Raw genomic sequence first — 129262 nt, 5'->3', positions numbered from 1 at the left:
GTCACGCAGACCCTCCCTCAGACAGATAATTGGCCTGTAAATATGAAGCCATTCACAGCAGGCTCAGCATGGTGCAGCCGTAGAGGTGCACAGCTGCATTCGCTACTTCCTCTCTATCAGCACACCTGGATCTTAATGATCACTTTGACAGAAAAATATAAACATTATGCTAGACCAACAAAGCCACGTAACATAAGAATACTGGACTATGGTGTTAGAGCAGGACTCGCTAAGCTTTGATGCCTGACTGCAATGTCAGGAAACCTACAAATGATGAAGTTAAAGGTGGATATGCAGTTTGGGAACTTTATATAATTAACATAATTAGGGTTAATGATTAAAACTATAAAGTAATGGCTCACTTGCTTAGAATTGTGTTATATTGGAAGTAATACTTACATATTGACATATTTAGAATAATGGAATAAGTTCTTAGTTTGATTTCTTGTACTTAAAATGTATCCTTTTATTTTGATAGTCTGGCAGAGACAGGAAGTTAGGATAGGGGAGTCAAACTCTCTGCATCCTTTTGAACTAAGTCTTTGATAACTCTGGATTTAGTTACGTTAACAGTTACAGTTAGTTATTAAGTTCAGTTACAGTGCATTGTTACATTTACCTGCAGTTCTGTCTGCTAACGCATGCAGTTTTCTGAAACTAAGGCAAATGTGATGCAACCCAAAAACGGAGACCAAGTTAGAACACAGTGGCTCCAGCAGTATGGCGCAACTTTTACTTTGAAGAATATGAACAGTCTTCACACACTTATGAAGTTTTAGTGCCGCTCTGTGATTACTTGGCAAGTGTTTCCGGATGAGTCTGAGTCTTCTATGCAAACTCGGGGCCACTGTAGCAGCCTGCTGGTGACCAAAGCAATCAGAAGAAGGTTGTTGTGCAGCACCCTTTTTAGCACAGCAACAACCAGCAACTACTTGCCAACCAGTTGGGGAATACATACTTGCCAGGATATCACTGACCGCTCTCTGTGTAATTGATGCCTTAGTCTTTTGCAAGAGCAAGATTTCATACAGAAGAAAGTGGAGGCTCAATATACAGTTGCTGATATTTTAATGATAGCTAACTCCTTGGGTACCATAAGTGGTGGAAGTGAAAAATTAGCAAGTAGCACAGAGTGGAAGAGCCAGCAGGATGTGTATTTATAATTTAAGTGCAGTTAAAATATATGAAGTAGGAGCCCGTTTTAATTTCCAGATTTGCTCAATTTGAGTGAAATTTGACACTTTATCTGTTTCCCATTTGGTAGACACTGTCCACACTAGTCCACACAATGTCCACACTAATACGTTTTCATTTAAAAAAGCATCTTTTTCTCCCTGTTTTGGCCTTCCATCCACACTGAGATGAGTTATTGGTCAAGGAAAACTGAGCTTTGTGAAAACGCTCTCCAAAGCGGATACATTTGAAAATGCCATTTTCGCATCTTAAGTTTCACGCATGCGCAATACAGGAATGTAATCATTTTCAGTCGTTTCAGTGTGGATGAACAACTGTTCGGAAATGATTGAAAACAATAGTGTGGATGCGGAGCGTTTTTAGACGACAACGCAGTTTTCAAATTTATCTGGATTATTGTAGACATAGCCATAATGTTGTCAACATGTGCTTTACATACAGATGCTAAAATAAGTACTTGATGCTACCGTGGATGTAAAAAATTCTCTCACTTTCTTCCATTGTTTCCTCGGCATGAAGACTCTGCGGTGCAAAAACTGAGGTGTTGAAAGTCAAAGGCGGCAGTCTTGTCCCAGATGGCCTGCTGCTGAGATACGGCATAATCTAATTTCCATCTCCATTACCCAAATAAGTGAGCAGATTAAATTTTCATCTGCATCTAGGGTTTAGGAAATTAAGACAGTGCTGTAAAAGAGATGAGGCCTGATTGCTGCTAAATGTGATTGTCTGCGCCGCGTTTCTCATGGATGAGATTCAGTGACGGCGAAAATTACGGCGTATTTTTTTATTGTTTTGGTACCCACGAGGCGCTTCTGTTTCCATAATATGGAAGAAACTAATTTTTTATATGTCGCATGTTCCACAAGTTTTATGGATGTTTTAGCAGCTAATTTATTTTCCAGTCAGCCGTATATTCTCAAAGGTTTTTAGAAATTTAAAGACACAATTTAAAGTACTTCACTTCAGCATAACTGGATTTGCTTATTCAGTTGTAAATGTGGCACTGTAGTTTCTTTTCAAAGTCTTTGTAAGCCTCTGTGCTTCCTGCAGAGCACTGATCAGCCTCCACCTTGCCTGGGCATGCCAGCACCTGGGCATCTAGTTAGGCGCTCAGGTGGGAACGGCAGGAACAGTGCGTGCCGAGGCGACATGAAGATGCAGAGGTGGCTGACGAGACCGTCCCCGCAGTATTAACAATCCACATAACGGCACACGGCGGCACCTCCGAGTTCTGAGAAAGCTTTTGGTGTGATCATTAGAGAGTGGAGAGGAGAGAAAGGCATCTCCCTGAGGTTTGCCACAATACAACAACCACACCGGGTCTGTGGAAGGAGTGTCTGCTCCAGCAGGCAGCTAATGAAGGCTGAGAGGACCTGTGGCAGCTCGGTAATTGAACCTTTGGGACATTCTCTCACTCTTCATCAGCATTCTGCTCTCCTGAAGTTACACTCAGTTTCATGCTGCTGCTGCTCGGGGACTGTTTAATGTGGCATTGTGTTGTTGTTTTTTTTCGGGGGGATGGGATCATCTTGATTTTGTTGACTGAATTTGAAGTGTAGTCAGACCGGTGATCATCAGCTCGATACCATCTGTGATGGGAGTAATTCAATTCAATTCAATTCAATTTTATTTATATAGCGCCAAATCACAACAAAAGTCGCCTCAAGGCGCTTTATATTGTACAGTAGATAGCACAATAATAAATACAGAGAAAAACCCAACAATCATATGACCCCCTATGAGCAAGCACTTTGGCGACAGTGGGAAGGAAAAACTCCCTTTTAACAGGAAGAAACCTCCGGCAGAACCAGGCTCAGGGAGGGGCGGCCATCTGCTGCGACCGGTTGGGGTGAAAGAAGGAAAACAGGATGAAAGACATGCTGTGGAAGAGAGACAGAGATTAATAACAGATATGATTCGATGCAGAGAGGTCTATTAGCACATAGTGAGTGAGAAAGGTGACTGGAAGGGAAAAACTCAATGCATCATGGGAATCCCCCGGCAGCCTACGTCTATTGCAGCATAACTAAGGGAGGATTCAGGGTCACCTGGTCCATCCCTAACAATATGCTTTACTAAAAAGGAAAGTTTTAAGCCTAATCTTAAAAGTAGAGATAGTGTCTGTCTCCCGAATCCAAACTGGAAGCTGGTTCCACAGAAGAGGGGCCTGAAAACTGAAGGCTCTGCCTCCCATTCTACTTTTAAATACTCTAGGAACAACAAGTAGGCCTGCAGTGCAAGAGCGAAGTGCTCTAATAGGGTGATATGGTACTACAAGGTCATTAAGATAAGATGGGGCCTGATTATTTAAGACCTTGTATGTGAGGAGCAGGATTTTGAATTCAATTCTGGATTTAACAGGAAGCCAATGAAGGGAAGCCAAAACAGGAGAAATATGCTCTCTCTTTCTAGTCCCTGTCAGTACTCTTGCTGCAGCATTTTGGATCAGCTGAAGACTTTTCAGCGAGTTTTTAGGACATCCTGATAATAAAGAATTACAGTAGTCCAGCCTGGAAGTAATAAATGCATGAACTAGTTTTTCAGCATCACTCTGAGACAGGATATTTCTAATTTTAGAGATGTTGCGCAAATGGAAGAAAGCAGTCTTACATATTTGTTTAATATGAGTAGCGGTCACTTCACTTTGTCGGTATTTCTCTGATAATGAAACTCTGACTGAGCAGCAGGTTGGCTCTAAAAAATGCCCGCTTATCACAGAAATAAAATATCCAATCTTAATAATGAAATAATTATGTCATTTACAAACCCACATTTTCATATTTTTTATGCTTAAGTTTTATTTTCAATCCCATATCTCATTAGTGTGTAAAATGCTAGTCTTTTATTCTATTATTTATTGATTTTAAATTAGTTTAAAGTGTCCACATGCAGCACACAATAAAGCTGAAAAAAGAAGGATGAAGTAAAGGAGCACTAAAGTAACATAAGACTATTTTTTCCCAGTTTAATGTGAAGCCAACTGCAAGCAATAGCTTCACACTCACCATACCAACATGCTTCATACTGTAAAACATACATCATCTTTAAATTCTACGGTTTTATGATTGAAAATAAACTGGTGATCTGATCAGGTCTGAAAATGCAGATGAGCTACAAACCACAGCATGTTACACTGCGTTATATTTTATTTAACTAAAACTATTCCAAAATGCAGAAACTGTGAAAAAATAAGTTCATTCTTTGTGCATCCATTGGAATTAAGAGGGTAAACAGCAACCAGGTACCGCCAGTCAGATGCACTTGATTAACTGATCATCAGGTCATGTGAGCACCTCTATGAACATTTTTCCAGTTTGCACATCTGGGGCTTTCAGGTGTGTTAACAGAATACTGAGGAGAAAACACAGAGAGAACCAAATGTTGCTGCCTGTGAATCTGGCTAGGTTTATTCTCATTCTGCAGTGAGAACGATTATTCACACCTGGGAAACATTCAAGGCAGTGGACATCCGACCAAAATAAAGACATGGTCAGACCATGTAATGCTCAGAGAAACTTCAGAAAACCAAAAAGGACATCTCAGAGTCTACAGGCTTCAGTTATCATCATAAATCTTAAAGTTCATGGCAGCAAAATGAGAAGAATACTGATCGATTATGGCTTGTTTGGAAGGGTTGCCAGAAGAAGGCATTTTCTCTCAAATAAGCACCTGGCTGCACAGCATAAGTCTGCAAAGTTGTATGTGAACAAAGCACCAGACTTCAGCACAAATACCTCATAAAATCTGTCAGCACGGTGGTGGAGGTGTGATTACTTGGCCTTGTTCTGCAACCACAGGACCCGGGCATCCTGCATTTATGAATTTGACCATGAACTCCTCTGTACATCAAAGTATTCTAGAGTCAAATGTGAGGCTGTCTGTTGGACAGAAGCTTGGTTGAAACTGGGTCATGCAGCAGCACAATGATCCCAATCATGGCAGCAAATCTAGCTGCAATGATCCTGTTACGGTTCAGACCTCAATCCTACTGAAATGCTGTGGTGGGACCTTCAGAGAGCTGTGCATAAATGAGTGAGCCAACATTCCTCTTCAGTGATGTGAGAGGAAATATCTTTTACTTTTGTCATTTTTTTTTAATGTACCAATTTCATATCTGTGGGCTCTGACCTATGGGTCTGATTTTGGGGGGATTAATGTATTGCGACATGTAAAGATGGACTTCTTCACCATGAATAGGTGTGAACAAACGTGTGACTAAACGTGGATCCGGTTGAGATGAAATCAGCCACAGTGCCGTGACTTTCTGGCACCGTTCGAGACAGAAACAGACAAGCTGGGCGACGTCTACCATGTCTGTCCCACAGATGGCCCGGCCCCGCTCTCCCTCTGTCTGCAGGGCTGGACCGGCGCTCTGCTGGACGCCGTGACTGTGCCAAATCATCTCAAGAAAAAAAAAAAAAAAACCTTCTCCTCCAGCAACTCCCTGGCAAAACCCTCGCCTCGCTCATCTCATCTGACTGCTTCTGTAAATAAATAACAACAACAAAATAGCAACAAGAGGGTGACACCCGGCAGAACTCGTTTCGCCATATGGGACCTGCTAGTTGTCAGCGTTTGGCGAGGCGCAGGGGTCACAGATGGCTGCACAGCCCCCGCACCCTTCCACATTTTTCCAGGCTGCTGTGCTTTTAGGTCGTCCTCGATCATCAAACCGGCCTTTTTTCCCCAACTAATTTTTTGATTGTTGACACAGGCTCAGATGGGTAAAACACAATAGCAAACAATTAACCAAAGGGAGCTGAATTAAAGGGGGACGTATTATGAGACGGGTGGCGGATGACTCACTTTGCATTAGGCTTTGAAGACGGTCCCTCGTGGCCGGCGTCGAGCGCTCCGGCATTAAAAGCCTGTGCATCTTGGCACCTTGCTCAATAGAAAAGCAGGCGGTTGATCTGGGCTGCATTAGTGCTGAGCCTTTGTTCTCCCGAAGGGCTGTCAAATGGAGAGACGGCTCCCTGAGACATTTTATAGATACATTCCCCTCAAAGGCAGCTGAGCACCGGCAGGATGAAGCAGGCTCAGAGTATTAAGGCTGCAAATATTCCATTCGTTCATTTGTAAACGATGAATAAAAATCTGACTGACAGACAGCCCAGAGGTCATCGGAGAGGATTTGAAGTTCAGTTTCATTTTTATTATTGAGCTTCGTTGTTATTTTTTGCTGCCACTTTTTCTGATTAAATGCTTTCATGTGTGTCGTTCGAGGATCCAGCAGGCGAGCAAATTAATTCCTTATTACACCCCGAGCAACATGATAGAAGTGCTCTGGAGAGCTCTAAAAATTTCATCAGATTCAAGTTTTAGTTCAACAAATGTTTTGTTTTTTGTTATAATTTTTTTAGAAGAGAACTGCTCTGAAAATCTCTGAAATATATATTTTTAGTGATCAGTCAATATAGCTCAGCATGTGCGCGCTCACCTCAACTTAAATATGTTCATTTTAAATTCACACACACACACACACACACACACACACACACACACACACACACATAAGTTGAAGTTGATAAAATGTATAAGTTCTGTTGATTGATTTAAGTCATGTTAACATGTGAACCAGACAAACAGACCACGTTGTGTGTTTCCCAAGTGCTGTTAGACAGAGCGAGGCATTTTAACATCGGTTTTCCAAATATTTGGGTTTTATTTTATTTTGCATACAGAAACACAAAAACTTAGAGGGTTCAAATTCATCTTTTATCCATTTTTTCCATTTACCTTGTCTTCCTTCTTCTGGAAGATAGCCGCCCCTCCCTGAGCCTGGTTCTGCTGGAGGTTCCTTCCTGTTTAGAGGGAGTTTTTCCCTCCCACTGTCACCAAAGTGCTTAAGGGGTCATATGATTGTTGGGTTTTTCTCTGTATGTATTATTTTAGGGTCTACCTTACAATATAAAGCGCCTTGAGGCGACTGTTGTTGTGATTTGGCGCTGTATAAATAAAGTTGAATCTTGTTGGATAACGGCCTGCAGTCTCACATGCATCTCCTGAGCAATTCCAGCCCATTCTTCTTCTGAGAATCACTCGTGCTTCTTCAGATTTGATGGTCTTCTAGCATAGATCTTGGTGTTCAGTTCACCCCGCAGATTTTCAGTGGGATTGACGTCAGGGCTTTATGCAGTCCAGTCAAGTGAGACGTATGTTTTGGATCATTGTCGTGTTGGAAGACAAAGCACTGATTAAGATCCAATTTTGCTGCTGACTGCTCTGCACTGTTTTCTTTCAGAATCTTCACATATGCTTCTTTTGTCATGATTCCTTCCACGTTGACGAGATTCTCACTTCCAGATGCACTGAAGCATCCACACAGGATAATACTCCCAATACTCCGTGTTTCACTGTTCTTGGGTTTGTACATCTCTCCATTGTTTCTCCAAACATAGCAGCTGCTTTGTAGACGCATCTTTCACTAGTTTTCCTTCCAGAGTCTTTCTGCCTCTGCCAGACTTCTTCTGAACTGTTGTGGCTTTCTTTGAATTTCTTGATAATACTTCTCAGTCCATTTCCTGACACTTAAAAATGCTGTTTGCAAATGCAATTTTGTATATTGATTTCCTGCTTTGTGAACAAGCCTGAACTGATTTCTTTTGTTTTTGTTTTCACAAATGACAGCTCAAACCTTTGCTGAAGTTTTTATATTCTCTGTAAATATGAAGATAATCCTCAGATTTAACTTCATTTTAAAGCTTTGAGCATCACAGTGAAGTTAAAGCACATCATTAGAGGGCAGTACCAGGTATGGCTGCAACTCAATCAAAAGCTTAGTTTTTTAGGGGCTAATAATATTGACCTGGCCATTTGAGTTATTTTCTGAAATAATTCAGTTATTTTGTGAAAATGCTTTTCTAGAGAAAAACTAGGATGTTTATAAGTGTTACTTGGGAAAATTTTTGACAAAAATTAAACATTTTGCAGGGGGCTAATAAATCTGTCTGCATCTGTAGATGTACAACTTTCATTCAGAATCAAATATTAATTGTTTTGATTCTGAATGAAAGATGGACATCTACAGATGCAGACAGATTTTTTGCTGATTCATTCAGATTCACATATTAATCACGTCTGCCCAGAGGTTTCAGGAATCTCTGATCTGCTGGCTGTGATGGTTGCAGTGTTTGTGTCTTGGTCTATCACTTCCTTCCAGACTAAAAAAACTTGGAAAATGTATTTTCAGATAGTTTTTTGTACTATTGGTTCTGTATCGCCACGAGGAGATGTCCTTAGTATTGTAAACAGAGGATCTGTTTCTTCACCCACCTGCTTTTCAAATTTTACAAGGAGCAGCTAATTAGAAGAAAATTGGTTTAAAGGGGGAGGAGCTAAAATAGCTTGCCTCAGACACAAGATGGACTAAGAAGCTGCACCAACACTGTGCATTAATTTGGTTTTTGGGATATCCCTGAGAGCTTGAGAAACAAAATGCTCTAAACAGTCAGCTTTTAGATGGCTTTTTGATCTCAAATGTAATGAACACCATTAAAATGGTCAACAAGACATAAAACTCTAGCCCCACCCACCTGCTATTCAAACTTGGGTGGCAGCCAATCACAGAATGCTAATCAAGAAAGTTCAGAAAAATGACGAGAATAAGGATAAACTGATGATTAAAAAGATGATTTTGAACTGTAAATCGTGTAAAACTGGTCTGGGAGACTTCAAGAATACAAGAAATGAGCAGAATAGAGCAAACGTTGAGCTAAAGAACAACAAAGTCCCTGTAATGAAGCCGGAGGAGTAGCAGCAGGTTAAGTCAGCTTGTGTTGTTTCACACCTTTTGTAGATCATACTGCCTTAATTCTTCCTACCTGTTTTGCTGTCACTCACCTCTGAGTGTGTGTACAGTGACAGAGCTTCTGTTTCCTGGCCTGTTTCCATTGTCTGTTTTGCCATTGTACTTTATTTGGACATATAGATAATAAATCAAGCCTTAATTTTTTTTTCTATTTAGTGCCTCACATGTATATTTGGGTTCATTGTTTAAGGTCATTTGGTTTATCCACATTTAGGAGTGTTTGTTTATGCCAACTTTTGTCTTTTTTCCATAAAAAGGATAATCAATCTCTGGCTTCAGGTCCTCATAGCTCAAAATTGCTTATTATTCTATAAAATTTGGATCGATGTTTTCCAGAGTAAGCATTTAATAGTGAAGTTAATATGCTGATGAATCCTTTATATTATGTAGGTTTACAGCTTTAACACTTGTATTAACTGCTCACATGTCATGCATACTGTGCTGGCAAATGTTAACCTTTGTAATATTTATCAGACCTGGATTTTAAAAAGCAAAAAACTGGCATCATTTACTCTTTTTACTTATAAGACTGCAGCATCAACATCTCTACAGAACTGTTGTTCTGTAAGTAGAATAATCCTGCTGCTGCTGCTGAAGTCCCAGCCGGGCTCCTGCTGCCGCCCTCGTGCCCCGGAGGAGATCAGGTGGTCAGGCCCTGTGGACGGTTACCTGGCAGCCGGCGCAGCGGGGGAGGCTGAAGGTCCCCGAACACAGCAGCACTCAGCCTCCTCCCACTGATCCTCCTCGCTGCATCAGCTCCATCTGCGGCCACAGTCGCACTCAAGAAGATTATGTTTCATCTACAGACTGTCAGAGCACTTTGCTTCACACATGAACACAATAATAAATTAAATAGTAAATTCAGAGCATGCCAGATGTGGTGAGAAAACATGCATCTTTATTTTTTTACCTGAATGAGGAGTATGATAAGAGTGTGGGTAATGAGGCTTTTTTACTTGTTCAAGAGTGGATAAAGTAACAGAGCCATTCAAATAACATGAAGGCACTTCGAAATCTACAAAAGAAGCCAGTGTTTAAAACCGTACGTCTCTAATTAGCTCCACTGAGAAGGTTATGGTATGTTTGTCTTTTGTTAGCAGGATTACTTAGTAGAGATTTAATGTCAATAAGTGATAAGTGATTGGTCTGGGTGAAAGAGTTGGGTGAAGACCGAGAACTTTTTTCAGGAAATTTAAATTAAGTTTGTTATTGTTATTTTATCTTTCTTGGCACTTTACAGTCACTAAACTACTTAGCTTGTATAGGAACATAACTACAATGCAGCAAGGTGGTTTGAGATAGCGACCTGCTATAAGGTCTGCTTTAAAATTAAGCAAAGCTGTTATTTTTATACTGTCACCTGCAGAAATGATTTAAAACATTTTTCTTACAAATGTCAGCTTATTTAGTTGTGCTGTCTTTATGAAGGCCGAAGTGTCTTTTAGCTGCTTGAAAAGTTACCAGATATTAACTTGAGGCAGTGATTGTTGCAGAGCAGCCGAATTTCACACCAAAACCAGAAGTAGTCGTGAAGAAGCGATCCACTGACGATCACTGCAGTCGGTATGACTTTGCCCTGTATGCATTTTAGCTGGACGGTTGTTTTGCATCTGCAGAACGTGAAACAAACTGTAACACAAGTTGTAACTATTTCACCCTCAACAGTGAGCTTTTTCTAAAGCACAGTTTTATTGTTTAAAGATACGGTCACACTGGGAAAAACAGCGTTCGGAGACCTCTGCATGACAAAAGTTGCTGCAACTTCATTGCCTTTAAAATAGCTGCTTTGAAGTAGCAGGTTTGTGTCGAGACAGCAATAAAACACCAACAAGAGGGATTCAGTCTGCTATCAGGTTGTGATTGAATGACGTCAAGCTCCTAATTACAGGCAATCTGTTTATGATAATAAATCTGTTATGCACAAAAATTCAGATTGACTGCTTACATTCAGAGTCCAGGCAGAACCTCACAGATGTGAAACAGAAATTCCTCCACAAATAGTAATGTAGTTACTGCAGGATGGCGATTTAGCTAGGAAAGGACGCTGCAAACTTACTCATCTGCATACTCTGTCAGATTAGAGGGTGATTATTTGCAAGTGTTCCCCAATCTGTCTGACAGTGATTGCAGTTGTCTAGAGTCAGACTACAACTGTTTGGAGACAGGTTGCCTCCCATCAGGTGAAAAAGGTCACCCAGAAGTAGTTAAGGGTTCTGCTGCACGCTCCACCTCAGGGCGACCAGTTAACTTCTGCAACTACGTGCAATCAGCCACTGATGGTGGAAAAATTCCATCCAATCACCAGGAAGCCACCAATTATTCCAATTTTAACTTAAGTGAGACTGAGCCAGTCACAACAGATGCATCAGTGAATCTGGAATTGGGAATCTTAACAAGGTGGAAGGAATCATGAGGAAAGATGGACATGTGAAGACATTTTGCCCAAAAACCTTCCAGACTCTGAACCCCCTAAAATTAGACATTCTTCAATTAATGTGCATGGATGTAAATCAGAGACCAGTGTGCTGAAAAACTCTTACACAGGAACACAAACCAATACTTTAAAAGTTGTCTCTATTTCATAAAGAGCTATAAGACTGTGTTGGGTGATGCCTTCAGGGAACAAGTGGTTTTTCTGCTTGTTTGTTGTACAAAAGTACAGTGTTGAAGGCTGTGAAAGTTATCATTAGTTTCCCTTTCTAGATGAAGGAGTGCAAAGAACAACTTGGCCACAGCCTCAGTGGTTCAGCCCACTGCTGCCTCTGAGGTTTCAGGAGTCAGATTTGCTTGTGGTTGATATTTTGCTCCATCCAGCAGCTTTTAAGCCCTGTTGTCATCCAGGAGCAGATAGAGACGCCTCCAAACCCCCGGACGCTGTGGCTGTTCACCTTCGATAGCCTCCTCGAGCCACATAACTAAATAAAAACAGCACTCCTCTCCTCCTTTTACCCCCTCCTCCCCTCCTCCCTTCCCTTTTCTTTCATTTCAACTGAAGCAGTGTCTGTCTGTCTGTCTGTCATTTGGGGGGGCAAAAGAAAATGGACTTCTGTGTGCTTGCTAGCAGCAACAGCTTTTTTTTTTTTTAATCCTAGCCCCAAGCCGTACTGTGCACTGAAGCAAGCTATTACATGGCAACAATTAAGAGGCTGGAGCGCAGCACCTGGTCCTCCCCATTCGCTGGCCTTCAGTGGCAGCTGACTATACAGTTCCCCCTGCCAGGTGGTTCCACTTCAATCACATTAGCTAGTCACTGTAGGGTTAATAAAGAGCCTGCTAGCCCTCCCTCCACCCTTTCTGCTTCTTTTCTGCAGCGAATCTGGAGACGGAGCATTTTAAAACTCGTTAAAATTAAGATCCCTCCACCGGCGCTGGATAATTAAAGCAAAGGCAGGACGAGCTCCTTGGAATCCAGGGCTAATGTTTCAGGAGGGTGGGGAGGAGGAGGGGGGTGGCAGGGGTCCCTATCCGCTTAGTAGTCCATTTGTACAAAGAGCAGAGGATCATAATAGACCTTTTCATGGATAGACAAAACAGATGGAGGCCAATTGAAATGAGACAGGCAGGGAGACTGTACGTATCTGCCCGGATACTGGAGATGTGGAGGGATTCAACAAAACAAGCGGCGAGCCAGCAGCAGCGGCGAGCGGCAGCTTTTGTTCGTCCCCGCCGTCAGAAGCGTTATCACAGTAAAAACAGCCTGAAAACCAAAACCTGCAAATAAAAGGAGTTTGGGCCAAATGTGTCAGGCTCGCAATCAATAGTCATTTGTAAGCGCAGAAAGCAGATGTATGCAGTGACATTTAATGCAGCTCGGCCTCCTTTCAGCAGGATGTTAATGGTGCTTCTCTCTGCTGACCTCCTGTTGCTTTGTTGTTCTTGTAGATTTTCTTATTTTGGGGGAAAAAAAGTTTTATCCCATGAACTTCATCTTGTGCACTCGAGGATGTCTCCATTAAAAGAAAAAGAAATAAATGCTTAAGTAACAAGTGGAAAACTGTTGTCATTTTAGCTCGAATTACCATCTAGTTAAAATATCTTGGAGTGTTTTTAACAATTTCATATGCAACATAAAGTAATTTTAGCCTTAAAGTCAGACAATGTGAAATCTTTAAACCCAAAATGCAAAAGCAGCTACAAAAAATCTCCCGAGCATCATCTACAGCAAACAGGGTTACTGCATAATTGTCAAAATCAGCTTTTTTATTGATTAATATTAAGATATTAAAAATGCAGTAATAAAAAGCATATAATGTTGACTAGATGGAGAAATATGTTGAGACACATTTAAAATTTAAGTCCTCTTGCAAGTAAACACATTTTATGACCTATTTTTTAATCCAATGAACTTCTTAAAACAGCATTTTATTTTATTTTATTTTAAAGGTCCACTAATCAGCATCACTGTTACTTCTGTCAGTGTTTGCTCATTTTTAATGCTTATCACTTGGAAAGCTGCTGACTTTGCTGTATAAAATTAAAAAAAATAATAAAATCTTTAAAAAAATCAATCACGTTGAATGCAATCCAGCAAGAAAAAAGTAAGTAACACATGTAAAGTTCAAATTTGAACTTGTAACACCGCCATTATATTATGAAGCACAAACGTAAAGCCTAATCTGACAAACACAAATGAACATATAGCAATAAGGTGTGATAGCAGGTATTTTTTTACATGCATGAATATTAAAAATCACTCTATTGTATATTTAATGGAAATGCCCTTATTGTGAAGGGACTCATGTACAAACAGTGCCCTTCTCCTTTGGACACTGGAGCTTTCCTTTATTCTGCACCTTTTCGGAATAAAGGAAAACTCTGATTGATGTTAGTTATTGTGTATTTTTTCATATATTGAAACAGTTTTGTGAAATTTAATAGGTACGAAACTGTAAATCGGCAGTATGTAGCCGGACTTTGTCATGTGTGAAAGTCTCTTAGCACAGAAATACGTTTTGCCATTTTGTGTTTGGATTTAAAGCTTTAAAACATATTTATAACATATTTAAACATATTTTTTATCTGATATGTAAGAAGCACAGAGGGTAATTTAAAAAGCAGTCAGATTCTGCAGTATTCAAAATAAGAAATGATCGGTAAAAGCGTTTCTAGCGGCTGCAGATTTCCATTTGTTTTTTGTTTGCTTCTGTTTCATCGACAGAATAAAAACCCTCTTTAGAAACCCTGATGCTACATGTCTGAGTCCTCTCTGAATGTAACTCTGCCGTATTTCATGTCTGCCTCCCTCAGAGGCATCACGAGACACATCAAAGCCCCGAGGCCGAGCTGGAGATGGAAGGAGGCGAGGAAGGGGGGAGGAGGAGGGAGGGAGGGAAGCAGTGCAGGATGCCCACACTTTAATCTTCTTTATCCGCTGATGTGAAGACAGACCGTCCCAAATTCCATTTATAAGAGAAATACTGATGCAAAAAGGCTGAGCGTGTCTTTATACCAGAGTGAACAAATTGGGATGCAAATGCGCAGCCTTTGAACTGTGTAAAGTGGCATAATGGGATGATCCATAAATTATTAATCAGTGTGGGTTTAGAGCTGAGCCCAGAGGATGGCTGACATCACCGCTGCACAAACCCAACAAAGATTATGAAATAAAATAAGTAAAACCTCTGGTGTAGACTATGAAAAAAAGTTGCTTAAAATATTGTCAGGTCCTTATCCTTCAAAGTAAAGCGCCTTGAGGCAGCTGTTGTTGTGAGTTGGCGCTATACAATCTAACTGAATTACACTGAACTGAAGATGGACAGATTAAAAAAAAGACTCATCTTTAACACGTCTTTTCTTTACTGATTTATTCGTAAAGTTAATGTTTATGGGTTTGGTGAAACATGTACTCATGCACATGTAGTGCCCTGTGAACATTAACAGCAGAGTGAAATGCATGTCTTTGCAAAGGTTTTTATTTGAAGGAATTGCTCATTAATACAAATCGCTAATCAGCCAATCACATGGCAGCAACTCATTTAGGCATGTAGACATGGTGAAGATGACATGCTGAATTTCAAAAAGAATAGCAGGGGAAAAGGGTGATTTAAGAACGTGGTGTGGTTGTTGTTGCCAGACAGGCTGCGCTCATCTATCAGAGTTTTCCGGGATAACCATCTCTAGGGTGTAACTCCATCTCTCTGAGAAATGTTGATGTCAGAGGTCAGAGGAGATGGGCCAGACTATTTCAAGCTGATAGTAAGGCAACCTTAGCTCAAATAAACACTCGTTACAACCAAGGTGTGAAGAAGAGCGTCTCTGAATGCACAACACATCGAGCCCAGAAGCTTCTTAGCTGAGAGGATGCCACTCCTGTCAGCTAAGAACAGGAAACTGAGGCTAGAATTCCCAAGAGAGTAAGACTGGAAAAACATTGCTGGGTCTGAAGAGTCTTGATTTCTGGTGCAACCTTCAGATGGTAGAATCAGAATCTGGCATAGACAACATGAAAGGGTTGATCCATCCTGCCTTGCATCACTGGTTCAGGCTGCTAGTGTAATGGTGTGGGGGGAGCTCTTAGTATCAACTGAGCATTGCTTAATTGATCAATAAGGACTAAAATCTCTGAGCAATTTTTCCAGCACTTTGATGAATCTGTGCCATGAAGAATTAAAGCTGGTCTGAAGACAAAATGGGAGGGTCAAACCCAGATGTACCTAATAAAGGAAGGCACAGGAATTCTACTAGTTGACCTTGACATGAGTGAATTTGTGAATTACAACGAATCACATTTCAGTTTGTTGCCCTTTTGACATATGTTTTGCAAACATATGTTGCAGCACAACTCTGCAGGTGGCTGGATGTATGTGGAGGGGTGTCAAGCTGTGACACGTCCCGAGTGTGGGAAAGTGTGGACGCTGCTATCTAGTTGGCTTTATGCCAAATAGTGTTGCTTTAGTTGGCAAAGGGCAACTGCTGTCAACAAGATCAAAGTGGATTATCTTTGACAGCACAAATCTGAAAGCCTGTATTTAGAGGAAAAGGTTTCAATTAGACTCTTTGGTATCCAGGAGCACTGAAATATTTTTTAAACTAAAACGTTTGCTGAAAATAATCTGAATAAAATAAAAATTGGTGGCTCTGTATCATTTTGAGAGGATGGTAAAGAACAGACTTCCCAAGAGAATTATCATCATGAAAGTGGAAAAAGATCCAGATAAATCAGTCACATTAGCTTCTCAGATAATAGGGCTTCTGAACTTTAAGCTGACCTTAGCGGACAGGTATGATGTCACTCTGTCAGTCAGTATGCTGTCCTTTTATTGTCCACCTAAAATAGTTCCTGTATATAGATGTGTCTGTCTAATTAAATTGAAATCAGAAATCCCAATCGTCTCATAAAACTGCCACTTAGGATGATTGCTTGCTAAAACAGATGCCTTTCCTGCCCGTCAGCCTTAACACAAAGAAACTGTCTCCAGGTTTCAATAATCTGCTTCTACCTGCCTTCAGAGCCAATGGGCCTCTCACATTGTTTGGGAAGCTGGATTAGCGACGCTCTGAGTGACTCTGCATTATTGTGTTGCGTTGTGGAACTCCAACACCGCCTTTCCATGGGGGATCCACACCGCATGCTGTCCAGGCTAGCACGCTAGCTAGCGGGCAGGAGAGCCAGTGTCAAGGCTGATAGGCTGGCAGGCTGCTGGGTCTCAGAGCCAGAGCACACTGCAAAAAATCACCCAGGACTTTAGCAGGATTACATCCAAGCAGTCGCATAATTCTCACTGATGTTTCAGTAAGAAGGCAAAGTTTATTCATATAGCACTTTTCAAGAACAAAAGCTACAGAGTGTATTACAAAAGTTTTTCTTCCACTACTGTGATAATTTCCATACACACCAACTCAGGGATTAATCTTAAAAACTTTCTTTTTCCAGGCAGTGGCCCTAAGCCACCTGTGGCAGAGCTGAAGAATTTAATTGGGAGTGACCAGGATTACTAATGTTAAAAATTAGTAAGTCAGAAGGACAGCTCAGTCTGAGATGGTTTGGAGATGTGCAGAGGAGGGATAATTAATATACTAAACAAATGATATTAAATATGGAGCTGACTGGCAGGAGGCAAAGAGGAAGACTGCAGGGGAGGTTCAGGGATGCAGTGAAAGAGGGTATGCAGAGGGTTGGTGTGGTCGCTGTGGTGACCCCTTAAGGGCGTCTTCATCCAAAAGAAGAAGAGTTAAAAAAAAATAGTCCCTAAATGTCTTATTTTTCATGTATACTGATTTCATGTTTGTTTTCATAAGACCAGACCTATTTGGTGCTTTTATTTTGAAGGAATTTTACTGGTAATAGAGAAAAGACCTCAGATAAACAAAGGAAAGCAAATAGTTTTTGTTTGCTTATTTAGTATTGTTCCTGTTGGTGATATCGTGAAACACCATAAAGTTGTTTTTTTATAGTTTATGTTTTCAGTTAATAGCCCAGCTCATAAGGTGTCAATATAAAGATATAAATATACTTCTTCTTACATTATAAAACTGAAGCTGAAGTAGACTATATGGACATAAACAGTAGGCCACCTTCATATTACACCTACAGGAGTTCCTTGGCCATGGAAACACATGAAATGAAGCTCCCGGCTGAGAGTTTTCCTGCTGATTTTAATGCCAGAGGTTTGGAGCTCTGCAGATTTTTAGACACTTCTGGCCTCAGCACAGCCCCGCTCTGTAACTTTATGTGGTCTGCCATTTTGGGACTGTTGCTGTGTTCTTAAACGATTTCACTGTGCAATAATATCACTTACAGCTGATTATGGACTATCTAAACAGGATGAAATGTCATAAACTGAATTGCTGCAACTGTAGCAACTTTTTGAAGCACCATACTCATTTTTGTCATGCTTAATAAGCAGCAATATGCCTTTGTAATAATATAATTAAAACAAAATTTGCAACTAAAAGTAAATATGTTTTATTTTTATAGCGTATTTAAAACCAAAGCACTTTAAAAATGAAATAAATGAAAAAAGGGGTTCCTAAAACTTCACACTACACACGTTCACACTTTTTAGATAAACTGTAAAAAGCACAACAACAACCTGCTCTCCAACCACAGCTCCAGAGATCAGCATCTTCCAAAAGCTTGACAAAAAGGAATGTTTTCAGCTCAGATTTAAAGACACTCGCAGCTGATGCTTGTCTGAGGTCTCTTGGGGGGTCAATCCAGAATCTTGGTGAAACAACAGCAAAGGCCCGACACCCTTTTGAACTAAGCTTCGACCACAGGATGGTCAAGAATGACTTGGATGCAGACCGTAATAATCCTGAGGGAGTTTATGGATGCAGCATATCTGCCACATATGAAGGTGAAAGACCGTTTAACGCTTTAAACTGAAAAAGCGGCATTTTATCCCAGATTCTGTAATGCACAGAGAGCCAATGCAGATTAATGTAATGTGTCACAGTCTGTAATTTGGCTGCAGCATTTTGGACTGACTGTAACAAACAATAGATGACTAACTCCAGAATGTAGTGCATTACAGTAGTCTGGCTTAGATGTAACAAATGCATGCATAACCTTTTCCAGATCTGATGGTGTAAAACAGATTTTAGTCTGGAGATTGTTAAACCACAGTGTTGATTTGTTTGTTGAGTTTCAGAATTGTTTTATAGATTATCCAAAGGCTTTAAAGAGCCCAAGTTATCCTTCAGCCTCTCAGCTAATAGTGGACAGCCAAACAATATGACCTTCTTAGGTTAAAGGAGTCCTTTTTGGACTCCTTTAACTGTAATATTTCATTTGTTGGCACCTTTCTCAAGGTCAGCTTAGAACAAAAGTTAACAACCAGAACCGTATTTAAAGAGGTTTGAAATCTAGGAATGATCTAGGGGCGATCGTGGCTCAAGAGTTGGGAGTTCACCATGTAATCGGAAGGTTGCCGTTTCGAGCCCCGGCTTGGACAGTCTCGGTCGTTGTGTCCTTGGGTAAGACACTTCACCCGTTCCCTACTAGTGGTGGCGGTGGCGCCAGTGTCTGTCAGTGCGCCCCAGGGTGGCTATGTTGTAGCTGTGGCTACAATGTAGCTTGCCATCACCAGTGTGTGAATGTGTGTGTGAATGGGTGGATAACTGAATGTGTAAAGCGCTTTGGGGTCCTTAGGGACTAGTAAAGCGCTATACAAATACAGGCCATTTACCATTAATAAGATTGTAAAACCTATAAAACAAACTGAGTGTAGGGAAAGCTCACCCCTGGGGTGTAAGGATAGGTCTGAAAGATATGGGGGTGTCACTGAAGCTGGATGAGAATGGGTGTGATTTAAGGGGTTCTTTTCTTGAGCCTGTTACCTCAAACAGGAGGTGATGTGCTGTGATGTGTAGGTGGAAGTTGGATGAATATGAAATATTATTGATGTGGGAGATAAAAGAAAGAGCACTGACCAAGGTGACTCCACAACATCCGGTTTTCATATCCAAAATGCTGTTCCTTAAGAATGCTCATTGTGAACAGTGATTTCCAATATTCAAAGGTCCATACAGTTGTAAATCATCTGCATAGCAGCAAAAAGAGGTGTTATGTTGATTAATAATTTGACCCAAAGGGACCATGAAAAAGAAAAAAAAATAACAGGCTCCAAAATAGACCCCTGTGGAACTTCAGGTTTCATACCTGCATTAATGTGAGGCATTAGCAATCAGAGTTCATACCACAGGGTTGTCTTTCCTTTCTGAGATATTTCCTTTCTGAAGACTAACTTTGAGGTTTCCTTTTCCTTCAAGCAAACACTTTTCTTCGCATCTTCTGGAGCTCAGTACTCAGTTCAGTGCCATTTTATGATTCTTCACACAGCTTTATGGCTGATGGCGTGACTTTAGCTGTCCAACATTTTTTGCAGTGTGTGTTGTGGTGGCCAGACTCGGAGCAGCTGGTCAGTTAGCAGGCCACATCAGCGTCAGGCCGCCTCACTGATAATGGGATTAGCTTAAGCCAGGCAGCAGGGAAAGCAGAGAAGGATGGGAGGGTGGGGAGATGAGTGGGCAGAGGAGGGAGGACAATCACCACCATGCACACAATACCCCGTTCCCCTAAATCCTCCTCCACAAACCCATAACTACACTCTGCAGTGCTCGGATACTGCAGGTATGTCAGCCAGGTTCCAGGTTCCTCATATCAGGCCTGAGAGGATGAATGAAAGAGAGTTGGTCACGCTGGGATCAGCCTAACGCAGCTTTCAGTACAGCCAAGATGGGTTTCTTTTCTATTTCAAATCGTCTGTTTGTGCTCTTTAAAATTCATTGTCACTTTTAAAAATGTCTCTTTTTTCTTCTTTTCTTTTATATGGTCTTAGTTGCTAATCTCAAGTCTTATTGAATACATGATGTTTATTTTGTATATTATGGTCCCAATTAGTGTCATAATGCAGGATAAAGCAGGGTATGCATACAGTGTCTTTACCTTTCTAAGTTACTCCTGACTTGCTACATAAAGTTTCATAGTGCTCATCTTGAGGCTTTGAAACCACACTGTGATATCATGGTGTTACATTGAGGGTTTAGAACATACCCTAGTTCATCCTCTATTTCAGTATAAATGGGACGATCTTTTGCAAAATCAACATCCTGTTGTATTAAATCACCCTGAAACCTTCCAACTGAGACCATTAACTCATCATTGAGAGTGTGAATCAAGTAAAGAGAAGAGACTTTTCTCATTGACTTCTATGCAGTCTGACTTTTTTTTTTTTGCAACCACAGGAGTCATGCCAGTCTTATTTTTTCCTGTTAAAGCAAATTTCTTCAGTTAATCTGTCTTGAACAGGGAGTTTAAAAAAAAAGAGAAAAAAAAAGCTTGTAACATCCAACAGTTAATTTTTTAAAAAGTCATAACCTTTCCATGTTCTCTATAAACGTTCTCTCTGGTTATACTTGGCTAATGAACATATACAATCTGGCAGAAACATGTTAAAAGCAACACCTTTGTCTCTCAATTCAAGCCAGTATGAGCTTCTGAGAGGGATATTTTTTGCAGTGCTTGCTCTCCGCCCTTCAGCTCACCTGCAGTGGAGGGCGGTTGAACCACACTGGGCTCTAATAGGCTCACAGCAGCTCCATTATCATAGTCAATCTTGTGCTGTGCTGGCCGCAAGCTTTAATGGCTTGGGCCTTTGCCGAGGGTAGCGTTAATAGTAGCATCAATACGAAGAGCAATTTTGGTGTGATAGAAAGCCCTGAAGTCGGCGTATTACTTCCTCCCGAACCACCACGGCTACTACCACCAGCAGCAAGAAGCACTACCACATAATTTCACCCTAAAAGCCCCCAGTGCTCCTGCTGAGGGCTGGAGAGGATTGCAGAGGGATTGATCTGTGAGAGTAGATGGATGTGTGAAAGCCTACAGAGGCGTCTATTGATTTCAGGAGGCGTGGAGGATGAATCCAATGATAACAAAAGGTCACCGCTCCTTAATCTCGGTCTTTAATCAGAACAGAGGTCCGTCCAGCAGCTACTGGTCCTCTTCAAAAGAATGTGGAACCTCCTGAAAGATGGGGGTTGGGAGGGTGGGGAATGATTTTTCAGAGGTGTGAGGCCAATAAATTCACAAGGATGGGGGAGAAAGCTCCACACTCGAAATGACAAAGACAGTGCAGATATCAAGTGGAAGAAAGGAAACTGCAGTTTTCATGCTTTTTAAGTAAAAAAAAAGTTATTGCGTGGTCAAAAATGCTGCCATCATCAAAAGTAGGGTCTAAATCAATGTTTTACAAATGGTCCGTCTTTTAAGAATTGTGTCCATGTGCTTTGGTCTTCATATCTAAGGTTTATTTTTCTTTTACTGGCTATAAATGTCATCAAACTCCCAAAGATTGCAGATAAAAATCAGCCTGTGTGTGGCATGATGGATAAATTGACGTGGGTGACCAGAAGTTCCACGGTAATGTTATCTCTGCCCCAGCCTCAAAGTGGTTTGATTGAAATCTGGTGCTTTTTATGTCACATTTTTGGAGCCCTTATAAAAGGGAGGATTTTTTTTTTTTTTTTTTTAAAAGCCAGGCCTTAATATTAAAAAGTACAATTTCAACAGCACATCTCAGTTTTTCTACATGATTAAGAAATTCTGTTGTAGTAAATGAAAGAAATCTGTCAGCATGTCTTTGTGCTTCAATTGTACGAAATAAATGTGTAAAATCAGAAGATAGTAAAAAAAAAAACAGGAACTTTTCTGTCATTTCATTGTTTATTTTTTACTGAATTGCTTTGGTGTAGCATAAATGGCCATGGGAAAGGTCTTTATTAGTGGGAAAAATGATAAAACTGATGAATAGACAGAGAAGTTAGATGTTCAAAAGCTCTTTTTCCGTTAGTACGTACTCAAATTGATTCGACATGGTTTGCCGCGGTGTCCACGATTTTCCATTAGGTCATAGTTCCTGGTACCAAGCACTTTTTTACTACCTGCTCGGCCGGGGTTCTAAGCTTTCAATCCATTTGACGTTGTTAGACTGCATGCCACCGATTGGCTGATCAGTAGTGTCACTTGATGAGTCATGAGAGCGTCTCGTTCCTGAAAATCGTGAAAAGCTACAAAAAACAACGGCATGTTCCCCAAGTGTGACGAAATGCTACAGAGCAAGCAGCAGGTATATATTTGCTTCGATGTCCACCTTTGTTGTAGCGTTCACGTCGCATACGTTGTGGGACGCGCAGACATGTTGCTATAACGACAGGCACGCAAACAATGTACTACTGGGTTGTAATGGAAAACCAGTCGATCCTAGTCATGTCAATCCGTGGCGAGTTGACCCGAGTAGGTACTAATAGAAAAGCGGCTAAAGATTATGCCTTCCTTCACATTTTCCAGTGAGCCAGATTGGAGCTTTGCCGGGCCTATTCTGGCCCCCAGGGCTTATGTTTGAAACCCCATTCCTTATAACATCATAGACTTGAAAAACAAAGTTAAATTTAAAAAAAAAATTCTGTGGGGCAAGATTTTCTTCTTCTATGACAAACTATGAGCATCATAAATCATACTTTGAACAGTAATACCAGTTTCATGATGTATGATGTAGAGGAACAGAAACCAGCTTTTCTACCCTGGATGTGTCTTTCGTTTTTCTGATATTTTACTAAAAAAAAATTGAAATAGTGTTTTTTTGGCAAACTTTAATGTTTTTTATATCATCATGTAGGGACACTTAGCTGCTCAAAAAAAGTTGTAGCATATGAAAGGTCTCCTTTTATCTACATTTGTCTTCTAGCCACAATTCTGTATGTGTTACAGTCATTTTCTAACACTCAGAAATTTGGAGCCCTAGGTGATTGTCTGACAATATTTACTGTGAATTAAAAAGGGGCCCTATTTACATTTAACCAACTCTACAGCTTCAGGGTCTGTAAGAAGGAACAAATAGTAGTATAAAGATTAAACCTTGCATGGCTTCTTTATATGTGCTAATGATATTGTACAGCTGATTTAAGGCTTTTCGTGTGGGAACGTTTGTCAGACTTGACTCATTTCATAAGGAATGATCCAGCAGCTCACATAAGACCATAAAAATATTAGTTTCAAATAATGCCTGGGAAAAATCGCATTCACATCAAATAAACATGTTAACAGTTCAAAAGTCCTCATGTTTGAGACTGTCCACACTTAAAAATATTGATGTTTTGAAAAAAAAAATACATCACAAAGTCAAATGATCTCTGTGGTCTAATGTTTAAATTGATACTGGTTTAACTTTCCGAGTCTGTGTGCGTGTGTGTGTGTGTGTGTGTGTGTGTGTGTGTGTGTGTGTGTGTGTGTGTGTGTGTGTGTTTGGATGTTTTTGTCTGAGCTCCCGTTCTGCAGCATGTTGGAATGACATGTATGAACATGTCTGAGCTGCAGGCAGCTGTGTGTGTCAGGTACCACTTGGGAAATGTGTGTATGTGTGAAGTAATTACAGCCACTGTGCAGCACAGTGTGCTACTGACTGTGTGTGTGTGTTAGCATGACTGAACAGCATCTGGAGACATATGTAAGTCCTTAGATATACGTGCATGTGTGAGTATGTGTGTCTCTTCGTGTATTTTAGTGTATGCACTGGGGTCTGTTTTTTATTTTTATAGCCTAATGTTAAAAAAACTTAGCACAAAGAGCGTCAAGTCAGCATATGATTTTGCATCATATGCTGACTGTTCAGACTGAAAAAAATAGATAGAAATGATCTTAAAGAAGGCTGAATACCAGCACAAGCAGAAATATTCTCTCTACTAATGCTGAATTTAACATTTCCATCTATCTGCGTTTAAGAGAAACATAAATATATCTAACATAAACATAATATATCTGGGTACTTACTAAATGATCCAATCAGGCTGTAGCTGTGATCCACACAGCGAGCAAACACCAGACCTCTCCCACAGCCCCTGCAAGCTGACACACCAGCTGATTCAGGGAAGCTGAAGAGAGAAAGTAACCTGCCACGAGATAACTTTTGTTTAAAAAAAAGCATAATTTGGATGATGATGTTTTAAATCACACACCAGCAAAGATATGGAGTCACAAACAGGATTCAGGAAGTCAAAAATAGGCAAAGTGTTTGAGATGATTTCTGCCTTTATTCTTTATTTCTTTCCTGCCAAACTTCCCCCATCTTAATGCTTCATTACTTTGCTTTTAACACACTGATGGTAAAATTGAGGTTCTTGTGAGTTGCCTTCAAGCTTCATTTTGCTTGAATAGATATTCTGAAGGTTTAAGGTTGTTAAACTTTGCTTGTTGGCTGGTTGGGAAGTTAAACACATCAATAAATGGTATGCATCTTTCCATATCCCAGTGCAGCCCTCAACGTATTTGACTGCTGATGTGCAGTAATATGAGTCACTTATTGTACGTCTCACCTTCAGCACTCTTTTATGCAAGATGGCGACCTCTCTGACTCTGTGATAGGGTGACAGCAGAGCAGCGTTTGACCTTGAAAATATTGGATTGCTCCTTTTAATTAGAGAATTGGGATGCGATGTGACATCATGGTAAAAAGTTAACGACTGAGGACGAACTGTGCCAGTACGAGCTGAATTAACAAGAAGCAGCAGGGGGGACCAAGTGTGGCCAAAAGCTCTAATGAGCTCGTTGAATAAACTCCAACATCATTAAGGGCTTCTGCGTCTGTGTGTGTGTGTGTGTGTGTGTGTGTGTGTGTGTGTGTGTGTGTGTGTGTGTGTGTGTGTGTGTGTGTGTGTGTGTGTGTGTGTGTGTGTGTGTGTGTGTTTGGAGGGGAAATATGTTTCTCTGACCTTTGGAGCTTCACACATGTTCTGGCTTGGTATGATGGCAAAATGCGAAATAGTATAAAAAAGAAATGAACTTTCTTTCTGTGGGATCACAGAAAGAAAGTGTCCTGTTTTCTCATGACTGTCAGCGGCTTGTACATTGTTGAGACTCTTCAAAGAGTTCTGAAAATGTGACAGCAGCTGAATTTTAACCTGATGGTTTTTACCATAATGTTGTGTTTCTGTTGATTTATTTTGTAATCTATGGTCTCTTTACACTGAGGTGACTTTTACTTCCTGTCTTGGTTGATGGTCTCGCCCTGATCACCTGTGCTGTGCCACCACCAGCCTGAAGTGGGCTTCATGCTTACTTTAACTCCATTAAATCGGCACTGTTGATATGTCATAATTGCAAACTCTTCTGAAACACTATGGTGTTCTTGATTGATGACACTGATAGTAATGGGCCTGATAAGTTTGACACAGAATGGATCAAAATTAAGTTAGACATGTGTACACTGCGTTGCAGACTCTGCATAAACCCAGAAGTCCAAATTAAACTTTAGATTGATCATAATTTACAAAATAAACATCATTTATTTCCAATAAGACCTAACCTTAGCACCGAACTCGTAAAATTGTCAGGAAAGGGTTGACTGAGGTCGTTATAGAGTTATATCCCCCTGCTGTCATTGGACAGAATGAAGCTTTAAGGCACTTTTGCATTGGCTTCATTTTTCCTGATTCAGAATTATGTTCAACTTGTATACTTCCAATGGTCAAAGCAAATGACTGCTCATCCTTGAGCCTGGTTCTGTTGGAGAAAACTTCCTGTTAAAAGGGAGTTTCTTATTCCCACTGTCTCCAAGTGATCCTCATAGGGGACCATCTCATTTTTGATGTTGTCTCTCGTATATATAATAATAGTGAGATAATAATAGAGAGTGCCTTGAGATGATGCTTTTTTTGAACTGTTGCTGAATGTAAAATCATTTTATTGAACTGAATCAGGTTTACAATCGATGGAATGACAGTATGATGGTATCTGGACTGAAGCACTGCACAAAACATGTTTATGATATTATGATGAACAGAGTTGTACCTTCATTAGTAGGCTGAGCTGCAGCAGGGGCTGCTGGGAGTTTGACAGCTCTATGGTGTTTGTGTGTGTGTGTGTGGTGGGCAAGGTGGTTAAGGCTGAGGCAGCAGGGGCTGCTGGGAGCTGCTGGTGCAGTGGAACGATGCCTGAGCCGCCAGTAGCGCTCCTCCACTGCTTCTGCATCGGACACATGCTGACCCCCACCCCCAACACACACCCTCATTACACACACACCCTCTACACACACACACAGGCCCGGCCAGCCGTGCCTTTGTCTGCCGTGTCCACATGCATCTGTCATGCATGGCAGCGTTGGCAGTGACAGTCTGCCATTGTTGCCCTAAACCTCCTCCATTCACCCCCTCCTTCAGCAGGAGACGCAGCCACAGTTTGGGGTAATTGCTGGTCCTAATTAGTTCACACACACGGGCACACACACACACACACACACACACACACACACTCCTGTAAACACACACATATTTGCCAAAAATACTGATTTAATACCCAAATCCTATTAAAGGGAAGCCTCGGCAAAACAATGAAAAGTTGAGTTTTGTGAAGCTCCATTGTTGCTCTCTAAAGAGAAGGTTTATCTCTTAATTCTGCGTCTAAGAGTGCAGTTGTGAAAAGCACAAACAGCCACCGAACCAGCAGCTGTGCAGAGTTTTGCTCTAAAGAGGGCAGTGCATGATTCAAATAAACAAAGCAGCAGTTTGAAGGAATTTTTGCTGATCTATTGTGAAGAAATACCAACACTGTTTTTGTTTTAACAATAAAACCCAGTTTATCAGATGTTTGCAGTTTGGTTCACTAGTGCAGTTTAAAACTTTGTTCTCAAAGCTGATAAAAAGGCCTGATGGGTTTAGCTACACATATACTGCTGGGTAGCTTCAGCTATAATACCACAACATCCTGCATTTGTCAGTTTATATGATAAAATCTGCAAAATAGGAAGTAAAGCTTTGATATAAGTGGTATCTATCTATCTATCTATCTATCTATCTATCTATCTATCTATCTATCTATCTATCTATCTATCTATCTATCTATCATCTATCTATCTATCATCTATCTATCTATCTATCTATCTATCTATCTATCTATCGATCTATCGATCTATGCATTCTGTGACGCTACCTTTGACTGATTTTGCATCATATGCTGAACAAGTGAATAAAGTAAAGAGGAGAAATGACTCCACAGATTGTCCTGCTCTGACCTCATACTCATTATGTTGCTCTGTATGCTGCAGGTTGTTGCCATGGATGCTGTAACCTGATAGTAATCACGCCCTCGCAGGGGGAATTTACATGTGAGCACCTCTACTTGAAATAATCGCCCGAGCATGGCCTCATTGGCTCCCAGGGGTCCCGACACAGCCCTGATTTAATCTGCTCATTATTACACGGAAAATTTAGACAAAATACATCCGTGGATTTATCCCCGTGATTTGCATTCTCCCCCCTTTTATTGAAAAATACACGGTTCGTGTGTTTGTAATCTCGTAATCACTGTGTGCCGTTTGAGACCTAGAAAATCATTGTGGAGGTATTTCAGTTGTTAAAGTTTGATCAGCTCTGGTCATCCCTGCTCAAATATTAATAAAAGTGTTTTTCACTTGAACTTGTCTTCTGTTGCTCTTTTGCTCCCTTTGTCGCTTTTTAATAAAAAATAAACAGGATCTGAGCTTTTTTTCCCCCCAGGTTCCTCTTTTTGACTCATTTCCACTAAATCAGATCCATAACACATTCAGCTGAGTCTCAAAGATCTTTTTTCAGTTTGAGCTCATATCCTTTCTTCGGGTCGCTCCTTGTTTGCCCCTCGTCTCTCTGACAATGTGCCCCGTTTTGTCTGGCTGTAATTTTTGAAAGGCTACACTTCAACTCCTAAAGTCTGGCTTTCATTGACAGCCTGTGAATAAAGCAGATCCTGGTGTCACGCGCTTGGAGGTTTTCTGTGTATTTGATTTTTGGTGAAGGTCTTTGTGTTTGTGTTTCTGTTTTCTTGTTACTTCCGCTACGAGGTTGTGTTTTTTGTAGTGTTGCTTGCATGTTGCTCTGTCTGTAAACATGATAGAACTGTTTTGAATAAATGGGGTGTAGAGCGGGGTCACGGTAACAGTCCATGAACATTTGCCTTACATTCACCATCTTCAAGGTCAACTTTGACTTTGATTTATTGGTAGAAAACTGGCAAAAAGCTTTATAACTCAGAAAGTGTGCTGTGCTGTGTGCTAAACAAAGTACATATGTACTATATCCACATAAATATAAATGTTGTTGTAGTGTGTAAAGTCATGAGTTCTATTTCTTGAGTATTTGATTCCTATTTTATTTTACTTCAAAGTCTATCCTAGTCACGGTGTTTTGGTTCCTGTTTAACTTTATTATTGTTCACATGATAATAAGGTTTTGTGTGTTTCCCTCGCCCACCGCTCCACACGCTGTCCTTCTGTGTTCCCTGTGTCTTTGGTTGGTCATTTCCTCTTTTATGTAGGAAGTTTTCACTTATGTCTTGATTTGGGTTTTGCGTCCTCCCTCTCTGATTGTCTACGTGTACCCATCTGTGTCAACGGTGTTAATTTGTGGGCTGTGTATAGTCTTGTCCTCCTTTTGTTAAGGAATATGTCCTCTAGTTGGCTTCCTGTACTTATTGAATATACTCTTTCATACAAATTCAGTTTTTTCGGGCAGATCTGGTCACCGTGAGTATAAGACACAACTTGCCTAGCACGACCAAATACAGGTACAGAATCAAAACTATCATCAGTTTGCACATTTTATCATTTTGTGCTCCAGCAAACAGTCAATCAGGACACACACTAAAATAAAACTGCATAGAGCCTAATAGGATCAGTGAGGATTAAACTCTGATCTCATTTTTCTTTAAAAAATCTGTCACCAGTTTAAATTCCCCAGCAGCATCCTGCATCCAGTCTGTTGTAGAAGACAGCTCAGTTAGCAGCTGTAGTTACACCTACACTGAGTATTGTCCTGAGCATCTCCACACATGCCGCTTTTATAAAGAAAAACAATATTTATGTGTGTCTTTTCAGTGCAAAGAGTTAAAGGTATCCAGATTATCCTGTGTGTGCAGCTATGTGGGAGTCTCTGTGGAGTCATTTCACAAACTCCAGCGCCATCTAGAGGTACAAACGAAAAAGTTCCACATTGAAGATTTCTAAATAGAGAGAGTTCGGGGCATGCTCGGGTTTTAATTGCAGGAGAACAGAACTGTATATGAATGGAAAAATAATAAAGCAAATAAGGGATTTAAAAAACATACTTAAAGCAGATCACACTGCATGATGATAAAAAATATATATACTGACACATGACGTGTACAATATTCCTGTTTTATTTTTTAATTTTTTATTTTTTTTTGGTCCGATCAAGATGTATACATAGCCATGACTCTGACAGGTGTATTAATGTGGACAGGCTGATAATGAGACAGTGGAAAAATAAAAACAGAGTCAGAGTCATTACAGAAATATGGATGTGGATGTGGATTTTATTTTATTTTATTTTTTTAAACCTAATGGGTTTTTTTTATTACAATTACACAGAGACGATGATGTTCTTCTGGTCTGCATTTTAATTATTGAAGTTATTCTGCATATGCATGTTTATCAGGATGGGTAACGCTGGATTTTGTTTCTCCATCAAGAAAATGACATTATTAGTGCTGGGATTTTTCAGTTCAGTGAAAAACACATTTATTTAACACATTTATTAGACCACCTGTCATTAAAAGACAGCTATACAAATATTTTACAGATCTGTCAAAAACATGTTTAAAACAAACACTCCCCACCAAAAAACAAAGTATTATTTATTAGGTAAATGAAAAACTGAAATTATGTTTTATACCCAAATTTGAGGGTAAATGTTTAAATGTAATCTGGCATCTTAATGTGATAATGTGTTTTATTTTTTTCTGCCTGTTTGTAAAATAGTAAATTTGAAAATCCATAGATAACAAAGATATCTATATTTGAGCATTAAAAATGCAATTTCGATTGCAGAGCTTTTGTATACTGGTGAATTAAGCATTAGAGAAATATAAAATCTTTTTTGGTACTTACCAATACTTTTTACAATTTAAATACAACTTAGGAAAGTTTTGGCATAGACCTCGTCATAAACTCGTTAAGCATTGTATATCTTATATCATATATTTTGAGTTCAGAATTTGAGTTTCTCTTTTATTATGTGCATTCATTTGTCTGTTTATTTTTGTTCTTTTAGCTCTCATTTCATTTTCATGATCGTCATCATTTTCACCATGCAGAGCTTCATATTCTCCAGCAGGTGGCGGTCAAAGACAAGAAAAGTAAAACCCTAACTCCACACTCAGCAGGAAGTGAGACGTTTGGAAGGTTTCTCTGGCTGCTGAGCATGCTCAGTTCAGTCCACAGCGTAACAGGCCTGCGTATGTGTGGCTTTAAATGTTTACCTGAACTTTAGTCCCTCAGGATCCTCAGCGCAGTGCAGAATGGTAAGTTTCTTCTACTTCATCACCTTTGGTTCCTTTTAAAGCTGCAGATACATGTGAATTTCTTTAAATGTCCCAGACAAGTTTGTTTCTGTCTTCCTCCAAAAATATAAAGTTAAAAACATAAAATTACACCAGCTCCTTATTTTGTAAAAGAAAAGATACTCGTGTTATTTTGTGGCTCACACAGCAGCTACAGACACTCAGCTCGGCCTAAAAACTTCTCATGACCCTCTGATGAGCTCTGCCAGCCACAGTCATAGTCCTGAGGTATAAAAACCAGACCCTGTTGGTCTTTTTTTTTTTTTTTTTTTTTTTTTGTGAACAACCAAGTGAAACTTTATCAGAACACTCTGCCTCACTATTATCAAGGTATTTGATGATATTTATAACCTGGCTTTATGACTGCTGACTCTCCTATGGTTGTTTGGTACTCCTAGAAAAATATGAGTTCAGTCAAGACCACTGTAGTCAAAAGATTTTCTTTCTACCTGCATGAATGGAGATGCTGGGATGTGTGTTGCAAAGCGGCTTGCAAAATTGCAGCAAATGTGAGTGCGTCGCTCAACATTGTCACCATTTCATCAAATTAATGTAAAATTAATGTATATAAAGGATCATACTCACTATAATTTGCCTTGAGGCAATTATTGTTTTGATTTGGTGCTATATAAATACAATTTAAGTAAGTATTAGTACATTATTATAAAAGTCATTTCATTTGTTTTTATTGTGTTGTTATTTTAATCATTTTATAACATTTATTAAAAATTGCTTTAAATTGTTCTAAAAGAGACAGCTGTTCAGCTGTAAATTTGACTACAGGTAGAATTAGCTTTTTGCTTTTGTTTCTGTGACTGGAAGAAGTTTCCTCGTTTCTGTGAGGTTTTCCTCTCCTGTGACAGAATCAGTTTGTCAGCACGCTGCTGGGCCCAGTTCTGCTTTGGTGCCTTCTGAGAACTAAAGTTTTAAAACCAAATATTAACTAACAGAAGTTAGAGTAATGTGTGTGAGAGGAAAATCACATCCTGTGAATCACTGGTATGTTTCTTACCTCTGTCATAGATGTCACACCGCTCACATTAGTGATTCAAAATTTAGGACCAGCAACTTGAAACCAAGGATTGAAACCATGAAATATTAAGTCTGCGATATTAGTCTAGGCTCCAAACTGTCTTGTACAGGGTGTGTGTGTGGGGGTTTTTTTTTAACTGCTTACCACATGTAAAGATCCTGTCATTGATCTCTGCTGTAAAACCACATATAAAGTTATGCCAAAGCTACCGACTTTACATCAAAATGGAAGAAGCCACCGTGACGTCAGTCGTTGGTTTGTGAGCCAGAGGTGACTGAAGTAATGTGAGATGGTTGAGTGTTAAATTATCAGCTACACCCATGCTAAATTACCGTTAGGTAAGTTATCAGCTTTGTTTGTGCAACACACATGTTAATAGGTTGTGAGTAATAAAAACTAGAATGTCAGACAGTTTCATTAAATGTGTTTTAAAAAGGCACAAAAACAACAAACATGGAGGAAAAGTCCAGTTCGGTGACAGTATTAGTGAGATAGGTGTACTTTAAGCCTTACCATTATTCAAATAAAAATAAATAAATAAATTTCCAGTAAAAAAATTATGAAGGAGACTATTCATAGAGGCCAAAGTAGAATTTATATCAGGCTGTAAACATGTTTATTGCTACTGTAATGTTGGACATTTAAACATGGGAGGCTGGGATTGGCTCAGTTTTGGAGCATCATGTAGAAATTAGAATTTTCAGTAAAAAAAACAAAACATTTTGTTAAGAATCAAAAGATAGAAAAAACAAGAGTGAAAAGGTAATTCAGAGAAATACATGTAACAGTCTGGAAACAGTTTATTAGATTGTTTTTAATCTGGAGATTTGTGTTCAGGGACAGGAAACACGGGCAAGCCAAGACCAAAGTTTGAACACCACATTGTAATTTATTTTTACATTTACAGTCATAGCAGGATTTCTATACTTCTCTCAGGGTGGAATTATCTCAGTTTTTACTCTGTTATTTATTCTGAAACAACTGGGGTTAAATCTCTTTGTGTGTGTGTGTGTGTGTGTGTGTGTGTGTGTGTGTGTGTGTGTGTGTGTGTGTGTGTGTGTGTGTGTGTGTGTGTGTGTGTGTGTGTGTGTGTGTGTGTGTGTGTGTGTGTGTGGAGATACTGGACTCTGAGAAAAAATGTTACGAGTTATCTGAATATTTAGTGTTTTCTTTCTGGGGTAAACGGATCACCGGATCAACAATAAACTAAAATATCTTTAACAACATATCACATCTCACATCATTGTTTCTTTTCTTTTTTTTTCAAAATGTATTTACGCTCGAGAAAGTCAAGTTTATTTATAAAGCACAAAAAAACAGATAAAGTGCTGCACAAATATATGGGGAAATGTTATTACTAATAACTCAGCCATTGTTTACTTAAGATAAAATATGTAATTAATACGTTTCAGCACACGCCTGATTAAAAGCCAACAGATGTGTAATAGTCGATATCTGTAAAGTCCGATACAGCAACTCCCTGCTGGACTTTAACCTTTTATCAACCACCAGGTTACCATTGAACTGGGTAGGGTTTTTGTAAGGTTCAAATCTAACCCATTCTAGCCATGCCCTTAACTTACCAAAGCCTTAAGCATTATTCTGATTGATGAGTTATTAAAAAAAAAAACTCCCATAAAGATGTTGTGAAGGAGGAAACCATCCACAGAGGCCAAAGTAGAATTTTATAGCATGCTGTAAACGTGTTTATGCCTACTGTAAAGTTGGATATTTTAACGTGGGAGTTTGTGGGGCTTGACTCAGCTTTAGAGCATCAAGTGGACGATGATGCTCCAAAACTTCATGAAAAAAAGTTTAATTAAAATTTAAAAGCAGAAAATAAGTGGAAACGTGATTCACATGTATACATTTAACAATCTAATGACAGTTCATGAGAACGTTTTCCTTCCCCTGAAAGAGACGCCACAGAGACACTGAGACAACAAAGGATAGCTTTAGGAAAAGAACTGCATTAAAAAAAAACATACATATACCTGAAATTTTACTGACGATTTGGGGTTTTTTTTAATCGCATATTAGTTTCTAAGTGATGTTCTGTTTTCATGAATGTACATGTGCCCAGATGCCCCCCAAAATCCATCACTTTGATAAATCACACACAGATCACCTCTGGTTTTAAAATCATAGCGAGGGACAGTTAGAAGGCCCTGGTTAGACGACTGCATGGATAAGATGTTAGAAGCTCAAGTAAATAAGCAGCTAAATATGTCAATAACAGAATTTCACAGTAGACTCTGAATTTCACTGGAAGCCAGTGAAGGGATGCAAGGATAGGTGTAATATGACATCACCAGCTAGTGTTCATTAGCTCCAATGCTGCTGCTCTCCAAACTAATTGGATTTTTGGAAGACTGAGAGTTGCACATGAAAAGTGAATTGCAATAATCAAGATGGGAGAAAATTAAAGTGTTTACTAAAAGTTTAAGATGACTTACTGACATTAAAAGTTTGATTTTCACAATATTTCTCAGATGAAGGAAACAAGACCGGGTAACCTTTGAGATATGATTTTAAAAATTCAGGTGCTGATCAAAAGTGATACCAAGGTATATTATTGACGAGGGGGCCGTTGTACTGACTACCTTCCTTAGAGAAACTGTCTGGGCTGAGCACTGGAACCTCAGTTTTCCAAGAATTGAGATGGAAGAAATTAGAATACATCCAATTAATAATGACGATATACATTGATTAATATGAATTCTGAAATATCTGTTTGATAAGTATGAAGAAAACCATTTGAGAGCAGTGCCAGTGATGCCAACCCAGTTTTGTAGTCTGCTAATAAGAGTAGCATGATAAATGTTGAAAAGGCTAAAAGTAAATACTATAAAGCTAAAGTCTAAAGCTGCTGTCACTCCACACTTAAATACTGACATTTCAGCTGACTGACTGGCTTCAACATTTTACAGCAGCTTGTCATGAAACTGGAGTTTCTCCTGCTCTTAAAACAAAATCAAATCCGACCTTCTGTTAAAGTTCGAGACGGCTGCTTGTTCGCTGTCTGGCTCGTCAACATGTCGGGTAAATAAATGTAAAGTAATGTGATGTGTGCTCCACCTCCTCTGGCTGTTTTCTTAAAAAAGGCTCTTTGTAAAGCTGCTCCATTAATGTTGGCTGCACGTGACGCCCTCTTTCACCCCCGCAGAGGTCAGAGGTCAGCCTGGTGTTTGGATAAGCCCACTGATCCTGTTAAAGATCTGAATGGACCACACACACACTCACACACACACACAGACCCAAAAAAGATTTGTGTCCGCTCTGGAATAACGCACATTTCTGTTGCTTTTTTTTAAATGAATTTCTTATTTATTTATTTAAAGTCTGGGTTTGAGTTGTAGAACATAAATAAAACAGGACATGAGATAAATAATAAATTAATTCTCCTTTTTTTTTTTAAATGAAAGAAGATGAAAACCACAGAAATAATTCTGTCTTTATCTCCCAGAGTTCAGCGGGAGCAGGATCGGCCCTCCGGGTCCATGCCATCAGGGTCCGCCCGGGTCAGGAGCTGCTGGGAACTCTGCAGGCTTTCGTGGAGGAGAAGCGTCTCCGAGCACCGTTCATAGTCACGTGTGTCGGCAGCCTCACCAAGGCGACGCTGCGGCTGGCGAACGCCACGGCAACAAAAACAAACGAGGTAGTTGAACCAGCCTGTTGTTGGGTTGTATTTATAGAGCTCTGAGACGCGTGGGCTCGTCATGATGTCAGCTTTTAAACTTTTCCTTCAGGTGGTGCACCTCAGTGGGCACTTTGAGATCGTCTCCCTGGTGGGCACTCTCAACCCAGACGCCCACGTCCACATCAGCCTCTCAGACTTCGAGGGTAAGACAGTGGGAGGTCACGTGCTGGGAGATCTGGAGGTGTTCACCACAGCTGAAGTGGTCATTGGTGAAGCGGTAGACTTGGAGTTCACCAGAGAGATGGACGAGGAAACGGGTTTCCCCGAGCTCGTGGTTCAACCACGACCACAGACCAACCAGTCAGCCTGAATGAAAAGTACAGGAATCGTTCATCTTTACGTTTAATATCTAGTCTGTGAATCCGAGAGATTAATTTAAAACTTGTCAGCAATAATTGAGCAGCAGCATTTACACCTGCAGGACAGTTAGCTAACAGAACATCGATCAGCTCCACACAACAATCGTCCCTCAAGAATCTGTCTGTACCCAACAGATGACACATCGGACTTATATCTGGTGCTCTTATGTAAATCCCAAAATTGATTCTGTTGAACAGAATCAACTTTTTTGAATGTACTTACCTGGATGATTGAGCATACATCGAGACAGGTCTTACGTAGGCTTTTTATTGTCCACAAAGCAAAACTGTGGGACTGGGGAAGCTTCATTATGAGCTATCCTTAAAGCTAACTCTGAGATTAACACTGTGCTAAGAAACTCAGTCAATGCTTCATGTTGAACTAGAAGAAAGTGACATTAACTAAACTTTCTTCCAAATCTAGCAGAAATAATCCCAATAAATACTGACTGTTAAATTACTGCAAAGACACAATGAGATGACTTTGTTGAAAGAGCACCATTAAAGGCTTAAATCCTGAAGAAAGCTTGAAAGGAATTTTTGCGTTGTATATATCATTTAAGGTATTTTTGCAGGTTTTCATCTCATTTTGCTGGAGTTGATGATGCACATAAAAACAAGGTTAAAAGTTGATGTAAGTTAGACGAGTTTAAAGTTGTTTTTTTGCACAGAGATGAACGCGGACTGACGCCTGAAGGGATCATTTGTAAAATACTCAGCAGGCATTTCAAAATTGTTTGTTTTGTGCTCAAATAATAAAAAATGCAAACCATAGCAGTTTGGTCGACGTCGGGCCAGAGGAGCGATCATTTCTCCTGAGCACGCTTGTGCTCTGCAGGTCTTTGCAATAGCTGCGCCGCTTCCAGGAGAAAGAGGCGGGGCACATTAAAGTCGAGCTACAAAGGGTCCCCGCTGTAGCTTTGTGCTTTTGTTTGTCCGCGCCGACGCAGCATGGTGGCCAAAAAAGCGTTGGTGGTCTGCCCCAGTGCCCCAGTGCCCCCGCCCCCAAGGGGGGCAGGGGGCCGTTTAACACATCCAACTAAAGCAGCTTCATTTTCCTTCCTGACAAATGAGAAGGCGATGCAGGCGTGCAAAGCAGATGTTCTGGATTTAAAATATCACTTTTTGATCTCCATCCGTTCTTTCTTTGCTTTAAATCACATCTTAATGTGGCAGAGGTGATTAAACATCACCAGCGTTGTTTTACCCGCTCTCACGTACCCTTGCTGTATGTCCACACACAGAAATGTTGCTTCTTTATAATGTCACCGACTAACAAGTTTAAAAGTAAGAGTTGTTGTTTATTAATGTTTGTGTCTGACATCCTGCTGTGAGGCACCAATTACTTTCTACTGTGAGTCTCTCGCTTGACCGAGAGATGGCTTTAATCTGTGCGCAGCTTCAGAGTTCAGGTTGCTGTGTTTGTGCCCACACTGCGGCTCCATGTGTCCCCATGCTGACCTTTTAAAAACACACAAACACGAGCATTTCAACACTGTTATTTTATGAATTAATAATATTGAATGGGTTGCACCTGTAGAGCTTGAGTGAAGTCAATGTAAAAGGTGCAACAACCCCTATACATATATAACTATTCACTAGGAGGGGGTGTTGAAGATACATGGAACGGCCAGGAGGATAGGCTGCTCTGTTTGAACTGTGGTTGGTCCCTTATCTGAGCTCCAGCTGTGGAGAAGACAGAAGAATTGGAAGAAGTTCGTCAACTGAAGTCAAGTCAAGTGTTCAGCACAGTCCAAACTGTCCACTGTGGCCTCTGTCTGTGCTTCCTGAACTTTGTGGTAAACTGTTGCATCACTGTCAGCAGGCAGTTTGCAATTTGTTTCTATAGTGTCTGCATTGGCAGAATTCCCACTCAAATCTCTCTCTCTTTGATACACAAATTGACATCAGCATGGGAATATAAATCCCACTTTAGGCTTTCAGGGAATTTGGGGAATGCTGCCAGATTTTAATCTGGCAGCTTGATTTATTTTTTGATGACTTTTGTTTTTAGACCTTGTGTCTGGGCAGTATTCCACCTAAAGTTTACAGAATGTGTTCAGATGATTGCTGTTTAGAATTTCAGTTTTAAAGATCGCCTGGCTTAACATGATGCACGATCATTTTGTAAAAGCAAACGTGTTTGGTAGCTGGTGGAAAGAAGTGACTGGTAGTAAAACTATCTTAGGTAACTAGGTACACACACACACCTCGCTCTACTCAGGTGAATCTCCTTGTGCAGATGAAAGCCAATGCAGATGATAGTATCTGCTCTCTTTTTCTCATTAGAGGATTCTCCTCCCTGTTGCCTTTTGTCCCTCTACTTGTGTTATCCATCAGTAATGAGCCCAATAAAAACAGGCGACTCTGGTGTTGTTAAGCCGCCCCCTCTTCGCCTCATTTCTAACGAGACCAACCCTGGTCATTTGTAAGTCGGCTGAAAAACAGACTCCCGTTTGGGGAAACAAGAGAAGCCGTGGTGGCGGTCGCGGGCCTATGGCACAAGCAGACATCCCCCTCCCCGGGAAGCTGGTGCTGATCAGCCGACTTTCGGCTTTTATGTGGCAGCCAAAGATCTTCCAGGCTAATGACACGCAGCTCTGTTTGAATGTCACAGCATGAGGCGGAGGGCTGGACAAATCCCACACACAGATCAAAACATCCGAGCTGCTGCTGTCACCGCTGAGGGAAGCTGACACAAGTTGCTGGTGTGTTTCTAATGTACAAATGTTTTGCTGTTTTTCATATTTTTGTGGCTCAGAAAGTCAAAAACAATGTATCCAAATAAGAAAGTTTTTCTGAAGAGGTAAAAGAAGAGCACAAAACTAAAAGTGTTAAGAAAACAGTGCTAAGGAATACTCAATTACAAGTCCTGCACGTAACAATACAATTAGTACTCAAGTGTTCTCGAGATGGAGAGATGCAGTTCAGACCTTTTGCTGGATGAAGTCTGATAAAAGCAAAACAGAAATAAAAATGGAAAGAGGAAAAAAGCCAGTACGGAGGACTAGTTCAGACTGATACAAATTCTTTTAATATTTTATAAAAAATGTATCTAATATCTGAATGTTTAGCTCTTCTGATGCTAAAGTACAGACATGGCTGTTGTTTTCAACCTGGACGCTGTTCAGCCTGATCAAAGCTCACAGGATGACTTTGGATGGATGTACTTGGACATTATAAACTCTCTGAATCATTTGTTTTTTCATTTCAGTTGATTTTTTCCTCTTTTAAAATGTTCAGTTTTACTTAAGTTTTCATTAGTTTCACACAAGTTTCTTTTATTATTATCTGAGGGGTAATGTAATCCTCTAGGGCAGTTAGTCCTAGTCTGTTTTTGTTTCAGTTCGGTTTGTTATTTTTAGTTAACTGTAATAACCTTTTGGAACAGAAATATTGAACTGAGTGTTGTGGCGGTGGCTAAAGCTGTTTATTATTTGGAAATTCACTTAAAAGTTCACTGTTCAATTCCCCATCCTGACACTAAAACTGTTCACACAACAAAATAAGCCCATGTGAGTAAGCGGTAGGCTCTGAAGCTCTTTGATGATGATAACTGCAGTTCATGCCCTTTTCTCTCTGCAGTCTTTAAACTTGATCAGACAGGCTTCAGTCACATCCAGGCAGCTTATTAATGAAAAACCAAATCAGTAACGCCAAATCCTCTTCAGGATTTGAACCTAAGACCTCTTGGGCCTTAGCGTTTGGGGGGATAAAACGGTGCTGTTGCAGACTTTCACCACCAGGAGGCAGCACGAGTCAAGATGAGACGCAGGTTGCAGTAGGTGCACTCTTTAAGAGAATCTTCAGTCAGAACCATTTACAGTATGAACCAAGTAAGACCTACTGTCAGACGCCTCGTTCTGGGAAGTGGCTTCAGTTTTCCAGCTTCACTGTTATAAATTCTGCTTTTCAACAAAACACTGAGAAGTCCACACAGCTGAGTAGATGCAGTTATGGAGTCTGCAAGGCTTTGACCCTTGAGAGTGGTCATCTTATATCTTATTGCATCACTGTGTTACACAATACACATAAAACCTCACACCAGGCCTTCAGTGAATGATTTATCACCCTAAATAAACACAAAGGAAAACTCTTTCGTGGAATGCAGCTAACATGAAATCAGAGGTTTATTTATTCAAAATCAGTATTTGAGACATAACCTTTTTTGTGATACTTTACTCAGTGTTGCGTTTATACTGTTTTTGTAGGAGCAACAAACTATCTCTGGCTTTGTTACTATCATATACTATCCATCTGTGAGCATGTATGAAGGTTTTTCCACAGCTGACCAGGCAAACAAAAGAACCAGAGCCTTTACAACGTGCTATTGGTAATTTTTTTCTTTACAAAAAAAGAGAAAGAAAATCAATCGTTTATTACAAACCAAACTAAAAATAAAGGTTGGTTCTTTATCCTTTTCGGGAAACATGGGCTCTTCCACAGCTTTAATAAGATAAACGGGCACAATCAGCCTGAGCAGAATGGGGCCAAACGCTGGTATAAACAAATAATCAAATCATTTGATGCAGTTTATGGGAGCACTGCAGCTCAAGTGCCTTTCCTCAGGCCTGTGTAGCTCTGTCTAATGGGATGTTGGTTGAATTGCGCCTAGCTCGAAATCGTCATTTTATGCCTGTTATTTCTAACAATACTAACAGATAAAGAGGAGAAAAGGACATCCATAGTGGCTGACTGTGCTGTTTTCAAGGCCAAAGTGGTGAAAGTTTAAATGTCCCTGAAATAAATTTGATTTTACAATGCTAGGAAAAAATCCCAGAGTGGCCTGAAATAGGAAAACTGTCAGCTGTTTTAGAGGCACGAATAAAAATCAGATAACGAGCCAAACATATAAATCTGATCCTGTGAGCAGCCCCAAACAAAAGGTCCCACTCAAAAGGGTTAATTCCCATGCAATCGCACAAACCAGGTGAGCTCCGTCTCGGACGCTATAGGCTGAAAGGTCCATGACAGCACAGTTAGAAAAAGACTGACCTAGTGTGGTGGGTCAGGAGAAAGCTTCTTCTTTCTATAAAGAGCATGGCAGCATGGCTTGCTGTGTTCAGATCAGGGTCACTTGATCCAACGTTAATGATAAACTTTGCTAAAAAGGGATGTTTGTAGCTTAATCTTAAAAGTATCCAAACTGGGGGCTAGTTCCTCAGGAAGAGTCATTTAGGGTTAGCTGGATAAAGGCGTTGTGTATTCTTCCACTGTGCTTTAAGACAACAATCAGTCAGGTGTGAACAAATCATACATGTTGGGAATGATCATAACGCCAACCCTGCATGCATTTGTGCATTTGCATTTGCAACTAGTTTTCAAAACAGAGGACAGCTCTTCCCAAACTAGGCCAAACACAGAGTGCTGCATTATTAAATTCCAGGTGTGTTTGTATAGGTATCACGTGCACACATCTAAGAGGTTAATCCTGGTACCAACACAGCCTTTATCTGGTCTTCCGCGCACCATATCTTACATGTTTCCCACGTTATCAGATTAGGGTTTGGGCCTCTAAAAGAGATGGCAGATTCCCAAATAAATGAATTTATTTCTGGACTTCATGTCATTTGCTGTGGACGCACTTGTTCTTTAAAAACTGGTGTAATTAAAAATAATAGAATTCCTTTGTTGTCACTCTCCTAAAATAATAGCAATAAAATTAAGTTCTGAGATCTGTCCTGAAAAATAAAAAGTGTGAACATTCCTTCCACCTCAGGTGAAAAGACAACAAGAAAATGAGCCCTGAAGGCAACATCAGAGCCTTTTTGTTTGGATCCTCCAGCTGAAGTTGAACTTGTTTGTGTAACTGAAACTCAGTGAACAGATCAGCCCATCTGCAGCAGACAAGGGTTCCCTTTTGATAATGTGCAGTGAACTTCCATTAACAATAATTGAGTCCCACTCCACTGAGTCACTAACAGAGGGAGGAGGGGGAGGAGGAGGGAGAGAGAGAGTGTGTGTGTGTGTTGTTATTAAAATGCCTTCCTCTCTAATGTGCAGGTAAGGACCCCTCACTGTTGCATCTCACCAGGCTCGCTGCCAGGGCCGTCTCTCGCTTTTAAGTGAGCGCCTTAATTGAGACAAATTTAGCTCAATTAAACCGCTTTACCTCTGCCAAGAGCGTTTCAGAGTGGCGGAGCGGCCTTTTCAATTAGCTGCCGTGAGCAGATTCACCACTGATCCTGTGACTGTTTGGGTGTGTGGACTGTGAGAGCGCTGGAGCCTGCCGGAGTCACAGACCCGCTGCTGCTGCTGCTGCTGCTCCGTCAGCAGACCTGGGATGGCCATAATGGAGCTCAAGGACATTTTAACTCATTTAATAACACGAGTAAACAAACAGATATACAAAGGAATAAATAAACAAATACATTAGCAGATAAATGACCCAAAATTTTCAGAGTGGGGTTGTGCTGGCAGGCATTCAGGACCCCTCATTAACATGTGAGTTTTAAACCATGTTAGTGGGCTGGCGCTCACGGGGCACTGCTGCTCTGCTGACTGAAACATCTCAACTGACATTAATTTCTTAACAGACATTAATGGTTCCCAGAGGATGAAATGCACTCACATTTTCCTTTATAATAAACACTTATCAGTGTATTAAGTGGTATAATCAGACACTCAGTGGAAAGATTATGGGGCAAACCGCTGAACCGCACAGACCAACTGCACCCACAGTCACAATCAGGATGATGTAAGAAACTTTCAGCAGCAAGTGTCACACGACTGACTCTTGATCTTTCCCTGTGACCTTGTTTTTTCTTTCTTACGGTGAGGACATCAGGGCATTGTCCGACGTGGACAAGTGTGACCAAACTGTGACAGCGAGAGGGATTCTGAAGGGATATACACAGCTGGGTATCCCACAGGCCAGGGAAGGTCAGTCACAGCCAAATGCCTCCAGAGGATAAGATAGGTGCTGAGAAACCAGCTCAATGGTAGGAGTGAGATCCAGTCCATCCATAGATGGGATAATAAGCTGGCCACAGAAGGCGATAGACACCAAAGATGTCAACATTCACGACACTGGAGGGTCACCGATTGGTTTGTGAAGTCCTGCTGTGAAGATGAAGTTCTTACATTTCTAAAAGCTGAAGTCACGAGTGTGGGGTGAATCTGACTGGCAAACCGAGGGACACCACGGGTTGGTAGCCAATGAACATACAGCAATTATCCTCCTCTCTGAGTCCAATGAGCATCATGTTTTACTCTCTGTGATCTTAAACTTGTAATTTGACCCATAAACTCATCAGAAAAGTGTTACCGAGGTCATAGAAGCAACTGTTTTCCCTTAGACCTCTTTACAATCAAATGTTTTTTGCTACCAGAGGAGTCGCCCCCTGCTGGCCATTCACTTTTAAGCTATGGACTCGACATCCATCTTACATGTCCAGCTTGTTATGTTCCCCGTCGTCATTTTTCCGGCCCTCCCTTCTTCGTTTTTTAAAGTAAATACTAACATCTAAATCTGAAATCCAGTTTCTTCCTTTTCCTGTTCAGAAACATCAGGACCAGCCCGTCATCGCTTCATGTCAACTTCATTTGTGTTGTTTATTTTACAGTGTACAATGGCCCCTAATGGAACCGTTACGAGGAGGGTCTAACCTGAGGAAAGCGGGCTGTGCCTTTGTTGATGTGTGAGTTCTAAATCTATATTGTGGGGCGGAGCCAAGAGGAAGCAGGCTTTAACAGAAGTCCAGATTTGTATATCCCACAGGTAGCAGGGATGGGAATGATGTAGTCTGTCCTCTTTGATTCTTTTAAAATTCTGGTGGCTGTATTTTTAAATAACTGGAGACGGACTTTTGGCTGTTTATGACGATCTTCACTATTAAAATAATGAAAAATTTCCATGCGGTACAAGAACTCAAACGTTCTTCCCACCGATGACCGTAACAGGCAAACAAATAATCAAACAGTAAAAGTAAAAATTCCGATAAAATAGGAGGAAATAAGATGCATAAAGCTGTGAGCGCTTCAGAGGAGATGAAAAACGGAAACCCGGCAGGTCTTTATTCCTGCAGCACAATGGGCAGAAACAGACTCAAAGAGGCTCAGATATGAAGAAGTGTGCGAGCCACGGAGGACACATCACAACCTTGGAGACACAAATTGCTCCGTTGTACGATGTGAATTCCTGCTGAGCTTTTCATGAGTAGGCTAAAGGGATCAGCTAATCAAAGGCGCACTAACACGTCCAGTGTCTTTGGACCAACGCAACAGACCTTTTTTTTTTTTTTGTCGCGCCTTTATTAAGCTTCTGTTTATCAGATCATATCTAATGTGTGCTGGAGAGTGAAAGTGTGAATTTAACACATGAAAACACAAATCAGCTTCTGGATCAGACGCTGAAAGCAGAGGCTGAATGAGATAAAATGATATTTGAATATGTAAGTAGGACCTACAGCGACCTGGTGTGAAGTTCATGCTCAGACACTGCTGATTGTGATGTGTACCTTCAGACTCTGAGTGAGGTTCCAGTCTTGTGTGGTGTGATCACTTTAGCTGTTTGTATTTGAAGTGATTGTTCTAAAATAAAGTCTGTGCTTAAGGTGTTAACACAGCTTCAGAAATCATTTTAGGCTTTGGTAATGAACCGAGGTGCCAGCAGGGAGTTGTGGAAAAAAACACCGACACGTGGTCTGAAAAACACACAAACAACTGTGAACAGTTTTTAGTGTCTTTTTTTTTGTGTGTCCGCCTGGTTTTCTGAATCTTCTTTATCCATTTTCAACCTAAAAGTGGTTCTTCTGTGATTCTGTAATTATTTTGTCTTAAAAATTACTTCTACACCTCTTTTTAACCTCCTTGTGTCTTTTTGAGATCTTGTAATAGCCCTTTGTGGCTGTTTCAATCTCTGTTTTGTTTTTTTCCATTTTATTTTCATAATTTTGCATTTTCCTTTCATTCTCCATCTCCTTGAGTGATTTTTTTGCCTTTATTGGTGATTTCTTCGTATTTGTCTATTTTTAAACATGAACTATTGGATATTTGGGTTCGTATGTACATCTCCATCAGAAAAGTCCACAACTCCAGTGCTGGTGTGGAAATGATTTTGTGATTTGTTTGCATCTCTTTGCTCCTTTTTTGTCTCTTTTTAGTTACTTTGCATCTCTCTGAAGTCTTGTGTAGCTCATGGTGTCATAGTGGTCTCTTTAAGGTCTCTTGTGTTTTGGTAATTTTGTAAGCAGACATCCTTTTATTGCCTCTGTTTGCAGTGATTTTACATCTTTATTCCTTTATTCATCTCTTTTTAGCTGCTTTGCTTCCTGTGCTTTCTTTTTGTGTCTCTTTGCAGCTGTTTGTGGTAAATTTCAGTAGTTTATGTCTCTTTTGTGGCTTTTTTTTGCAACACTTCTTTCATCTTTTTGATAATTTACTTCATTTTTTAGCAAAAAATTTAAACCACCACATCAGACAGAAGCTCTGGACCCGGGGAGCTTTGGTGAGAACAGTATTTTACACCAAATACATCAATAGGGCTTGTCTAAACATATGAATGAAATTAGTCTCAGAGTTGGTTTGAATTCATCCTTCAAGTTTTAGCTGCCTCTAATCCCAGTTTATAAATGTGCCATGTAGCATTATAATATAATAATGTAATGTCATAATCAAAAGTTAAAGAATGAAAGTGAAATTCACATACACAAACACGTGTTTGTTTGGCAAAAGGACATACGTTCTTCACTCGAGTGCAGTTGCAGATACTTGTGTTAGAAAAGCTCTGAAGCACTGAAGTACTGTTCCAACTCCTTTACCTAAATAAAACAAAAGTACAGGCTCTGAAATGTATTCAGCTTATAGAAGTAAGACGTAGCTCTTTGAAGGACATTCTACTTCTAATCATCAGCTGTTTTTATGCAAAATTTACTGACCACTGTGATTTTCTCTCCTAATTGTTGTTAAAAGTTTGTTTCTCTGTCACAAACATCTCTTTGATTTGTACTCGCATTCCTTGCACATGTTAAAGTGCATCTCTTGACCTGACTTTCTCCCCTCACCCCCAGCCAGTCGTGGCCCCTCGCTGAGCCTGGTTCTCGTGGGGATTTCTTCCTGTTAAAAGGGAGTTTTTCCTTCTCACTGTCAGCAAATGCTTACTCATAGGGGATCAACTGTTTGCATTACTGTATGATGTTCACCTTACAATAATCTGCACCAAATCACAATAACTTGTTCACTGTTGTTGTGATTTGGTGCTACATAAATGAAATAAAATTGAATTAAATAGAAACACATTCGTCCGAATGAGGCTCAAACTGTCTCAGATGAGAACTGCCAAACTGGTATTTTTCCAACATTCATTAATCGGACATAAACTTGTTCTCACAAAGTTTTATTTAATTTCACACATTTTTTGTCTTTGGTTCCCACCGATGAATGACTTCACTCAGTTCAGTTCAGTCAGTTTAATGGCCGTACTGGGAAATTTGGTTTGCAGATATGCTCTCATGAAATCCATCAACAATATAAAAAGAAGAAAAACAATACATAACAAATACAGAAAATTAAATCCACATCCAAAAAACTCATAAGATATAATCCTCCAGTAAATATCAGTATAATTTAAAAAAAGGTACAGCTATCACAAATTGATTTTTTTTTTTTTTTTTTTTTAAACACTATTGCATAGAAAATAAAGGAGTTTTTTGTCCTGCCACATTTTACTCTTCATGTTCTGTATCTGCAGCCTGAAGCAAACAGTTCAAATTCTCTGTGCAGGGGTTCGGTCTGGCTCATCACATCTTCGCCGGTCTTTTGCACTTCCTCCTGCTCATAAACAGCAGGTAGTGAGATCTGTAGGACTTTGCTCGAGTTTATCGTGTCCTCAGTTCTAACATTTCCAAAGCAGTCAGTAATGGAGAATATTAAAACAGAGTGATGCTTATAGCCTCTCTTTAAAACAGTATCTTGATGAGTGCCTGACGCGTTTAGGGGACATCTGCAATCTAGCTTACACTCTTCCTGTGACAGCAATGCATAAAAACCCATCTGGCCTCAGGTTGCAGAGCATAGCTCATTCACAGAAGACACCTGCTATTTACAGCTACGACTAAAACGGATGCAGGACTGTTTTTGCTTCGTTTCTGTTGCTTAAATTAGTTGCAGCTGAGATTTTTAGAAGTGGTTCAATAACATAATTTCCCACTGCCTTGTTGTTTACTCTCTTATTTACCATTTTGATTAGGTGGAAGTACAGTTGTGAATATTCAGTGGAGTTTTTCAAACTGCACTCTTGGCTTATAATAAGCTAATTTCATTCACTGTCATCCATAAAACTGTTTTGACTGTACAGTTTTATAGCTCTTAATGACTGCATTTGGAGATGTAGAATAAGTTATACAGTAGAATTTCCAATTTTAATATGATGTAGAAAAGAAACAAAGATGTTGAACAAAGGTAAATAATTATACGTGGACTTTTGACCTTGTTTTTGTAAGGCACTGGGATTCATTTACAGAATTTCTGTTGTTGAATTTCTATGTTGGAAATCATCAAGGAACAATTATTTCAATTAACAATTTTTATGCATTGAGATTTCTGCAAAAGAAACACTATCATCTGTCCGTTCACTTTCTGATGCTTATTGGAGTCCAGGTAGTGTGGGGAGCAGTATAAACTGAGAGGTCCAGGCCTCCCTCTACTCAGCCACCGCCTCCATCGAGGTGTTCCGAGACATGTGATCTCTCCAGCCTGTTCGTCCACCCCGGATCTCCTCTCTGTGTCTCAAAAGTTTAAATTAGTCCAGATTGGATCAGACGTTTTATGTTTTCATGTCCCAGACCTCCTCTGTCAGACTCTCTGAGATTTAGCAGCAGCTGTTCCTCTAGAACAGCTGGAATAAGACAAAGTAAAGCTGAACCCTACTGTGAAGCTCCAAAAGAAAAGACTGGAAAAAATAATTACATATGCCCTTTTTTTTTTTAACACGCATTGGGATATAGAATCGGTACTGTTGAACCTGTAGTATAAATATCTTGATTAAATTTACTGTCCATGGACACATACAGGTTTTTATGCATGATCAAGTCGAATTTCATCTAGATGTGATATCCAGATAACTCGGGCTGGTGATGATGGTGATGATCCACCAGGTGAGGGCGCTCTTCCTCTTTCAGTCGCCTGCATGCGTGTGGAATATCAATCCAGAGAATCCCCTGAACAATCAGCTCACAGAGAGATGAGATAAAGACTGAACCTTCACGTTTCCATTTTTTTTCCAGCTCTTCGAATGAAACATGTTTTTTTAACTTCTGAAATGCTTAAACTAAAACTTCTGCTGTGAGATTGTTTTGATAAACCAAAATTCCCACTTTATCTCAGCAGAACAACTTTATGGAAATCAGTCAAAGCCCAGAACGAGCGACCATTTTTCCATGAATTCAGCAACTCATCGTGTGCAGGTGCCGGAATGTATTCTTGTGTCATACTCCCGAGCTTCACCTCCGTGCGCTTTCACATCTGCCATTTGCATCAGATTTCACTTTATCTTCTCTATTTCTCTCCACAAACACTAAAACGACGCCTCCGTCCTATTACCTGCAGCTCCAGCGTAAATGTTTATGGAAATGGCTCGTCGGAGCAGGCCAAGTGTTTTCCATCAGCGGCTCTTTGCAGTAATAATACTGCAGTGTTGATGTCAGACCCACCCTGCCTGAAGAGGGGAGGCTAATGGCCCCTTTCCCCCGCTGCATGAACCAGTGAGGAGAGGAGGGAGGGTAGAAAAAATCTAATTCACCTTAAATGTGCTGCTGCAGGGCTGGGAAGCGAGAGGGCATCTGTTCAGAGAGTCCCCATTAAAGGAACATCATGTAAGATCAACCACAGCGCAATTATAGGGAATATGGACACGAGTGAGAGTCTGCGAGGATCACACCTCTCACACACCTGTTGGCTTTTGGTGGTTTCTTCACAGCACTGTTTACATTTCAGTCCCCACTTTTAACATGAAAACTCAACTATAGAAGTTATTATTATTATTATTATTATTATTATTATTATTATTATTATTATTATTATTAGTAATATTATGTAATATTTTATATGAACAAAAACAGTGAGTGACAGTGCACATACCCCTCAGTGAAAGTACATGTTTATAACAATATTAAAATTAAAATTCATAATATGTGACAATAATATTAGAGTAGTATTTGCAATATCAAAATGCATAAATTTACATATAAGTCTACTCAGTGTCTTAAACTTTACATTAGAAATTAAATATGAGTCATATTTGTTATGTATTTTGTGGCTGTGGTTTTCCTTCATTTTTATGTTGGTACACATATTTAAATTGATAGTAAATGTTTAAATATAAATTTAAAAAGCTTTTATTGATATCCTTAAACCATCCATAAACTCTGTCATATAAGAGCTTATCAGTGTCTTGTAAGGTATCAATAAAAACATAGGATGTCATTATTAAAATTTGTTGTACAAAATGTTAGATTTTCAGCATGACCAAGTAAAGCATGTCTTATTTCATTTAATCTCCAAATCGTAAATAAACACAGCCATTAATACAATTGCACAACAAATAACGTTCTAACATTTTACATTGCACATCTGATGTATTTAGGCTGTGAAATATACACAATATAAAATACAATAAACACATTTAACAGATAAAACAGATAACTGAACAAAACTAAATGTTTTATTTTGAAATATTAGAAATTATTAAATGTGTTTCTTAAAGTTGCTTATTTGTCATTTTCTCTGTGTTAAAAGTTTTAAAGTAAATTATTAATTCATTGACTGCATTAGAGAACTTTAGAAAATATGAACGTGTAGACAGTTTACAAAGTATAACAAAAAACAATCTGATAAACATGAGAAGAAATAACAACGGCTTATACTGATTTGATGTAAATGAAATAAAAAAGTAATAATTTTATAGAATTTTGATGCTTTTCTGCCTGAATATTCATTAAATTAACTGAGAACATCCTACAACTGTTTTGTAAAAATAAATAAATGACACATTTTGAACAACAAAACAAAAAGCATGTGAATAAATAAATACAGAAATATAATAATAACAAATAGACTGATAAAGAACAGCAAAAATTATGATCTGTGTGGCAACAGAAACTTATCACTGACAAGCTTCAGAGACTTTCTCAGGAAGCAAAGATTGTTCAGCAGTTGATTTATACTCATGTTAATTTTAAAATACCTGAAGCTCTGCATATTAATATCCCTAATAACAAAAATAAAGTATTAAGGAGGAAATATAGATCCCAGTTTTCAACATTATATTCCACTTACATAAGTGGTGAATATAGTCCAGGAATAAATATTTAATTTATTAATTTATAATCCAGGTGAATCAGTTGTTTCCATTATCAGGACCGTTGGACGCCTGCAGTACCGTCTCTGACCCATGGGGTCACTGTGGAGTTGCGAGACTCTTCAGAATGCTCCGGAAATATTCGACATAAACCGGAAAAGGTACACAATGGCTACGGCCAGCAGCATGTAGCCAACGCATCTACAGTTACGATCTTGTTTTAATTAAGCTGTTTTAATCATTTCCTACTTGTTCGTATTTTAACCGTTGAAATAGAAACGACTGTTTACCGGAGATGGGAGTTCCGGCGTTTTTCCGTTGGCTGAGCCGAAAATATCCATCAATTATTGTGCACTGTGTGGAGGAAAAGGTGAGTGGTTAGCTTTGAAAGCTAGCAGCCTGTCCGAGGAACATTATCGGGAAGCTTTTTAACACTCTTCTCGCGCATTTGACTGCGTTTTAATCGCTGCACACAGCGGGTGAAATTACTACGGCAATGTGAAATGTTTTGGCGAGAGCGGAGACGATAAATCGAAGTTCGTGCAGTCTGTGTTTACTTACACGTGACACTGTAAACAAAACTGCTGCTGTGTGAATGTTTGAAACGCACGCGGAACTTTAACCTGAGACAACAAACACACGAAGTGTTTGGATTCGTTGTTTTTGTATTGTTAAAATTAACAATAGTTATAATTATTTTACTGGTCTGCTGTTAAACAGTACTGTGCAAATGCGTTAAGCCACCCCTCGTTTCTTTATGTTTTGTTGCCAGGAAGCCAGAGTTTCTTTAAAAGTGCTCTTGAGCAGCTGTTCTCTAGGTTTTCTGAAGGTCTTTCAAGGTTTATCTTTGGACATTGGCTGCTTTTGCACTTTGTTTTCAATTTTTCTTCGTTAAGACTCTGAAGCAATCGCGCATAGAAGGAACCTAAGTCAAGGGATGGAGCAGAGTTTTCTACACATAATGGACAATTAAGCATAGATCCAATTTTGAATTGTATCTGTATGCTGTTTGTTACTCCAGCCTGTTACAAAAACAGATCATTTGTTCCTATGACTTTAGCTGAATCTGCAAATAAATGTTATATATCCTAGGCGTTTTTTGCACTAACAAGCTGATTCACAAAGAGCTATTTGCCATAAACATTGCGTACAAAAGTAAAAAAAACTGTCTACAGCATACATATCCTACGTAATCACAAAGCTTTCTGACATCTGTGCTGTAACCTGACATGTATGTCTGTAGAAATGTCGCTAGGTTCTGTGTGAGTGCAGCTCACAACAGCTGAGGATGTATTTTTGTCCAGAGTTGCAGCTCTGTTGCAAATAAGGTTATTTTTTTGTTTCCTTTCATGTTAACAGGGGAAGGAGTGTAATGGAGTTCGTATTCCTGTTGATACAACAAAGCCAAACCCCAATGAGGTGGAATTTGACAATTTGTACTTGGACATGAATGGGATCATTCACCCCTGCACGCATCCAGAAGACAAGTAGGAACCGTTCTCAGTTTAATCTGGACATAAAAGACCGATCTTCTGTGTTTACAGCTCAGTTCATTTCTGATATAACAGAAACATACTCCCTGTGAGGTTTTTGCTTCCAGTGTAATTTATTTGGAAATTAATAATTTCATTGAAACAGTCTTTTTTTAAATTTGATATAATTATACAAATTTATACATATATAAAAGTTCATAAATTCTTCCTCCACAGACCGGCTCCCAAAAACGAGGACGAAATGATGGTTGCCATCTTCGAGTACATTGACCGCCTGTTCAATATCGTGCGGCCGAGGAGAGTTCTCTACATGGCCATCGACGGAGTGGTAAGCTGCTGCCATTAACAGAAACGTGCAGCTTTTTTCACTGATGAGCATTTACAAGTTTTACTGTGAGTGAAGTAAACTTGTTTTCAGTGTTACGCCGATCTGACAGTAGCTTTGATGTAAACTAAAGTTAACTCTGCCCAGGCTCCGCGTGCCAAAATGAACCAGCAGCGCTCTCGACGGTTTCGTGCCTCCAAAGAAGGGGTCGAGTTGGTGGAGGAGAAGAGTCGCGTGAGAGAGGAGGTTATCCAGAAAGGTGTGTTTTATTTGCCTCTTTGACTGCTGGACTGAAAATATGGGCAATATATTTTAATGTCATATTCAAAACGCTGTAATGTTAAATGCGTCAAATTTGATGCATGGGGTTTTTGTAGGTTTTTGAGGGCTGTGCATCATCTGTGTGTATTTTTTCCCCAAAAAACCTAAATTAACTGATTTTTAAACAATAAATTGCAAAGAAATGGCAGATATACCAAATATGATCAAAATTAAACTTGCATATGCAAATTGATTAATTGATTGTTTGATTTTTTTTTTTAATTATGAGAAGATTTATTAAACACTCCAGTTGAAAAAAAAATCTTCTGCCAATTATTTCATAGTTCAGGCATTAAAGGGGAAAGATTAGACACTGTAGACTTTTTTTTTTTTTTTTTAAACAGGAAGTTCATATTTAAAATTGTGTCCATCTCTCAGGGCACACGTGGAGACAGATTGTCATAGTACAGTCCTGCAGTCAGATCCTGAAGCAGCAGAAGTCCTTAATTAAAGATTCTCTAGGCAGTCTTTGAGATGAACATTAATAATGCAGCAAATATAAATTTGCCCTATACAGACAGTAGTGGAGCAGTGATGAGCTTTCCTTTTTAAAAAAAGTTTTTGGTAAATAGTGTGGCGGCTTCCTCACTGTGAAACCTCCTCAGCTCTGTTTTTTTTTGTTTGTTTGTTTGTTTGTTTGTTTGTTGTTGTTGTTGTTTTTTCAAACCCGATTTGATCAATTTCAGCTCAGTGTAAAAGTCTGCAGATTTTTATTTCCCCTCTGTTTCTCTCTGTGCCCAGCTTGGATAGGGAATACAGCCACATGGGGGTAACTCCGCCCTCTAGTTTCTTCTCAGTATAATATTAAGATTTTTTTTCTTTCCATCTACAGGAGGTTATCTTCCTCCGGAGGAGATTAAAGAAAGGTTTGACAGCAACTGCATCACCCCAGTAAGTTTACTCCATCCAGTGAAATCTTGCCTAACGTTTATTTACTTGTAACAACGTAGTTACAGGATTTGTACTTGAATGGATGATTCAGTGACTTTTCTCTGCAGGGAACAGAGTTCATGGACAACCTGGCTCAGTGTCTGCGATATTACGTGGCCGAAAGACTCACCAACGATCCAGGATGGAAGAATATTGTTGTGAGTCTAATTTATGGCCAGATGTTACCTGTCCACAACTATTTCTTTTATAAAATAAAATGACTCAGTTTAATCATCCTTAGTTTCCTCTTTTTTGTAGTTTTCAGCTCTTGGTATTTTGCATTTTCAGGCGCTAATCTTCAGTTTCTCTGTTATCCAGGTCTTCCTGTCTGATGCCAGCGTCCCAGGTGAAGGTGAACACAAGATTATGGACTTCATCAGGAGACAGAGAGGTACACTCTGAGCAATTCCAATGATTTAATTAAAGGGACCTTTTATGATTATTTCACCTCCACATTTTTATGGTTGGCTTTAATGAAGAAGCTTTGCAATACTTAATGTTCAAAATAATCTCCATCTTTCACTGGGTCTTGGTGTAGTGCCTCAGTGTTTTAGGTCCTCCCTCTTTAAGCCAACTTTGTTCTGATTGGCTGTCGCTCCCAAACTGAAGGTTTGTGCCTGAGATGACCATATTAGGGATGTCTCATCTCGGTGACATTGCACAAAGTCAGCAGCAGGATAGATTGGAGCAGTCTGAAGCTGAGCTTTGACATATGTTGACCTCATTGTTTGAATCCTTGAAGCCATTTTTTATGTAAGATCGTGTTTGTGATAGAAGAAAAGAAAAAAGCACAGTAATTCCCCTTGAATGCAGCTGCACTGCAGAATCATAAATATAAAAAGCGAAAATATGGGATGCTTCTGAGTGGATTCATTTTAAGTACTCTGAACTGTAGTGACAGATTCACAGTTCAAAGTTAAAGTGCTGTTGATTATCAGGTTGACTCTTTTATCTTGAAGTCAAATTTGACAGGTGACCTTTGATGACCAAACATCAAGCACGAGTCTTCACCACACACACACACACACACACACACACACACACACACACACACACACACACACACACTCTCACTCACTCTGTCTGATCTTCTGTTGACTCGATGTTTATGGTCGACTCTTGCAGCTCAGCCCAACCATGACCCCAACACACATCACTGCCTGTGTGGAGCCGACGGTAAGCCTTCAGATCCGCCCTCTTAAAGTCAGGATAAGTGCTCTTAATAGAAGCCATTTACCTCCTCTGACCCAGCATATTCAAGAGATCTTGTTTTGCTGTCTGAATGACTAATTTATATTTTCACCAAGTAGTCCCCACTTTGACCGTGTGTTTTCGTTGCATGTCAGCTGACCTGATCATGCTGGGCCTGGCCACGCACGAGCCAAACTTCACGATCATCAGAGAGGAGTTTAAACCCAACAAACCGCGACCTTGCGGTCTCTGCGGACAGACGGGCCACGAGATCAAGGCCTGCCAGGGGATGCCCAGAGAGAAGCAGGGGCAGGTGAGAAACACGACTCTCAAGTTTACGTCCCTGTTAGCACTGCTGTCTGAAAAAAACAAAGCTTTAAAGCGTAGTTTGAAGATCCACGATTTGAGTGAAAGTCTTTGACTGGAACATTTGTTTGTGCACATTGCAAAATGAGCTGTGCATGGTTTCAGTGTAGGAGCTGTTTAAATGGGCCATGTTTGTTGTCCTACAGGAATTTTAACTGGAACCACCTCTCGACCGCGTTTGTGGTGCTTTTTGGAGCATTTTAGTAAAATTACCTGATAGTTGTACTATCGCGCTGACCTAGAAGTTTGTGGTTTGGTTTTGCTGAATGAAATTTTAACATTTTATCAGTCTGTTATTATGCAATTAGCATGTTTCTGTATCTTTGTTACGCCTGCACAGTTTACGGGTGAAGCTTTAAAGCTTCATAATAACTTAGGACTCCACCTCTTGTCCAAATATGGTCATTTCTGGCTCAAAAAATACTGCTGAAAAATAATTGATGTTTGATGTCCCATTGCTGGCATTTGCCATTTAAAGTGCACAGTATAAACTCTGTCAGCGGACTGAACCTATGTCTGTTTTACAGCATGATGAGTTTGCAAACACGATGCCGGCGGCTGAGCAGGAGTTCATATTCATCAGACTGTGTGTTCTGCGGGAGGTCAGTCACTCAAACTCAGCTTTCTTTCTTTTTAGTTGTTTGTTTTAGGGTCAAAATCTCACCTTTTGTTCGCAAACATGAAATCGATCTAGAACGATCAAATTTATGTGATCCAACTGGAAGGGTTCAATGAGTTTTACAGAAACAAACACAGTGTGTTGCCTTTGTGGTGCTTAAAATGATGGTTCCTAACCTCGGGCACCTGAGAAACAAGTTTGAGGAAGAGTAAGAATATGAAATAATGTTTTGAAAATTAGTTACATGTGTTTAATATATTCTGTTCAGTGATTTATAGGTCAGCTTTGCTGTAAGATTTCAGCCTTACCTTGAACATTTTCTTTGAATCATCAGCTTTTCTTTTTTTCTTAGAAGTAATCAAAGACGGACTGTAGAGGAATGTTCTGCCTCTATCTCTTATGAACAGCATTTGAACTTGAAAGCAGGAGCTAAAGTGTTGCTTCATTGATAAAATGACCTTCTCAATCATCTCCATTAATTCTTATGTTTTCTTTAGTACCTGGCCAGAGAGCTGACCATGGCCAGCCTGCCTTTTCCCTTCGACTTTGAGAGGAGTGTAGATGACTGGGTCTTTATGTGTTTCTTTGTTGGAAATGACTTCCTGCCACATCTTCCGTCCTTAGAAATCAGGTGAGTCTTAGTTCATCGTCCAAAAACTGCTTTATATAGTTCTTTCATCAGGGAATCAATCTGAAACATGCTGTTTAAATGTGGTGTCGATTCAGGAAGTGGTAACAGGGATGTCTGCAGTGAAAGGTTATTCAAGAACTTATTACGAAGCGCTGTCATAAGTTTACTTTTATAATACCCAGAATGTACATACAGTTACTCACCATGATGTAAAAGGGGAATCAGAGAAAACAGTAGGCTGACTTATTTAATTATTGGGTTACAAATAAGCCACAAATTTCTGTCTCCTCCAAGACTTTATTCGGGTGAATTGATTTTTATATTTTTATTCCTTATCTTATTAGAATCCATCCATGTTTTTTCACTTGATAAATAAATAATAAATTTCAAATAAATATAAAAAAATCAAGTGATTTAAATAATAGATTTAATGAAATATGTAAAAACATAATAATAATTAAAATATAAAAATGGGCAAATATGTAAACAACTGAAATGAATAAAATTAAAATTAACAAATGTCCTGGAGAGAGTATTTTATTTATGTATTTATTTATTATAGGCTGTAATTACAAAGCCACAAGTTCATCTCATAGCTAATCAACTGTCAGAAATGTTATATTAAGTGCTGTATCCACTGTATCTCTATTATTATCTTTATCGTGTTTTTCATACTCGTATTGTTTTAAAGCTTTTTATGCTGTTATTTGTTTGTGCAATATACAGAAGGTGGTTTTTTTCTGTTGTGTAAATAAAAATGAGATTTGTATGTTCAGTCTTCCTTCCCTATTAATGAAATGAAAGTTGAGGAGCTTATGTTTGCGTCTTCTTCTCATGGTGTTTTTTTGTTTTCCTCAGAGAGGGAGCGATAGATCGACTGGTCGGAATCTACAAAGACGTTGTTCACAAAACTGGAGTGAGTGTCATCATTTATCTGAGCTCTGCAGGCAGCTGTGTCCAGGGTTTTTCTTTTATCTCAGAGGTTTTAACCAACGCTGGAAGAAAAATGATATCATTGTTATATATAGATATAGGTATCATTGTTTTTGAACAGTTGCACTTAATGTGTAGAGTCACCCTGTACATGCGTGTTTCTGCAGGGCTACCTGACACAGAACGGATACGTCAACCTGGAGCGAGTTGAGATGATCATGCAAGCTGTTGGCGTTGCCGAGGACAACATCTTCAAGAAACGCAAAGACGATGATGTGATTTTCATAACTTTCTCTCCTCAGATTTAGACTTTTAGACCTGAGAAGAAGACGAGGAAATGTTCGATTATTTCTGCTCTTTAGGAATCTATTTTATCGTTCACGATGTCCTCTTCTTTCTTTAGGAAAACTTTAAGAGAAGAAACAAAGAGAAAAGAAAAAGAATGAAAGTGAGTATGATGAAAATGATGCTGATATTTTGGCTTTATAGTTTAAATTCATTTTATAGGATCTTTGTTGTAAACTTCTCTTCTCCTCTTTGTATCAAGTAAACTTTTCAGGTGTTTCTGCTGCTAATGTTTAGCCTTTATTTTCAATGCAGAGTCACCCCGAAGGTGCAGAAAACTTAATGTATCATTTTCTGCCTAATCAGCAGTATCACTTTCTAGTTCGAGTTGAACTCAGATGGAGAAGTTTATATCAAGAGTCTCATTTTCACGGTTACTAAAGACACTATAAAGCTATAAACACAGCATGCAATTAAAATGAAGCTGATTTAATCAGTGTGAATCAACTTCACCCAAAAACAAAGCCTAGAGTAGAAGTCAAAGTGTGACAGTGTTTCTGTTTTACTTACGCATGCCACGTTCCTGATCAGTCATCCAGAGCTGCTGCTCTTAGCATTTCCACTCATCCTGATGTTCCCTAAAAGTATTTGAAACTACACAGGCTTTTTTAGTTTTGAGTTGTGATAGTTTCATTCTTAAAGTTATGCCCTTGAGTTGAGATATTCTCTCCATGTTTCTGCAGGCGCAGCAGCAGGGCCCTGCCTACCTGACCACGGGTCAGTTTGCCCCTCATGCCCTGGGGAGAAGAGACCGACCCGAGGCTGTCCAGAATGCTCGGCACCAGGCCTGTGACATGAGGATGCAGTCAAACATGGTAAAGCTGGGTGTTTCTATCAGATAGTTTGGTTTGGTTTTGTGTAAAATCTTTAAGCACTGATGGTCACAGTTTGGCAAAACTCTCACTGATTCTTGTGTAATGTTGTCGTGATCAGTCATTCTGAGATTTTTCTTGCTGAAGAAATACGAGTTACTACTGAGCTAGACCAGCAGTCCATACATGGTGTGGTCCAATCCAGCATTGTGTTTTTCATAGGGGTCCATTACACTCAGTATTGGTTTTGTTGGGCACAATCAGACCTCGGGTCTGTGCCATTTATACCAACACTGAGGGCGCGAGTACACTTTGCATTACTCTGACTGATGGGTATCGCCACTCAGACCAAACCACCACATGGGTGCTCATGTAGCAGGAGAAGAAGTCAAGACGGAAGTTTCTTCAACCCACGCAAGGTTACAACGAGTGAGAGGCGCACAATCGGCCAAAATAACACCAAAACTGCAGCCAGTGGATGTGACGTCACTCCTGCTGTGTGGCACCATTTGCGAGGGCGAGAATGGCAGGAATAATGGACTCATAAGTCATGTGATTATTGTATCCTGTACTGTTTTGTTTGAAACCTGACATTTTATTGCAATGAGCCATGGAGTCCTTTTCTTTTCTCCCCTCAGAATGCCGCTCAGTCCTTGAAGGCCATGATGAAGAATGGAGGCAATGTAAGTTGGCAGATGTATATCACTGTGTTAACATTGACTCGCTGCGTTAGTTTCCAGCACCATGTTTTTTGTTCTTGGACTCGAGCTGTGCATGTTTTATGCTTCCAAATAATCCTTATTTCCCTTATACTGAGCCTCAGTGGAGCCCCCTCTGTTCATCCTCTTTTGAAACAAGCGTCTTTGCTCTTCTCCACGCCCAACTTTCTTCTGATTGGTTGCCCCTCTTAAGTGGAATATAAGTGGGAGGTCACACTGAGAGCTGTGTGCCTAAGTTGACCAAAATATGAGTTGTGAATTTTTATCTGTGGTGCTGGTTTTTATGTGTTCAGCATCTTTTTAAAGTGTGTCGAGCCATAAATAACCAACAGAAACCAAACCACTGATGCGCGGGAGAGTTTGTGTCCTCACCATTTCGATCCCCTGAATAATCTCATGGTCTCTCCACAATCTTCTCTCCTCTTCTTCTCTCAAGTGTGTGTCTGTTTACACCTGCAGGGGCTGGAAAACACCCACTTAAGGACTCGGGGGAGTTTAATTCTGCTGTTTAGATTATTGGGAAAAAGGCTTTTTTTTTTTTCCCATAGAGATTCTTCTATCAGTAAAATATAAAAATGAATTTGATTTAAATGCTGCTCTGTCAGTCAGTTTATGCGTTTCCTCTCTGCCATCATTTATATTTGGAGAAAATGGCAGCCTGTTTAAAAAAAAAAAAAAAACCCAGACGCACGGCCCTGAACTGAACAAAACGCCAGCGTCTGTATTCTAAAGTGTCTCCCAAGTTGGTAAATTTCCTGCCGTCGTGCAGCGTTAAATTTTATCGGCTGTCAATAGGCGACCATACATTAGCACATGAATGAAAAGAGTACAAAGGCTTCAGGGGGGCAAAAAAAAGGAAAGCTTGTAGCTAAGGCAGCGGATTCAGTGTCCTTCAAACACAGACAATACACACGTATATGCAGGAGCAGCTTTACCGGACGTGAAAGCATATAGTCGACTCATTGTCAGCAGAAAGGTCTTATAATGCTCAGCATTTACTATGTAATATATTTGTTTCTCATATAAAATGTTTCATTATAGCAGTGTATTAGGCAGTATTTATATACCCTTTTTTAAAACGATTAAAAAAAAATAATTACACTTCATTTGAACTACAGGAAATATTGATCAGTTCAATCTTTTTCTTTTGTTTTTTCTTTTCAAAGATTTTGTTGCTTCTGTTGGTTGAATAATACATTTTAAAACTGATGCACTTAGTTTTTCTTGTGCTTCGCAGAGCTGTGAAGGACGTCTTACTGCATTTTAATATTTTTTTTATAGACTTTCAAATTTACTACTATACTAGTACTTGGATAAGAGATTTTTGAAAGTATTACATTAGTGACCTGAGAATCTGTTCTCTTTAAATGAAACAATGATATTACCAGCTTAGACGTGTTTAACTAAAACGGACATTGTACAGGATTTTTTTTTTGAGTAATATTAAAATGCAAAGCAATCGCTTTAGATTGCATCAGATATCAAGAATGAACGCCGACTGCTGTGGAGCACAGCTCAGTGACCATAAAGCTTGTTCAGGAAATTTTAAAATATTCTGCTATTTCCAGCGACACCCCAGTTTGATGAAACTGTTTCTTTGGGGAGAATTTGAAGGTTTTCGTGTGCACAGGCAGAACTGTTAAAGCTCGGTGCAAACACTACAACACTGCTGCTGTGTGAAAGGAAAGACCGCTAACCTGTTGTGTTTGAAAGTGCTTCAACTCATGCTCAAGTAGTCCAGTCAGGGTTTTTATGTAGAGAAGTGCAATTTAAGTTCCTGATTATTTTCTGCCATGGTCTCGGTCTCATCTGTACATTTTCTTCTGTTTTTTTTTTTTTTTTTTTTGTGTGTGTGCATGCGCGTGTGTGTTGGGGTTTAATCACCCTCGGTAGTCGTCTGCAGGTCCCAGTGACGGTGCAGACAGCAGGGGGGTGAAGAGGAAAGCTGATGACAGCGATAGTGAGCCGGAGCCTGAAGACAACGTCAGGTAAATCCTTACAAACTAGGTGGGCGGGCTCACAGCAAAGGGTGGGAATCCTGTGTTTTAATCTAAAGTGAATACAGAATCTCCCCCCAATTTCTTATATTTGCTAAACCCACATTAATTTCATTTTTAGAATAATTAAGCCTACAAATAAATTATCCACAAGATTTCTTGGTTCCCCTTTAGACGATTCAAGCAAACAAACCTCACGTGCACCGAATCATCTTGTTCTCTTCTGTAACTACTTCATGTTTTCATTATATCCATAAACTCATGTTCCTGTAGTTTGTTGATCACAGGTATGCAACATGCAGAGGTGTACACTATCTTCTAGATAGACTTCTTCATCCTACCTGTATATGCAATAAACATTTAGAACAGGATGTTAGCTTGTGCACACATTATCTTCCTATAAATATCTTCGTCATCCATTATTTGATCCCAAGTCTTATTTAGTCTTAAATCTTATTGCAGACAGTTAGATTCCAGACTGACGGTTTAATTTCAGGATATATTTTTCCCCCGTTTCTCCTCTTTGGCTCTATTAATCACGACAGCGCTCTTATGCTCTGCTCATTTTCCACATCATAAGCAAAGCATATATGAAGGAGCTGCTGGAGACCACTGCAAAGAGGACTAAAGACCACAAAATCATCTGCATACATAATGTGGTTCACTAGAAAGCTGCTATTCATCCACCCACTTTCAGCTTCTTTGATAAGTCATCAACATATAGATTAAAAAGAACCGAGGCTACAGCTCCAGTAAGCCTGAACACTCGTGATGAACACTCATGGTGTATTTGGGCACCCCTCTTTTGACTCAACATACTTTTTTCCCCCTGTATTTATTTACAATTAGGAATGTGCACACAGGTCAGTGAATGTTTGGCTTTAAAGCCAAAGTGGTTATCAGTGGAATTAATAAAGATATTTATTTAAAGCTTGGCATAATTTAAACCTCAGCTGTAGGCCTGTCAAGACTCCCTGTCTTACTGGGTTTATTCTTTTTTATGATTAAAGTATCCCAACAGCGCATAGAAATGTGATTTTAATCATTTTAATAACTCATACAACTTTTGTGAGCAAGACATTTTTTAGTTTAAGTTAATTATAAGTAAAGTTAATCACAATCAATTAATTATGGAGTGAAAACAACATTTCATACCACAACTTTCACTGACTTCTCAGGAACAAACTCTCAAAGTGCCCACACCAAAGAGCTATGCTTGAATTAAACCTGCTTTTAAAAACCACCACAACCCGAATAATACTCTGCAAGTAACAAAGCTGGCGTGTCAGACAGGCTGCTCATTGGCTCCTTTCTCAGCACATTTAGCGTCTCTGCTGGGCTCACACGGTGACCAGAAAACAGGCAAAACAAAACTGTATTTGTTTATGAGGTCAGTCATTTATTTCATCATTATTGTAAATCGGCTGCTGTCTGTCGAGTTTTCTTAAAGCTGTTTATAACTGGAAGCACCTTCATAACCACAAATAACCCGTAATTTGAATGCCCAGGGAACCGTGTGCGGGCAGTTAATAAAACGCCTTAAAAATAAATCTGTGCAGATGAACTTCAGTCAGCAAAGGTCGCTTTAACAAACAGAAGAGGAGAGACGTGCTCATTAATGCCACCGAGCTGCACCACAAGCTCTTTAACTCTCTGCCATCTCCACTGCGCACACACACACATATTAGTACGCACATTTGTACACACACTCGCTGCTCTGCTGAACAGCTCCCACTTCCCCTCTGCACGTGATTAATATGGAAAGCAGGAGCGTTCGAGTAAATTCCTCTGTGACGCACTCGTCAGAGCTGCTAAATCCATCGGGCTAAATTGGTATTCATGGAGGCTTTTCTCTCAGGAGTCGGCAGCTCCCCGTGGGCCGCTCCGAGGAGCCGGCGCGCAGATGCCGGACGACCCTGATTATGTGTGCAGAACGGCATCGCCGCCCCAATCTACCGCGAAGTCATAGCCGTTGAACTGTTCCAGCTGGTTTTTCAGCCTATAGAGGAGCCATTTATTTTAATGTGTTGTTCAGATTTACCTAAACTGTAAAGATTTGTTCGTGTCAGCCAATAATCAACAATGGATTTACAATTCTAGGCCATTGGCAGGATTTGTACCAATGGAATTGATTTCCCATATTCCCATCTTTATTATTAACTGAGATATGACGTCTTTTGTCTGGACATCAGTAGGTGGGAGCAGTCTAAAAAAAATTAGACATTGTGAAGTTGTTGGATGTGGTGGGGTTCAGACAGATGTTACTGATGTTGAATGAAAGCATGTTAGTGGAAGTCTGTAGTCTGGAGCTGTGTGCAAATTAATCCACATTTTAACCCCCAAAATGTTGCATTGGGCAGAATTCCCTCAAATGAGATTTTATTTAAAGGTCAGTATTGGGAAGGTGGGTGTTGATGCCTAATTAACTACTCCAAAGGTCATCTCCTGGCCTTTTGGACAGTCCACTGGTGAATATGAAATTTGATTGGCTGTGGTAGTTGACACTGTTCTGTTTGATCTCCAGTCACAATCTGCTTTAAGCTTAGCAGAGTCCACTGTGTGACTTCTGTGAGATCTTTGTTCATGATGCAAAATCAGTTGTCTTATGTTGCATTGTGAAAGAACTTCAGAGCTGTGCGGTTTGTGACATAGATTTACGGTGACCACCTCATGGTGTGATGTGTCAAGACCTACTTTTTTACCTCGTATCCGAAACTGTTCAAATATCCCCAGCTTAGAGAAAAGGATCCATTATAGGTCCTCTTCTGTTTTCTATTTGTCTCTAAAGGAACTGGAAATAGCCACGACTGGGCTCAGTGCCACTGGCTGTCTGTTATACATGTGCTTGGTTTTATGGATCAGCTCCACAATATATGTGGGTCTTTTAATTCCATATTTGGCTTTCAGGTCACTGAGGTTATCCTCACAATAACTTCTCTCACCTAACACTTAAAGAGCTATCGGTCCTTTACTGTTATTACCCCAAGCACATATAAATATGTGGAATGGCACATTCCCGGTTGCACATGTTTTTATCTGGAAATATTTCTAAATTACTCTTTCTATTATTCAGGTCTAAGGAGCTCCTGGTTTTGTCAAGTTCACTATAAGCGTTGTCTTTCTGCTGTTTTATCACTTCCTGTTGTACTAAATGTGCTGTATTTAAAAAATAAATAAAAAAATAGAAAAATAAAGTGTCTCCATTCGGCTCTCTACTGACCAACTGAGAGGAATGGCACACTAATAAACACTAGCACTGCTGTGACCTCAAAACAAATTTCAAGATGGAAGAAAAACATGCAAAACAAAATGCAGAGCACTTACCATCAACTTCACAGTGCCACATTTTCTGGCTGTACTACTACTAAATAAGACTGATTTGTGCACACACACTGACAGAGATACTTGTTAATTATTATTCATTTGAATTCTTAAGGAGACTGATGACTGAATTACTTAATAATAACCCCACAGTGTGGTTTCCAAAGAGATGACTTAACTCTCAGAGTGGGCTTGTGTGTAATGTCTTTCTTGGTTAGTGCTGTTGGTGAAGAAGTTAGTTCAATCTTCTGAGTGAGTGTGACCACCCCTGTGTGTCCTGCAGGTTGTGGGAGGAAGGCTGGAAGCAGAGGTACTACAAGAACAAGTTTGACGTGGACGCGACAGATGAGGATTTCAGGCGGAAGGTGGTCCAGTCGTATGTGGAGGGTCTCTGCTGGGTACTGCGCTACTATTACCAGGTAACACTGAAGTCACACGGTGGGTTCAGTACTGTGTACAAACGAGCATGTCTTCAGCAGCGATGTGTTCTTTTTTTTTTTTTTTTTTTTTTTTTCCTCCTTTTTTTTTTTTTCCCTGCTGAGAAACATATTCTCACTGGTTTGTAAAGCCTTTACTTCACCCAGATGCTAGCTTTAGAAACCTTTTAATAGCTTTCTTTGAACTTTGAACCCCAAGCTTTCATTACATACCACGATCCAAGCTAAATTTCCACCTTTACAAATGGAGAGGCAGGTGTATTTAGTCCTTTTTTAATGAATTTATGCACGACATCAACCTTTCTGATCCTGTTTCTGAGTTACAGAATCAAATTATGTTAAGTTCCCAAATATTGCTGGTAAGGTTAAGAGTTTATTTTTCAGGGCAGTGCTTCTCTCCTTGAACTTCCACATACTCGTCTTTCAGTGGTTCTTTTTCTCTGTTTTTTGTAACTTTTTTTTTTTTTTTTTTAGTTAAGGTCTTATTTATACATGTGTAAAAAGATTAATCACATTAAGTTCTTGCTAACAAAAGTTAACGATAGCTTTGGTAAAATTAAATCAAGAGTGTGGCTGCCACAAGGTGAATTCTAACTTTTGGATATTTTAGCTTTCATGTAGACACTGAGGGGAAAAATTTAAGGTGAATGACGCACTGAGCAGAACTTTGTGCTAAAAGTGCAAACAAAGACTCACTAAAGTTTTTGAGGTGAAGCTAAAGGATAAGGATGCTTTTTTCTTTTTCTTGTCATTTCGCAACCTTAACCAGAACCCTGTGTTCTGAGAAACCTCACATTCAGAAACCTCACATTCTCAGTGAAGGTGATCCTGTAAGGCACATCGACTGAGTAACATGGATAAAGCCATTAATAGAATAGAATAGAATAGAAAGCTTTGTCATTGTGTTTAGCATACAGTGAGATTGGGAGTCTCTGTCCTGCTCGATGCATCAGGGTTAAGTATCACTCATTAGTTTCTGAAGCATTTGATCGTTCTGGCTTTTGTTGCTGTTTGCTGAAACCTGAATAGAGATTGAAAATGTGATGTCATTCAGGGGTAAAACCGCAAAGGATTCTGGGAACTCGTGGCAAGAGGTACTAGCGCACGCAGGCTTTCAATTGAAATCAGTTACACAGCGATAAAAAGAAACACAAAAAATGGCAAGAAGCTGTTGTATTATTAACTGCAATAGCCGGTCGCATGACAGCCACGGGAAGCCGACGGGTAAAGAGATCAGTTGTTATCGGATTATGTCGTGGAAGAGAAATTGTTCAAGCCATGTTTCCGAAGTAACAAAGAGCCGACGGATGGCCTGGATTGCAGCCATTCGGAGACCAAATATAACGTCCCAGAACACTCCAGCTCACATGTTAGTCTGCTCCAAGCATTTCCACAAAGGTCAGTGTTTTGTAGTAGTTAATACGTCATTTTTCATAACATAATTAGTGATATAGGTTACAAGCAAGTCTGGCGCTGAACAGAAATTGTCGCGCTATGCTCCTTTGTTTATTGTGCATAAATAGTGAATTGTCCTGACAGAATATTGCGTTTCGCTTCTGTTATTACCACGGTACATTGACAAAAACATATACTTTTATTCACAGGATAAAACAGTTTTTTTTGTATCACTAATTGCCCAGTACGATTACAGCATACAAGATTATTGTCACTGCTACATTTCTGTAATGCGTACCAGAAATTATTTCCACTACTAATTAATTACCGTTGAGCTCAAAGGTCCTATTAATAAACGGTTAACGAATGTGTATTTATGAAGACGATTTGTGAGACTGGTAAACTTACGATACACGCACGATGGTCTTTCGTTCTACACGGTGCATTTCAAGGTCCTGTACCCATCCGTCTGTAAACTGTACCTGGGCTTGTTGCAGTGACCTGAAGTTACTAAAAACTTCATGAGTGTATGCACTCACTCCAAGAACCGTATAATTATAAATATGAGCGTGGTGAAAGTTGGGCAGCACGCTAACGTCTTTTGTCCACTCTGTGTGCTCGTAAGGGGCTAACCCTTTCACTCCTTTGATTTTTTTCCTCGTATCTTTTCTTTGACTTTTCATCAAGTCTGTCTTTATGCGGACCGGCATTGTTCTCCTTCGTTTTGTACATACCTTTTTGGGGGCAAAAAAAGCAAGAAGGTATTGGAACCGGAGAATGAACGTTTTGCGGTGCTGCAAATGCTTGCGTTTGCTGCATTGCTTTGATTGTTTTGCCACCAGTGCCCGGCATGCAATGCGCGAAAGTCACGTGGTCTGTCAATCTCTATTAGAGGAAATGGGTGGATCTGACTGAGAAGGGCACTGCATGTTGACACTTTTCCTCTGCTGTATCCTCGATTTTACTTTAAATACACAAAATGAACATCATGTTGTATTCACATATACTTTAAACTAGCAGCTGTGCGCATTAGCTAACCAGAAGGGACTTTGCTGAGGTCATAAACAAAGTGTGCAGGAGGGTGACTTTCCTGTAGATCTGGGTACAACAGGAGTTGTTCATGCAGTGAAAGGAGTTGCCCCCTGCTGGACATTAAAGATAAGTTGCTTTCATTTTTCACCACAAGCTTGTAGAGATAATGGGAGAGGCAGCCTAGTGCGTGAAGTCTTCTCCAGGTCTGTGTGGAAACGAGCTTCATGGCCTGTGAAACTTCCATTGATGGTAAAACCTGGTTGTTCAGTATATTCAGGTATTTACCTGACATAATTATTTAGGAAATTAACATTGCTGAGCCTTGATGTGAGCAACTCATAAAACTGCCTTTCGCATGCTTGTATTGTTGCTGCTAGGCATGTGCTTAACTTAATTTGATGTTCTTTTCACTGTGATGTTCCTGTCACTCTAAATCAGGGAATATCTGGGCTTATTAGACCACATGACCTTTTTCTAATTGTTCCAGGGTTCAGTCTTTATGCTTCCTAAAAGTTTCAAGCCTGTTTAACAGTTAGCTTCACTGATAGCTGGTTTTAAGGGTACACATGTGTTTAGTCCCAACACCGTGAGGTCTATTCGTATTGTATTTGTGGAAATGCTCTTACTTTTACTATTATTAAACATAGCCCTGAGCTCTTCTGATTTATTTTTAGATGATTTGATTTCACCAAACTGTTAAATGATCTCTGATAAGAAGTTTTTTTTCTAACCTAATTTCTTCCTCAAGGAAGTGCTTTTGTCCTTACAAAGATTTTTAATAGTGTGTTGGAGAGCCTAAAGCTCAGTCTTCAGACTGGTCTGACTGTTCGGTTTCATTTCTTTAACTACTTGTGGTCTTGTATGAAGTCAGAGAGAGGATGTCCTTAATGTGGTTAAAACCTTTTGTTTATACGGAGCAGCCAGTGAGAAGAAGTTCGTTTAAGGGAGAGCAACTAAAACGGCTTATTTCAGTCAGAGGGTGAACTGATTGGAACGATAAGAATAAGGACTATTCTGAACTGTGAATTATGCAAAGCTACTCTAGTAGAATCCAAGAATCAAAATATGGAAATGAGCAGAATCAGATCAGAACCACTTGCTTGTTGTTTTTGAAGATGATTTGCATTTGAATAGGACTCAGAGGAAAAATGTGTGATGATTGAAAACATGAAAATAAAAGATCGCTACAGCTTAATCTTTAATCCCGCCTGTCCACACACCTGATAGGAAGTAAACCAAAGCCTTAATGAGGAGTCGGTACACTTATTGTTGCTGAGCAAACATGTCCGAGACAGAAGAGCAACCTTCACTTCCCACAACTCACCTCTGAGGTAACAAGGTCCTCTGATAAATCCACCTCACAAGTCCTCACAAGTGAAGATGACCCAGGGACTCTTAACTAGTGCTGGGCGATATGACCATATATATCGTGTGGACGATAGAAAAGTGTCTATCGTGCCATTTGTCTTCTATCGTTTCTATCATTTCTAACCCTAATTTTATAAATTATTACATAAAATATATCATTAACCCTTTACAACCGGTCGGAGCAGGCACTTTGCGTTTTGCCTAACTATTTTTTAAACCCTGTAGAACTGGAACCACGTAAGGTAGCGCAATATTTGTTTTTTTGCATATGAAACGGTAGGAGTTGTACTTACATCTTATTCCATTAGCTTGCCCTAGGTCACGGTTTCCTTCCACATATAGCTTTGCAAAAATTGCATAAAAAGCACTTCCAGCAACAAAAACATAATATTCCAGAAACACGCTTTGCCGATCCGATCAGCTGTTCATAACACTTCCTACGTTGGAAAATAACTCTGCGCGAACTATCGCATGTCCGCCATTACCTGTCCGAAACCGGAAGTGGCGTCATTTTCACGGAAAATGTAGTTTTCTAGCTTCAAAGCCTATATTGGTGTTTTTAAAAGTCATGTTTGACTTTATGCTTTTCTGTGTCGTTTCTGGGATGCTTAGAAGTCAAATTACACTGTTGGAAATAGTTTATTTTGATGCACATGCTGTGTTCTTGCAAATTTGCATCTATTTATTTTCATTTTTCCTGTAGTATATAAAAATTAGTGTATCTCAAAAATAAAACTATGAAGACACTCAGAATAAATTTCTCGTGGTTGGAAACTATTTTGTGCAACTTTTTTGTATTTACAGTTTTGAGGGATAAACCTCTTAAATTTCTCTAACTAGAAATATATGTAAAAGATAAAACAAAAACGATTTTCAATTTTTTTGTAGTTTATTGCACTTTTTTGCAATTTATGTAGTTACTATGGACTTAATGCTTACATATTATTAAAATTTGGGCTGTAACGGTTGTATTGATGTATAGCAACTAGAAATGCTCCCACAAATGGCACTACAGCATGTAAAATGTAAAGATAAGCTCTGGCGGACTTGGTTCTATGGTAGGTCTTAAAGGGTTAAATAGCCTGTGGCAAATATATTTGTGTTGTCTTCTCACTATACATACTCTTAACTTTATGCAAGAGAAAATAAAGTATAAAAAAAATGATATTTTTCGCAAAGAAACTCTGTCTTGTGTTTTTGACACATGGTGCTGCTTTACGTGCACCTGGATTTGCGACATGCTTTACGGTAACTCAAAACAAAGACTGCACCCTCTCCACTCGCTGTTTACAGACTGCATACTTTCCAGATGACCACAGGTCAGGTGGTATATCGTGATATATATCGTTATCGTGATATAAAATAATTCATATCGTGATAAATATTTTTTCCATATCACCCAGCACTACTCTTAACTGTTTAAAAATGTGTCCATGACCATTGTTGGGATTTTTTTTAAAAAGGGGGAAAAAAAAATGAATATGTGTTTTGTTGCGTTTAGATGATGCTTCCCCAGATGAATGACTCTCACTTTTATTATGATTTACTTTGTTTTTATTTTAGTTTTACTTGTTTGCGCGGAATAAACTCGTGTTCAGCTCACACTGAGATCTGCTGCTGTTGTTTGCAGTGTGATTATACACTAATCATTGTAGTGTTGTAAAATATGGATCTTTATGTTGAAATGAAATAATCAGCTGGGGGCCCTCTCCAGGAGAGCCAGGGCGCCTCAGGCTGAGCCGGGGGGGATTTGTCCTGGCTGATTGTGCTCCCCTCGTATGCACACTCTGTCGACTCCACACGCTCGCCAATCCAAAGCCCGTCTCAGGGGGCCGCTCTGAGTGAATTCATTAGCGGGCCCTCGACGGACGGAGACGTGTCTGCTCTTCGCTGCCACACATTCACGCTTCTCCTCGCCACCGACGGAGTTAACATCAGGCACACCTCACCGAGTGATCGGGGAAGACCGAGCTCAGTTTATCCCCGCTCTCTCGCTGCTTTTCATCACAAGGGCGAAAAACTGATTTTTTTTTTTCCTCCAGTAATCTGTTGGATGTACAGAAAAGGTCTCCTCTGCCAATAATTAATTTCTTTTCAACCGAATGGCCACAAATGACAGTTTTCCAACTAGCAGGCTGTTCTCTGATGGCAGTTTGAATGTTCATGTTTTGTTGACACTGGTGATTTAGTATTTTTATTGTAATTTGCGGCGGTGCATGCAGGTGTTAATGGGCTCTACAGGTTTACATTTAAAGGACTGACTCTGGCATTTTTGAAGGGCAAAGTTGTCGGGGTAAAAGTCAACGAAGGGAGAAACCTGTGTCCAAAATAAAGTAGCATGTTATTTTATTTCAGGCTGAATGAAAGCTGAGCTTTATTTCTTCAGTTTAAAGACGGTCGAGCTGTTTCCTGATTTCTCTGCATTTCATGGCTGATGGACCCGAGTGTTCCCAGCGTTGTGACCTTTTTTCTGATTTAGTTGAGCTGTACAAAAACCAAACTATATGAAAGTTATCTAATGAGCGCATATTACAAAATAAATATAAGCAGAATGTTTGTGGTGAGCCCTGACACATTTCAAATCTCCTTAAGGATTTGATGTTGCTCATCAGTGGTGATAATTATACAGGGCGACTTTTGTTGTTCTTATAACTTAAAATGCAGATGATCAGTTTAAAATGTTCCCGTTTTCCAAACTGTGTTAATCACTGGGGTAATATTACTGTAATCTTTCTTGAGTTATCTGTCATTTTTCTTCAGTATTTTTATTGTTTTTTGTTTGTTATGACATTACAAACAACTTATTTGAGAAGCTGGACAGTAACTGGATCCTAAGTCAACCGATTCAGACGTACTTTCATACTTGGAGTCGTTAAACATGTGCAGATTATGAACCAATGAAATATCATATTTTAAAATGGTTACATAAATAAATGACCCACAAGTTTACAGTTGTCTACTTTCCAGTTTCAGAAACAAATCATATATCGATCACTCAACGTCGATGTTAATAACCAGTGAACAAATGATATTCTGTGAATATTTCAGTGCCTCCCTAATAATTTTAGTTAAGCGTCAGAAAATCGTTTTCTTTTCAACATGTGGATTTTAAATCAGTAAATTCAGTTTATCTAAAAAGTGATCTGTTAATGAATTTTTGATTATCTGACTCACCAATGTGAACACAGTGTGAATAAATCACCTATTTATGTATTTAAACTGAAAGGTCTGTGTATGTTGAATCTGTGGCTCCTTCATGTACTTTAATAACATGTTGAGGTAACAACTTTCACTTCCTGTTGTCAGCTGCACTGAATCAGGACAGTAAATGTATTTTTTTTTGTTTTTCCCCCCCCTGTTGTTGTGGTTCGTGAACTTTGACCCCGCCAGCCTCCGCCACAAATGAACCGAGTCCTTGAGACAAAACATTTTGTCATATTACCATAAATGATCTGTGCGATCGTCCGAATGTGGCGATCAGAGCCTCCTCTGCCTTTTATCATGGTAAAGGGCCGTATTATCATTTGAATGACCACCTTTAATAATAGAGTGCTGGGCTTTAAAGCTGAGATTGGCTGAGATGCAAGGATTGGTGGATTTACCGGAGGACCTCGTTTTCTCAGAGGTGGATTGTGGGAAGTGAAGGTTGTTCTTTGGTGCGAGGCATGTTTGCTCAGGAAGGATAAGTGGTCCAACTGCAGAGTGACGACTTTTTTTCTTTCCCCAGAGCTTTCTTCTTCTTCTTTGTCAGCAAACATTTCTGAAACACAGAACAGAGGAAGGTGATTACATTTTAGATGCAAGAGCCTCTCAGCAGGTGTGGGAGAGATTTATATATTTTCTTTCCCTCAGAGGCATCGTGGTTTGAACTACAGTCTAGGTTTTTCTTTTCTTTTCTTTTTTCACTCTTTCAACCCCCCCCAAAAAAACAAACTAAAAAAAAAAAAATCTGGCTTATCTGAAAGTGTAGAAAGTTTGAATAAAAAGCAAACGCTGTCTGAGGATTCAGTGAAGGGTTTAAAATGTCAGCGCTGCCACCTTAGACTGGTCAGATTGGATTTTAAGCTTTGTGCCGCTAAAGAAAAAGGGCAGAGAAAAGCTTTCTGCTTCAATTTCAAAGTTGCTTTTAATTGTTTTTTCCCCTCATCTGGGTGCTTGAGTTGATATCGTGCCAAACGAGCTAACGCTAAATGAAGGGAACAACAATAAACTAACACCAACGATTAAACTGAGCAGAAAATGAGTCACCAGATTTTATGAGAGTTATGCCTGATGTGAGTGACTGAAATGGGTTAATTTTGGGATTTTTCATGTATTTTTATTATTATGAAGTGAATTTATTATCCAGGTAAGGGATAAAGCCACTAAGAACTACACTGGGGAGATGTGGATCCTTCTTCATGTTTGTGAATAACTTCCATGTGTGCACCAGCATTACACTAAAAGCAGTTTATGATATTAGGGCATTACCAGAAATGATCTTCACATATGTTCACAAATATGTGAAATGTAAGTTTAAAACTGCTTCAGTACTAAGCTGTGTATAGTTTTTTTTTTTTTTTTTTTTTTTTTTTTTTTTTTTTTTTACTGATCCACAAAAAAAGGTTTAATTACTTTATATGCAACAAGCTTCCTTTTTTTCAGTCAAACATTGGCCCCATTAACTGATCTTAAGCTCAGAGCTAAGTTGTTGATTTGACTTGTTTACGCGTTGATTTGCAGGGCTGTGCTTCTTGGAAGTGGTACTTCCCGTTCCACTACGCACCGTTCGCCTCTGACTTCAAAGACATCAAAGACATGTTCTCAGACTTTGAGAAGAACACCAAACCAGTAAGAATGGACTTATTTCTCTCCTCCTCATTCTCAGTCTTTCTCTCTGTGACTTTTCAGTGGGAAATGTTGTTTTTCCTGCAGTGAAATCTGAAAGTGTGTTAAATCAGTCATGTTCCTTTAAACTAAATGCTGCTATAGCTTGTTGCTTGTAAAGCCACTGACAGCAGCTCAAGTTGTTAAAGAAATTCACTAAAACACTGTAAAAGTTCACCTCAGTTGACCTGTTCGTCTTCTCTAAGTATTAAGCTGGTGTTATAAAATGAAAATTAAAACATAACGCAATGATTTGCAAATTTCATAAATCCATATTTTATTCACAGTAGAACAAAGAAAACACATCAAAGGTTTAAACTGAGAAAATCTATAATTATACAACCAGTATCATTTCCTTTTGAATTTGATATGTCTTAAAAAAGTTGGGAGAGGCTACAAAAGGCTGAAAAACAGGAAGTCGTATTAAGAAAGTGCTGGAATAATTTAAATATCTTATCATCTGCTGTACGTAATATAACGTTCACTCTGGCTGGAACTTTGTGTGCAACAGACAAGGCAAAAAAAAAAAAAAATCTTAAATCCAACATGATCAACTGATCATGTCAAAGCAATGCAAGACACACCAGTGCATAAATATAAATCATACAGCAGCATCGCACACTACAGCGTTCACTCTACAGGGTTTAATGCACAGACATGACTTGTTTGTTGGGCGTTTTGTGCAGTTCAAGCCGCTGGAGCAGCTGATGGGAGTGTTTCCTGCCGCCAGCGGTAACTTCCTGCCACCAACATGGAGGAATCTCATGAGCAGTCCGGTAAGTTTCGGGCATGAATGAAACAGCTCAGCAGTATTGCTGCTCTCTGATCTTTTTAGTTGTGGTAATTGTACCAGTGTCTTTTTGGGTTTTACTTGAAAAATGAAAAAGTAATTAAATGAATCCCTTCCTTTGATGCAGGATTCCCCGATCATCGACTTTTACCCCGATGACTTTGCCATTGATCTCAACGGCAAGAAATACGCCTGGCAGGGTGAGTCTGTGACATTTAAATAATCTGGACAGAGAGATTTATTACAGCTGTTTTTCTTTAATCTTTATTGTTAATAAATGGAAATATATTTTTAAGCCAAGGTTTCATTTGACACTCTTTTTTATTTGATATTAACTATGCGGCTCATTTTGGTATGAAGGGCTCAAATTCCCAGTGCAAACAGCAGAAACTTTAAAAGTGTTTCAGTGCGGGAATATGAAGGCTGTGACTTCAAAATAAAAGTTTTAAAAAGGAGAAGACATAACTCGAGCACACATTAAAAACAGATTTAGAGAATGTAATACAGTGCTATTACATATTTATTACTGTAAGTGCACTTGTTTTATATCATGGTGCTACTTTCATAGGTGTTGCCTTGTTGCCTTTTGTGGATGAACGTCGGCTGAGGGCGGCTTTGGCTGATGTTTACCCCGACCTCACTCCTGAGGAAAGTGAGTAAAAGCCCATCGTATCAAATGTAACATCTGGATTTCTCTTTCGGTGAACTTTACCTTCTGTGATAAAGGTGTTTGATGTAAAACTCACTTTATGTTTGTAATTCTGACATTATCACCTAATGCAGTAACAAACCACTCCAATAGCTGAGGTTGGCTGTAGTGTTAAAATGTTAAAGGGTTGCAGTGCTGCCATCTCTGCTCCTCTCCATGTGTGGATAAAGGGTTAAATGGTCTAAAGAACTGTTTTATAGTCCAAAAGGTGCTTTTTATGTATTTGCATATATATGCAGATATTCTGTTTTTCAGTCATCATCCTCACAACATACAGTTTGCAGTAAGACCCTTATTTGCCCTTCTTTTCATTGTTCTGGCATAAATGTGGTAATTTATCTCTTTACTTTTCTGTTTTCTAATCATGGGCTTCTCTCCCGTTTACCCTCAGACCTGTGTGAGCAGGGTAGCAGTTTGTGGAGTGAACACTTGATTTTTCTCTCCTTTCTGACCACACCTGCTTTCTGTCCTCTGTTTCAGAGAGGAGAAACAGCCTGGGAAGTGACGTGTTGTTTCTGGGGAAGTCTCACCCACTCTTTGACTTCATCCATGAACTGTATCACACAGAATCTAACGAGGTAAGAAACCCGACGTCGTCAGTAAGCATTTGCTTCAGTCAAATCAATCAATCAAAACTATATTTATTTACCTGTTTTCATACAATAAAGATTCAACTCAAAGTGCTGTACACATTAAAAACAGAAAACAAACAAAAATACACACATGGATCTCCTTGACTACACCCTCTCATCACCCCTCCGTCCCTGCACCATGACCTATACATAGACACCCAGCCATCATACAGAAACACTGGAGATAAAAAAATAAATAAATGAAAGTTAAACACAAAGGCAGGTAATGTGAAAGAATAGAGACATAAATATAATAAAAGAGGAAAAACGTGAACAAATAATGTAGTGAAAATGTGTCAGTAAATAAATGAAAAGTTAATTAAAATAAATAAATTTAAAAAAACTTAACTTTAACTTCAATCCAAAGGAAACTCTTTTTAGCTCAGTGTTATCATTACACACACACACACACACACACAGTCAGCTGGTTTGCGTCTGTAATAACAGTCTTCTTCTTCTGCGGCTCAAACTTTGATATGCTGCTGCGTCACTGTGCTGCAGATGTGCGCTGAAGCTGTGCAGGTGTCGCCTGCTTTGAGTTTAGTCTCACTGATTATGCATTTGCAAACCGAAGCAATCGATGCGTAGACTTGCTGGGTAAATACTTCTTAATGAGTGCATCTGAACAGTCAAGCAAGCTTCTGTGTGCTTTGCTTTCAGCGAGGAAATGAATTTGATGCGAAGGAAAATTAGTTCATTTAGAGGATTCAGAGTTTCAGAGGCCTCGCAGTCTGACAGCAAGAATAATGCAGGTTTTATTTATCGCTGCGTTTCACGAGAGAAAAGCCTTCACCTCAGAGGACCCTCTTCTCCTGCACTTACATGAACTTGAACTTTTACGTAGCCCGTCTAGACGACAGGTACAGATTTGATAAATAAATAAAACTGTCAGATGAGGATGAGACGAAGTACTGAAAAACATTTGACAACAACCTCCTGTGCAGACATGCAGTTTAAAAGGAAAAAGTCTTCCCACCTGACCATCACAGTTTTGGCCACAAAAATTCATTTTTTTTCTTTCCCTTTTCTTTTTTGAGGGTCCATTTTAAAATTCCATTATCTATAAAACTACTTGAAGTAGGTCCTTCACATTTTTAGGGTAAATTTCTGGTACTATGGCTTTAAGTGTGGACTCAAGTCAACATAGAATGTGGATGCTTGAAGTCCCTGAAATATTTGGATGTGTGATCTCTAACGGCAGATTTGGAGACCCGTAGAAAGCAGTTTTTCAGGTAGAGGACGGACGTTTTATTTGCTGCTGCTCATATATAAGGCAGGTGACACTAGTTTAAAATGTGTGTAATGTATTCACAGAGTCATGGTAACAGATATTTACCCTCAAGAATTTATTTGGAGCTCAAGTATTTTCTAGATGATGGTATTTTAAAACGACTTCTTTAAAAAGATGCTAGAGAATTGTGAAAAACGCCTCCACCTCCATCATCCCTCAGAATGTTTTTTTTCTGCTAGCAGGACAAACACACCTTGAAGTAATTGTCTGTGCTTTAGATGTTATGGGGTTTTTTCCTTCTTTTATGTCCATGACCTAAGAAGATCAGAGGAAGCATAATAATAGAGTGTTGCTGCATTAAACAATCATTTGTTCGTGGATACAAACTGCAGCTTTGTCTCCATCAGGGCACTGAGATCCCTGCAGAGCTGTGTCACGGAATCCAAGGTAGATTAAATCTCGATGACGACCCTATTCTGCCAGATAAGTAAGGAACACCGGCTTTATTCTCATTTCTCTGCCTCTTGTCCCATGTTGCCACCGCTCTAAGCCAATGGAAGAAGAGCTGGGTAAATGTGACATCTGCTTCATGTATTTGTTTTTGGTTATCCTTCAGTACGGTGAGGTCGCCTGTTCCAATGCTGCGAGATGTTTCACAGAACACTGCAATCGGGTAAGTCAACACAGACTTTTTGGTAGCATTGAATATTTACTGTACATGTTGGGAAGACTCATTGGATTTAACTTAAAATTACACCAACAATGACAGTAATGTCACGTATGGCTGGAGGCGAACAAAGAACAGGAAACGCCTTTACAATTGCAGGCAAATGTTCAGATTAAATATTTTTGGCACCAAGTTAAATGTTCAGATTTGTTTAATTTTTTACTTATTTCTTGGTGATAGTTCACACATGAGGTGTCTTTAATCATTGATGGTCATGTCGTTTTTTTCTGTTTAATCCTTTTGTATGAAAATTCCACAACTCCACTTATAAAAAGCAAAAACCTGATTTGAATTTGGCTGATGTCCGCTTCAGGTTTGTCTGCTTGTGCCCTTCTGGACTGTAGCAAACATTCCTGCTGTTTTTATTTTTCTTTCTTTCTTTTTTCTCCACTTCACTCTCTGGAAGTCCAATTCTGCTCATTTCCATTTGTGCATCTGCCGTGCATGCTGACCTTTATGGTATCAAAACCACAACCCTTTAATTAAGTTTTACAGAAAAAAGGGAAGTCATATTGAGACAAATGGAGTAAGCATGTGCAGCATGGAAGGCACCAAAATAGAGCAAATATTTCTCTGTTACAATGCATTGGAATTGGAATCCCTGTTAATCTGACACGTAAAAAGTACGCTCCTGGTCTCACTGCTGACCTGATGCAATTCCTTTGGGCTTCAACACCGCTGACTCGTCCACTGAAAACTGTCATTTGGAGTCAAAGTTGGAGGCCAGATTCTCATCAGCAGTGGTGAAATCTTTGGAAACAAGAGTTGATATCTGCTGTCTACAAGTAGTCCAAATTGGATGTGATCTAACAATAGCAGCCATGCTGGAAGCAGGCCAGCAGTGCATGAGACTGTGACCTGAAAAATTTAGATGAGAAAATATTTTATTTTTAAAAATGTCAGTTTTGAGTTGAATCCCAGCTTTAACATAGATGTCGCACAAAAAACATGACAAACTGTTGCATCCACTTCCAAAAATAAGCTAAAAAATCTGATTCTGGTGGACGTTATGACAGACCTATCCCAGATTAGTCTTTTTCTCTCATCGTTTTTATTACAAGCTTCACTGACGTCGTCACGTTTTCAGTGGTGCTCCAAAGCTGTTTGATAGCACATTATTATTGCCTCATAGTTTTGAGCTGTGTACGCACCATCCCCCCTTTCATTACTGTAATATGAGCCATTCTTCAAGGATGAAAAGACATTTGGGCACGTGTTGAAAATGACTGAGCGAAGTAGGCGAGGGAGGTTAAGAAGAAAATGACAACATTTGAACCATCATGGTCTCAGGATCTCTGTTGAGGCGGAGATTTATTTTGCCTCTCTGAAATTCTTGCTTTAAAAAGTATGAGCGAATGGAACTCTTGTTGTGGTCAATTGCAAATGATTTTCATTTTCTTTCCAGAGTGAAGTTCAAGGATCCCCCGTATCCAGATGGCTTTGTGTTCAAGGCAGTCCTCCTGCCTGGAGCAAAGTGAGGATTTTTCTTCCTTTTTTGCATTTATCTCATGAATTCCTGGTTGAACATTAAAGGCTTTATTCATTTCAGGTGCAGAAATAGTTTTTCGTTTGCCCTTGTCATTCCTAAAGAATACAGCAGTTAGATTCATATATTTTTCTAATTGTAACAATTACATGAAAAGACCAAGACCAAGTACGCGTTGATTCATTTCTCAATACGTTGTGAATGTCTGATTTGTCTCAGGCTCTCAGCATCCTTCAGGTCCGTTTGTTCCTAGAAATTATATAAACCGTTACAACATGTGGTGGCTCTGTTTTGCAGAAAGGTAGTTAGTTCTATTAGAGTCTATGCAAAAAGGATTTCAGAACACCATTAATTTATAACCTAAAAAAAACCCTTCTAAATTGGGTTTATAATCTCAATCCCCAGTTTCAAGGCTTATTCTGTACAGAATATTAGATTTGTAAATTATGATCACTATTAGCAGGTCTTTATGCTTTAACTGGCCTAGTCAGTGTCTTTATATTAAAGGAAGCTCCTGGAAGAAAGCGGGCAGATATTAACACTGCAGAAAACGATGGAGAAAATACACAATTATGTTGCAGGACTTGACTGTGCAAGTGCTTTGAGACCTTTGATATACACTGGGCACTGGAGCTGATCTTGCTCAGTCAGCATATACCAGAGTGATGCAGGAAGTCAGAGCCAGGAAGAGCACAGAGGCTGTTTTAAAAAGTTTAAAAAAAAAATTTTTTTTAAAAACCCTTTCCAGACTAAATCCTCCACTCCTGAAGTGCTCCGACATGACTTGAAACTGTGAAAATGACAGAGCAACACTGTGTCACAGACACAGATTCTTTCCAGACTGCTTTACGTTTGTTAACAAGAGCGGTAAAAAAGTGTATTTTCAGCTGTGACAGAGATGGAGAAAAAGAGAAAAAAAATAATGTTTTTTTTGTTAGTGCAGTTCTGTATTTTTCAGTAAGATCACAATCACAAAGTTTGTGGGTAAAAATATGAGTCCTTTATCAAACACCCTGTAAATATAAATCTACTAAGATATAAAAGAATTAAAATTTGCTTGGATTTCTTTTGCTTTTTTTTTTTTTTTTTTTTTTAACACAAAGGCCAAGACAAACACAACCTCATATGAATGACATATGATATTTATTAAATTAACAAAAACTGCAGAAGCAGTATGTAAAAAGCAATTCACACATGAAAACCCTACAATTCACTGGCAGCATTTCAGTGGCGTTGAGACCTGAATTTTTTTTTTTCTAAAGAGGCATCGCTGATAGATTTGAGGGTTTCAGGTAAACACGATGGCACCCTTCCCTCTCTTATATATGTCAATAAAAGGAAACCTTTTTCACATCATAATGCTGTCCTCCAGGATTCCCAGTAAGGTTCTGAAACCCGAGGACTGGGTGAGAGGGAACGGACAACCTTGGAGGCCTCAGCTGGGTTTCAACCCAAACAGGCAGCAAGCTCACCTGGACCAGTCTGGCTTCAGGGCTCTGGGGTATGTTCATATTTACATTTTTAATATAATCAATGTTAAAACCAGTAAAAAAAAAAAAAAGTAGAACATTCCTGTTTTCCCGAATTTCCAGTGAAAGTGGTTCAGACTTTTTGCATTTTCACATTCACCTCAGTCAGGCAAATCAGGACTGTTGTTGCTGTTAGAGTTGGGTCGTTTGTTAACATTTCCTAACAGGCCCCAGTTAGTCCAGAAATTGGTAGGTGTGTGGACAACAGTTGTACAGTGCTGCATTCCTTATTCATATATGATGAGAATCTCAGTCAGGATACTGGAGGTCCTCTACACTCCAGGGATACATCTCCCCAGACTACAGACCCACTGCCAAACTGGTCATGCTGGGGGATGTTGCAGCTGGTATAATGTTCACAATGGCATCTCCCGGCTTTTTCCCGTGTGTTACGTGTGTTCATTGTGAACTTGCTCTCATTTACAAAGAGAGTCATGCCACCCTGAAAGAGTCTGTTCCTGGCATTCATGTTGCAGGGCTCCTCCTGTTCCTCCGTACAGAGACAAGCAAGATACAGTCCTGTTCTCCTGATATTTCCTTCCCACTCTTGAGACAGTGCTGAGAGCCAAAGCAAACCTGGAGCTGGACTGTCTCTGCGACCTGAATGGTACCGCCTGATTCTCCCAGCACTGATGAGGACATTAGCAAAAAGCAAAAGTGGAGAAAAATCGGTTGATGGTTTAACTGGAGTTATACGGGCTTTGTTTCATACTGTAATGACAGGGTTTGTTTTGTGGTTTGATTGTTTTGTAAGCAGTACATAACCAGATCTTTGTTACAGAGTAGTTTTCCATGCTTTTATTTTGAACAGCAAACAGTGATGCCTTTTTAATATAACTGCATCCTAAAACTTTTTTTGATGGTTCATAAGTGGTTTGATCAACTTCTGTAAACACACCTGTCTCTGAAGCTCCTCGCTCTGTGTGATGAGATCATTTTACAGCATCCAAGTCTGTCTGCCGTGACTCAGTACAGTAGTTTTAAGTATTTTTAAAAACAAAGATGTATTTAAATGTTTACTGCCTCCCCCCCACAGTGGCCCCCATTAACCAGCCATCCTTGATTATGATCTAAGCTCTCTTCTCCACACATTGATATTATCATTAAGGAAATGTGAATAATTGAACATCTGGCTCGGTCTGACTGTGGGAATTAATTATGCACAGATTTGAAAAAACATAATGTATTCCTTTTTTTCCCCTCTTTTTTTTTTTTTTTCCTGCTAAACTAAGTCGTTAATTCAGTGATTCGGCCCGTTATGTGCCTTGATGGGACCACACGGGCAGGTGCGAACAGGATGGCGAGCAGGAAAACCTGAAGGAAATGAATTTTTTTATTGCTTTGATTTTTAAATCGTGCAGATATGGGTGTGTGTTCAGTTTAGGAAGAGGCCAGAGGTCATATGACATTTCTGGTAGGACACAGGCTCTTGTGTGGAAAAAGGCCGGGCAGAATAAGTCACTGAATCATTTAACCCTTATGTGTTAAGTGCTTTGGCTTTTTTTGCCATTTCATGGATGTGCAGGGAGTAAAGATAATTTTACCACCATGAGACGACATTGTCCACCCAGCTGTCAACCAATCAACCAGTCAATCCTGCTTTTAATGCTTAATTTGGTATAAACAGCATGAAAGCATGGGTATATCCTGCCTGGACCAAAACCTCTGAGCAACGTTTTCAGCACCTTGTTGAATCTGTGCCACAAAGAACTAAGATGGTTCTGAAAGCAAAAGGGGATCCAACCTGGTACTAGCAAAAGTGTACCCAGGTAGGCTGGCCAGTGAGTGTATGGTGGAAAATTCAAAAGTAATTCAATGTTACTCTAGCATTTGCTCTTCTCTTCTGTCTTCTATCCTGCATTTAAAAGAAAAAAAGTGTTATCAAACATAATTGATGAGTAATGCTAAGACTAAAAAGTTGAAACCAGCAATCTTCTTCCTTTGTTTCATATTCAGCATATTCAGACCATTTTTACCCACTTCAGTCTCCAGACACTGCCCAGACATTAAGGTTAATACCGGGTGTGTGTAAAGGTTACAGTGGAACTTTCTTTATTTCTAAATTAGTTTTTAACATCATAGCTTCTTCTTTTCTCTTCAGCCACAATCTGAACAGAAGCCAACACAGTGGAGGACAATACAGCAACACTCCACCGCCAAGCAGCTACAACCAAGGAAGCTACCAACCTTCACACAGCGGTGGCCACCAGTCTTTTCAACGTAAGACACACACACAAACACACACCGATGTAATGCAAGGCCTTATTTTTGCCCTAGTCGGTGTTTAACCGAACGTTTTTCTTTGTTCAGAAACCAGTAAAGATTTTTTAGTGGTCTTTAACAATAAAAAAGGGATCCACAATGAATTTTACAGAAATAAGGGTTAGCGCATTAGTATTAGCAACTCCACCAGCAAACATCCATTGAACTTTGTCTCACACAGTTTTTGTCAAAGCCTCACAAGTTTGAAAACCGCTGCCCTAACCTGAAGCCCTCTGAATCATCTTTAAAGCCCCCTCGAATGGCCACTATCTAAAAAAAAAATGTCCTCAGTATGAAGATGGAACATTTCTGGTTCATAAATAGTTCACAAAATTCACAGTTTGATTCAGAATGATATATTTAAGGCTGTTTGCATCAATATAAAAGCAAATAAAATTATAGATGAGAGTTTAATTAAAATTTATTCCATACTGGGGAGCCAGAAAGACTCTGTTTACAATTTAACAATCCAAGGCCTCAAAAAAGCAGCTGTGTAGGCAGACGAAAGAGCCAGTCCTGCAGTAAGAGTCCTCTTTTAAGTAAAACAGTGGGAGATGCATTACACTCAAGCAGACTCTAACATGTTCATGGATTGGGGACATGTTGTTTCATAGTCCAGCACTCCTGCTTTGTCCTGTCCTGTTACCATTAATTTGACCTTCTTAAAAATTAATAATTACAATATTTTAGACTTAGAAATAAAGACAAAAATCTTCATGGCGCTTTGTTTTTTCTTTATTAAAATTCTTGACAAATCCAAAGCATCCTGGAAATTTTGGTCAAATGTGACTTTACCAAAGGAATAAAGTCCTTTTTAGTAATTTTAAAAGTAAGTATCTTGGAGCATTTTAAAATTTTCAGTCTTTATTTTTATTTTTTACATCAATTTTAGATTAATTCTAATTAAGAAAGTGCAAATGTTTTTCAAGTGTAGTTTTTTAAAACTTTTCTTTATCCCTTCTCTACACAAAGAAACAAAAACAGTTTTCTAATATAAAAATTAAAAGTATTTACATCTGAGTTTAACACACTGAGAGTAAATATGACGACACAGTCGGATCAAAGTTTGATGAAAAGTAAGAGGACCTCATCAAACTGCTGCTGTAAGGTCACCTATGAGCGTTTGAAATTGGGTGAATTGTTGAGTTTGCTGCTGTAACCTTGAGCTCAAAAAATGGAGTGAGATGTTTTGCTTTATTGCCCCCCCCCACCAACAGTACCTGCTCCATTAAATACAGTAAAAACTTTCTTTTGGCGTTCCTCTCTGGAATGCTCTTTTTCTTTGCACATCCCGACGACCTTGCTTTTCATGACAGAGCGTAAAGCTTTCATCACGAGGCTTTGACATTCACGAGTTATTCTAAATATTTTTATCCCTTAAGCAGAGACGAAGAAAAGCTAAAATATTCAGCAAAAGGTAAAATGCCTCTTCAGGTGGATTTCAAAGAACTGTAGTCATGTTAAAAAGGAAGTGTGACCTCTTTAAGTTGTAAGGTTTTACATATCCAGTCTGTGAAATATATCATACGTCTCATCTGTAGACCTTAGATGAATAACAGCACATGACAGATTACACCAGAAGCAGTGTGTTTGAATCTTAGCAGACTGATCTGAACAAAAAACAAGACTTATGGTCTGATGTCCTTTGGCCTGCAAATACCTCACACTGGCTGTCAGCACAGAGGTGTTGATTCGATCACCTTGCAGTTATTGAGGCGACTTTTAACCCCTCCGTATACCAAAGTATTTTAGAGTCAAATGTGAGGCCATCTGCCTGACAGCTGAAGCTTGGGCAGAACTAGGTCATGCACTTGGTGTTTCTACAAGCTGCTTAATCATGGGGTGGAATTCGTTTTTCACACACTGCTTCTGCATTTTGGTTTAGTTGTTAAGTGAAAAACAGGTCTGTGTAATGTGTTGTACGTTGGTGTTAATCTGATGATGTATTGATGATCTTTGTTATAAATTTTGATACATTAAACCTTAGAAGTGGAAGAAGTTGTACTTTCTTTTTCCCATTATTATCTATTTTATGCCAGGCATGATTGGCTCTGATATTTTCTAGGTCAGCTGGTGGTTGGTTCTTTCTTTGGTTTTGAGTCTATTTTAAGTGACTTTTTCTTCTTCAAGTAATGTCTCTGACTATCTTTGATCGCCATCATTATAGTTAAGCCAACATTTGTCCCTCAAAGTGGATTAAATGTGTGTATGAAGCCATTTTGAATTTCTTTTTTCAACTGGCAGAAGAAGAAGGCGACTGCTGCAGTGAACCATTCATGTCACAATTATTTAAGCAGCTTATTGGTTATTTGTACCAAATGGCACAAAAAGGAGGAAGATGCATCTTTTCTAGTTTGTTTTTGAGCGAATCAGCTGTGAATGTTTGTGATGGAAAAGTAATTGATCTTAAAAATGACGTCTTAATTTTCCACCGATGGACTGATTTAGTTATTGACTAATCAGGTCACATCTGGAACGGACACCGTTGCCATTTCACTCTGAGGAAATTGGGCGCTGCAGCTGCCAAACGGAGACACAAATAATTGTGTTATATGATTATGTTCATCACATGCAGTTGAACAACTCGTCACATATGGAGGCAGAATCCGTCTCCCAGCTCCTAATCACGGTCTGTGCTCGGCCTCGGCCCTGGCCCCGCGGTCCTCTGCCAGCTCTCCTCCAGTTTGACTTTGATGTGCCAATTTGCAAGTAGATGAATAATCTCATCTGCCCACTGATGGTGTGCGGGGGAGTCTCGGCTATTCTGGTGGCACTTGATGCAAATGGGGGGCTTTTGGCTCCTCCGGATTGCGGCAGCACCTCCCTTGGCCTCTGCTGCTCGTTCTTAGTGTTAAACTTGCCAATTAGCAGCCTGGGATGTTCACCGCCCCCCCATCCCCAGCTCTATATTTGTCCTATCATTCATGGAGACATTATTTCAATAAAAGGGAATTATTTTAAATCCTGCTCGTCCGGTTCTGGTGACACAGGATGATTTTTATTGTATCAGCTGAAGTACCTGAAATAGAAATATGTCATTGACAAAGGTAGCATTTATATTTTATTCGACTTTTACCGATTTTTTTTTTTTTCCTCCTGAAGTTTTAAAGCTTTTCTGTGCTCAGTTTTGATTTAATGCGGTGTGGTAATCTCAGTTTCACTAAAGATCAATCTGCAAATGTACTGCTCATGAAAAAAATTTTTAAAAAGTTAATGGCACACTCGATCATGGTATCACACAGAGTCAGCTAAACTTCAGGGGGGTATCGATATGTCACATTATGAAACACAAACCATTGTGAATTTATTTCACCTTCTTTGGCTCCCTCAAAGTGAAATTCTGTGTCCTGCTCACTGCTGGTAGTGTGACACGGTACCTGCAGCCCATTCAGGTTGCAGAGCGACTCCAGCTCCTCCAGGATGGGGGCGCATCCATAAATGCTATTTGTGAAGGTTTGCTGTCGGCACAGCCTCAAGAATGTTTGAGGAGATACTAGGAAAGTGGGCGTTACATGATGAGAGCTGGACAGGGCTGTAGAAGAGCATCAACCCAACAGCAGGACCGATATCTGCTCCTTTGTGGAAGGAGGAGCAGAGGAACACTGTCAGAGCTCTACAAAGTGACCTCCAGCATCTTTCTGACAAAACTGTCAGAGTCAGACTCCTTGAGCGAGGCACCAGGGCCTCACATCCTTTAGTGGGGCCGACACTCGAAGCCCAGCACCGTGGAGCTCAGTTGGCATTTGCTCAAGAACACCAGAACAGGCAGGTCCACCGATGGCGCCTAGAGCAGGTTTACACCAAGCATATGTCACAAATGCCACATTGTCTGCAGACTTTTTGATGTCTGTGAAAATGCGTCAGATTGACGCCTTCCCTGACCGCAGAGATCTAAGTTGCAACATGATTGCCAAATTGCCAGAGTTAATTCTTGAAGGACACGATTTAATATCTGTGCCAGTGTGTAGCTGATATTCTTTGAAAACAGAGGTTGACTGACTGTGAGTGGATAGACGATCCTCTGGTTATGTTCCATTGAGATGTTTTCAGTCCCTTGCCTCAGGTGAAATTGGCTGCCTTCAGCATTAGCTCACCTTTTGTGCTATTCTGTGTTGACTGGCTTGCTTATATCTAGACCTGCAAAGTTTATTGAGCACCTGAAGTGATTCCAGCATAAAATGTGCTCTGAGTTTCATCCGTGTGGAGCAAAATAAGATTTGTATATAAAGTGTGGATTTTTTTTCATAAGAGGTGATTAAATTATTTGTTCATCTCTTCTGATTCTTTTTAATTTTTATGGTAAAAACCAAACGTGGTCCAGTTCTAATATCAGCGACTCCTGGAATGTGATTATCCACACAAGTAGGCCTTATTCTGCAGCAGGAGGCCAGAGGCTTGCTTTTGTCCTGGTAACACTTTCTCAGGGCCAATCCTCTGCTCGCCCAGTAATCACTGCAGGCTTTGCTGCACTGGGCTTTTGTGTGGTGGCTTTGCTTGGTTGCTGATTAGTGTTGTGGGAGACCGGGGGCCGATAATGAGACTGTCGAGTGGCTCCGCTGGACACTGGCCCCCTCTGATAAAAGCATCCGGGAGGCTCCAGTGCCATTGGGTGTGTGATGCGCTGTGAAGAGGGTTGAAACCAAAGTTAACTTGCCCCTTTGACAACGCGACTACCTCCTGCGGTGATGTGTCAACACGCAGCCTCTGAAACATGCTGCTGGGCTTTGTGTGCCACAGCCAAACCAGCTGGTGTTTAATAACCAGCCAGGGGAGTCTCTGCTGGTGGCCATTATTGTCTTGACACGCAGTGACACCAAATTTTAACCAGAGCAGCAAAGTAACTGTTTGATCCAGCAGCCACAGTGGCCGATAAGCCTCCCAAAGTCCACTTCAGAGTAGCAGCTACACATAATGGCTGCTCACACAGGCTGGTCGATCGACTTCAATAATATAAAGTCATTGGATTTTATGTGACCTCGAGTATCTTTGTTCTTTGTTTCTCTAAAGCTTTTCGAGTTGTGTTGGAGAACATTTTTATTTAAACAAAATTATTATTAGTAGTAGTAGTATTTTTATTGAAGATTAGCTTTAACATAAACTCTGTAACCTCTGAAATGTAGGTGTAAAAACCTGTCACACACTCTTAAGCGTTTTCACACATGCACTCCGGATATGAACTTCAGTAGTCATTTCCAAGAGACGGTACACGTTGGCCCAGATGCTAAATTGACATTAAGGTTATTGTCAGGTGAATTCCGTGGTACATGTGATAGATGGCAACTTCACACTGATGGTTTGAGACCTAATAGTAATGAAGAACTCTCTGAACTTGCATTGTTTCTAATGGCCAGCTGGGGTGACTCCTGTGGCTGGGAAAAGACTCAAGGTAGTCTATTGGGAAAATAGCCCCAGGCTTTTTTAAATCACCATTATACTTTCGATGTCGGCAAATCCACTATGGTCTGCTTGGGTCCCAGTGACGTAATTTGCCATCTGGTGGTTAGCATGAGAGTTCATCATGACGTCCATGTTCTTGCCTGTTTTTTGTGACCACATGAAGCTCCCAGGCTTCTGACTTCAAGCGGACTTTAAAGACATATGACAAGAATGACTGCTCAGCCGTCCAGTCTCCAGCTGTCCACAGTCAGAATCTGCCCCCGTGATGGAAACGGCTGCTTTTCTAAAAAATACATTTACTCCTTATTGAGTAAGTTATTCCTTGTAAGCACGAACTATAATAAAAAAGAACCCACTGAGGTTGCAGAGGCTGTGTGACATAGCCAGAGCAACCGGTGGTATAATCGTGAAACAAAAAGAAGGATTTAAAACAAACTAGTGAAAATCACGTATCCTAAACAAACCAAATAAAATATAGAACATTTGAAATTCATCTACTCATGTAGTAGTAAGCTAATGGTATGATTGCAGTTCTGGCTGGATTTTAACCAGAGCGTCACAAATCTGCTTGAAACTGTCAGTAACATGTTTTACTCTAATTTTTCAACCAGTTATTTTGGGCAGATTTTGGTGGATAATGTATGATTAACATCTTTAAATATAACATTTTGTGGCATCTTTTCTTGACGTATTGGTAAATGTATAAATTACCGGGTCCTCATGATTCTTCATGTATGTCTGTCCCAGTAAAATGCTCTTATTCTGATTCCAGCCATGTCGCAGTCATTTGTCTTTTTTTTTCTTCTGAAATTGCCTCTCAGTTTGTGGAGCAGCAGCAGGAGCAGGTCGCTAAAGTTTTGTCCAGCTAATAGAAAAGTTACTGTCCTGCTTCTGGGATCTGAGTCAACTAGTCGCTGAACTAATTGAAGCGATGTGGAGAGAGACGTTTAGTTGTTTAGCGCGCTTGTAATCCCTGCATTAATACAGTGAACGCAGCGCGTTTTAAGGATTTAAAGCGTAATCCTTTGTTGGCTTTTGTCCGGCGCAGACTGGAAGTCTATACACTTTCAGATCATTGTTAATTAAGGAGATTGACAGGTGTCCACTTGTAATTCTCTCTTTTGAATCATCGCTGGTGATGGGGGGGAGGCCAGAGGGTTGTGGAGTTATAATTGGAGCCCAACTGGGTGGTCCACTTAAAGTTTGTTGGTGGAGGAGATAATCAAACATGAAAACTGAATGACAAAAACAAAATGGGAATGTGTCAGCAGCAGTCTGCCTGCTTGCTGCTAATTGTGTGTTTTACTGCTTTTTGCTGTGGTCAGCAGAGAACGGCTGCAGTATTTCCCACTTGCCTTTAGTTGATCAGGTGATTCTGATTAATTTGTTGGGTTTTGTTGTTGTTGTTGTTTTTGTTTTTTTATCAGCATCGGTTGGCTGGAGATCTTATCAGCATCCCAAACTCAGGATTTCTATCTGATTGCCTGGTCCCCCAGTATTGTCAGGCAGATTTTATTTATTCTACTAATCCAACAGGAAGTTTCAGTTTTCAGTGGCAGATTTGTGTCCTGTTGTGATCCTGAAGTGGGTACTAACATGTCCGGAGTTCAGAGTTTACAAGTTAGTGTCATTTTAAATATCTGAGGTGCTTTGAAATTCAAATTTAAACACAATAATTAAAACTAGCAAAAAGAGTCTGGTTTGGTTGTTGTTTGGTGCTGCTCAGAGCTTTGCAGACCCACATCTATATGTTGGAAAAATATGTGCAGAAGATGGTAACGCACATGCCTGTTGGTGTAGTTGTTGCTTATGTAGCTTTGCGCCAGTGCACTGTCATAATCTTTTTTGCAATGTTTGATTTTTGAGTTTTTTCCTCTTTGTCTTGATCTCCGCTGATTCGCTCCTCCCGTATTTTTCAAGCCAACCTTTAAACCGATGACCGTGTCAATGCCTTGCTCTCAGGTGCACCTGTGCAGCCTCTCCATTGGCTGAATTCCCATAATTCCTCTCTCTGTTTAGCCAAAGAGCTACAGAAACTGATGCTAATGTGGGAACAAGTCCACGTAAGATTTTAAGTTAATCTCTCTATCAGACTGCGATTGACTCGGCGGTTTGTTAAACTACGTGCTGATGTCAGCATGTTAATGTGGACACAGTGATGGCGCTATAGAATGCTGACATTGGCTAATTAGCATTAAAGCTAAACTTATAGAAGATATGGGAGGGAATGCCTTCTGCTTATGAGACCGTATAACTAGACTTGGTCTTTCAGGTCATCTGAAAAGTCAGGTCAGCTCATCATGTGGCTTGTATTGCTGAAAACGAATTTTTATAGGTTCACTTTTCCTTCGTCTTTCTCAGTTGTCTTTGTATTGTTTACATCTGAAGTGTGTATAAAAGTGTGTATGTTGGAATCGGTTTATGATGGTGTGACTCTGTGTCTGTATGCTGGAAGTGTGAAGCCCTTAGTAAATGTGTTTTCAAAAGTGTTTTACAAGTTGTTGTTATTGTTGTTATTATTGATATTGCTATTGTTGTAACTGTTATGTCGTAAAACAGAGAAACATATTACTGTCTAGTTTGTTATATGTAACTTGTACCAAGAAGTGTAAAGAAGACAGAAAAACAGTTTGAAACAAAGTTTAAGACATAGTTGCCATCACACATTTTTATTTCCTTTTAAATTAGCCTTAATAAAGCCCAAAAATGAAATGTACAGCTGTTAGGGGATAAACTACATCATTTTCATAGCTCAGAGTGTTTCAGGGGTTCTACAGAGAAAACATTCACAAAAAATGTCAGGGTCCACCAACACCTCCTCCAACAGATCCTCACTTTGCTCCTGGATGTGCGAAGTATTAACAGTAGCTCAGGTTTTTGTCAACCACCAATGAGGTTTTAGCCAAATTCATATCAGCAACATTGTAACAAACCCATACGTTTTTAAATTTTAGCTTCATTTATTCGAATGCAGTAGGTATTTTGTGGTGATTGCGTGCTCAGAAAAACAGGAAAGCTTCTTTCAAACAAGGTTAACACAGGTTTGCCGACTTTACGATGCAGACTGAGCATGTAAAATTATTAATACAGGTGTTCGGTCACATCACTGAGCCTGTTTATGAACAAATATTAATGCCCCCACTCTCATCTAATACCCACACTCTTCCACCCAGACACTCCTGCGAACTCATCCCAGTTCATATGTTTTTTTCTTTACTCCGACTTTAAAGCTTCCAGGTTTGTAAACGTGAGCCTCTGGGTCCTTTTTCACAGCACCCTTCACCCACCCCGGGGCTGAGCCACTCAGCAGGCCTGCCCCTATAAACAAACAGCCCCACGGCTCGCAGCTGGCCATCGCCTTGGCAACAGTGAATCTGGAAGAAGCCGTTCCCTTTTTTTTAAATTTTTTTTTTAAAGTGTGTCTTTGTGAAGGGCTTGCAGCGATGGAACCAGGGTACTTGAGGCGTTGACAATGCTGCCGGCTGAATGCTTATTTCATTTTCTGAACAAAAAATGCAAATGTGGCGCTCCCGCTCCCTCCTCGCATGCGTCTCCCCTCTCCACCCTCCACCTTCCAGAGCCCAGTGTGATTCGACGTTTGTAAAATCCTAATTTTATCATGGCAACTGATTCGTTCTGTGCAGGGCAGAAATGAAGGAGTTGGTGTTTTTCCTTTTTTTGTTGGTTTTTTTTGGTTTAATTGTGTTTCTTTATTTTGTTTTTTTAATCTCTGGGGATTAAGCAGGCATGAGGCGGGTGAATTAGTATCCACGTTTAATGTCAAAGTCTTCTGCGTTTGGCTTTTAAACAGTCAAACTGGAGGATTCTCTCAGGTTTCATGACAGTTTAACTCAGTGAAAGTCGCCCGTTGATGTGAATCTGACACATTTTAGCGTTTAAACTGAATCACAAAAGCACACCAAACACCACCTCTTCGCTGCTTAGTTGTACGTTGAGTTAAAGGCCTTCAGATGCAGCTCACTGAAGCTCCGTGCTTCTTAAAAAGATTTGAGCAGAACCACTCACAAGCACGTCTTTTGTTCCCTGCAGATTCCAGGCAGAACAGTCTGATGGGAGCGCCTCCCTCCTTCCACCAGCCCCAGTTTCCAAGGTGAGTGTGCTCTTTGTGAACCTGCATTAACTGGTGGGAAGTAAAGTTCGCACTTAACATGCTAACTTCACCTGTGTCGATGGATACGAGCAGCTTTTTGTGGTGGTTTGTCCTGGACTTGGTCCTCCACTCGTCTCTAATGCTCCTCAGATTTGTGTGTTTTATTGGTGTGAGTCATGTGTGAATTAAACATGTCCAGGCCTGTGTGGTCTCCACATTTCCAGCCTGTCCGCTCTGCCTTCCCTCCGTTGGGGGGCTTCGTCCGAATTAAGATTTTTTCTTGTCGCTCTAAAACAAATTTCTCTCGAGGAGGTTTGTGCAACTTAATGAGGCATCACTAATGCTGTTGGCGACCGCGGCGTTTCCCTGCGCCTCGGCCTGGCCCGCACAGACTGGCTATTGATTCTGGCTCCAGACCTCTCCAAAGTCCTAATCAGGTTCTCTCGTTCAACTTTTCAGGCCTATTGTGGCTCCGTGTCACCTCAGGTCAGTAGTTATTAGCGGCGACTGAAAACAGTTTCTTTAACTACTCAGGACAGGACCAAATGAAATGCAGGAGGAACTTGGAGAGAGGGGATTACGGATTCCAGCGCTCGGTTAAGTCCGCCGCTGGCCAGAGTGTGACATGGTTCAGTAATGAGGGATGGGGCTGCTGCTCTCAGTTTCTGCTCTCTTCATTGTTCCTCAGAAGAGATTTAATATCGCCGCTGGATCGGCACATTGTCCGGTGGCTGTTTGGAGGGCCGCGGCGTACTGGCTCTGCACTCGGTCCCACGGATGCAGCCCGGCCGCCTCAATTCAGGAGTGAGGGCGACTCGGGCCATATGGGAATATGGTTCATTTCATTTCATGTGCATCGATGCTAAGTCGTCTCTGAGGAGAGGCCGTTTTGACTCTTTGACAGCTCGATCCCTCGGTAAACTCGAGTCGATGGGGATTTTAAGGAGGCCACTTTAAAGCAGAATTGAAAGCTGACTTTTTGGCTCACTTGGGTGGAAATTTTCCAAACATGAATTAATCTTAACTTCTTAAGTTTATGAAGTTGGTCAAAGCTAAATTATTTTTTTTCTCCTCATTTTAATGAATAAAACATTCAGACTGCTGCAAAGAATACACAGGTTGTCCTTATGTGGTTTTCATTTATCGCTTTAATCAAACAATGTGCAGATAAAACAGGTACTCGATCAGTAAGTGAAAAATGGACTAAAATGTCCTGCTTCTCGTCTTTTTGTCTGCAGGTTCACACAAATACACGTTTACCAATAAAAGGTTTTAAACTGTTCAGAAGGTTTTGGCAGAATTTGAAGCCCACAGCGATGCTGCTTTTACTCCCTCCACACTTTTGTAAATTGTAAAGCCACTGCATCATTCAGCTATTTATGGAACAGGACAGCTCGGCGCTCTGATTCAGGAGACCAAACCAGCAGATTAGAGTCTGCATTAACCCAGTGCACATACAGCGGTGACTGATTTTAGACTGCTGTAATTAGTGAGCGTAAGTGGACGGCTATCAGCAGAACACCTGAAAATAAGTCGTAATAATTCTGTGGATTCTTTTTTAATTTAACTCGTCATTTTAGGCTGTTTTGTTAATATGATATAAAACCCAGTGCTTGAAGCTTATGTGAAGAAAAAATAATAATTCTGAAAAGTACTTTAAACATATCACATCTTGATTGTAAATACTATAATAAAATAGTATATTTTCGTCTATCACACAAGTTTGGTCGTAAATTTAATTTAATGTGGTATTAAAGGGTATTTAAGTATTACGTTTACTGCTTTTTTGTTATGGAAAAACAAAAAAGACATAATGTGTTTAAAATCCCCAAGAAAGGAAAGAAAAATGAAAATGAGTCTGTTTAATTCTTTATCATTGCTTATTCTTGTCTAGTTAATAAGTTCAAATTCTTTTGTGTGACGTTACTATAATATTGAAGTTTGGGGTGTTTAATATACAGGAACATGTTACAAATGTTCTGCTGAAGGTGCTGAAAGAGAACAATTCTTGCTCTAAAACTTGCTTAATGAAGGTCTTACAAATGAAGTAAGTGGAGTGTTTGTTCACTCTATTCAAATTTTTTAAGTTTTTCTTAAAACTTATTATTATTGTTGCTGTTGTTATTATTATATTCTCTCCTTTTTGTCCAAATTAGGAAAAAAACTATTAAGTCTTATTAAACAAAAATGATATAAAATGTGTTGTGAGGGTTTATAATAGGGATGCACTGATCATGATATTGGTGATTTTTAAATTGTGATTAAATGTCATCTTATGCCAATCATTCTGTTTATTTTAGTTCTTGTATATTTGTATTTTTTACAGTGACAGGAAAATATATTACTCTTCATTATAACAAAAAACTGAACACGTTTAAAGTTTTCCATCTCTTTCATGTCATTTTTAAACTTTTAGCAAATTCCAAATATAATTAAACTGTCAGGTGAATATTTCTGCCCTCTAACACTGGTTAGAGGCAGATATTTGGTTTATCGGTGCATCTGTGTTTTTAAAGGACTCCTTGTTGTTACCTGTGGGAAAGTATTTCTACTTTTCTAACCTAAGGTGTCTCTTACTCATTGTGTTGGAGCTTTAAAAGTTTGACGTGCAGATTTGACGTGTCTCCAGGCAGCAGCAGCAGTACAGGGGCGGGGGTCACGGCTGGGATCGGGCCATGCAGACGCAGCAGTCGGCGTATCAGCAAAACTGGAACCGTGGCGGAGGCTCGGGGCCGGGCGGCTACCAGCAGCAGCAGCAGCAGCAGCAGCAGCAGCAGCAGCAGCAGCAGCAGCAGCAGCAGCAACACTATGATCGCCGTAGAGACGACTGGAACGATCGCAGAGACAACCGGGGGCAGCACCATCAGGTAAATGCGACGTTTCCATGCACGCTGATTTGTTTACAACAAGTGGAGGGCAGGGCTAAAACTTCTATCTTCACTTTATTTTGGCTTGTTTTTATTTGGAAAAGTTAAAGTGAGGCTTAAACGGTTTCTGGGCAGATCTCTGAAGCAAATGCAGAAGAAAGAGTCTGATTGGTTGTTGCTCAGTTGCTTCAGATTGAAATCGGGAAACTTTTTGCTTTTTGGGTTTGTTTTTTAGGATTTTTGTAAAATATTTAATTATATATAATTTTTATAATATTTTTAAGTATTTTCCTTTTAATTATATACTTTTGAATTGTGAAATACTTCATAATACTGTTGGAGAAGTCTGGTGTTTTTGTGCCTGATTCAGTGCTTTGAAAGAAAGTACTGTGTGAGCTGTAAAACCCAGAAACACTCAAATATCAGCAGACAAAACATAAAAATTCTATATGAATTTATGAGAAGCTGAAACTTGAAGAATTAAGAAATTATCAAAATGCTTAATTTTATAGAGTGAAATTATGTTTTTTTCTAGAAATATTAATCATTCGGAATAACTGATCAGAATTTAACCAAAACAGAAATTTCAGAATGTCTGTTTTGATAACTTTTGATTCTCATCAGACAATAAAAGTTTCTTTCTGAAGCATTTTACGTGAACACTTTAGCAACTCTCCTCTGATTGGCCAACAGAGTTTGATAGAAATTCTAACCGGAAACTTTAAATAGTTTCAGTAAAGAGTTGTTTTACAGTATAATAGTGTTATTCATGTCAGCATGCTTTTATTCTGAAAGGAAAGCATGGAGACTGCAGTTTTCTGGCGTTCTTTTAAAACTAGAGCGAGAGAAAGTTCAGTGTGTAAAATATGGAAAAGTAAAGAGAATTTTTTGGCTCAGTTTATCTGTGGGTCTGATGTGTTAAAATATCAGATCACACACATTCCAACAACAGTGTGCTTCGTTTTATTGAAAGTTTTAGGTTTATTTTTAGTTATTTTTTTAAACAGCAAGACCTTATTTTAAAAGTCTGTGTTAATCTAAATTATTTCCTCAGTTAAAAATTATTTCAGTGAGGTTTTATTTCATTTGATTTTAGCATTTAGTAAAACAAGAAAAAAATGTGACGGATGTTTAAATTCTTAAGCTTGTGGCCAAGACTTGCACTGCTCGTGCTAAATGGGTGGACTAATTAGGAATAAAACCCCCAGTGTCATCTTGTCTTTATATCACTATAACTTTAAAAAAAAAAAAGTCTGACCAGTGACCATGTAGACTGTTTTAATACAAACAAAAAACAATTAAATTTTTACAGAGAAAATCTTTGTATTAACCAGTTTTTCTGTTGTTATATTATATGCTATACTTTCATTGTGAAACACTTTGGGATATTTATCAGTGAAAAGTGTTCTGTGAATACATTTTACTTACTTAAATCTTTTAATACTGTTTTAATAGTGTTGTGCTTGTTAAAGTTAAAGCTATTCATTTGACCTGATCCATATTTATTGTTGTAAAGCTGTAATCCTATTTTAAACCTCTGTGTCTATTTCAGGGCTACAGCTCCGGCAGAGGTTACCCTCTCCCTCCTCCATCCAGAAGATACAACTGGAACTAAACTCTTAATGATGTTGGGATTTTATGGAACGGGGAACTGTTTTTAGGGGATCAATGTCAACATCTAGCTTTTTTTTTCCACATTTCATATTATTGTCTTGTACAAGGATGTTTTTTCCTTTATTGTTCTACTTTGGAAAAAAAAGTGTGTTATGTAATCTCTGATTTTTATGATGAAGCCTCTTAAACTTGTAAAATGCAAGTGAGTGAAGGACAAAGTGTCCCGCTGTGATTATTTTTGAGAGGAACCTCTCCAAGTTGGCTCATGTGTTTCAAAAATGAAAATAAATTCTTCTCAGTGATGTTGGTATATTTGTCTGAGCAGAAATCTCTTTTTTTAAATAAAATAAATAAATAAACCCATTTAAATTTAGTTTAAATATTAAAGGTAAAGTCACTTATTAAAAAAACATAACTGTCCCAATAGACTCAGGATAGTCTTACAAGCAAAATAGTTCATTTTACCCAGTTTCACTGCAGATTGTTGTGTTCATTTAGACTTTTTGGTGAATATTTTGGGATATTTAAAGGTGGAAATTTGATAGAAATCCATTCCATGCCCAAGTAAATGCCGTCCTGTTGGTAATTACAGCTGTATTGATGGAAATGCGTTAGAAAAATAAAAAGGTCCAAAATGAAAATATGATTTATTCAATACTGTAAACAAACGAAAATCAGCTTTAACAAAGGATCTCTGATGATGTGCCTCAGTTCGTTTTTGTCTGTATGAGCGGCTTCTATTGCTCCACTTTGTTGAACCTGCAATAATTTAGTTTGTTCTGGAAATGAAAAAAAAAACATGTGAGAGGCGCCGGAAGCCTCGTCCTGAAGCTCCTTAAATTAAAGTTTCTCTGCGTTCAGTCTGTCACGTCTGGCAAATACCAAAAAGAGAGAGAGAGAGAAAAGACTTAAATGTTTCGTTTAGAAACGTGAGAAGAAAACGCGCCATCATCAAGAGTCAGCGCGAGCCCGCGGCTCGAATTTACAGTTTGATTTGTGCACTTTTTATTGCTCAAAACCGCCTTTGAGTCACTGCGTGTGCAGAAGGAGCCGCACCTTTACGCACGGAAGGAAAACAAAAAGATTGGCGCGTGTCCTGCAGAAAACTCCACTCGGAATGATGCCCTCCTCTCGGCATCACTACCAAGTTCTGCCGTACAGTAAGTTGGAGCCGATCATGCTGTTGGTGTACTCAATAAGCGCAGCGTCCGTCTGCGTCATGTTGATCTGCCCGTGCAGTCCCAGCGGCGGGCTGGGGGACAAATCCTCCAGCTCCTCGGTGGAGGACAGCTGGTTCACCTGCGGCTGTTGCGCGCTCTCCGCCATGGCATCCCCCACGCTGCTCTGCCTGTTCCCGCTGTGGTTCGACCCACTCGAGTCAGTCCGGCAGCCCTTAGAGTTCTTGGAGAGGACCGGGGACACAGACGAAGCCCTGCGTGTCGCTGCGCACAAGCTTCCGCCGCCGCCGCCTTCCTGCTGGAGCTGCTGCGCGGCCTTGTCCTTGGCCTGCCGCTTCAGCTTGTAGCGGTGGTTCTGAAACCAGATCTTCACCTGGTTCGGGGTGAGGTGGATGAGTCCGGCCAGGTGCTCTCTCTCCGGTGCGGACAAGTACTTCTGCTGCTTAAAGCGCCGCTCCAGCTCGTACACCTGCGCCTGCGAGAAGAGCACGCGTCGCTTCCTGCGCGGTGCCGCGTGCAGCGTCACCATAGACTTGGCGGTGGAGTCCATCCCGGCCAGACTGCCCACCATCCCGGGCATGTTCATCCCCGCGGAGGGGCCCATGAATCTGGAAACTTGGAGAAATCACAATCAGAGTTTGGCTTTAAAAAGAAAAAATAATGATAATTAACTAAACTCGTTTAGAGAGGAAAAGTGAAAACGGTAGAAAAAAATTAAAATGTTAAATTGCCCCAAAGTCTTGTGTAAAAATAGGAAAAGTTTGTTGTTGTTGTTGTTGTTGTTCAATAATTAATCATATTATAAGATTTTATCGTTTAAACCAGACCGACAGGTGCGAGAGTCTAATTGGATAAATCAGTGAGTTCAGTTTAAAAGATCAAACATGTTGACGTTAATTTAAAGGCATTAAAAATGCAGTTAATCCGGATTCAATTTGTTTAGGAGCAACAAACAAACGTTTAATAAAACATAAATGTTTTTAAATCCTTCAAATCGTTTGAAAGAGGAAGCCGGATTATTTTAACATGTCTAAAAATCATAATAAAATAACTTAACTCTAACAATTGCTTCAGTCTAACTCAGGCTCGCCTCTCCGGGCCGGGGACGCTCTTACTTGTCGGGTATCGGGGCTCCGGGTTGCTGTACCACGCCGCCGCTGCCGCCCCTCCGCCTCTCACCGTCTCCTGGTAGGACGGCAGGTCTCCGACGTTCCCGATGCCGCCGTTGCAGAACCCTCCGACGGCTCCGGAGAACTGCGGTACCCCGTGGGGCACGTGGTAGGGCCCGCCGGGGGCCAGAGCGGCGGCTGCTGCTGCGCTGGCCGAGCCTGATGAAGAGGAGGAGGATGATGAAGAAGAGGACGAGGACAGGTGGTGGTGGTGGTGATGATGGTGATGGTGGTGGAGGTGAGGCGGCTGCTGCTGATGGTGCGCCTGCTGCTGATGCTGCATACCGGGCTGCGAGACCTGCGGCTGCCGGTAGGCTCCCAGCGGGGATCCGAGGCTCCCCGCTGCGGGGTCCATCACTCCGAACCTGCGGTAGCTGTCCTCCATCGGGCTCAAGATGTCTGTGACTGAGAAGGGAGTGGAGTGCTTTGGGCTCAAGGACATGGTGCGGCCACCCCGTGCCCTCCTGCTGCGTGCGGCTGGATGTGCTCGGTTCTCTCTGGCGGCTCTCTGCCTGCGTCCCCCTCCCTCCCTCCGGCTTCTTGCTTCCTCTGTGTCGCTGGGAAAAAGTCCAGCTGATCGGCAGCAGGAGGAGACCAGTTGCCCTTATCCCGCTGGACCCACATGGAGGGGCGGAGCGACGCGGACACAGCAGCCAACAATGGTAATTGACATTAGAGGTAAGCAGAGAAAATGGTTCAGACCTGCTGCTGCTGCGGATTCTGTTTCCGAGGCTGGATAGAGTCAAAGCCCAAATTCCTCCAAACATCAAACTCATCACCTGATTTACGACGGCGCATATTTACCCGGAGGAGAAGAAGAAAAAGAGCGGCCACCTGTCAGAGTTCTCACAGCGGCTTTCCTTCAGATCGCTCTTTATTGGAACTGAATTTGATGTTTTTTCATTTAAAGTGACCATAAATGTGCCCCACTCCCCCTCCCCTCAACGTGTGACACCTGCAGCTCCTTCGCGGTTTTCTTCTGTTATTGCGCGCGAGCCACAGTGCGCAGGTCTATTATCTCAGTTTCATCTTCCAGTTACGCGCGAGTGGATCTGAGAGTCGGTGAGACTTCCACGCGCGGTTACCGCTTCGTGTTCAAACCACAGCTTTAATCTGACTGCGAGTTTAATCTGCGCGTGTTTTAATCCCGTGTATTTCCCGCTCTCTACATGAATTTTGCGCACGAGCTAATCTGCTCTCTTTGTTCACTCTGCGCGTTACAAAAGTTCACAAAAATAAACCGAGCTAAACTTTTGTTTCTGGATTTTTTTTTATGTGTAACGTATCCTATAAAAGAATATTAAGAAGCTATTAAATCAACCCAAATCATAATTATTTAGTCTGTATTTATTGTTAAGTGTTTATGATGTAAAAATCTTTGTTTCACTGTCTTTAATCTAACAGTCTTTGCCTGTAAATAATTTATCCATTTATTGTTTTATTTGCTCAATTTGCACGTTTGTTTGTTTTTCCTTTTTTATGACATAATGCATCCAAATGAAAGTTTCGAAGAGTTTAAGATTAAATATTTAAGATTATAATTATCAATGAGAGAAATGAGACTACAGAGAGGCTTTTGGCTCTTTTGTAATTTATTTTGGAAAAACGCTAACACGAAATGGAGCTACATGCGTGTGAGCCGAAGAAGAAGAAATGACCCAAATTTTAAAAAAACAAAATCTTTATTTTTACATCCAGATAAATGCTTTGGTTGATTTTCAATTCTTTTTCCAGTAGAAGTGACACTCTGACCTTCATTTTAATTCTACTTTTTCTCGCTAGAACTGCGAGGATATCCAGACTTTTCTCCTGATCTTAAACCTCTTCAATGTTCTCACTGACCGAAAACAATCCACCTTTAAACCTGCACCTTCAGCCATCCTGTAAACAGTCCGAGAAGCCAATCACCTGCTGACCTGCAGCACCACGTCACGCCACGTCCTCTTTGGAGTTTTCACAGATCGAGGCTTCCCCGTTGCAGGAGGGACCGGGAAACAGCCGGGCCAGGACCGAGGCCAGGATCCGGAGCTTCCTCCGGGCTCAGAACTACTGCTGGCGGTAAGTGAGGTAACCCGGCGGGTGCAGAAGCACCGGAACCACCTGAAAGGTTCTACTTTGAGGAGTTGGAGCTCTCAGTGACCTGATGGTGTCTACAGATGTTTCCAGCCCCTGTAACGTTTTATAACGAGAGACGTTATCGCTATTATTAATGAGTGATAGTGCTCTAATATGACATCACTACAGTAAAGATATGTGTTAATGTATTTATGCCGACTTAAAGGATGCTTTAAAGGTTTTTCAGCTGCTCCTTTATATATAAACTCTAATATTGTGGAGACTAGATGCGGGTCTAGTGTTTAATTTATGCCTCTATTCTACTTTTTATTTACTTTTTACCTAAAAGAGACTTTTTAAAAATGCTGCAGTGTCATAAAGTTCCTACAGGGTCTCTGAATATTGTCTGAGACTGTTTAGTTTCTCACATATAATCTCACATATATTTTTTAATATACTTTGTCACAGAGACTCTGTGACTTTATGATGTATTTAAGGTCAAAATACGTGAATATGAAGAGATGCGTTTTAAAGTAATGTAATGGCTTACTCTTCCTCATGGCGGCTTTGTTTTATGCTGTAATCACTGCAGTACTTTACAGAGTTTGGGGCTGTCTGTGTTACTGTAATTAATTAATAGAAAAACTATTTTGAAGTATTACACTATGGTATATAAAATTTCTTAGATATCAGTATAATACTGTTTGCTGCTGTTTCTTTTCTGCTATTTATTGTCTTTAATGTGACCCAGAAAAAACTTTTAAAATGTTACAGTGTAATCTTATTCACACACCTTCACACTTTAAATGTATCCGAGGTTGTTTATGAAGCATTTAAGGTCAATGTAATACTTACAAATATGCAGAGAGGCGTTTTAAAATCTTACCACTACATGCCAAAGCTCTTTTTTGATACTGTCACAGGCACTTAGTGATCTAATGTTCCTTTAATGACTTTAGAAAAAAAAACAAACAAACTATCACATCATCTTAATAATAGTTCAAACTTGTCACATACAGACCTTGAGTGCTTTGGCTGGTCACATATAATTAATCTGTTTTAGGTTTTACTCACTTTATTATTTCCTAAAACAGTTTTTTAAAATCGTTGGTTGTTTTTCTCATCGCTGAAACTCTGAATATGTCTGAGACCTTTTATGATGCGTTTAAGGTCAACTTGGTACAATCAGATTCTTTTGGTCTTATGGTATAATCACTGCAATATTGTAGTTTTAGTGACTCTGTGCCACTTTAATGATTTTCAAGTGGCACACAAAGGCTTTAAAATATTATGCGCTAATATTTTAAAATGTTTATATCATTGCAGGTTTCTGACTCCTTTTGTCTCGCTGTTTATTTAATTTTACATGACCTAACATCCTGGGATTTCACCAAAGCATTCAGGCCTCTGAGCTCTAGTTATTCCACTCATAGTGTATCCAGCCTGATTTTGTGGGTATTGACTTTATGGTCTCCTCAGAGACACTTTCATTACTCCCACATGGACTTTAATTGTGTCTGTGGCTCTTTATGATGTGTTTAAGCTCATGATACATGAATGTATGTTAGATATTTTAAAATCCTCCAATTACTTGTTGGTAGATATATAATCACTGCAGTATGTGCAGACTCTTGGTGAGTCTACTTTAATTACTTTATATGAAAACTTTTTTTTAATACAAAATTAAAATAATAGTAATAGTTTACACCCAATGAGTCTACATACCCTGTGGTGTTGTGGTAAAATTACGAGCCTCTGGTACTCAGGTTTCTCATAATGTGTCCAGTTTGGTGTTTATTGACTTTAATATTTCCTAAGAGGCCTTGTAAAAGTATAATATTCCCACAGGGACTTTTAATGTGTCCAAGGATATTTGTGATGTGTTTAAGGTGAAAACATTTCATGTAAATTCCCTAAAAGGTCACCCTCTAACATCGCCATACTCATGTTCTCTAATGTAAGATTTACAATGAGTTTATTTTAAATTCATTATGGCTCATATGTGTTTTTAGTTTTTAAACTGAATTTCTTTTATAGTGAGTGTTACAGGTAATTATACTGATCGGGTCATTTCCAAATAATAGGGACTATTATTTACTTGTTTAATGATTCTATGCTATCTCAATGACATTATAGCAAATTTTAAAAGCAGCTTTTCTTTAACTCTTTAGTATAAGACGGGAAGTGTGATATAATTATATACAACAGGCCTCTGGTGGTCTTTGTATGTACAGTGGATCTATTTTATTGTTTATTGATGTAATCTTCACCCAAAGAGGCCTTTTGAAAATGTTATTTGATAATATTCCCACGGGGACTTTGAATGCATCAATATAAAGCATTTAAATGTGATGAGAGGTCATCTAGTGTCACAATACAAATGTTCTCTGCTCTGTTATTTTGATTCCAGCTAATGTGGGTTTATTCCTTTAAATTAAATTCCTACAGGGACTTAAATGATGTATATATTACCAGTGATTATGCGGATCAGTTTATTTCCAATAAAAGGGACTCCGTGTTGTACTCTAACATTGAAATCCCTGCAGTGCTGTGCAGAGTTTTAGTGTATCTGTGCTGCCGTTAAGTGATTTTTATGGTGAATTAATTAAACTGAAAGGTGTTTGTTACCCGTAACTAATTAACTGGGTGTTCACTTCTTTATTCTGCTAAATAATCTTTTAAACAACGATCCTATAATATTTCCTTTGGCATTTAAAACAGCAGTTTATCCGTAATAATCCACATGATTTATTTATTGTGTAGTAAAACTAAATGTTCATTATTTTCTCACATTTATGCTTGGAATAAAAAATACCAGACTTTGAAAACAGACGAAATCCTGCATTAAAGAAATGTAAGTTTATATAAATAAAATATAAAACGTAAGAAGTAAAAGTTTGATTTATTATGCACAGCGTTTTGAAAGGTCACAGATGAATCTGAGCGGTCGTCAGATGATTAATGCTGTAAAAAAAAAAGTGCTTCACGAATTTTGCTTCATTTTGTTGTGAAATGTGGGATAATTACAGTCATTTAAATAAAACCACAGTCGAGGTTTTCAGGGGGAAATCTCTCATCGGTGACGACGGGCCCCAATCAGATGCCTTTTTCAGAACAATGTGTTGGGTTTTATTGTGTAAAAAATGTCACCTATTACCATAAAGTAATGTTTGAAATGTGAGATCCTGCTGAATATTAATGAACATTTTTTTAATGTAAAGTAAAAATATCTTTGACAAAAAAAGTAAAAATGTAAAATACAACAAATTCTTCCACACTGTGAATAAAATATTGATTATTTCACGTTTTGTTTTGTTTTGTTTTTAGAGAGGATTTCCATGAGGTTTGTGTTCCTTTAGAGGAAGTTTCCCTTTTCTTTCTTTAAACTCCTGCGATGTCATCACAGAGAACCGTCTCTGTCCAAGCTCCTGATTTATAATCACTCCACAGTTATGTCATGAATGTGGTTTAATCCGTTTTTAGAGTACAGGGAGGTTTGTAGTTCTCTGAAGGACATTAACGAGTTTTTTTAAAATAAGAGTTTGTTCAAGGTCAGAAAATGTTGAAAAGTAATGAAATTCAATTTTTAGCACGCTAAAAGTCAAATACAAAGATTTTGGTTTAGTGAAAGAATTCCACAAAAGTGATTGCTTTTTTAGTGTCAGTCTACTAAGTGATTAATCCAGTAATCATTAATGCTTTAGCATCCTGCTTGTTTTATGGATGCGTAATTAGATTATGAAGCTGGCAGGTGCAGTGGGGGGCCCTCAGTGATCTTACTCACAGCACGGATTCATTTATCTTTATTTAAAGAAGGTAACTGTCAGCTACTCGATGGGGTTTTTTCTCCTGTTTTGATTGATCTGTTCTTTTAATTATCATAATCATCATAAGGAATCATAAGGAATTTCAAAACTATGCGAATATTTAAAGCATATATTCTCTTATCTCCTGTTTTTACTTTAGCTCAGGATTTTTAAAGCACAAAATGTTATTGCTTCAAAGTCCTGTAATATTTGAAATTACAATGACTACAAATGTACATTATTTTTAACATTCCTGTTTTTTAAAAAACATTAATCTTTTGCTGTGTACCAGGAGTTAACTTTCTTTTTGTTTCTCAGTAAGCTGTAAATACAAAGAATGTCTTTACTTACTTTAATTTAAACGAGTAAATAAGGTTTACCTACCTTAGCCATGCTTTTTGTCTGCATACTGAGGAGCTGCATGCAGTAGTGCATACTTTCTTCATTTGCTAATCTGTACTTTTCTCAAAGCATACACCACCTGCTATGGAAAATGCAAAGATTGGTGTGAATGTTTATTTTCCAACTTTGTGCAAAGGATGAACTCATAACACAATGATAGTTAACAAAATAAATTCATATTTCTCTTTTGCAATTTTGGAAAAAAATAATTTAGTAACAGTTGACTTTCCTTTCAAATGTGTTTGCTAATCCAGTTTAATTACATATAAATATCTAGGAGAAACAGTGGGTTTAAACATACGAAGATATGTTAACAAACTTTTAATAAACTTTAATAAACTATGAGCAACTACTTTTATTTTTATAAAAATGTAAAATAAGTGATGACCCTTTTATTGTTTTTTTCTTTGTTTTTTTAAGTGAACTGTATTCATACCAGGGTGGAAAGTGCTTTTAAGCCCAAATAAAATCATCATGACCTGAAATAAAGCATAATTACCAGCCCCACATTGTAACGCTTATAATTTTGCCCCCGCTACGGGTGGTCAAATTTTGCTGTTAAATGAAAGTAACTATGCACTTTATCAGCCATCGCTCTGATTGGCTAAATTCAGATTAATGTACAAAGCAGCCTGAGACCACTGTGTGGTGAGCATGGCTGCAGGATTGTCTATGTTTGAGGGTAACAGATCACTAATCACTGAAATATTTTTAATTTATTACAGCTTCTAAATGTTTTCAACACATCACAAATAATAACCAATGTTATTTCACTCTGGTTGCAAAAAGTGAGCAGTAAAAGTGAGAAAGTATATCCATATTTCTTCAAATGTGTTGCACAAAGAACAAGAATGTAAAAATAAAGTGCAAAGATGTGTTTGGCCTCTTTACCAGGAAAAGGTTGATATTCAAGCATAGCTGCAGCTTCTCTACTGTCCACTTGAGGCTGACTCCAAAAGTGAGTCAATCCACATAGACTGCTATTTTAAAATGATGTAATTTAATCCTAATTTAATTTTTCATGACATCAAAAACAAAACAACACACACAAAAAAAACCCTAACGCTAAAAAGTTGTAGCTGCTTTAATCTATTTGTGTGCAAATTTTTTATTTTAGGGTCTTTACCTTACAATATAAAACACCTTGAGACAACTGTTGTTGTGATCTGGCTCTATATACATGAACTGTAGTTCCTGGCACTTTCAGAGTCCTAATATCCACTAATCGGAGCCTCTGAACACAACTGCAACTCTGTTTGTGCTGCTGGAGAATTTTACTGGAACTGGGTGACAAATAATATGCTTATGTGTGAAGTACAGACCTCCAGTGTGCTTTTGTTAATGAATCCTAAATGTATTAGTCTGTTATTTAGCACTTATTAGCAGGTATCTGTTTGTGGATGCAGCTTGCCAGCCTTAGCTTGCTAGTACTAGCAGACTACTTATCACTCCACCCCTCTCGTCCAAATATGCACCTTCCAGACTCCAGAAAGCAAAACAAACAAACACACAACTGAAAAAATGTTTACAGACCCCACAAATGAATGACCTGTACGGGCACGCTTGGCCATCTTTAATATACAGTCTGATGTTGTTGGAAAATGTGAATGAGTGCGTTACGTTTTAAAAAACTTTTAACTGTTTGATAAATTTGAACTTGTCCTACAGACACCGACCTCCTCCACAGCCACTTGTACAACAGTAATGAACTAACAGATAAACAATTAAATGGCAGAAAAAAAGTTAGATAAATAAATAAATTTAAAAAGGACATTTTATATGAATTAATCAAGACTTATAACTCACAGTATAATTACAGGAAGTGTGAGCAATGAAGTACCAGAATCTTTCTGTAATTTTACACATTTATTTTAATAAATGATGATAAATAATGACAATAAAGTATTTGATTCTTCTGTTCTATAACAGTCCAAAGGGACTTGCTGACAGACTTCTTTCATTTACCACAGCAGTAACCCTCACCTAGAAGAGGCGGTGAGGGGGTTGGGAAATTCAAATCTTTTTACTCAAGGACTCTTAGTTATCCACCTTCAATATAGAATTAAGGAAAAATTATACTGGTTTGTAAAGCTGGGAGACTGTATATGTGTGTGTTTGTTTGAGAGAGGAAAATGGGGCTAAACAGATTAAATTTATCTGATTTTAAAACCACAATCTCGAATATTTAAATCAACCAAACACAAACCTGTGAAGACCTTTTTGTGTCCTGGGGAAGTTTCTCTGAGGTTGGAGGTTATGTTGGGTTTCACAGACAGATTTTGGTTTGCAGTTTAGATTTTATTCCTGCTGTGTTTAATCTGTGCTTCTCATTAGCCTCGATGGCACAGTGAATAGAATAAACAACTACAGGTCCATGTGGAACCACTTCTGCCTGCAGTCTGGTTTGATGTATGAAATAAAAAGGCAGAAAAACGATAAACAGACTGCACACAAAGAAGTCAGATCTGCTGGCAGAAACATATTTGCTTCTTTCTTTCCTTTCAAAGACTCCATCTTCTGATTTACATCAGTCTGAAGCTGCTTAACTCGACTCTATAGAGATTAATGGCATCGGTCTCTGAGGGTGAGTGAACTCATGTCTGATCATTAAAAATAGATCTTCCTTCGAATCATGAATCTGTTTTTCTGTGAAGAAGTGCCCCTGACCTCTGTGAGATCTCTGAATAAGAAGCAGTAAATAAAAAAAACGAGTTAATTTTCACCTAATTCAACAAGCTAATAAACATCAATTTTAACCTGTGCAAGATGTGAGCTGCAAGCCTAAAACTTAACTGCAAAGGAAATTTCATGATTTTACTTGATTATCTCATCAAATTAAGCAACTTTTCATAACCAATATATGACAAGCGTTTTAAAAATATGACACTGTTTTAAATTCAGGCACAAAAGACACCCCGGTGAGGTTTTTAGGTGGAGATTAGAGTTTGTGTTAAAATATGAGCCTTTATCGTCACAGCAGCAGTTATAGACACGTAGTTAAGACCGTTAAATGATAAAGATGTCCACTATGAATTCGAAATGACCAATCGATCCACCCCGACCTCCTCATTATGTTGAATTTGTGCTTCCATCACTACTTTAACCCTGACTTCTTTCTGTTCTTCATGGGCCAATGTGGGCACAAGCTGAGGAGGATCAGCAAACATCTGAAGAAACAGCTTTCTCCAAACATTTCAGCAATGTTGTGCCAACAAAACTTTTCCGGGTTGTTCGCATTCGTATTCGAATATTCGAATATTTGTACGTATGTATTCGTACGTATTCGTACGTATTCGTATTTGCAACTGTTAAAAATAGAACAAAACTGAAATCACATCACATGACCATTATTGTAGACCGCGGCTCCTCAGCGAGTAGGCAGTAGTAGCATGGTAAACAGCAAAACAGCTGGAAAGAGCAACAATGTGGTTTCTTTTAACTGATTTGCTCCTCATCGTTCTGTCTCTTAAATTGATGTCTGGCTTTGTTAAAGGCAACCCTGACAGTGAAAAGGATAAAAACTGTAGTACCTCTAATGGCCACTTGGGAGCAGTTCTAAAATGAGTCAGACCCATAAACTCTCATGTTAAAATGCCCAACTTTGCACGTTTACAGCCTGATGCAAAAACATTTTGGCTTCTAAAAAACGTTTTCCCCCTTCATGTCTGCTAGGCCTCATTCACCTTTCATTCTGAGCACTTGCTGTGTGGTGCATACTATCCCAGACGTTTGTGTCTCAGGTTTTGTATCTAGTGTGTTATTACTCTAGTATTTAGCTGGTATTTGTGTCTGTGCATTACAAAGGAAGCTTGTTTCGGTTGATCTCTTATTCACATGGATCATCCCAGCCAACAGAGCTATGTGTTTGATTTGGCAAATTTTACACCAGGTGCCCTTTTGTACCCAATATCCAACCCACTGTGGGATTTGTGTCTGCTTGAGGGATCTTTGTTGTGTTGGGTGACTGAGCCACTGGCTCTGAAGAAAGCAACATGGTGGCAGCCAAAATGCTAATGATATAGAGCAAACTCTAGGTGCTGTTAGGCTTCATGCCAGTGCCTTTTGGTGTATTTTTAATGATAGTATATGAAATAATTATCTAATCTCCTTTGATTTCTAAGTTGGCTCACTTAAACAAAAATGATCAGTCTCTAATTTTTATTGTAGTTTAATTTTAATGGAGAGAAACAGAACATCAACTAAAAATCCAGAAACACGTTACATAAACGTTATAAATGGATCTGTATGTCATTGAAGGAAATAAATGTTTGATCCTCAAGAAAAATGTGACTTAGAACTTGGTTGAGAAACTCTTGTTGGCAAGCACAGTGGTGGGACATTTCTGGTAGTTGGTCACCAGGTTTGCTCACATCTCAGGAGGGACTTTGGCCCACTCCTTACAGAAACTCTCTAAATCCTTCTGCTCGGCTAATCAAAGCTTCAGCTCCCTCCAGAGATTTTCTGTAGGATTGAGGTCCGGAGACTGGCTAGACCACTTCATGACCTTAATGTGCTTCTTCTTTAGGCACTACTTTGTTGCCTTGGTGGTATGTTTTGGGTCATTGTCACGCTGGAAGACCCATCCACAACCCACCTTCACTGTTCTGGCTGAGGGAAGGAGGTGCTCATCCAAAATTTTACTCCACATGACCATGGCCATTGGCCCTGCAATGTGGTGAAGTCGTCCTGTACCCTTATCAGCAAAACAGCCCCAAAGCATAATGTTTCCACCTTCGTCCTTGACTATGGGGATGGTCATACTCAGCATTTATCTTCCTGCAAACACAGCGGGTTGAATCGATGCCAAAGAGCCCAATTTTGGTTCTATCTGACCACAGAACTTTCACCCGAGCCTTCTCTGAATTATTTAGATGTTCACTGGGAAACTTAAGACAGGCCTGTACAGCGCCTGCTTGAGCAGGGGACCTTTGGCATTAAAACATAGTGTTAGCAATGGTGTTCTTGGTAAGTGTGGTCCCAACTGCATTCACATCATTTCATTTTGGGCTGATCCACTACCTTTCTCATCGGTCTTTTTTATTTCTTCCATTTCCGAATAATCGCACCAGCAGTTGTCACCTTCTCACAAAGCTTCTTGCTGATTGTCTTGAAGCCCAATCACAGCCTTGTGCAGGTCTACAACCTTGTCCCTGACATCCTCTGACACATCTTTGGTCTTGTTCATGGTGGTGGAGAGGTTGGAATAGAAGAAAGTGAGCTTATGAACACGTGTGATTCATATAATTGTTTGATTGATGGTAATCTGTGTGCCTGATTTGTACACTAATGTGGAAGCCAGAATTCTGGACAGGTTGTAGGGTGACAAATACTTATTTTCTTCAGTGAAATGCAAGTCATAATTTATCTAATGTGTTTTTGTTATATTCTTTCTTTCTACGTGAAATTAGTATAAAAGTTAGATCCTATTCATTCTGTTCACAGTGAGCTGTATTGTTACATTGATGATATGTCTTGCTGTGTGTGGTACAGATCATACAAGGGGTTTTGAGTTTTGTTCGGAGAATTCTCAAATAAAATTTGAGAATGTCTCAAATTTTATTTGAGGGATGCACAGATGTCTTTTGGCCCCTGCCATGTTGGTTTATTGGTCCATATTTGAATAGGATGATGGAGTGCCAAGTTATCAGCTGCATGATAAACTGTGAAGGTGCAGTCACAGAAGAAGAAAGCTGCAAAGAAACAAAATACTAGAATTTCATTTATACAACCCACTGATTCACATCTCTTTCCTCCTTGTTAAGCAAATATCATTCCTCTTTTATTTCTCTGTTTTTCTCCAGACCTGGTCCCCCAGAGTCGCTCTGAGCCAAACCACCTGTGGCGTCGACTCATGTCTCTGACCGAGGCTAGAGGTGGGGGGGAGGAGGTGGAGGAGACACTTAACTACAACCTCTATTTGTTTGAATCCTTTCCCCCCTTCCCTCTTTACATTTCCTGCCTCATCGTGTCCTTTTATTTCCCCTCTGCAGACTCCAGGTTCTCTGCCTTCCTCTCTGTCCCTCTCCCCTCAGTTTAATCCTCGGCTCTCCGGAGGAGCATTAGGGCAAGCAGCTGGGGCCCCCTGAACGCCTCTTGAAAAGGCAGCCCACTCTAAACAGGAGGGCGAGGAGGGAGGTGGAGGTGGGGTGGGGGGGCTGTTTCAGACCACCTGGCTCCTGAGACACAGAAAAATCCACCGGCCAATAACTCCACACTGAGAGGAGGAGGAGGAGGACTTGACGGCACAATGTCTGGACTCACGCTCTTTCTTTCTTTTCTGGAATTAAAGCTCAAAGCTGATGTTGCTCTGCGGTCGTGTTTGTTCGCAAACTTTATGAAAATATTAAACAAAAAATTGTGTTAGTCAGTCTCTCTTTAAATCCTAAGTTTTGTTGTTTCATTTAGTTAAACTGCTTAGAAATATACCGAGACTATTCGATGGCAATGTTTTCAGTTTCAACAGGATGCCTGTTCACTCCTTTATTTTGTGGGGGATATTATTTAAATAAAAATACTTTTTGATCCATACTTTGTTGCTTTATCGTGTCATGAAAACCTTACATATAATAAGCACTGAGAAAACACATCAAAACAGAGATGTAAACCTTCCGAACTCATGGATAGAAACGACTGGCGAACATATATTAAACGTGTTTTTACGTCACACATGCCGAGATGTTTCTTCTTTTATCACACTCACACATTTCAGGCTGTTACCATGAGAGGAAAAAAAAAGCTTCATCTTGACCTGTGGTTACAGTGCACAGAGAAAGGTCAGAGGTCACGCGTTCAGAAGTGGTCTTCAGAAATCATGCAGTGTGCCTGTGTGCAGGGTGACGCAGGTCAAGGCGCCATCTCTGCACCACTTGGCAGTTAAAGACGCATTAAGAAACATGAGAAACATGGAAAACTCACATCTGTGTGTGTGTGTGTGTGTGTGCGTGTGTGTATGCGTCATCTTTGTAAGGACCTGAGTGAATTTTTGCATTTGGTTGTCACTGCGGTACAGAAGGGCTGATTGAGGATTCAGGTCTAATCAGGTTTTGTTTTTTCTCCTTTTTTAATATTTATATATTCATATCACACATATCATTAATACTTATTAGCACTTATTACTCCCCTTATTGCTCCCTATTTCCCAAGAAGCCAACAGTACTTTTTCTTTCACTTTAGTTATCGTGGTCACATCGACTGATAACCAAACTCTGGATCCTTACTTTGTGTTTGCTCCTTATTGCGCTTTATGATGCAGATCTCCCAATCCTGCAGGTCTGGTGTGATGTTACCCACCCATGTTTCCACTGTCGTAGGCTATATTAATTTGCTTTTATTTAAACTGGAGCGTTTCTGTGTGCAGTTTGCACTTTCTCCACGTGCCTTCGTAGTTTTCCTGCAGGCCCGCCAGCTTCCTCCATCCACCAGGTATGTTAGGTTAAGTGTGTGTAGAGTAAAGGCTGTACACATTTTTGGTTAAATATGGCTTGGAATTAGGGTTTAAGCTTTTATAGTTAAATACAGTATAATTATCTGTCTTATTTCAGCAACAGGAATCTACAGGAAAGGAGTTCACGTGTTAAACTGGCCTGCCTCCAGTCCAGACCTGCCAACATTAGGAGCTTTATGACAAGATAAAGAGGACAGCTCTATCAAACAAGAATAAAGAAAGAATCAGCTTCCAAAAGTACAACACAAGGCTGATTTAGAGAGGAGAGTCTGTTGATAAAGAAGGTGATATAAGACAGTAGTACACATGCACATGTTCCATGTTCCTGCTTTGATTGTCTTTGTGCAATTTTGGGGGATTTACTATGAGAATTTCTATTTCCAGTTTTCAGTTTGTTTAAAAAAGTTTTGACATTTCCAAGATCAGCATTTTCAGTGGCAGATGAATTTGGAGCATCAGGATTCTTTGTTTATTTTTTTGCTGGATTTGTGAAAAAATAAAAGTTTGTTTTGATTAATTTCTCAAATGCTACATATAAAAACCACAGAGGAAGTAAATCATTCAAAATTATCTTTCAAAAACTGTTAAAAATGTTTTGAAGGTTTAAAGAGTTTTTGCATCACTGAATTCTGCTTTTATTTGCATTTTAGGTTTGTGCTTTTCAAAATGTTCACTGAATAAAATAGACTGAAAATTGTTTTTGTTTGGTAGCTGGAGACAGTTAACTGATGGGAGATTTGTTACTGTATTTTAGCTTTTTGTTTTTGTTTTTATTTAATGTCTGTAACTCAGGGCAGGACCCGAGGATGTGACTAAGGTCCTGCACCGTCCTGATGTTATGTTCATGTTGGGGAAAGTGGCTCAGGAATGGATTATGTCAGTGAGCGTCCTCACAAAGATAGAAGTACAAAAAGTGTGTGAGAGTGTGGGAGAGAGAAGAGGGCTCTGCTGAGACTCCAGAGCGCCATCAGGAGGTCTCTTAATGCAAATAAATCTGAATGTCTACTGAACAGATGACTTTAAACAGTCTTTGATGTACTTTAAACATCAAAATTCTGTTTGGAAATCCAGGCAGATAGAATATCTTAAATATGTATTTAACAGAAAACTTCAGATTGCATCACCAGGAAGATGCCTCAGCACAAACTGTCACAGACCATCCTTCACTCCTGGCTTTGTTGAAAGTCAAGCTTTGAACAAGTACTGCAGACCAGTAATAAATCTTCAGTGTGTAATACAGTCAGTGAGACGAAAGAATGTGCAGAGGTCGATGTCATTCATCTCAACACTTTGAATTTATGTCTCCTTGCATCTCCTTTTATATGCACGTGCACCTAATTATTTACTTTATTTATGTTTGGACTTTAACATGTTTTACGTGTATACTTTTACACGTAAAACGGACGTTTTACTAATATTAATTAGTATAACAATGTCATTTTTTGGCGAATAAACAACCAGGACCACTTATTACTATCCTGACTTTGACTCCCATCCGTGTGGACCTGACTTCACATGACAGCCAGCACACCTGGACACAGCAGGCTGCTCTGGTAGGCACATTAACTCAAATTAAATATCAAAGTAAACAAACGGAATAATGTGATGCTGCTGGGAGTTATAATTCAGGCTGGCAGCATTAGACTTCATCATTATCTGCTCAACTCACCGCTGTCTTGCTTTTCCTTTTCTTCTGTTTTCACTGACAGGAGCATAACTCCTCACTGTTTGTCATCAGGTTTGTTTAAAGAGGATCAAAAACGCCACTTTCAGTGAGAGTGGGTGGAGTCAGATGAAGCTCCCCTGGTCTCAACTGTCCTTGCAAACCTTGCACACAGCAACTGCTGCAGTTTAAAGTTTGTCAGCCCTCTGGCGCGCCCTACTGGTCTGTGACCCCCAGCAGTCGCCTGCCTCTCCTGGTGGTTGCTCTGCGGAGAAAAGATTTTTTGGGTTCTGGGAATGTGCACCTCCAGGCCAGAGGGGGGCGATAAACAGTTATTATGGCATTGATTGTTATCGTTAATTTGCTGTGCTGGGTTGGTGTATTTAATGTGGTGAAGCCCAGAGCACTGAAAGTCCTCCAGAGTCACTCAGGTCAGTGTTTTCCCCCTAAAGTTACATGTTTGTTCTCAGATAATAGAGTCAAATCTCCCCTGTGAAGGATATTAATCAAAAATGCACTGAAATTAAACTCGCACATGGAGATATCTGCAAAGTTATGTTCTCCAGATATTTAGGAAAGGAGCCTCCTTTATTACCTCCTTTAGCATAGCAGCCACAGTGGGAGGATCCTTTATGAAAGCAGAGGAGAAATTCAACCATCCAAGAATTAATGGAGGCGAGAACTTGTAAAAAAATTCCTGTTACAAATGATTCAAGGAGATTTAGAACCGAAGGTTCTTTCTTTTTTTATATTAGGTGCAAATTGTTGTGATCGCTCATGTTTTTAAACCTGGTTAACATAAAGTCTTATTAATACCTTAGAAGAAAACTTGTACAGAGAGGGGGAAAACTTGCCTGTATGGAAAGACATATTTTGAACAGGCTTCTGCTGCCACCTGCTGGCTGCGGGACGAGAAGCAACCCTGGTGTCTTCACCCTTAAAACAAATCAGCTGTCAATAAAAACCGGATAAATTGACTTCAACATAAATTAAACTATAATGCAAAAAAAGAGAAAGAAAAAAGAGAAAAGAAACATTAACCAGAGATGTGAAGGATACACAAGATAAAACAGAACAAAATAATTGCAGATCATTTCAAATAATAATTTAAAATAGTTTTTGTTTAACTTATCGTGTAACCAGACTGGTTACAGAGGAAATTTGGTGAGGGGAAGGAATAGAAAAAGAGAGAATATTACTGAAATCAGCCAAATATACATGTATATAATTGGGGATTTTTTAAAAATCAGTTTAATGTTCATCACACAACACATATAATCTATTATATTTTATTGATTGATTAATAAATATTATGGTTGATGGGTGTCTGCACATTTGGTACATCATACCACATATTTTTCTTACTTATCCACATATTAACCTTTCTTCATTAATCACAATTTTATTGTATTTTTTATTATTGTAGCTTTTTTGAACATTTTACATGCAAAAACCTCTAATTCTTTGCCTTGTTTTTAATATATTTTTTGATGTATTTCCTTTTGTGAAAGGGAAATATAAATGTAGCTTATCTTTGTGTTATAAATATTCAAAAGGTTTTTAGAAAAAAACAAAGTGTAGTTTGGACACTAATTAAAATCATGTTCAGGATGAGTTTGTTTGATCAGTTGTGCCTCGCTGCTGTTTTTAAAAGTTCTGGGTGATGTTAGAGCTCAGTACATCAGACGGTGCTGATTTTGATCTTTTTGCTGGACTTCTTGTAAGTCACACGAACGTTGCTCAAACTAACAAGCACACGGTCGCTGTTTAATGGGCTAAAAAAACCTCCAGACTAGTCCTTTAAAGTCCGAGCGTGGGTTCCTCCCCCTCTTCTTCCTCTTCTTCTGCCCTTTTATAGCAGCAGGTGACACATTATAACTTTCTCAAAGCTTAACCAGCCAAACCCCCACCCCGTGACATCATCCCTGTGAGATGAGCTGACCTCTGACAGACACGCACACACACACACACTCTCTCACGGGGGGGTTGGGTCTTTCTTTTCTTTGTCACAACACAGTAAATAGCTGGTTTTCTTGCTCTGAATGAAGTCGTCTGTTGCAGTAATCCTGTCAAAACAAAGATGTTCAGCCTTAAGACTTCAAAACCAGGGGAAAAAATTCAGTTTCTCCTAATATTCAAATATTTTGTGTTTAGCTCTGATTGTAAAGTAAAAACTGGAATCCAAAACCACCACAGCCAATTTAACCAGTGTTTTGATAGTCTGTGGTGTGTAGAATAAGTTATAACATCTATAAAAAAAACTGGGAATGAATAAAGAGGACTGTGTGATTGGATTTAAGTTATTAGAGAATAAACTCGCTACCTTACAGCCATCCACATTAAGGCGAGAAAACAGGTGCAATAGATGTTATTCCTTCACTGGGAAACATGACAAACTCAAGCAAATGTTTATTTAAACATTTGACTTTTTTGAGATATGAAATACATTTCTTCACCACTTTATTCCAGATTCTTTTTATCATTTGATCCAAACTTTGGTCAGAATCAGTAGTTCCCTCTCTTATAGGTTTTGTGGTAAACATGTTCCAAACTTTTTATAGTTTGTCGTGTATGAATTAAAGATAACCTGTCGAAACAAATGTGGCTCAGTTGGTAAAGTGGGCTGTCTGCTGACTGGAAGCTCAGCTGTTTCTCCCTTAGCTCATCCAGCCTGTAGGCTGATGTGTGTCTGTGTTTATCAGTCAGAAACAAGTGCATGTATGAATGTGTGAATGAGGCATGTTGTATAAAGTGCACTGCATACTTGGGTAGTAGAAAAGCTCTATGCAAGAACCAATCCTCTGAACAATTTAACAGACTAGTAAAATAGAGTAAACACACACACAATTATTTCTCCAATAATCTATTTAAAATGTTCCAAAATTCACCAACTGCATAAACCCGCTATTTCAGTGACTTTGATTGGTGGAAGTGGGTCTAGACCTTGATGAGCTGCAGCCGCCTGTGTCACGATGCAGGTGCTCAAAGTTTGCAAGGCTTTGTGAGGCACGCCCTTATACCAATACAAATGAGTCAGTTGGCAGTGACTCTTCATGAGTCAGGGGACAGGGTAGAGGGGGACTACCCAAGGATTCACAGACTTTGGGTAGTGACAAGAAATGAGCTTCCTCCAAAGGCTGGCTGGGCTCTTCCATTGTGATAATACAGTTATTCAGGGGGTACTCAGAGTAGAGCCACTACTCCTCCAGGAGTAGGAGCCAGCTGAGGTGGTTGATATTCATGGATGGATATCTTGAAAAACGCAAACGTATTTGAGTCTTTCATTATTTGCAAGATTAGCAACGTCCACTTAAAGTGCACTTTCCCACTCAACCACAAGACGGCGTCTTCATTTGAACTCCTGTAATCTGTAAGAAATATGTAGTGAGGCTTAAAATAAGCCAAAAGAAATGCTTAAAATAGAGTAAATGTTCTTACAGCTGCTCAGGATGGTATGTTGCAAAGGAAAGATCTGCACACCATTAGTTTCTAGGTAATGATTCAATTCTTAAAATGTTTATTATTACATGTTCTAACTGTTGGTTCTTCTCATGAATCTGTTTAGTGATTCTAAAGATTGAAACACTGCTTTTATTAAAATAAATGTTTTGCTTCCTTCGGATCTAAAGTTTTTAAAATGGCACCTTATAAATAAATAACGTGGCACGTTTTTGCTGCTTTTTCCAAATGTGATCCCATCTTAGCCAAAACATCAGTGGCTGAGGATCGGGCTCTGACTGCTGGGCTGGAGATCAGCATACGCTCTGCTGTAGCATCACTCTGTGTTCTTGGTTAGCTCCATGTTAGCTTGTGTGCAGATGCTCGTGTTAGCAGTAGTGCAGTTGTTTCTGTCCTGGACGCAGTTTTCACGTCAGCATGAAGCTGCTGTTCTTTCATGCAGTGAAAATAAAAGTGATGTTCATATCTGATAACTGAGGAGCCTGAGTGATGTGACTACTGAATTTAGCACAGTAATGTGTTACGTTACTGCATTACGGAAAAATGTAATGTGATTACAGTAACATGCTACTTTGCAGTGCATTTCTTCCAGAGAGCATCCATTCCATTTTAACCTCCTAATGCAGCGTTGTAGAGCACCAGTGTTTTCCTGGTCAGGTTGAGGTGACCATAAGCTCGCCCGCTGTTCTCACCCTTGTGATGTCGCTGGACGTAAAATCACATCTGCTGACACGTGTCGCTCTTTGGTGTCATTTGAGCCGGGCGTGCGCCTCAGTTTTCATAACCTCGAGCAGGTTCTGGGTTGCAGGCACGAGTGTCAGATTGTGTTGGGTTTTTTTAGTGCCATTTGAATGATCTATCAGTGCAGACGCTCAGAGTTTCATAGGTTAGACAGGTAGTGATGTCACAACAGTTTGAAATTATGAGATTTTCTGGGAAAAAATTTGAAAAAAAAGAAAAAGAATTTTTTCTTCTTCCAGTTTAGACTTCCTCTCCTCTTTTACCAGGGCTCACGTGGAGGTTTTATCAGAGTGGTGACACCTGTTGTTCAGGGGAATACTGCAGAGAGTATGCATGCCCTCATACTGAACGCTTGCTTATTGAATTCTCTGCAAATCTCAGTGCCAAAGCATTCCTTTAAATTGAACCAGATCACGTTGGAAAATGAGCTGCTGGGGATTTTATTAATAAAAGAATTCAGCTCCATATCAGCTAAAATTGTGATGTTATTAAGGCTGAATTGTGACCTATAGATCCTGACCTGCTTTAAAGCAGCTTTTAAGTCGCTCATATTCCCAAAGAAAGTGATTATTACTCATATTAGCCGAGGCCAACCTCTGCAGGTCTTAAATGGCCTGCTGTGCAGAGATGGTCATGCAGCTTTAATTTCAAAGGACTAAACGAAGCCTCTGTGGGTCTCATGGTTTAGAGCTGAATGCTGTAATGATTGCAGCCTTTGCAGATTGTTTCACCACGGGGATGAAAATGTTTATCTTTTTAAAAATAAGATCATGCAAAGCTTAAGAAGAAAAAAAGTATAAGTCTTTTTCTTGCTTCCCTTTTGATTGTGTCGTGACCCATCACATTTATCTTGGGACCCCTTGGGGGGTCCTAATCCCCCAGTCTGGAAACCACTGCCTTAAATACTCCTTATGATCCTCGGGCTGCTCTGATGTTTATGATTCACAAGTCCCAAAAAATTGGGTCATTATAAAATCACCATCATCATTAAAACATGTAAAAGAGCAAAGTATATTAACCTGAATCATAGCTTTTCCAATATGTACAAAGGATTTTTTTTTTTTTGTTTTAAAATAATTGAGCATTAATTTGGATACTTCAGGGGAATTTGTATTTTAGAAAATGTTCCAGAAGGGCTGAAATTAGCATTTTTTTTAAACAACAACAAGATTTGTCCTGCAGATAAATCACTGAAGTAATAATTTAAAAAAAATTTTTAAAGTAATAAAATTAAAAAAAAAAAAAAAAAAAAAAAAAATGCGGCACTTTAGGACCAAATGGTCCAAAATGACTCATTTCGATTGATTCGTTTGTTTGCAGGGGCCCAGTCAGCCCGGTTTCAGCCCATTCAAAAATAAGATATTTTTTTAAGATAATAAGGATTAATTGGATAGTTCAGTGTAATTTGTATTTTAGAAAATGTTCCAGAAGGCCGAAAAATGTGCATTTTTATAAAAAGAACACTTGTCCTGCATATAAATCACAGACATAAGAAAATAAAAATAAATAAATGACTCATTTGTTTGCAGGGGGTCCGCAATTACTCATCCCGGCTTCAGCAGCCCATGTTAAAAAAAAAAAAAAAAAAAAAAAAAAAAATCCTGTTCATCCTTTGAGATCTGAAGGATCCGCCCTGCGGGGCCAGTGCAGGCTGAAATCACACGACTCATCTCTGTTCAGATTTTTATTTACCGCCATAAATAACCAGTTTATTACAAACCAACTCACCGGGCAACATTATAAATAGATTTATGAAACACATACAAAAAACATCTCTCAGAAAAAAGTGACTTTGTTGTTTTTGCAGCAAACACAACGCAAACGACATCAGAATAAATCGCACAAAAACTGCTAAAACATTTGCTGTGGTCAGTTCTATCTTACAGGGGGCGGGGTAGTTTTAGACGGCTCGCGCGTCTGAGCGAAGTCACCAAAGACACCAAAGAAGATGAACATGTGTGAACTCGTTTCCTTGGTTACAAGAATTAAACGCTCTAAAATTTGTGCCAAACTCCTTTCAAAAAACACGGATTTCACTTCGAGGCCGAAGCTGTTTTTATGATCTACGCGTGGATATTCTGAGAGGGCAGAAGGCCGAATACGAGCTCATGAAGAGGGCACGCACAAGTCTTGCGCCGGGCTTCACCAGCTCCAGTGGTACACGTGCGCCAGCTGCTGCACCCCCGGGTGCTGCTCCGGGCCGTAAGCGGGGTGCAGCAGGGGGGAGTAGGCGCAGAGCGGCAGGCTCAGGCCGGACCTCAGCGTGGTCTCCAGCTCGCTGGCTGCAGCCCGGCCGCACGGCTTTCCGTCCCGCACCAGCACCGGGATGGCGACCCGGCGGGCCGGCAGCAGCTGCAGCGCGTCCATGCTGCGCTCGGCGCGTGCACGCTTCATCTTGTAGCGGTGGTTCTGGAACCAGATCTTCACCTGGTTCGGCGTGAGGCGGATCAGCCCGGCCAGATGTTCCCTCTCCGGGGCGGACAGGTAGCGCTGCTGTCGGAAGCGGCGCTCGAGCTCGAAGGTCTGCGCCTTGGAGAAGAGCACGCGCCGCTTCCTGCCGCGCGCCTTCTGCGCCCGAGCGCACCGCGCGTCCCGCTCTGCGTCCGGGGACTCATCCGTGGACAGCTCCGGGGATTTGGGATCGGCGCGAGGCTCCAAGGACAGCCCATGCACTGCAGGGAGAGAGACAGTAAAGTAATCTGATTACTCTCTGAGACCCAGTGGCAGATTGATGGCGTGAATGGTTTGAGCTCAGGTGTGTGTTTTTTTACAACCAGAACCAGCAAAGCCACTTTTAGCGATTAAAAATGTCAGGAGCTGAATTACCGACACAGAAGCTGAACTCGAAGTTAAGCGGATCAGAGTAGGAATAAGCTCATTATTTATAAGAAAGAAGAACATAATGAGGCAAAAACGATAACGATCCAGTTACGATCAAAAACGTAAATAAATAAACATTTAACGCAGTTTTTAGGAGTCTGTTTGACGATTATTTGACGTAAATATCCATATTTAAGCATATTCTCACATATTTTTGAGATTTGGAGCAGCAAGTTCGTTTATCAGTCAGAAACACCTGCAGCCAAACGCGAAGGCGGTCAGTGTGAACGCGTGAACTTTTATAGTCATTAAAATCAAAGAAGTCTCTCACGTGAAAAGTGCAGGTTACCGGATGCGCTGCTCCACGTGCCCAAACGCTCACCGGCGCGCTCACACAAGCCCCGGCCGCCTGACACCTCCGCGGAGGCCTCCTCGGTGTCGTCCTCCTCGGTCTCTTCGGTCCCGGACCCGCATCTCCCCGTCGAGTCGGGAAGGTCCAGGATGTCCCGCACGGAGAACCCCGTCTTTGTGTTGGCGCCAAACGGCATGACCCGGGGAGGACGGGAGAGACGAGAAGAAGGGGAGAGTGCCGGGCTCGTATCCAGGAGGGTGAAGAGCTGCCGTTAAACAGGAGCAGGCAGCGGAGGGTTCAGGTCCATGAATGCCGTCAGAGGGGAGCCCGGAGCTGCACGGGCCGACCGGAGAGGGTTTAACAGCATGAAAAATACATGAGGGAAGACGTTCAGAGAGTGTGGCACCGTCCTTTTAACGTGTGTGTGACGGTAAAAAGGATGGAGGCGGGTCCCGAGAGTCAAGTGGATGAGGGTGTGTAGAAAAAAAACGGAGCAGTGCATTAACAGAGACGTCGGAGCTTCAGGGAGGAGATGAATGATTAATGATGGAGGATTAGAAGGAAAGAAGCGACGCATTTACACATGTTAGAGCCACTGATCCGCTTCCTGTTTACCGCAGAAAGAAAATCTCCAGTATTTCCATCAAAATGCGCTCATGGTGCCTGAACAGCAAACGGCGAGAAGAAAGACACAACAAAAATATTTCGGGATTATTTATTTATATATGCAAGACCATAAGTATCAGCTCGGTAAACTGAAAAAATCCCTAAACCTTCTACATTAGAGCTATAAACAATCCATTATAGCTAATAAAATATACAAAGCATCAAAGAAGCTGGTTGTACTTTATAAAAGTATGAAATATAAATAATTTATTCAAGTAAAGAGATTAAAAATGTTTTTAGATTGATTAAATGAATCTTAGAAAAAAAAATAGTCAGAATGACTACATTAATAACTTCTCTGATTTACTGATATTCATAGATTTAACCCTTGGCCACAAAATCATTCTTTTTAATATCGTATTGTTTTTTGTAAACAGTGACTTTAATTTTAATAATATTGTTTATTTTTTAAAATATCTGCCATTTTTTTTACATCGTTAATTTGTAAATCATCATTTAAAAAAAATCAAAAATGTTGAAACATTTTATTTATTTGACCTAAAAGTGTTCAAATCTGAGCAGATTGACTTAAAAACCTCCGAATGTGGTTTCTAAATTTTCTGGTGTTTAAAAGTTGAACTGTGATCAGTCCACCACCTACTCAAAATTTCTTTCAATAAATGAATAAAAATGAAATAAAATTCCACAACCACGTGTCTTCAAACTTGGTAATAAAAATCCAAATAAAAAAGTAATTGCACTGAGAATAATTTTATGATGATTCCCTCAGAGGGGAAGACGAGCATGTTTGTCGTTGGGATGAAGAGTCTGTGTCAGTGTTGACTCATACGCTGATTGGCTCAGTGATTCAAACACATTTAGGCTCATTACTTCAGCTTGTTACTGTCTTATTGTTTAATTCTTGTAATCCTGTATTTGCGCCGCTTTAATCCTCTCTGTGTTTTCTGCCTGAAGCCTGATCGATGCAATCGGTTTGAAGTTTCTACGATTTCTCTATTTGGTCTGCAGTTATGACTTTTTGACACGTCTGATATATTTTTCTGTTTATTTTATTGCTTGCATATGCAGTGAAATGTGCAACATTGTCTGTTTTTATCCCGATTGCCTTATTGTGTCTGTAGGTTTGGTTTGAATGCTCAGAAGACTCGAGGTCTTCCACCGGGAACACACTTAATCTCCATTGATGAACTTTTCTTATTTTCCATTTTATCCTCGGCTTTTGTCATTTAATATCATGACCACTAAGTGGACACACACCCACCTACACACACCTATAAACATGACTTATTCTTCTGTGTTGCCCGGGTCCAGACTTTAACCTGTTTTTGTGTCTTTTGTCGGAAGCTGTTTTAATCTACATCTATTCACCTTTAATGAGAAGTCCTGTTATTTTAATTTCAAATATCTTCGACTTTTAAACACGATTAAAACTTTCTGCATGTTCAAAACAAAACGAGTCACACATATCGGTATTCTGAGATGGAAAAAGAACAACTATCTCACTGAAATCTAGAAGATGAGACCATATTTGCTCAGTGTTAGTTATCAAACTTAGACCAACTCACTGGCTCACAACCTACTCATTTTTCAAACTTTCTGAGGGAAAAATGTGTTAATATGAAACATCCTCCTCCTTTCTTCTGGCTCCTCTGTGGTTATCACATTGTGTGCATGACGGAGGTCACAGCACTGTATGTATGTGTCTGTAAAAATTAAGTTCATAAAACGCTCGAATGAGTTCCAAACTTGTATTTTATATCAAATAATATTATTATTTTTTACATTTTCTTCATTGTTGTATAGAAAAGACCCTCCTGTATCAGCAGCATTGTTACACACTGAGTTTAGCAGCTTTCTAAATAGTTTCTTCGTATTGTCTAAATACAGAAATGCACGTCTCTCTTCAAATCTACACCCGTGCCTTAAGTAGGACATCTGCCAAGCTGTCTCTTGTAAATGAGACGCTGAGTCTCAGTCAGATTATTTGTATCAATAAAGGCATAAAAAATAGTCTCAACAGGGGGTATTTAATTTCTTCTTTGTTTTGATGTTTCTGTGATCAGTCATAAAAAAAATGCAAAACTGGGACCAATTAAATGATTTTGAGTTTATTATGATTCATTAATGACCAGAAATGGAGTGTTACCGAAGACTCAAAGCTCTGAATGGCTCACAGTTGAGGTCAAACCCGGTGAGGCGACAGTGCGAGCATCTGCACCCCCAGACTGCTGAAAATCTAAGACTAAAATTAATTTTTAACATAAGTTATCTTTATTTCTATTAGTCTCCTGATACCACATGATCTGCACTAAGAAAGCTGCTTATAATTACCATGAGGTGCAGTAATTAGACCGTTGGAGATGCATTCTTGTGGATCATGTCTTTAGGGATAGAAATGCGCCAGTGTATGTGTTCATGTTGGATTTTGTTTGTATGAAATCATCCGTGTGCCGTCAGTGAAGTAAAGAAATGTTACAGAGATGAGCTGAGAGTGAAGTCCAGCGCAGAGACGGAGAGAAGCTCCGAGCCACCTCCATCTGCACAAGCAGAACTGCATAAACAATCATATGAGGGGTTTTTTCCCCCCGAGATTTCACACTGACACGTGCTTAAATTTTTATGCCATTCAAAAATACAGAATGAACTTTTTCTGGATGAGCAGTTTGAGAAATCTTTCATTATTCTGAATAATTTTAAATATTTTCAGGGGTTCTTTAAGGAGATGTTTGGATTGAATTAGAAAAATAATAAACTGTTTCTGTTCTGTTTCTCTCAGATGACTCAGTTTGGTGTGGTCATGGTAACTGTCATGATAATAATCAGGGATGATAAATTAAAATAATGATATTACTGCATAGATGATAAATATTTTTATAATAGTCCATCTCGTATGTTTCTGCACAGTTATAGCTGCAGACTATCATCACCTTCATGGACCTTTAATTGTTTAATTTTTTTAAAAAGCCAATAAACGAAGTTATACATGGATTTAAGGGACCTTTAAAAAATATTCTCTTGAGCAGAATTTCTTGAATGTGGCAAAAAAAAAAGTATTTCTTGTCTTATTGAGAATATTTTTTGACCAGAGTCATCAGATATTGTGACAGCCATAAGTTCAATTATTATGAACTTAAATTTAAATACATGTAATTAACTAAATTAAAATAATTAAACTGTCTAAACTTGAATTTTTTTAAACGGCCAAAAGATGTCTGGTAGTAGAAGTTAAATTAAAAATGGCCCTCGGCTGCTTGGATCCGTGACCTCACTAAAGACTTTCCTGAGTGTTTGAATTCTTTTTTGTTTAACCCCACATGATGTTCACTATTTAAAATATCATTTTCATTATGGTTAAGAAGTCAATTTAAAGCCTTTTTTGGTCTTTTCATCATTGAGTCTAGGTTTTATTAGGGACAAAAATCCAAATTACAATCCTTTCCTCTCCATGACAAACAGTTTTTAGTGCCTAAACATAACAGCAAGTAAAAACAAACAAAAAGAAAACTGTAAAAGTCGATCATTTTCTCCTAGCTGATATTCATGTGACATACATCACCAGCACCACCTGCCCAGCTTCTTAAAACAGACTTTGTAGCTCTGTGAAAGAATATTTCTGTTTTTTTCTGAAACCCAAACCAAAAGTAAGACCAAAAATAAAAACCCGGTGAAAAAAATGAAATTAAAGTTCAAGTGGTGTAAAAGAAAAAGTTCCTGATGGTATTCTGACCGCAGCCCTGCAGTGTCCCAATGTGCAGTTCAACATCTCCCAGTGAGCACCTGACCCATTCATCCACCCCGACCTCCTGCCTCTGTAGACTTTGTGGACCACGGCTCTAATAGAGGGCACGGTCACTTGAAGATGAACATGAGACATCCACTATGTCATGTGATGCACAACAGCCCACTAAACAAACCAATAAGGAGCCATCATCAGCTGCTGCACCAAGTGTGTAACCTCAGACTGTCTCAGTAATGGTGAGATGGGATCTCTGCAGGGACTATGGCATCTTTAGAGGGGTCCATTGTTCTTATAGTGGCTGAAGATGTTTAATTCTGAGTTTCTTTCCTTTAAGAATATCTGTTTGGATGAGTGAACCGAGGGAAGCCTGCGTAGCTTCTCGAAGCATCAGCTGAACCTTTGACCTGTCTGTTCGTGGTTGAGTTGCATAATGCAGCTAATCGCTAGGTTTGGTTTTAGTGGCGATTTGGATCATTAAAAGCTTCAAATGAAAAAACACTTCCTGTTAATTAGCTGAAGGGTGCTTGGAGATTTAGTTGATAATTTCAGGTCCTTTATCATTAAAGAGTGAGTGCTTCAGAGTCTGTTTGATTTCTGGTTTATTAACATATCTGTGGATTCATTTAATTTAATGAGTGGGAGCAGGGTGATGTCATCACCAACGAGTCAGTCTATTTTTATTTGTCTATTTAGTTTTAAATTTAGTTTTTAGTACAGTTTACTTTCTGTTCCTTTTCAAAATGTGTTTTGCTATTTTGATTTAGTTATATTTTATTAATAGTTTAGTTTTAGTATTTCTTATATGGGTGGTATTTGTTAGAAAACCACAGATGCTTGAATGCCTCCTCAGGCTGACACATTTTTACAAAACTGACAAAAACTGCAGCAAAGTTTCCCCTGCTTAAATAAAAAAGTTCATTTCTCAGCTTCACAAAATCATTTTAGTTGTTTTTTTTTCTGCACTTTTATTTTTTACTGTAATTTTAGCTACTTTATTTATAACAAGTGAACTTTAAATTGAATTTGACTAAAAACGCTCTCTGAAGGTACTCTGGGTCCCACAAGGTGAAGACGAGCATTTAGTCAATAAAATGTTAGAAGTAATTGATTAAAAAAAATTTCAGCTGAAGGGAATTTTGAAAAGGAAAGTCATTGTCAAGATTTGTAACCACAGTAATATCACAAAGCGCTGTTTGCTTTTCATTTTTGAACTGATTTGTTTTTGTGTTTCAGGATGAAAAGATTTTATTTTCTTTGCCTTTTTAATAGGCCTGGAAAACCTACAGGTGTTAGTGGGAATTAATCCAAATCCTTATAAATCCTTGTATTTTAAAATGGCTAAAAACAAGTTGTAGCGGATAAATGAAGGATCAGATTGAAGATTTAAAATGAGGGAGGGTACTGTCCGAATCATTTCTGAAAGTTGTCAGTTTGATTGAGCCCTGGTCTTCAGTTTTTTGAGTGTGAGATGTGTGACAAAGATATGAGCTGTGTGTGTGTGTGTGTGTGTGTGTGTGTGTGTGTGTGTGTGTGTGTGTGTGTGTGTGTGTGTGTGTGTAAATTCCTGCTGGGTGGTCGAATTCTGCAAACAAACACACGCCGAGCCCATAGCCACAAAGACCGCACAGCATCCACATTTATCCCATTTATTCCCCCCGAACACTTTATAATGGACACACACACACACACACACACACACACACACACACACACACACACACTCTCTCTTTTTCTGCTGGGAATACATGTGAGGCTGCTGGGAGTTGTCATGGTATTCATCGTGCTCCCTTCAATAGACTCTCCTCTTTATTCATGACCACACACACACACCCGGCAGTTTAACCCATTCCCGTGGTCAATATCTACAATTAGCCTCTGTTTATTTAAACTAAAAAATAAAATATTTAAGTAAAAAAAAGATTAAAAAATAATTTGCAGTAAAAACCGGTAACCAAACTCATCTTAATGTGATAATAAAAGGTATTAAAATAATAATAAATGAATTAAAAAAGGCAAAAACTGGTAACAATCTGTTAAAATAAAAAAAATCAAATTGAAACATAAACAAAATCACAATAAAATACAAAACACACACACATATGGATTAAAATAAATACATAAAATACAATGAATTTGAATAAAATTACACTCGCAGTGAAATTCTGTTTTAAAAAGAAAATAAATGGTAATAAAACATGAAGTGTTAAATCATAACAAAATATAAAATGAGAGTGCAGTTTCTCGAACAGTGAATTAAGAAGTAGATATATAATTAAATAAAATGTCAGCTGATAACACAATAATTCAGGTTCAACTGTTATTTATTTCTTATATTTATATATAATATTTATTTATTTATATTTTTAGATTTATCTGTTAATCAGCATCTGATTCAGAATTAAAAAAAAAAAATCCATAAAGGAGAGGGTCACATTTAGCTTTTTTTGATACATTTTTTTTCTTCCTTTAGTTTCTTTCTTTCAAATTGTGGGTCGACCCCTGATGGGACACAGTGCACTAATAAAAGGGGTTAAAATATGGAGTGCAGCACTGCTGAATGAGTGTGACTTTTTGCACTAAAGTTCACCCTGGATCCACCGTTCTTCGCCCTGTCATATTTCATGTCTTTGTTTTCCTTATGAAGGCAAAATTTCTCATGGATATCAGAGACTTTACACACCTGGGGAAAACATCAGATGCTCCCTAATACAAAAAGCACAAAAGGGTAAATCATAAATTGAGCTGCATTCATTTTAAAACCTGTAAAATGTAACATTTTAGAGAAGGAGAGAGTCCCAAAGTTCCTGCTGGAAGCTTTAAATGGATATCCAGCCCAATGCTGCACAATTATGAATTCAGACTGCCCCCTGCTGTCTAGGGAAGGACCTGCAGCTAGTACCACTGATGCTGGATTTTAAAAAATTCAGGACAAACAACACCCTCCCAGAGACTCAGAGATTCATTTCCTAACATGATTAACTGAAGATCAGGGATCGATCTGAACCACAGAATATTTTCAATATGGCAAATTCACGGTGTGGACCATCTCCTCGCACAGTTGAGTTCAGTGTAACATAGGAAGTTTATATTGCGTTGATTTGTTGTGTTTTGCTTACAGTGAACTTACTAACAC

At 39.5% G+C, this 129262-nt stretch overlaps 4 protein-coding genes across 4 annotated transcripts; 2 read left to right on the top strand and 2 right to left on the bottom strand.

The window, feature by feature from the left end:
- The first annotated feature begins 30653 nt into the window (after nt 1-30653).
- Nucleotides 30654-36683, top strand: LOC116329546 (bifunctional protein GlmU-like). Its single transcript, XM_031751586.2, has 3 exons — nt 30654-30791; nt 35330-35521; nt 35613-36683. The coding sequence occupies exons 1-3, from the start codon at nt 30789-30791 to the stop codon at nt 35871-35873; spliced, it is 456 nt and encodes a 151-aa protein (XP_031607446.1). The 5' UTR covers nt 30654-30788; the 3' UTR covers nt 35874-36683.
- A 13699-nt stretch (nt 36684-50382) lies between these two features.
- xrn2 (5'-3' exoribonuclease 2) lies at nt 50383-96984 on the top strand. Its single transcript, XM_031751576.2, has 31 exons — nt 50383-50588; nt 51578-51705; nt 51928-52039; nt 52184-52295; nt 53190-53248; nt 53356-53445; nt 53606-53678; nt 54413-54463; nt 54634-54791; nt 55372-55446; nt 55961-56094; nt 56953-57010; nt 57195-57302; nt 57431-57475; nt 58056-58187; nt 58823-58867; nt 60797-60891; nt 64505-64640; nt 73176-73283; nt 74006-74095; nt 74237-74309; nt 74678-74761; nt 75299-75396; nt 77089-77168; nt 77298-77354; nt 78814-78882; nt 80267-80395; nt 82525-82643; nt 92133-92193; nt 94823-95060; nt 96613-96984. The coding sequence occupies exons 1-31, from the start codon at nt 50514-50516 to the stop codon at nt 96673-96675; spliced, it is 2955 nt and encodes a 984-aa protein (XP_031607436.1). The 5' UTR covers nt 50383-50513; the 3' UTR covers nt 96676-96984.
- Nucleotides 96985-97372: 388 nt separating this feature from the next.
- nkx2.4b (NK2 homeobox 4b) lies at nt 97373-99463 on the bottom strand. The gene is made up of 3 exons (XM_031751634.2): nt 98968-99463; nt 98013-98467; nt 97373-97979 (listed from the first exon to the last, which is right to left on the bottom strand). The coding sequence occupies exons 1-3, from the start codon at nt 99461-99463 to the stop codon at nt 97815-97817; spliced, it is 1116 nt and encodes a 371-aa protein (XP_031607494.1). The 3' UTR covers nt 97373-97814.
- Nucleotides 99464-120202: 20739 nt separating this feature from the next.
- nkx2.2b (NK2 homeobox 2b) lies at nt 120203-122134 on the bottom strand. Its single transcript, XM_039598572.1, has 2 exons — nt 121743-122134; nt 120203-121263 (listed from the first exon to the last, which is right to left on the bottom strand). Exons 1-2 carry the CDS (start codon nt 121957-121959, stop codon nt 120734-120736), a joined length of 747 nt encoding a protein of 248 aa, XP_039454506.1. The 5' UTR covers nt 121960-122134; the 3' UTR covers nt 120203-120733.
- Between the last annotated feature and the right edge of the window lie 7128 nt (nt 122135-129262).

Source organism: Oreochromis aureus, linkage group 15 (genome assembly GCF_013358895.1).
Source record: "Oreochromis aureus strain Israel breed Guangdong linkage group 15, ZZ_aureus, whole genome shotgun sequence".
NCBI lineage: Eukaryota > Metazoa > Chordata > Actinopteri > Cichliformes > Cichlidae > Oreochromis > Oreochromis aureus.
Note: the sequence above shows the minus strand (reverse complement) of the source record. Positions and strands in the feature narration are given on the sequence as shown.

What these genes read in the sequence shown, in the direction of transcription:
- nkx2.2b (XM_039598572.1), bottom strand. Translation starts at nt 121,959, where the DNA reads ATGCCGTTTGGCGCCAACACAAAGACGGGGTTCTCCGTGCGGGACATC. An exon ending in CGGTAACCTGCACTTTTCAC is followed by an intron (nt 121,264 to 121,742) that starts GTGAGAGACTTC and finishes CTCTCCCTGCAG; the next exon opens with TGCATGGGCTGTCCTTGGAG.
- xrn2 (XM_031751576.2), top strand. Translation starts at nt 50,514, where the DNA reads ATGGGAGTTCCGGCGTTTTTCCGTTGGCTGAGCCGAAAATATCCATCA. An exon ending in ACGTTGTTCACAAAACTGGA is followed by an intron (nt 57,011 to 57,194) that starts GTGAGTGTCATC and finishes GTGTTTCTGCAG; the next exon opens with GGCTACCTGACACAGAACGG. An exon ending in TCACAGAACACTGCAATCGG is followed by an intron (nt 77,355 to 78,813) that starts GTAAGTCAACAC and finishes TTTTCTTTCCAG; the next exon opens with AGTGAAGTTCAAGGATCCCC.
- LOC116329546 (XM_031751586.2), top strand. An exon ending in CGGCAACAAAAACAAACGAG is followed by an intron (nt 35,522 to 35,612) that starts GTAGTTGAACCA and finishes CTTTTCCTTCAG; the next exon opens with GTGGTGCACCTCAGTGGGCA.
- nkx2.4b (XM_031751634.2), bottom strand. Translation starts at nt 99,463, where the DNA reads ATGTCCTTGAGCCCAAAGCACTCCACTCCCTTCTCAGTCACAGACATC. An exon ending in GGAGCCCCGATACCCGACAA is followed by an intron (nt 98,468 to 98,967) that starts GTAAGAGCGTCC and finishes GATTTCTCCAAG; the next exon opens with TTTCCAGATTCATGGGCCCC. An exon ending in GCGGGAACAGGCAGAGCAGC is followed by an intron (nt 97,980 to 98,012) that starts GTGGGGGATGCC and finishes AGCGCGCAACAG; the next exon opens with CCGCAGGTGAACCAGCTGTC.